Raw genomic sequence first — 132,444 nt, forward strand, 5'->3', positions numbered from 1 at the left:
CTCAAATGAGTTTTGCCAAAAAGCTGTTCTCACAGGACGGATTTTTTCTGCAGAATTGCAGTGCGGAAATGCAACTGCGGCACGGTTTTCAAAGATGCAGCATGTCCATTCTACGGTCTTTTCCGCAGCGCTTTTTTGTCCATAGACCTCTATGGATGCAGCCAAATCCGCAGCAAAAAGTAAAAAAGCGCTGCGGAAAAAAACACTTGCGGATTTTTCCGCACGAAAATCCGCAGTGAAGTCCGCAAGCCCAAATTAACCTTTGAAGCGGTTTTGCCGCAGAAACAGTTCTTCTGCGGCAAAACCGCAACGGAAGAACCGCGGCAAATCCGCCCTGTGTGAACCCAGCCTGACAACCAAAAGCAGACTCAAACAATGACCGAGGTAATGGAATCGGACAAACACCAGGATAAAATCAACGTACAACACAGGAGAACAAAATCAATGACAGGGGAACATTAGCCTGACACAGAAACATTAACCTGTAGGACAGACTGGAATAGGGCAGCCAGCCCATCTACATGTCGAGACCCCTGTGCCCTGACCTCGTTGCGGACCACAGACCATGACAACAGGCCAAAAAAAATTCTGCACAGGGAGCCATCTAACATAAGACCAGCACTGTGGGCAAGTGTTCAACCCTCTGCGGCACCAGCACAGGGAAAATTGATCAGGATCTGTTAGCTCCCCATAGGAACAATTCTACAATATCTTTTCTTAGAACTCTGCATTGTGCCGCTCCTCTGTTATTCCTTCGGGCAATATATGAAGAGATTGCCAACGGAGTGTTGTTGTCTGTCCCTACACACTCCGGACCTGTCAGCACGGATTAAACAATGTCAGAGTGTACAGAGACATACTATAACAAGAAGCGCAACATTTAGCCTTCAATTTGTTCTAATGTTTCTAGGAAGAATAACAGAGAAATGTCACAAAGCAAACGTCTAAGAAAGGGGAATACAAGGATTTACTAAACCGGACGTGTCAGAAGACGGATATAACAGGACCGAGTGAACATGATATCCTACAGAGTAATCCATCAGAGATGTTCTGCTTCTATTACACTGGCACTGCGGTATTTTATCACGGTTCGGGGCTGTTATTTTGCACCGTATAGTGGTAATATGCTGTACTTTCATTTAACCCCTATAAACCCAGTCAAACTTCACTTGAAAGGGATTTTCCAGACAATTGCTCAGGATAGGTCATCGATAATTGATCGTCTTGAGTCCACTGCTCGGAACCGATCAGCAATTTGAGCGTCCACTTGTCAGCGCCATAACATATACGGTATGGGGCGGCAGCAGATCGCACCGACCCCTGTGTAGTGTCCGGCGCTCGTAATTGTAGGTGCAGTTCTCAGTGATTTTAATGAGAGCCATGCCTGCAATTACTAGTACCGGCCACTGTACTGGCACTGACAATAGGCGCCCAAACAGGTGATTAGACATGTGGTTGTTTACCCAAATAGCCAATAGTAGGCCCCAAAATGGGACATCATTGATTAAACCAGCTGGGGCTTTTACATTAGAAGCCTAATCAACCTGTTGATGTCACGGATCGGATACTGTGGCGCTGAAGCGCTGAAAATACTTGGTACATATGTACCTTGTTTTAACCCTTTGCAATCCAATTTTGGATTCAGGGTTTCCTAGGGGGCTTTCTCTTTCTGCCATTAAACAGTGGCGCCACCTGCTGGCTAGAGGCAGTACTGCGGTATGGGACATGCTGGAGAGGTGCCCGACAACAGAGCAGCCAGTAATATACAGTAAGAATACGTCTTCTGACATCGGAGCTGTACAGCCTTCAATCAGAATGTCTTTAGACGTCAGACAGTGGATTGGAAAGGGTTAAGTCCATGCTGCATCTGTGTTCACTGCGGTTTTCATGTGCGAAAAAAAAGAAAAAAAAAAGCAAGAAAGCCAGTGATGCCAGTTTTGTCATAACCCACAGAAAACAGTGATGGGCTCATTCACACACGGGCATGAGGATTTTCGGCAGGCCGTATCCCGGTCTAACCGTGGCCTGCAAAACGTGTGACCGGGCATTAAAACTCCCGTTTTAACACCTTTTTAGACATCCGAGTGCAGAGATTTAACGCTGCACCCGTAACACCGTCAGGTGGGGGAGACAGTTTTCCAGAACTATTTCCCTGGCCGGCGGGAGTGCGCACCATATGCGCTATCTTTGCTGGCCGGCCGTTTTTACGCATCAGGAATACGCCCATCTGAACTGATGCATTGGTTTCCAATGCATCAGATGGGGAGCGTATATCGGCCGGCCGTGAAAACGTGACCGATATACACTCGTGTGAAAGAGCCCTGAATATGGGTGCTAATGCATATTCACTGTGGGGGGTTTTACACATCTATAGACTTTAATGGGGGATTTTGGTCGGTGTATACGCACCAAAATAGGATATGCTGCAAGGTTTTTTATGCACAACCCCGGTCCGTGTAAAACCGCATGTCTAAATACATGAATTTAGCTCAGTAGGGCAGTATTCTGTCCATATTCAGCCAATATAAAATGCAGACTAATTAAGGGAAGTAAATATACCGCTGTGTATTTACATCTAGTCCTTCAGATATAGTCAAGAAAAAAATGCAGATTTTTAATAACTTGACAAAAGCAAACAATTCAAATAATTACTAGTCTCATTTCTTTTTTGATTCCTCCATTGCCAACGCACAGTGATTACTGTTAAAAAATAATGCAAGTTACAAACAATATTTTCTGCAGGTAAGGCCCTATTTACACGACCGCATATACGCCGCTATTTAGCTGCAGCAAAAAATAAAAAAAAATGTTTAAAAATTGGTCAAGTTGCGACCATCTGAAGCATTGGATTCCAATGGATTCATTCACATGACCAATTTTTAGCTGCATAAAAAAATTGCGCCCGGAAAAATAGAACATGGGCGTACTTTTTCGATTGCCGATTTCATACGCAGCGTCAAAAGATAGGTCTTGACCAATCTTTTGCCGAGATACGATAGAACCTTCCCTTGACTTCTATGGGAGCTGGAAAAAAAGGGAGGGGGAGGGAGTTTAGCTGTGTCCAACGCTGGGAAAGGTAGACAGCTGGCTCTGTGTAAACATTAGCAGTCATTCCGTGGATTTCTGCCGATTGAGGGATTTACACGCTGCAGCGTATATTTTCCCTATACGCTGCAGCCGTCTGTGTGAATGGCCAATAATACACAAATTAAGATCGAAACTTGATCGCGCCTACTCTTGATTTATGCGATTTTTTCCTAGCATGTATAGTCGAACGTAAAAATACATACGGTTGTATGAAAGAGGCCTTAGAGGCGGGGAAGATTGTTAACTGGACTTTCTTAGTAAAACAACTGCTGCCCCCTTGTGGGGATAGATAGATAGATAGATAGATAGATAGATAGATAGATAGATAGATAGATAGATAGATAGATAGATAGATAGATAGATAGATAGATAGATAGATAGATAGATAGATAGATAGATAGATAGATAGATAGATAGATAGACGAACCGCAACGCAGGTGGAAATCGCACGAACGGAAAAAAGCCGCGATCAAGTTGCAGCTAAAATTTGCGTTTTTTCATATATTCACACGGCCAGGTGTGTGTTAACGAAAAAATATGCTGCACCACGGAATTTCCTCGGTCAGCATAAATCCTTGAAATTACCTCTAATGGCTCAATAGAGGCAGCTGTTACATCTCCGCAGCGCTGGACGCTGCTAAACTCACTCTTCCTCCCTTTTTCTTCGGCTCCCATAGAAGTCTAGGAGAGCCGCCAGTTTATACAAGACCTACCTTTTCCAAACACGTATAAAATTGTCCACCGTATTCCGTCGCCTATGTTCTATCTTTTACGGTGCAATGTTTTTACGCGGCTAAAACTCGTCATCTGAATAGATGCACTGGAATCCAATGCTTCAGATGGTCGCAATTTTTATCGCGGCTAAATAAGCTGCGTAAAAATGCTGGTGTGGATTTTCCCAGGTGTGAATATATCCTTGGGGTAAGTACCGATAGCGGAAAAATCTTCCGTGGATTTGCTACAGATTGTACTACATGTAGATTTTGGTCCCTTTCACACAAATATATTGTTAAAGGGCATTCCGTTTGCGGATTTTGCGCCCAAAATATGCTGTACAAATGTGCCTTAGGCTCCCTTGCAGACGCTCACACATATTGCGCAAAATACGCACGCGGTAAGCATTGCAGCATGTTCTATTTTGGCACGTATTATGCGTGCATAGATGCCAAGAGAGTGCATGGCGATAGGCGACCCGCAGCAAGTACGTTCAGCTATCATGCCATCAGGTGATTAAGGCCGGGATCACACGAATTGGCTGGATTCTGCATGCGGGAGGCCGGCAGCAGATTCCAGCTGTAAGCCCGGCCGGTCACCCTGCGTACCTGATTTAGCTGTATTGCAGATGACCACGGAGGCTCGCAGGCGGTCATGCGCAGTACAGTTTGGTTTTTCTTTCAGTTTTTGTATCTCCCGCGCTGTTGCTAAGCGATGACACGGATACCCGCAGCCCATACGCAATGTTAACCGTGAACGAGCTGCGGCTCGGATGGCTCTCATTGTGCGGAGTCTGCAGTAAAATAGAGCATGCTATGATTTTTCTTCCGCTCGCAGAATACGCAATTCGTATCCGGAAGTGTAAAGGAAAAGCGAAAGTTCATGCCTTTCAATGCCTGCGTTTTGGCGTGAAACCTTCGCGCAGGCGGTAATCGTGGTTTCCGCAATTAGAGTCCGTCCGTGTGAGACCCCCTTGGGCTGCCACCTTCATTTTTCTCTTCCATCACGATGAACCGCGCTGACCCGCACAGAAATAGGACATGCCGCGATTTGTTTACAGCGCGAGTTTTCACACGGTCAAATTGCGTCTGTCTGTATAGGATTGCATTATCTAATACAATCCTATGGCAGTGGGCACGGGCGGAAATTCTGCGGGAAATCCCGCTGAGGAGTTTCTGGCATTTGGCCTTATGCTGCGGAATTCAACAAGGGTTAAATCTAGCCATTAAAATCGTAGCCGCTGCGGATTTACTGCAACCTTTTCACTGTGGAAAGCCCACAGCAAATACGCCATGTGTGAGGGCGCCCACCCACTGGTGATTTTTTTTTCTTTGCGTTTTGCGTTTTTTCTCAAGAGCAATTAGAATTGAATGTACTCCTGTCCACTGGCGTTTTTTTTTTGCGGTGCGTTGCGTTTTTTAACATAGGAACTGTCAGTTGCATATGTGTCCTTATTTTTCTCCTAATGCACCCATGAAAGTCAATGGAAATTAATGGAAAAGCCGCGAAAACGCGCGGAAAACGCGGCAAAAAACGCGGCGTTTTTCACGCACGAAAATCGCAAACGCCAGTGGGTGGGCGCCCTTATACTCCAACATTTTGAGGTGATTTGAAAGTACCCATAAGGGTTCTTGCACACATGTTTTTTTGCGCAGTTTTTTCACGCACATGCCAATGGGACTTTGTAATGTTAAAACCGCATTGCACAAAAATCGCACAGCACAAACTTGTCCCATTGACGATCATGTTAAAAAAAATGCAGCGATATCGCGTGAAAAAAACGTGCAAGAAAAACGCAAATGTGTAAGGGCCGTAAGGGCTTCTTTAGATGAGTGCATGCGCAATACGCTCAATGCTGTGGGGCATATTTGCACGTAGACCAGTCCAAAGCCTTTTTTTTTACCGTCTAATCTGCGCACTATTGCATGCAGGAAAAAAAAAAGATAGGTCCAGCCCCATCTTTTCTCGCAAGTAAAAAACTATGTGCAAAAGATGGGGCAAGGCCTGTTTTTTTCTCGCAAGTAGGAATATCGCGCAAGAATCACGCTAGTGAAAAAGAAGCTAGGTCATGTTTTGCGGGAATGATTTAATGCTTGCAAAATGATTCGAATACACGTTCCTCTTTTTAAGCCGCCAACGCTCACGGGCAGTTCGGGCACCGCATGCCAGAGCACGGAGCGGAAGCCGGCCTTGTCTGCGGCTAACAACACTGCCGTCCACAAATCAAATCCGCCCGTTGACATTGGGCCTAAAGCTACATTCACACGGGCGAGGGCGATATCGCGCTGCCAATATCTGGATTCCCACATCGATGCAAAGCGTTCTTTTGATTATAAATCACATCGCTTCTGTGAAACCGCCATCCTCACCGCAGTATGTCACCACCGTGAAAGCATCGCAAGTGTTTCCCATTCACTTCAATGGGAAACATCCCCTCGCACTCGAGTGCCACACGATGTCTTGTAAGGTCCCATTGAAAACAAGGGGCGAGGCGTTTAGAGGGAACCCATGACGATGGAACCTGCTGCCATTTTTCCCCCCCTAGCAGCAATGCTGAGGGGAAAAATAATAAATGGCTTGTGTGAAAAAGAATGGATGTCATATCCGTGAGTTCTGTGCGCGTTGCACAAAAATGGCGTGAGGATATCACTTGTGTAAATAAGCCCTAAAGTGAGCGGCTCCGCTGACATTAGATATTTGCTTGCAAAGCAAGTCGCTCATATTCCACTTTTTGATTAAAATATATATAATTATCGGCCAGGGAACTTGTCTTTATTGGGCAGCTGTGATGTGTGAGGTAATGCAGTCACAAAGCTCCGTATATTTCATGTTTTTATTGCTATATTAACCCTCATTCTAAATTATTACACTATACTATATATTGTAATTCCCGCCTCATTCCTGACAGGAGAGCAACAACCGCACAGAATACTGGGCGGCCATCGTCTCACTGACTTCCAGGCAGTGGCTGTGCTGCAGCCGAGGCCCCGCCCCCCGGCCATCCACGCTGTGCGCGCGCTGCTTTGCCGCCACTCACTTACTCTACCCGGCAGTTGGCGCTGACCGTTCAACGGTCATGTGACTCTGCGATTGCCATGGAGATGAGACGGCAAAGTAGGCGCCAAGTCCGTGTCCATGGTAACCAAGGAGATTGGATGGAAAAGTTGAAGTACCACGGTGTACTTCCCGGTCCCGGGCTGCATACCTGCTGTGTAGTCAGTTGGGGTTAACTCCTCAATTACAAATATAATAATATTAGAAGAATCAAATTCTTTATAACATAATCCTGCAAACGTCTTTGAAATCAAACATGGCGCCAGCTCAGAGATGATGTGACATAAAAAAGGAGGAAAGCAATGTTAGTCACAGCTGGTGCTCGACGTACGATTTATTCCATAATACGAGTATCGGATGATGCATTTTTTACCACACAAAATGGGGATAAAATATAAACCCCCTCATGCTGCTGCGCTGTCACCATTGCATGGAGCGCATAAGGCGCTTTTTACTGCTTTTACAGCAGCGTTTTGAAGGCCACATTAATCGCAGTATAACGCTCCCATTGAAATCAATGAGGCCTCGCAGACATGCGTTCAGTCGCGGCGCTGGAAGGTGCTTTCCGGTGCCACCATTTTTGTATGCAGCATGTTCTATAATTCTGCGTTTAGAGCACCTGAACACCCATCACAATGATCGGGTGCGCTAAAACACGCCGTCGGCCGCAGGGAGCTGTGGCTGAAAGTGAAAGTAAAATTGCGGCGCTTTACTGCATTCACGTGTGACAGCGGCCCGAGGCTCCGCTCACACGGATGTCGAGGGTTCCGTTTTCAAAGATGGCAGATCCATTTCATAGTAGATTTGATTGAACTATAATGGATCTGTCAGGCTTTCGTGTCCAGAATCCACGGGTAAAACGCACGTTAACAAGCGTGATATCAGGCCGAGTTTCTCAGCTCAGTATCGCGCTCGCCTGTGTGAATGTAGCCAGGGTGAATGTAGCCAGGGTGAATGTAGCCAGGGTGAATGTAGCCAGGGTGAATGTAGCCAGGGTGAATGCACACAAGCGGATTTGAATTGCGGAATCCAGAACGGGTGACCGCCTCCAGATTCCACAGCAAATACCACCCATAGCATGCTATGCAAAAGTGATTCTTCATGCACACGAGCGGAAACCAATTGCGGTTTCCACTCGCGGATGAAAAAAATCGCAGCATGCTCCATTTTCCTGCGGATTCTGCACGGACGGATTCCAATGAAGTCAATGGAAGCCATCCGACATTGACATTGCGGACTGGCCGCAGATTCCGCAGGAAAAGTAGCAGTTTAAAAAATAAAATGTGTACTGCGCATGTCGGACGGCGAGACGTGCGGACCATCGCAGTACAAGAAGAATAAAATTAACGCAGGTACGCTTGGATGCCGCTGCCGCCAGGGCCGGATTCCGCACGTGGAATCCAACACACCTGTGTGGGTACGGCCTTGATAGGAGCTATAAAATGGTGATAGTTGCTCAAGTAGCACCAGACTAAAAAAAAAGTCACAGACGCATCTATTTTTTTCACAGCCTCTATTTTTACGGACTGTCCAGCAATTTCTGGACAGCTGACCACCCTGGCCGCTACAACAGAAACCTGACAGAATGGATCTAGTGTGAACAGAGCGACTCTGCAGCAAAGCCCACGCGTTAGCCCTTAAACACACTGCCGTAGGCACAACTATGCTCGGCCGCATGGAGCGTAGTTGCGCCTAAACACGAGGAAAATGCTTCTCCTTCGCCAAAAGTTCAAACTCCGACCCAGAGCAGAGGTATTTGAAAATAACAGTGCGAAGATAGGGGCTGCCTGATCCTTCCCGCACCATGTATTCACTCCATGTGGGGAAAACAGGGCAGGTACTATCTTTTCTCGGCCGTAGTATTCACGGCTGACAAATACCAGCAGTGAAAACGAAACCACTGAAATCCTATTGAAATCAGTAGTTTTATTTTGTCCCCTTATATGTTCATGATTATCACAGTCGGATAAGGGGAGAAAAACACGTATATGTATGCAAGTCCTTACATAGGGGACTAGATACTATGCGATGCCCCCCCCCCCCCCCCTCACCTCCTCCGAAGGCTTCCCGCTGTCAGCACTCCCCGACTTCCGGTTCCCAGCAGCCTGACCAAGCAGTTGGGAAGACGGGGAGCGCTGACAGCGAAAAGCCTTCGGAGGAGATGAGGGGGAGCGCCATATCGTATGAAATCAGCTGCAAATACGCGGCTGATTTCCAGTCAAAATTTTTTGACTGTCTTTTTAGATATGAAATTTGCTGTGGAAATTTCCACTGCGGACAATCCAGAGCATTTCTGCCACATGTTGGCATCTCCTAAGTCATCTGGAGGTGCGCTGCCATATGAAGAGTGACCTCAGTAGTAATAGTGTCCCCTATATCAGCCCCAGTAGTAATAGAGACCCCCACAGTGGCCTTAGTAGTAGAAGCGCTCCCCTATACCAGCCCCAGCAATAACCCCTAAAGCCTCATGTCCACGGGTCCGCACGGTTTCCTCGTGCAGAATCATGCAGCGGATTCCACCCAGCCCGCAGACATGAGGCCAGAAAATACAATATACTACCTGTCTGGACACTGCAGGGCTCTCCTCCGTGCAGGCCGGATCTTGTTTCTTCCGCCCGGTGGATGTGCTCTTTTTTTTTTTAAAAAAAACCTCCTGCTTTCCCGCGGCACAGACGCAGTGACAGCTGCGTTTGTACCGCGGGTCTGGAACGGCTTCCATTGGCTTCAATGGAAGCCGCGGGAGCCATCCGTGCTGGAAAACTGCACAAAAATGGAGCATGCTCCGGTTTTCCCACGCGTGCGATCAGCACGCCGAAGGAAAATTACTTCCACAGATATTAAATTAGCTGTGGGTTCCCAATGACTCCCTATGGGTGCAGATCTCCCGCGCAGTTTTTAAAATTCCATTTTCAGTTTTTCCTCGCCCCTTTAAAAAAAAATCATAACTCTTTTATTTATCCATCAATGCAGCTGTAGTTTTGCGGGACGAGTTGTATTTTTCAATGCTGCTATTTGATGTACCATATAATGTACTAACAAAAAATTCTGCCATCTTTGGGTGCGTCTTTTTTCTACGCGAACACACTGCAACATACATGACCTGATAACTTTATTCTATGGGTCAGTACGATTACTACGATACCAAACCTATATAGTTTTTTTTGCTGTGCTAATTTTATTTTCAAGAATTTTTTAAAATTATTTTCTGCCATCTTCTGACCACCATAGCTTTTGAAATTTTTCGTCGACATAGATGTGCGAGGGCTCGGTTTTTGCGTGACGTCCTGTAGTTTCCAGTGGTTGCATTCTAAACTATATACGACTTTTTGATCGCTTTTTATTACATTTTTCCTTGGGGATGGGGTGACCAAAAAAACACAATTCTGACGTTCTTAATTTTTTTCGGACGACGTTCACCGTGTGGGATACTTAATGTGTTACTTTGATAGATTGGACTTTTAAGGACGCAGTAATACCAAATATGTACTTTTGCTTAATTATTTAGATTCTTTTATTATAAATATGGCAATTTTTTTTTTTTTACTTTTATTGAATAATTATTTTTTTTACAATAACTTGCGATGCTTTGATCACTTCTGCAGTATGATGTAATGCCATAGCATTATATCATACTGCGATCAGATAGGCATTCAATCAAGCCACCCAAAGGGCATGGCTTGATAGGCATTCTGCTATTACAGTCCTGCGGCCTTTCATTAGGCCCCCGGCTGCCATGACACCCACACGGCTCCCTGCGATCTCATCGTGGGGGAGGAGCCTATGCAGCTGCAGCATGTGTAAAAGTGCCCAACCCGAAATGCATTATTTTGGCTGGCCCGGCGCTTTTAGGGCTTATTCAGACAGGCGTTTATCGGTCAGGTTTTCACGCGCGCCCTATATACATTGTCTCTTTCTGCTAGGGGAGGAGGCGGGCCTTGCCGTGAGCTACTGCACTGAGCTACCGAACCCTTCTCTACCCTCTCTCCGCCCCTCGCCACTGCTTGCAATGGGAGGGCAGGACGGGGCGGAGTTAAGTTCCGCCCCCTCCCATTGCAAACAGTGGCGAAGGGCGTAGAGGGGGCAGGAGCTCAGCACACTAGCTCCTACCCCATCCCGCCTCCTCCCTTGCAGAGAGGGACAGTGTATATCGTTCGGGCGTAAAAACACAACCCAAAAAAAGTTTGATAAAGTTAAAGTTTAAAAAAAACCAAAAAACACATTTTCCCTACCAACCCCCTTTATTATGAAAAAATTTAAAGAAAGAAGCATAGTATGTATCGCCGCGCTTGTAATCACCCATACTACGGTATGAAAATTTCATGTCCTTTATCCCGCAGGATGAACGATATAAAAAATAAATAAATAACAATGTTAGAGTTGTTTCGGACGACCCTATATCGGTCGGATTTTCATGCCTGGCAGATATACGGTATCCCTCTCTGCATCAAATTGCGCAATTTTTTAGCGCAAAAGTCAATGGGACTTTGTAATGTTAAACTCGCATCGGAACGCGCGTTTGCAACATTGCGATGCGATAAAAAGAGCCCTTCATAGGAATGCATGGGAAATAAAAAGTAGCACATCGCAGAAAGATAGAGCAAGCCGCGATCTTTTATCCCCTCAACATCGCATCAGTGAAAACATCACAGATGGGAAGGGAATCATTGTAAGTCATTGGTTTCATATTCAGATTTTTTACTGACTATCGCAGCAGGCGAAAAATCACACGATTTTCTCGCTCGTGTGAAACCACCCTAAGGCCTCCTTCACACGACCGTAGGATCGCATATAGATTTTCCGTGATTGAGTTCTTTAGGCCTGGTTCACACAAGTGCTGTTTTAGCCCAACAGTGAAGCATCGTGGAGAGCGGTACCTATAGTGAATGAAAAGATCGCGACTATACTGCACTAAAGATCAGATGAGTGCAGTATAGTAGCGGGTGAGTTCCAGCTATTTTAATTAGCCCATTTACACGATCGGAGGTGCGTGGTGCGTGTTTTACAGTTCCCATAGAGTCCATGGAAAGCACGCACCAAAGATAGGTCAGGTCTTATCTTTTCTCGCACCACGGACCTTAGATACGAGCTTTGCAGACGCATGTCCTATCTTTGATTGGTGCGAGTATTTAGCGGGTCTAAAATTCCTTCATGTGAACGCTTCTATAGGAGACCATTAGTTTATATAGAAGTGGTCTTTTCATGCGCCTCTAATGCGCTAAAACAGCGCTCATGTGAACGAGGCCTGAGTCGCATATTTCATACCATTCACATGCGGCGCTGTTGTGTATCAGCAAACAAATACACAGAAGCGTTGAAGACCAACAATCAGCAAAAATCCTCAGAATGACAATTAATCTCTAAATAGGGCAAGCTGTCTTCTTTTCCCAGCGGGGTAACTCCCTCCTCCTCCCTTTTTTCCAGCTGCCATAGAAGTCTATGGGAGCATCCAGATAGGGTAAAATCTATAGGGTAAGATCTATGTTTTCACGCTGTGTATAAAACTTGCTACCAAAATAGGTCACGTATGTGTTATCTGAATAAGCCCTAAGGTGCAAACTAGGCCAGTCAGTGAAGGGTTAATAAACAGCACTCCATGTAATTAGCTGTAACTGATTACCGCACCTACATGCTACAACAATCTGACACATATTCATGCAGTTGCTCCTGGCACAGTTGGGTAACTATGGCACCGGCTGCCCGCTCCTTTCTCCCGCTAGTACTGCTCGGTTATCAGCCGCAGACTGGCGCTATAGTAGCCGCGGACCTGACAGCTGCAGCCCGAGGCTTGTTTACACAGACACTTACAGCAGGGAATCCCTTGCAGTGACGTCACGAAGTTCCACCAATCAGCTGAATGAAGCCACAGTTCGCGCTGCAGCAGCCGCCCCTCGGCTCTCTACCTAACAGAACCTTCACTCTAGAGGGATTCCCTCTCGTGACGTCACTAATAGAACGTTCCCTCTCCACGCTCCGAACTTTTCCACCAATCAGCAGGCTGCACAGGTGATTCCCGCTCCATCCGCCGCCAGGGCTCTACCTTTATATAGGAGAATAGTCCCCATGGGAGCATCACAGGCTGAAGGGAGACATAGGAAAGGGCGAAGCAGCTAGAGAAGAAAAGATGGAGTGGAAGCTGGAGAGGCTGGCATTCTCAAGAGTTAAGACAGATGAGCATGTGATGTGGGTAAGAGTGCCAGACCTTTCTTATAAGGGGCGTCTTCTCTATGGATAAGATGCATTGATGCTGTTTGTCCTCTCAGGAACGTATTATGAAGACTCTTGGAAAAAACTTCAGATGGAGTAAGAAAAGCAGTTTACAGAAAATACATAAGGTAAGTGCAGAGTACTAGTCACCTGAGTGATGTATGAGGAATGTCACACAGGTGGAGGCACAGGCCAGAATTCTGTATTAAAGGATACGTCCATATGTGATAACTATTTTACATATTCAATTAATTTGCATAAGAATTGAGTAAGACTGCAAGTACATTGTATTACTGACCCTAAAGGCCCTTCTACATGGGATGATTGTGAAATCTCTCATTAGATCAAGTGATTTGCACTGTAAGTTTGACACCGCTCAGTGATATAGTCTTGATTGGATCTCCCATGCAGACCATAACATCATCCTTGGTCTGCTGCTGCTGCATCATTCAGTTTTAGACAGGCAGTCATTCATTTACTATTGACTGCTTGTTTACTGTGAATGGAGGCAGGTGGGTTGGAACTATCCCCGCCCCCCCTCTGCCTCCATTCACTGAGCGATGATCCTCTTGTGTAAAAGCGAGTGACAGTTGTTGCATGTAAAAGGGGCTTAAATTACAGCCTGAATTTAAGCTGCATTTACAATTCTGCCAGCTTCAGATCTGAACTCTTCAAGGGTGCTTAAAAGAGTTGTACTACAGCTACACGTTATCCCCTAGGGCTCTTTCACACAGGCACAGTAATTTTTGGTCAGCCGTGTCATGGCCACAACGCGACCCTAAATCACGTGAACGAGAGGCAGCCGTGACTGGCTCTCGTCATGGGCAAGGGGAGGGTGTGCGATGGGCTGGGGGCTAGTGTGCTAAGCTCCCGCCCCTTGTGAGAACCCCCTCCCCCACTGAACAGCAAGTTCTCTCCTATCCTGTGCATAATGGATAACTTGTAACTGTTGTACAACACCTTTTAAGCTTCTCAGTAGTTAGGTTGCTATGTTGATTTGCCTAGTGGGAAGTGCAGTCACCATAAGGCACGTAAAAGTAATCTGGTTTAGGGAAAATTACATGTACCCAGTAGCATACATAAAATTGATGGGGCCCTATAGCAAAACCTTAAATAGGTGACCACTATGGGGTCTGGTTTTGCCACCCAGGACAGGAGGGCCTGGTGCTTATTTCCCTCTTCATACCCTTTAAAATAACATTTGAGCTAACTCTCCACTTCCTTGTTTGTTAACGATTAGAGATGAGCGAGCACGCTCGGATAAGGCAGTTACTCGAGCGAGCATTGCTCGAGTAACTGCCTTATCCGAGTGTGCTCGCTCATCTCTAACGATGCAATTCTTCTTTGGAAGGTCCTGCATACATTTTTGCTACCAGGTAGCAAAAGGGATAGTACAATCAATGCTGAGAGGGCCCCCTCTCTCCAAAGGCCCCATAGTTGTTGCATGGTCTCCCTCTATGGTATATACGGCCTTGTGTAAAACGGTCTCCCTGTCTTATTGTTGCTCAGCTAAAGTATTAGCAACTAGCTGGTTGACTGTTTCCAATAGCAACCAACAGAATATTGACTAGTATAATAAAATCTGTAACTGAGAATCAGTAGGAGATGCAATGTATCTACAGTTACTCACCTTTTCAATGTCATCTATATATAGTATACATAGAGGTTATAGGCAGCACACAACTTGACTGCATTAGAGGCAAGAAATCCATGACAGTAGTTTTGGCCAACGTAGCATAAGATCACATCCCTAATATCTTGGCGCAATATTACATTTTTATATCATTACATTACACATTGTGGAGTTCACATCACTTTGTAGGTGCGTACAGTGTTGTACATGATAGATAATGCAGGGATGGACACAGGCCCTTGACTCCCAATAGCTAATTTAGAGGTACTCTTCATAAAACACAATCCTTATGGCCCCCTAAAATCTCCCAGCAGTGTTCCAACCATCAGTATAAGTCCTATTTCACACGGGCTACAAAATCATCGCTACAAAACACATGTATATGAGGCCCATAGTTTCCAATGGGTTCTTTCAGGCTACAAAACATCGCTCATGTGAAAGAACCTATTGAAAACCATGGTCTCATATACATGCATTTTGTAGCGATGTCACATCACTACAAGATTGTGCGTGGTTTTTTTTTTTCCCTTTTTCCTTTTTTTCTAGCCCGTTTGAAACTGGCCTAAAATGAATCAGTGTTACCTTTCTTTTAAGGTGGCAGTACTCCTTTACTTACAGGGCCTTATTGCACGTGTATAGGTAACACCAGCTGCATGCTGTCAGTGTAGGCAGACTAAATGAGTCCTACTAAGTTCGTTCAGAGCAGCCCATGGCCAAATGTCCCCACCCCTTGGCCCTCTGCTGACTCACTTGGTCCTCTCCGAAAGTTTGGCCAACATCCCAAGCCTTTAATTAGTCTTGCTGGTCCGGATGTTGGTCTGCTCAGTACCGAGGCTGCCTCCTCCCCATCTTTCCCTCAGTACCATAGCCTGAGAGGGGTGGGGGGAGTTGGCTTCTACACTGAGCAGACCAGTAAGACCCCAAGTTACAAAGAGACTTGTGTCTCTGGCCAAAGAGGGGACAGTAAAGCTTTTAGAGCCACAGAGGCACTACCGGTAGTACTATAAGATGGAGTGTGCAGAGGTAAGTCATGGCTGGAAGAAATCTTCATGGTGGTCTGGGCCCAGATAAAGAGAAAGAGGAACTAACTGCACTGTAATCACTATTACTACGTGGAATTGGCATCTGACTATTATGTGCTGACTGCATTATTTGCCCATCATGGTATAGAAATGGTGGAAATGCTGTCTCTAATATATAATTATGGGGCCCCATGACTTCTATATATACCCCTGAGTTACTTGTGTTATATGTCCTCCCCCACCCTAATGTGTCTGAATGAATCTAAAATGCTAGGATGATCTCTGTAAGCTGTGGAAACTCCTAAAATGCGCAATGATTTGTGATGCGGATATGGCAGACCGGTGAGGCAGTGCATTGCTAGCTGGCTGTTGTGATCTGATAACACAGCTGCTGGCTGCACTCCACACTGTTGTGTCTGAGAACTTCATTTCAAAGAGCAATTGCGCCACCTTGTGCAATTATTTGTAACTACATAAATACCAATTGTTCAGCATGATGACACTTTTTCAAGTCCCTTTCCAGGAGTAAACAGTGACGGTATGGATATATACACCAATCAATATTCCTGTTTCAGGTAGGCAGTGTAATTTTAGATGGCTGCTTGTTAAGATATTCAGCAGTCGCTAATGCCCTGCCACCCGCAACAGAGAGAATACATCACTTTGTGTATCCATTCTGTGTGTGGAAGGAAGGCAGTGTAATGTTAGCTGGTCTGCAGTTAAATACACCAGTTAACTTGCATCTGCCCCCTTTCTGCATGCCCATTCAGTAGATAAAGGCTCTCAAATTTTCAACTTTTTGAAAAAAATGAATTTTCCTACTACTGTTTACATCTAAGGTATATGGATAGTATATGCTATAAACTTTTGATGCGTGGCATTGATTGCTCTGGTACCCTCTCAGAAAATGCTGAAGCTACTAAGTGTCTGGATCCCCAACTATGGGTAGTGGAAAAACCCTTTAAGGCTGCTTTCACACCTGCATTAGGGCTCAGTTCAGGGTTTCCGTCTCACTACTCCATTATTTATGGTTTCCCCGTTTTATGTCAATAGAGTTTTGAAAAAAAAAAAGAAGGAAATAATGGCGCAGTCTGGAGCATAGCTTTTCCATTAAAAACGGAAATCTGATGGGATGTAAGCAAACGGAATCATTTTCACTTTTTTGAAACCCCATTGGACTCTATTAGAAAGAAATGGGATCAGTTTTCTATTTTATTTCAGTTTCTCTCCTCCAAAAATGGAGCAAAGAGACGGACCCCCTCATATGAGCCCTAATGCAGGTATGAAAGCAGTCTTGGAGCTCTATTCTTATTCTCCTAGCTGAAGGCCGGTTTCACATGGGCAACAAAATCGCACAATCTTCTCGCGATGCAATAGTGCTACAAATCGCATGCATGGGCATGTAGGCATGTATATAATTTTTTTTCTGTGATATCCCCCATTGTTTTCTATGGGACAGAAAAAAAAAAATCTCATTGCACCACATACAGATGCAAATGTGATTTTATTTATTTTTGTGGCATTGATCCGAGTTTCTTGGACCGTTATCGCACTCACCCATGTGAATACAGCCTCAAATGACCTTTTATTCCTTGCCACTGCAAGTCTTCTGCCTGAAATATTCTCCTCTGTCCAATGAGCTAGACCACAGGTCTGATTGGTAGCTGTGGTGCCCAACCAGAAGACCGCTAGAGTTGTTAATAAGAGAAGCTCACTGGTTAAACAGGTGGAGCACTTCAGTCAGACGCTGCACCTCCAGAGCACTTGCAGCGGTGGGGAATAAAAGTTGATTTTTCAGAAAGATGGCTTCTACCTCGGTGTGTGTGTTTTTTTTTTTTTTTTTTTTTGCCTTCTGGATTCACATTGGTGTGATATAGGCTAAACTAGATGGCATAACATACTATGTTACTGTCAACAAGCTGCACAAAGCTGTGATCTTGCCTTGCTCCCCTGCACCCACGTAGTGCTATATACATGTGTACCGTATTCTCATTTACATTGCATGTTTTGAATGTCCATCTTTAGTTTGCATTTCATGTGTGTTGTATCTGTGGAAGCTCAAACTTTTTGTGAATAGCTTCACAGACAACCCAGGAAGTGCAGAATAAAGCTGGTATATTGTATGTGTGGTGATTAGGCAGTGTATTGTTAGTTAGCTGTGGTGTGAATATCAGCTACTACGTATACTACCACATCAGCGCATGTCATTGTCACTGGACGCTTAGAATAAGGGTGTAAGTACTCGCTTAGGTGGCAATACAACTTCTGTGAATATCTTCAAGAGTACCAATGTACGTAGGTGTGTAGCTACGGAGTCATGGGCCTGGGTGCAAAAGAACTGCTGCCAACCAACCCCTCACATTCCATATTGTGATAGACAGTCAATTGGCAATGTTATCCTATCAACTATCATACTGTCCTACTCGGACTGGATAACCTCACCGAGCTGTGATGGGTTAACCCTGCCATAATGTGTCCAGATAATACTACCATACCATGATAAAATAATACCACCATACTATGAGTGTATGATATTAAAGGGATTGTTCAAGTTGTAATTTATGTGTTAAATTGATGCTCTCCAGGCCTGACAATAATAAAATATCCAATACTGATCTCTCCCAGCTCCCCTCATATCAGTGCCGGCAGCTCCAGTCTCCCCATGTCACGGAGTACTGCAGACATCAGCTTTGTGATTGGCTGCAGTAGCTTGATGTCCCGTATACAGACGGACCCTGTTACCATGATGTCACTAGTGGGATCAGAGCTGAGGACAGTACAACATATTTTAATAATTCAAACATAAAGACCATCACATCAAACGAGAAAAATTAAAACTCAGACAATCCCTTTAAGGTTACCTACACACTGCTACGCCAATGTGAGGTGTTCTGGCAAAAACGCATCACGTTACCTCTGAAGTAGTGGTCCTCTGGCACTGATTTCAGGTGCATTAGAGGATTAGCAATGGGAGACCTCACATTGGACAGCGTATGATGTGTTTTACTGTCCCATTGAAAACAATGGGCGATGCGTTCTGAGGAACGCAAAAAGATAGGACATGCCACAATATTGTTTTCAGCATCGCTTATATATACCATTCAAAAGAATGGGGTTCATATTCTCGCTAGTTTAAGGTACGTTCACACATTGAGGATTTCGATGTGGTTTTTGTTGTGGTTCCACCTCAGATTTTATCTTTTCAATAGAAGGGGTGAATTCTGCAGCAGTTCCACACCAAAATCTACATCAATTCAGCTACATGTGTATAGTAATGTGGCCCCTTGAGTAACAGTGCAACCATATGTAAATCCCTCCCCCCTCCAGTAGCAATTTCCCTAAATATCGCTCCCCTCATTACGTGTGCCAAAATGTGGCCTCCTCAGTAATTGTGATTCAAATGTAGCCCCTTACCCTAGCGGGTCCTCAAACCACCCAGAGTTGCTATGAGCACAAACTTCATGTCCCTGCGCTCAGTCACATGTCAGAGCCGAACTCCTCGTCTGTCTGCAGCATAGTGTGAGTGCTGGAGACGCAGAAGCAGTTGGTCCCTATTGCTTCTCCATCTTCTAACCCGGCAGAATCATGGCCCTACTTTCTCCTCTGACTAGCTGCAGGCAGAGATGAGCAGTCGGGCTGTTATACAGCAGGGTTATGTGACTGAGTACAGCGGGGCAGCGGCAGATGACATTCGGGCTGTTGGCATCATTGGGTGGACAGAAGAGGGGATGGTCTGCATTCTCTGTGCCTTGCATGCACATATTTTGCATGTGCAAATGCACTTGTGTGAATAAGCCCTAACAGCACAAGAGTGCAAGTATGCGCTATGACAGTTAGACCCCATTCACACAGTAGTATTCTGGTCAATATTTAGTATCAGTATTTGTGAGCCAAAATCACAAATGGAACCTGCAGGTAGAAGGTATAAGGGCTCATGCCCACGGCCCCGAGACCCACAGCGTCTTACACATTCTGCAGTTATACGTTCTTTCGTCGGAGATCGCGTATGGCACTGCGCGTGCCTGCAAATCGCACAGACATATGCAGATTTTTTTAAAATTAAATTCCCCGCTGTGTTCAGAGCGGGGGTGCGTATGAAAACGCTGCTCATGCGTTAAGTATTGCGTATGGACAGCATATCATATGCAGCCCATACAGCTGTACAGGCCTCATGCTGCATACAAATGCAGATAAATGGCGCATGCTGCAATCTTGCATATTGATGCAGTGTCTACATGCCTATGTGCATGGATCAATGAAGTCTATTGACTTTCTCTGACTACATCCATCACATATCATGCATTCGTGCAATGCACGCATGATGTGCGGTGAAAACGCTAATGGAGAGATTTGCATCTCTTTGGTATTTTTGGACCCGCTCTTGGTTTTGGCTTACAAATACTGTTGTAAAATATTGACCAAAATACTGCCATGTGAATGAGGCCCAAGTCATGTGATGCAGAGATTAATAACGCACTCTTGGGGCTGTCTTACACCCGACACCTAAGCGCATAAAAATTCTGTGCGGATAACTGCACACAACGTGTGGATGGATGATTTTCTTCGATGGAGTCCTGAGCTTAATTAGCATTAAGATTGTCCATTCACACAATCTAGAATTTGCACTGCTGTTGGGGAGTTTGAGGACGAGAGAAAGATTGCGGCAGTAGCGCCGAAGTCCCTCATTTGGTTGAACAGCAAGTCTTAAATGTTCTGCTGTAAGCTCCTATTAGTTCTGTAGTAGTGCAATACACAGAAGGGCCTGTAGAGGGCTGCAGACAGGACTTCTGGTGCAAGGGTTAACAAAGGGGTGGAGCAGGAACTAGAAAAGGGCCAGTTCCTGCCAGAGGTAGAGAGAGAGGACCAGTGCAGCATAGGGAGGTGCTGCAGGCTGGTGGCCTAGCAAAGGTCAGAGTCTGATAGGGATGACTCCCCTGGACTCGCACCCAAGTTGGGGTGCTTATTTAAATGATATATATTGACTGTGTGATGTGCTGTGGAATAAAGGCTGGCAGGAGCCGGACAAAGAAATCAACGTCTCCGGAGTGTCTACATGTGTGGTGCACCAGTTCCATGTAAGAGAGGTCAGCAATCCCGAGGCAAGGGCAGCCCGCTTGATACAGTCCCTTCATCGCTGGGGACTCCCTTCATCACAGCTGGGCTCAATGGAACCTCAGGATTCCCCCCCATAGTGGAGAGAGGGCGGGGAATCCAGAGTTGCACTTTTTGAGCTTTTAGCCAAATGCGCAATGCAACTGTAATGTTTGAACAATGATTTACTCACTGGCTATTAACATACACTCAACCAACAGATCATACCACACAAATTACTCCAGAGGTACTCTGGACCCGCCAGAGGAAAAGAATATAACAGCCCAATCTTCTGCTGTACATAAAAATCAAAGTGCCCTTTTAATTCAGAGTAGATCCTGGACAGTCACTGTACACACAGGTCACATCATCAAGGGGTGCAAATGAATGCATACAAAATATGTGGCTCCAGCAGCAAAAGGTCTGTTCTGCTAGAAGCTTAACAAGTGGCTACTACGGCTGGACTTCAAGGGTCAGAGGATCTTCTGGTGGACCCATCTTCAATCTGATCCTAATTATATATTGTATGAAACCCATATTACATATAATATGGGTTTCATACAACATATGAATGTGGCTAAGCCCCCCCCCCCCCCCCTTTAAAGACGCATATCCCATTGCATAGTTTTGGCCAGGATGTCAAAGATATAAAAAGGATTCTTCAAGAAGTTGGAAAGCTATCAAAACCATTTTGAAAAACGTAAAAAACTAATCTTGTGACTCCTCAAGGATTCTTGCTGTAAACAGTCCGGCCTAGGATTTCTTGTAATGTCAAAGATCTTCCTTTTTCCTCTTAATGATTTCTGTGACCATAGAGGCCACATCTTGTCTTATATTTTCCACAGGTTCCTCAGGTCGCCAGGTCTTTATTACTTGACCTTGGGGGTTCACCAGATATTTCCAAAAGTTCCATTTTGGCTCTTTCTTGGTTGATTCTAAATTCAAACACAAACAATTGGTTAATTATGTAGTTTTAATCATGGCTTGGTATTGAAGGAGAAATTAGTTGTAAATCTGACAACAAATATTCCTGTCATTGCAATTCCCACACCATCTTTCTTGCCCATTTATGCTGTGATACAGAAGCAGAAGGATGTATCACTGCTCAAAGAGGTTATCCGGTCAACCTAAAATATGGGTTGTAGTTTTCTGGCATTACAAAATTAAAGGAGCTGTTCAGCTGTGAGCTATTGATGACCTATCCTCAGGGCATCGTTTATTGGGATTGTTGAATTCAATGGGAAACCATGAAGTACAGGGAGCTGTCTGTTTCCTGCTTTACACACTGTGACAAGAGGCCATGGAACAGATTGTTGGCAGGGGGCCTGAGTGGCTGATCCCTGCCGATCAACTATTAACCACTTCCCGCTCCATGACGTACTGGTACTTCCCGCAACAGGACGTACTGGTACGTCATCGGGATAGCGCGAGATCATGACTGACCTCGCGCTATCCCGCAGCGGGAGCCGGCTGTCAGTCACAGCCGGCGTCCCGCTGCAACAGTGGGGGGAGGGGCATCGCAGATGCGCCCCCCCCCCCCCCCGCTGTTAACCCCTTCCCTGCGGCAGGGAAGGAGTTCAGAGGGAGCGCACTCCCTCTGTGTCTCCGGCCGGCTCACGCCCGGCTTGTCACCATGGCTACAGGACGCCAGACACTGGCGTCCTGTATTGCCTATGATCGCTGTATAAGCGATAAGGCATGGCAGAGCAGTAGCTCTGCCATGCCTTATCACAGCGATCATAGGCACAGTGCTGCAAGTCCCTCAGAGGGAGTCAAATTGTGTGTAATAAAAAAACCAAACCCCCCCCCCCCCTTTTTATGCTTTTTCTAATATTAGCATAAAACAAGGTAAAAAAAAATGAAAACCCCACATATTGGGTATTGACGCGTCCGTAACGATGTGTACAAAAAGTTGAACGTCTTTTTTTATTTTGTACGACAAAAAGCGTAAAGAAAACGCTAAAAAACAGAGGCAAAATGCTAATTTTAAGCATTTTGCCTCACAAAAAAATGCAATAAGTGATCAAAAAAGCCGTACATTCCCCCAAATGGTACCAATTAAAACTACAGCTCGTCTCGCAAAAAATAAGCCCCTATAGAGCTCCGTACATAGAAAAATAAAAAAGTTACAGGACTTTGAATGCAGCTATAGAGAAAAAAAAATTTCCAAAAAAAGAGGCTTTTTAGTGCAAAAAAGTGTAAAAACAAAAAAAAAATATAAGAATTTTGGTATCGTTGTAACCGTACCGACCCGCAGAAACAATTTAGTGTGTCATGTATGCTGCATGATTAACGCTGTAAAAAAAAAAATCTGTCAGAATTGATGCATTTTCTCTCCCTGTTATCATAAAAAAATAATAAAAGTTTTACAAGATAGCCTATGTACCCAAACGTGGCACCGATAAAAACTACAGCTCGCCACGCAAAAAACAAGCCCTCATGAAAAATGGAGATGGAAAAATACCAAAAATCGCTTGGTCCTCAACGCCAAAATAGGCCATGTCATTAAGGGGTCCTGTCCTGTTCTGAAGATAGAAGAACACAAACTGGCTGCAACCATCCAAACTGTGAATTCAAGAGGTCTCTCCACTACCTCTCTGCAACATTATCCAATTGAAGAAGCCACAGACACATCACGTTTCTACGATCTTGATTTCTTTATAAGTGAATCATGTCTACCGTCAGTAGGAAAGGTTCCATAAATATGTACGTATCTGTAAACCAGGTTCGTCAGCAGGATGGCAAAGTCCACATACTCAAGCTTTAACAATCTAGAGCAAGAACTTCAAGGCAGTGAACAGGTGTGAACACACCTGGGCAATGTTGCAGGGGTCTTCCCACTTCCTCAAGCCATTCTTAGTTAAACTGTGGTGTTTTGGTTAGCGCTGTACGGAACCTTGAATTTCTTTCTAAAGAGAAACCTTCCGAAGACTATCTCTGCATACCTTGTTTGCATTACATCATGTGAAGAACATTAAAGGCCCTTCTACACAGACCAATGACTGTTTGGATTGCTGCGATCAAGTGAAAATCTTTTTTTTTTTTTTTTTGTCTGTTCAAAGTAAATGCCTGCCCTGACTGAACGAGGAACAACAATTTGTCGGCTTGTCGTTTGCCGTTCAGTTTCTGCATGCAAAACTGAACAACAGATCGGCCCGTGTGGACAAGCAGTCGGTTACTTATGAACAACTGATTATTCTGGAGAGAGGCAAGTCGGCCAGAACGATCCCCGGCCGGTACGCCTCCATTCAGTCAGCGATGCTTGTTCCTCTGTAAAAGCACAAAAATGATGATCCTTGAGATGTCCTGTCCGACATCTGTACACGACAGATTGTCCTGCACAGATGCCGTCCCGCACCTTTAGGTCTTATCCAGACCAGTGCATTTTACATCAGTATTTTGAGAGCCAGGAGTGGGTCTAAAATACACAAGACCTGCAAATCTTTCCTTTACAGATAATCCCCGACTTGCGAACAGGTTCCGTTCCAGCAGCCTGTTCGCAAGTCCATTTGTTCGCAAGTCCAACCAATTGTCTGTATGGAGCGGGATCGCGGGTGGATCCCACTTCATACAACGTCGGGTGCAGGCTGTTCTTACAACGGACACCCAGTGGCAGCAGTTCTGACGAGCCGCGCCGCTTGTGGGAACTGTTAACACTTTAAATACCGCTGTCAGAGCGGTATTTAAAGTGTTAACAGGTCTGACTAGCGGCTTGTCGGAACTGCTGCCGCCAGGTGCCCGCTGTAAGAAACAGCCGGCACCCGACGTTCAGGGGCCCCGTACAGCGTCCCATGATGAGATCGCGGGACGCTGTGCAGTTGTTAGACAGCCGGGGGCCTCCTGAAAGGCCTCAGGGCTGCCTATGCAGAGTGCCCATCAAGCGCACGGCTTGCTAGGCGCTCTGCATAGACAGCCCTAGGGCCTTTCAGAATGCCCCCCCGGGTGTCTAGCAGCCGCACAGTGCCCTGTGATCTGACCGGACAGGCTTGATAGAAGCCTGCCCGATCCCTGCACAGTATGATGTAATGCCATAGCATTACATCATACTGTGCAGAACAGATTGTTCGCATCCTGTGAAGTTCATAAATCGAACCTTTGCAAGTCGGGGACTATCTGTATACTTTCTCTCCACTCCTAGTTTTGGCTTACAAAATGCTGATTTAAAATACTCTCATCTGAATAAGCGCCAAGTCCCTTCACATGTGGCCAAATGTCAAACCAGCATATACAGGCCCAGTTAGAGCAATGTGCTCTCAATTAGCAGATGGAAAAATATACTGATAGTTGGTATCAATTATTTTCCTTATCACTATTCTGAAATTGACTTGTCTGTGGCTTCCTCGATTGTTAGACTATTCTGAGGATCGGTCATCAACAGTTCAAAGCTGGACAATTCCTCTTAACTTAGTACTGCCACACTTTGACCAGTTCATCCAGTCCCGTTAAACTATTCCCATCTTAGCCAATCGTGATCTAGATGGGAATACTCCTCTGTATGCCATGGCTGAGACCACAGAAGCATCTGTACTGACACATTTTATGTGAAGTTTGTGCTACAATTGTGGCAAAATGTATATGATCACAACTGAACTTCAGCTGTCACTTATGGAAAAATATCATTTTTGCAAATCACACTCATTACTGAACTAAAAGTGTAAAACAATGTGCAACATTTTATTTAATTTCCTGACACTAAAAAAAAAAGTGCTGATCTCTATAGCTGGAATACAGATGTAGTTGTGGTTCATCATAGCACAGCGCTAGTTTGCATAGACGTAGTGTATCCAGGTCCTGTGCCATAGGGCTTATGGCACGGCCATGTTATATGTACTCCTATTACACACATCCGTAATACATCATCCATAAGCTGATGTGGGCCCATATGATACTTTATGGTGACTCCAATTTTATACAAAGGCAGACAAAGCGTTTTCCTCAAGTGTTCCATGTTATCATATGCCATATTATAGTAACAAAGCATAGCTTTAAATGGAAAGCACGCAGGTACCATACAGCAACACAGGTATTGCCTATAGATGCTTAATAGGGCCCTCAAGTGGGCCTCTGTACAGGGTTTGTGCACATGGGTTTGCCTGTATACACCCTTATTTACATATTTGAAATGATTTCCAAATGAATATGAAGGACCTATATAATAAAAAAAAATAATTAGACCCCCTCCGCTTCCCCCTCTGCATTATCATACACATCCAAAACTATACACTTACCTACTAGGAACCGGAATGCAGGTTCTGCTTCAGTACCCAAAATCTTTATTTTGCTGAATATAGGGAATGTCGCTCCATAGTTTCCTCTAGCAAATGCTTCTATTTCCCGGTTTGAATTTGGCTCAGAATCCCCATATTGATTGCAGGGGAAAGCAAGAACATTGAAATGGAATGGTCCAAATTCCCTCTGTAATTCCTGCAGCCCTTTGTAGTTTGCATCTGTGTACTGACAGGCGCTTGCCACGTTTACAACCAGAGACGCCTGCGGGAGAAGACAGCAGAGCTTCATTGTCATGACTATGACTGCATACAACGCAGATCTCAGTACTGTGTGATCTATGGAATGCCGTTCAGTTTTAGCTCATCACTAGTACATGGCCTTCCACTATCTGGGTCAAATGTGTTGTAGGACGTCACCCGAACGTATGTGTTTGTGCGCACATTAGTGCAACGTATTTGTGCTATGTTCATTTGCGGCAGACAACCATGCCCCAATTTAGGTGGCTATTTTTCATGACATTACGCAGCGTATTGTGTACCTGTGCACACATTTGCACACCACACATAGACTTCTATGTGGACTTGGGGTGCACAAAAATTGAGCAGGTCCATGACTGTGTGGGAAATGCACATGCAAAGAAGGGAAATGTGAATGTACCTATTGAAATAAATGGGTTCTATTCTCAGCATATTGTATGCGCAAATTTTGAGCACGGAAATACGCCCATGTGTAGGAGCCCTTAAATTCCACCCTTGAACATGGAAAGTTTTTGGCACATCATTGTATTAAGGGTTCGTATTATACAGATCCGTAATATGGCTTCCATAGCAAGAGTTAAAGTTGATCATAACCTTTGTAGAGCCATGACGATAGGTTACGTAGTTCCAAAACCCCTAAGTGTAGCTCTAGATGTATCTGAAGGTATATACTATATACAGCGCTCTGCTACATGCGGAGTATGAGTTGTTACTTACTTTGCCTCTGTATTTGCTCAGTGCTACCGCTCTCTCCTTGGAATCCTTCACTTCATAGGAGTAGAAGTCTTTCCCTCTTGGCCTGAAGAACTTTAACTGTAAAATAAATAGAGCGGCGGTGCACACGACCATCGAGAAGAACACCAGATAGACTTTAGTCTTTGGGGAAGAGCATTTTAAGGGGTAAGGAGTAGGCAGAGTCTCCATTTTGGAGATTTTGCTGGGAAGTTGCAGCAAGTCCCTGGAATGTAATTTAGGGAGGAGCGCGGTCTGTAACTGGAAACCAGATGCTTTCTCAGCCCACTGAAACATAGAGGGAAGGATCTGAAGCCGTGCAGTTCCGAGAAATTCAGGGAGCATGTGTCAGTAAGGGCTTATTTCCATGACCGTATTTAATAATAATAATAATAATCTTTATTTGTATAGCGCCAACATATTCCGCAGCGCTTACATAGACAGGGGGAATACAGAAAGACAAAATACAAACATTACAGAACCACGGTTACATATAGTAATCAGTTGATGGAAACAATAGGGGTGAGGGTCCTGCTCCAACGAGCTTACATACTACAAGTAATGGGGTGATACAGAAGGTAAAGGGGCTGGAGATGTGCACAGTATGGTGAGGTGGAGAGTGAGCGATGCTCTACACATAGACAATGGTCAGACATTTAGCCGTGTGACGGCAGAAACGGTGTGACTGCAGGAGCGGTTTATGATGGCTAGCAGGGATTGCAGTCAGTAGGTCAGGGAGCATGTTATCAGGCGGAGTACAGAGAGGTTTGTTTAGGGAATGCGGTATGCCTCCCTGAAGAGGTGCGTTTTTAGAGCACGCCTGAAGTTCTGCGAGTCCTGGATTGCTCGGGTAGCCTTTGGTAGTGCGTTCCAGAGGACCGGTGCTGCTCTGGAGAAGTCTTGGAGGCGGGAATGAGAAGTTCGAATTAAAGGGGCGCTCAGTCTGGTTTCATTAGCAGAGCGGAGAGCCCGGGCTGGTTGATGGATTGAGATGAGGGAGGCGATATAGGGTGGCGCTGCGCTGTGGAGGGCTTTGTGGATGAAGGTAGCGAGTTTGAATTGAATTCTGTATTTAACGGGCAGCCAGTGCAGTGACCGGCACAGGACAGAGGCGTCCGAGTAGCGGCTGGACAGGAATATGAGCCTGGCTGCTGCATTCAGGATGGATTGGAGAGGGTAGAGTCTGGTACAGGGGAGGCCGATCAGCAACGAGTTGCAATAATCGAGCCGGGAGTGGATGAGGGCGACAATAAGCATTTCGCTGCATATAAAAAAGCCCCCCCCCCCCCCCTCCCACCTGAAAAAAAATGTGACCATGCAAAGCATTGGATTCAGATGAACGATTTTTTTTATTTTTTTTTGCCATGTAAAATAGTCTGCCTTGGAAAGATGGCACCTCTGTGACAGTTTTTGCCCGCCAGTTTTATATGCCACGTGAAAAGATAAGGTCTTGCCCTATCTTTTGACGTGATCTGGAACAAGCTCCCATAGACTTCTGTGGAAGCTGGAAAAAGTGAGGGGGAGGGAGTTGCCCTGCGTACAATGCTGGGAAAAGACCGCTTGCCCTAATTGGGCATTAATTGTCATTCCAAGCATTTTACAGCAGTCACTGCTTCCCATTGCTTCTGCAAAAATGTTTTTTTTTTTTTTTTGCACATACGCAGCAACGCCCTGTGTGAATGGCATGAAATACGCGAATAAAGATTGGGACTCTATTGCGTCAGTTCTTTCACACGATTATACAGGTGAACCTAAAAATGCATACGATTGTGTGAGGGAGGCCTAAGTGTATTTGTTATGTATGATGCCTTTTTGCATGCATATTGCCACATTACCCATCCCGATTACAAGAATAATGCACACAGTGATGTGACAGTACAGGTATAACGCACAGAGAGAACATGCAGAGTGATGTCCCCAAATATAAAGAGTACACATAATGACACTGGACAAGGGAAATACAAGGATAGTGCAGTGTTGCTACAGCACAAGAGTAATGATGTTACAGTACACAGACAGTTCAAGCATTGCAATCCCATGGAAAGTAGAACGGGCTGAGATCATGCAGTGCGCACAGTTCACATGGTTATAGGAAATCTAATTGACATGCCATAAAAGTTAGGCTCCTTTTTGATGATCTGTCCAGACCTTTTGTCCAACCTGTTTCAATTATGCAAACTCCTTATAAATGGTGTTATTAACTAGCATAAGTATAGGCACGTCACAGGCCTCTCACTAGCCAAGCCAGAAACCTGCTGCACACCGATGAGGGGCAAAACCCCCGAAATGGTGTTGTGTGTGTGGTATTCTGGCTTTTGGTCAATTCTCAAACACCGTGTTTAAAGGGGTTGTCCCGCGCCGAAACAGGTTTTTTTTTTTTTTTTTTTTCAACAGCCCCCCTGTTCGGCGCGAGACAAACCCGATGCAGGGGTTAAAAAACACCGGACAGTGCTTACCTGAATCCCCGCGCTCCGGTGACTTCTTACTTACCTGCTGAAGATGGCCGCCGGGATCTTCTCCCTCGGTGGACCGCAGGGCTTCTGTGCGGTCCATTGCCGATTCCAGCCTCCTGATTGGCTGGAATCGGCACGTGACGGGGCGGAGCTACCAGGAGCCGCTCTCCGGCACGAGCGGCCCCATTCAGAAAAGAAGACGACCGGACTGCGCAAGCGCGTCTAATCCGGCGATTAGACGCTGAAAATTAGCACCATGGAGACGAGGACGCTAGCAATGGAACAGGTAAGTGAATAACTTCTGTATGGCTCATAATTAATGCACAATGTGCATTAATATGGCCATACAGAAGTGTATAGACCCACTTGCTTTTGCGGGACAACCCCTTTAAGACTTGTGTAAAAGGTTTGACATTGACTTGCAGGAGTACTACCATCCAGTAGGTGGCGCTGCCGAGGTATTGTTCCATCTTCCTTGTTTGCATAAACACATAAATTGTTCTTTCTTTCTCTTGAGCATTTTATGTCACATTGTTTAGTCCTAAATGTAATTTCTAATGCTTTTCATCCTACTTTAGACGCCAGACATTGGAAAGATTTCTTATTCAAGGTTCAAGAGAAGCATCTTAAGAAGACGTTCAAGGCAGGTTCCTGTAGCCAGTAGTCCTATTTCCACTAGATGGCAGTGTTGTCAAGGACAACGCCAGGACAATCCCTCTGAGCTGTCACGAAGTTTCTCTGATGAAAATTGGAGAACACCAGAAAAGTTAGTATTATTACCATGTAAGTGTCACTGGGAATATTTTAGTTAAAGGAACCCTGATGTTACCTCTGCATGAAGTTGAATACCTTTGTATACTTTGCTTTACTTCTCTGGTACTGCTTTTCCATTACATGATCTTTTATTCTCTGTTCACACTTAGGCCTTATTCACATTACCTATTTAGCATTTTAAAATCACCCAAAATTCGCAGCCATCTGGATCATTGGATTCATATGTTTTCATTCACAGGAACGATTTTTGAGCATAAAAAAAGTTCAGCCGTGAAAAAATGGCACATCGGCGACCGTTTTCAATTTGCTGATTTTATACACCACGTCAGAAGATAGCTCTTGCCTTATCTTTTGACAAGATACACAGGAAGCTCCCATAGATTCTATGGAAGCGGGCGGGAAAAATAGGGAGGGGGAGGGAATTTACCTGCGTGTAACGCTGGGAACAGACAGTTGGCTCTTTTTAAGCATTAACAGTCATTTCGAGGATTTCTAACAATCAAGTGATTTCTGCGCTGCAGCATATTTTCTTGCCAATGCGCAGCAGCCGCCGGTGTGACTCGCAGAAAATACGGGGCTAAAGATCGGGACTCAATCGCGGCAATTCTTCATGAGTTTTACAGTGCATATGCGGCAAATCCGCCTGTGGCTCCTAATCTAGGGATTAGCCAGCCATGTGGACAAGGTTTTGTAAAAATGTCATCCACACGGGGCAGCCGATCTGTCGCGGCTGATACACGATATTGACAGCCACAGCATGTCCACTTTTTTTTTTTTTTTCCAGTTGCAGCCTCTCTCCTCTCTGTGGGGAGAGAAAGCTGCAACGGAATGCCGGCGGCGGGACGATCCGGACCTCTGCAGGAGATGCATCTGGCATCGTATGCTTTTCTAGCCACTGGGATGCTTTGCCACTTTTAAATCAGCTGAGGATATAACCACAATCACATTTTATTGCAGGAAATTGCACAGTGGAACTCAGATGACACAACCAGCAGCCCTTCTCCTTTCACATGGATTGTCACAACAACCCTTTTTTGTTTTTTAACTTGTATAACCTGTTATAGGTTCTACATTCCCAGAGAATTGGCCATATGTGCACAGCCACTCTTCATTGATCTAAATGGGGCTGTTGGAAACAGGGGTAGCCCTTTGTAGATGTCACAGTAAGGGCGCCTACTCACTTGCGATTTTTTTTTAATTTTTTTTTTCTTTGCGTTTTGCGTTTTTTCTGAAGAGCAATTAGGATAGAATGTGTTCTTGTCCATTTGCGTTTTTTTTTCGGTCCGTTGCAATTTTTAACATAGGAACTGTCAGTTGCATATGTGTCCTTATTTTTCTCTTAATGCACCCATGAATGTCAATGGAAATTAACGGAAAAGCCGCGAAAAACGCCACGAAAACCGCGCGGAAAACGCACCAAAAATGCTGCGTTTTTCACGCACGAAAATCGCAAACGCAAGTGGGTAGGCGCCCTAATTCTCTGTGATCTCTGTCCATACAAGACTTGGGCTGCATGCACACAGGTGGGTCAGATTCCGAATGCAGAATCCGGCCCTGGCAGCAGCAGCGTCCAAGCGTACCAGCTTTGTTTTTCTTTTCTCTGTACTGCGGATGGCCCGCAAAGTGAGCTGTCAGACATTCACAGTACAGATATATTTTTTTTACTCCTAGCGATGAAGCAGAATCCGCAACCTTTCCTCAATGTCAATTGCAGAAGAGCCGCAGATCGACAAGGTTTTTGACAGTATTGCAGCCACATCGCATCAGTGAGTCTTTCCCCTTAGGCTATTCACTGAGAAGAGAAGACTCTTCCCGGTCACCTGTCTTACTTTTTATATGAAGATTTTTTTCATGGTATTACTGAGTGACTTCTGTGCCCTCAGACCACTTTGACACGCTGCATACTAGTTGCGGAACCTTTCTGCACCCAAATTTTTGAAGCCAAGTACAGTACAATGTTAGTGAATGGGAGTTTAATAAACCACTGTGGATTAGAGCCATAGTGTGGATTTTCAGATCTGCAGCATTTCTGTTGCTGATATTTCACTGCAGATGCATTTGTTCAACATAATGAGTGAAATCTGTGCCAAATCTGCAAGAAAATTATGTGCGGATTTCATTGCACATTTTGATGTGGGGTTTTTAAAGTGGAAATGCAGTGTAATTTTCACACTGTGTGTTCATCTATATTTACTTGTGTGCATGAATGCTGCATTCGCATCAGCGTATTTTACTGTACTACTTGCAAGTAGTGCACCATTGCTCATGCAAAAAAAATATGCACTGATGCTCCCAGCTATTGAAATGACTAATGGGTTCAAGATGTGCTGTTTTTCCTGTACAATCTGTGTGTTGTGCATCTCCAAGCATACACTCGCACGCATTTGTGCACCCCCATTGACTTCTATGGAAACTGTTGGTGCGCATATCTGCAGAAAAATGGAGCATGCTTTTGTTTTTTTTGAAATGCGCAGGAAAATACACTTATATGAATGAACTGTTGAATTCAATGTGTTCTATTCACTGCATATTGCATACATAAATTTTGCGTGCGAATACGCCTGTGTGAAGGCGACCTTAATCTAGCTGATTACTAGAGCATTTGTGTGTTTAGTTATACACAGGGTGATATGTAAGCCTATTACACAGTAATATTGTGGAGAACAAAAATGTAAAAAGCAAAACCCATAAAAGCAATTTTATGAAATATTACATTTGAAGGCCCCAAATAATAGACCTATTTGGAATCACCATAACTGTAGCAATCTGTGGAATATATGAATGTGGTTATCCCCATAAGTTAGAACTAAAATGAGCGGCTACAAAATAGTGTCCTACCAAAGCAAACTTGTCTTACAAAAATAATTGTTCGGGTCCCGAATGCCGTAACTGACTTGGGGGTTAATCGGCACTCAGATATATTGATGGTCTATAACTTTTTCAGATCTAACAGATGTATCCACTGTAAATGTTCCTGCCTCAACTTCCAAATTATCCCAATCAGAAGACTCTGTGCCCTACAGCATCTCTAAGAAATCCATCAGAAGGTGCCTAAATCTGAAAAAAATCCCCTTTCTCCAACCTCAAGTAAGTATTAGAATAATGCTGTTATGATGACATGCTAGTTCTGACTAAAAACTACATCAAAAAGTCCACCAAACTGCGTAAAAGCTTACTGCATATACTTTACATAGAGCTCATGGTTGTGGCTATAGGCAGCTAGAAGTTTTACATTGTTTAACGAACCCCATTCGCTCACAATGGAAAAAATCCACTGGAGGTTTGAGTCAAATTGTGGATCTTCATATCTACTGCATGCTGTTTTTTTGTGGAGATTTCACAGTAAATTCTGGTTATTTTCATGTAGTGAGTTAAATCTGCACCAAAATCCACAACAAAGTCATGTGCGGATTTAAAGGGGTTGTCAGGTTACTGGACAACTCCTATTCAATAGGCCCTCGTATGGGAAAATAATAAACAGAAGTACAAACCGCTCGACAATTCTGTCCAGTGGGAAAGGATCCTTAAAGCATATTTGAGCTACCAAGAAGCTTTCCATAATACACCAGGTTTTCTTTACCCTCTCACTTGTTGCTATTTGCACCCTGTTTTATGTCTGTAAATTCTGATTTTCAGATGGTTTCCCCCCCCCCCCCCCCTTTTTTTTGCTCTTCTGCTTTTTGCAATCTACTTTCAGGGAAGGGGTGTGTAGCAAGCCTAGTATTCTGCCAGTTGTTCCCTGTCATGACTTACTCACCCTTACCTCCCATGCTGTATTGCACTGTGTCTGGACCAATCAGCAGGGACGCAGTATCTGAATGCCGGCCCCTCTGCTTTCCCAGGATACTTCAGGCATTCAAAGACATTCTGACCAAATAGTTAGTAAACCCACTATAATTTGTGTGCATAATATGTATACACACACCCACACGCTGTAATAGTTGCTATTGATTGTGACAAGTAAGGCGTTAAACTGCCCGGATCTGAGGTTTCTCCTTTCATGGCAGTTAGAGCAGGATTCTGGCTATCACTAGTCAGCCAAGCCACTGCCTTAAAAAGATGTATGTGCAAGCTTAAAGCCCAAGAGTGAGGTCAGTAAAAAGGTGTATTGTGGTCTCTTTAAGGGGCTTAAATAAAGCAGATTTATCTCAGTGACTGCTGAAAGATAAATCTGGAAAATTCCTTAGAATTTCTAGTCTAATTTTATATCACCTATTAGTATACCAGAATTTTAGCACCGCTTTTGGTGCACAATATCACACTTAAGCCATAGGCACCTTTCTATGAAACCGCGTGCCTTTTCCTCAAAGCCACACCCCTACATGAAAAACCAAGCCCTCTTTTGGACATGGCAAAACAATGTTCAATAGTGTCTAAAATGCACAATAAATGTGGTGTGAATACAATTTATGCAGAAAGTTGGCATGTTTTCAATAGTAAATCTGCCACAATGTCAACCACATGTAATTCATTTTTTTTCTACAGATACTTCTCACTTCTCTAAAAGAGAATGAAACTGGAACATCCAAGCAACATAACACTGCAATGCAGATGTGTGAGAAAGACTCATGTACATACAGAGGTATGAAAAAGTACAGCTTATTTTACTTGGAAATATGGAATATTATGCAATATTTACTCATGTATCCAATGATTCAACCGGTAATGGGGAGCTGCTCACTATTTTAGAGGTTTTCCTATTGGTCCACCTCTTTCTTGATACATTGTCGCGACATATGGAAGTAATACAGAAGAGGTTCCCTACCCCAATTCCCTCTAAGGCTGGGCTTCCACAGGGCATTCGCAGGGAGGTACTGTGCCATACAGCCGTGAACTGTTCTCCTTAGTGCTCAGCTAAGCTAAATTCTCATTTAAAAAGTTGAACAACTTTTATTTGATCAAAATCTAATTTAGAAAATTGTTCAGGAGATACCAAGCTATCAGACCGATGAAATTGACCGTGAACAGCATTCTGCAGCTTGCTATGTATAGAAAACATGCAAGCTGCAGAAGCCAAATGGAGCCAAATCTTCTAAAAAAAAAAGATTTGCAAATATGTTTGTTTAAATCTCTTAATACATCCAATGCTATAAAAAGTGCTGCCAAAGCATCCACAGCCTTTATACCTCTATAAAACAGGAAAATATCCATGTGTCCTGGAATAAGTACCATATGCCGAAGAATTCCAGTGTCACATCATCTGAACTGCTACTGAAATAATCCCTTTGCCATCTCATTAAGTCAATCTGATTGATGTAACTATCTGGTGTTTGTGTCTCTGTAGGCTGTCAGCAAAGCAAGACCATTGTCTCGCTTGAAAAATCTAACTTATTACAACCTGATGTGAAAATCCACTTGACTGGGCTTCGGAATGATTACTGTAAGTTTCTGTAAGTCATACTTTTTATTACATATTCACATTATTACATAGTTATTGATATAGTTGAACATGCAGTACTGTGCAAATGTTTTAGGCAGGTGTGAAAGTGCTGCAAAGTAAGAATGCTTTCAAAAATAGAAGTGTTGATTAGTTTATTATTGTCAATTAATAACATGCAAAGTGACTGAACAAAATGGGAATCTAATTCAAATCAATATTTGGTATGACCGCCCTTTGCCTTCAAAACATCACCAATTCTTCTAGGTACACTTGTACAGACTTTCTGAAGGAACTTTGGAGGACTGTTTTTTCCACACATCTTGGAGAACTAATCGCAGATCTTCTGTGGATGTAACTTGCTCAAATCCTTCTGTCTCTTCATATAATCCCGGACCGACTCAATATTCAGATCAGAGCTCTGTGGGGTCCAGATCATCACTTCCAGGACTCCTTGTTCTTCCTTATGCTGAAGATAGTTCTTAATGACATTGGCTTTATGTTTGGGGTTGTTGTCCTGCTGCAGAATACATTTGGAGTCAATCAGATGACTTCTATTTTTGAAAACAGTCTTCCTTTGCAGCGTTTATTCCACACCTGCCTAAGACCTTCACTCAGTGCTGTACGTCTGTATGATAAACAATATTTTACTATATTTTTACATTACTGAAGGAGCTTTCCTGTTGCAGCTTCACACTTTCTTCTTGTGTTGTCTTTATAGACGACTATGTTGACTGTGCTACTGAGTTCTCCAAAGTAAAAGAAGTAATTGGAAGACCTGTCAAATGGAGATTAAGGTTTGCGACTTTGTTCTCCTTTTGACTAATTAAAAATGGTTTTTCTAATAGCTCTGTTTGAATACCGTTTTTAAAAACTCAGACGGGACCCAGAGATGGAATGGGTGAACATAGTGAATGATGCTATGTGAACCTACCTTTAGAGGATGAGGGATTTCATGACAGCTGTAATGTACTGTTAGAGGCCTTGTTAATGCACCACAAAGTTTTAAACACTGTGAAAGCAGCCTAACTCTGATGACTTTGTCTCAGTCTACACAGCAAAGTTAAATGGTTATTTGCAGAATGCTGGAAATGTCGAGTAGAGTGTTTCCACAGCTAGTGGGAAAGTTGAAATATCATTTTTTTAATACGGATACTCAAAAATTAAAAAAATCTACACCAACTTGACAAAAAAAATGTTTATGATAGTAATTATGATCTGTTCCTTTTAAGGCTGTACTCATACGTGCAGATCCGCACCAAAATCTGCAACAGAATCATCACCTTCTGGAATGTAGTTTGATGCATGTTTTGACACAGATTTGCAGCAAATTTCACACTTTTAGTTGAAGTCTGCTGTGGATCTTTGTTACAATCTGCATGACATGGTGTGGATTTTGATGTTAAAATCTGCAGCTAATTAATCATGTGTGAACACAAGCAAATTATTATATGGAAATATCATTTAAATATACTTTGCTATGCCTCCTCTAACATATATTTCTTTTTGGTTTTCAGATCTAAACCTGCTGGATTGGAGTTCCAAAAATCTTGTTGCTCTAGGGCTTCAATCAGCTGTGTATGTTTGGAACGCGGAAACCAATAGCGTAGAGCAAACTATTCTTTTACATTCTCCATCGTACGTTTCATCTGTCTCATGGATAAGTAACGGGTCATGTCTGGCTGTTGGCACAAGCAATGGAGAAGTTCAGGTACTTTTACTTCATACTGTAGTTTTGGGTTGGATGAAGGATTTTAAGGTGTTTTTTTTTTTTTTTTTTTTTTTTATAATCCTCGTAGGTACGGAGATTTTATAGAAAACATACAAAAGGTGTCCTGGCCCATCAGCTATTAGTTAAACTATGGGATAGGTCTCCATAGGTCACCCATGTTTTTTTTTGCAGTTGGATCAGTTTGAGCACTGCTGTGGATCCTATGCTAATCTGTATCCTGAGACCACCTCTTCTCCTTTAATATCCTGTTTATGCATGGAAGCATGTGCATTATCCATTAGTCTAATATACACAGTTTGGTGGAAATCCTCTATATTATTTTCCAGTCATACCCAATATTAATACTTTCAATTTCAGTTTCCAAGTAGGCACATAGGCATGTCGTTTTTAAATTGACATGCAGTACTATAGGGCCAGCATTCCGCGCCTCCTCTTTCCAGTACTGTTTTATTCATGAGCCATGTTCACAAGTTGAGTATTTCTTGCTGCTGATTTTCCACAACTACGGCTCAATGTAAGTGAATGGTATCTTAGCAAACCTCATTAACACACAACAGAAAAAAAACTGCATTGACTTGAGGGCATGCTGCAGATCTTCAAATCATCTCTCAGATGTCTTCTCCAGGAGAAATCTGTGGACAGATACATACAGATTTGCTATAGATTTGAAAAATTTCCATATCATTTCCTCTATTAAATTGTGGAATAAATATGCCACATTGAGATGACGACCTAACGCCCCCTCACACGGCCTGATAACGGGCATGAACTTTCTTCAGAACATTCGTTCGGACTAATGAACAGCTGAGGAGCAAGTGATTGCTCGTTGACTGATTTGTTGATGTTCAGCAAGCATAAACTTCTGCTCTGACCAACTGTACATCTCCCCTTGTGAAACAGGACATGTACAGCTGGCCAATGGTGACCAATGAATGTACTAACAATCGTTCACCCTCATAGCAGTGATTATTAGCCCTCGCAAACAAAAGCAAATGAGCGCCAATCGATGTTTGCCAGTCGGCGTTCTTCTATATTGGGCAAAGAATCGGTCCATATAGAAAGTACCTTTTAGTGAGCGGTGAAATAAAGAAGGTTTTCTAATCTTTCAGCTCTGGGACATTGAAACACAGAAAAAAATAAGGAACATGTATGGCCACATGTCTGTAGTGGGAGCTTTAAGCTGGAATCAACACATTGTGAGCAGGTAAGGAGAGGCGAGCAGTCCACTGGAGATGGCATGGATCTTTTAGGGGAACCATTGCAGTGTTTTCCATACTAACTTTTTTGCTTTTATTACATAGCTTTTAAGTAATATCTCGTAGATCAAGCTTGTGCATGATAAAGCATGGCAGGGCCACTGCTTATGTGATAGTTAAAGTAATTAGCAAGACTACAAATCACTTAATTTACCTAAAAAATGTTTTTCAGCTTAGTAGTCACACTAAAGTGCTGCCCCCCAGGTTTCATTCTAACTTGATGTCCACATTCTCTTGTCATGTGAAGTCTGTCTCTAATAACAGACACTTAGACGATTATAGGATGTGTGTTTGGGGAAATGGGTGTCTTGGCATGCTGCTGTCTCATGCTGCCTATAGTAGTCTATGCAGAGGAGAGGGGGAGGGAGCTTCTTGAGAGTGAAAGGGGCAGAGAGACTCGCATAGACATTCTAAGTGTTTTGTCCCACCTCTGTGCAGGATTCACATCTACACTTTTCAGTACTGCTGTATGTCTTCCATGCTACTTCTGCTTCTGAGGGTTTGCTACAGAGAGAAAGATAAGCAAGATCTCCTTCTGTGGGTACAGTGTAGGGGAAGCATCCTAGTACTAGGGTACACCCACCAGTCCATGTAATACTGAGAATTAGAGATAGTTTACAGAAGAGAAAACTGGTATAAAGCATTCATCTACAAGCCATATAATGGGCAGATGTAGTGTTATTCCTCTTGTATAAACACATGGCGGCTTATACTGAAAGATCACCTGAAAAGTTAGTTATGCTACATGCTTTATTGAAACATAATTATCATCTCTGTATTGTCCAGTGGATGCAGGCTTGGCCATATACATCATCATGATGTCCGCATGGCAGAACATCACATTGGAACTTTACATCACAAACAAGGCATTTGTAGTCTAAAATGGTCCGCATCAGAAAAGCACTTGGCAAGTGGTTCAAGTGATGGTATTCTTAATATCTGGCCCTATGATCCAGGATCCTACAAGATCAGCACACCACTGCAGAGCATGGCGCACCCCACAGCTGTCAAGGTGAGATATTCTGGTTGGAGATGACACTAATGGCATGTTCACATGATATTAAATACACCAGATAAATTTGACATGTATTTGTAGAGGCATCAGTGGCAGAAATTTGAACAGACTCTGTCACCTACTTATAGCCCTGTGAACTAAGATTATGGGCTGAAAGTAAGTCACCCACTGATTTCTGGGATGTAAGTGTTAAACTTACCTCCCCCGTTGAGTGTGGAAAACCGCTGCTTAATGCATTGAGTGGTGCTGCTAAGTCATCCAACCATTATAAAACTAGAATGGGCAAACTATGTAGCTCGCTGCTCAAGTAATTGAGCGGCAGCTTTCAGCGCTGACACCGGGGGAACGATGGAGGAGGCAAGGAGAACACTTACATCCCTGGACTCAGAGGGTCATCTACTTTCAGCCCACAAACTTAAAGGAGATGTCCCGCGCCGAAACGGGTTTTTTTTTTTTTTAACCCCCCCCCCCCCCGTTCGGCGCGAGACAACCCCGATGCAGGGGTTAAAAAAACCACCCGCACAGCGCTTACCTGAATCCCGGCGGTCCGGTGACTTCAATACTTACCGCTGAAGATGGCCGCCGGGATCTTCTACCTTCGTGGACCGCAGCTCTTCTGTGCGGTCCACTGCCGATTCCAGCCTCCTGATTGGCTGGAATCGGCACGTGACGGGGCGGAGCTACACGGAGCCGCTCTCTGGCACGAGCGGCTCCATAGAAGAAAGCTGAAGACCCGGACTGCGCAAGCGCGGCTAATTTGGCCATCGGAGGCCAAAAATTAGTCGGCTCCATGGAGACGAGGACGCTAGCAACGGAGCAGGTAAGTATAAAACTTCTTATAACTTCTGTATGGCTCATAATTAATGCACAATGTATATTACAAAGTGCATTATTATGGCCATACAGAAGTGTATAGACCCACTTGCTGCCTCGGGACATCTCCTTTAACTTATAGGGCTAAAAGTAGGTGGCAGATTATTTTTTAAGGAGGATCACCTTTGAAACATTTAATGGTACCGTTCAAAATTGCAAAAGGAAGCCCCCATATGGCTATGTTAATGGAACAATTGAAATTTGAATGAAAATTAAAAAAAAAGAGAATTACCTGGTCCTGAAATGGTTGAGAGATTTACACATTGTTTTTGATTTCTATGACAGGCTATGAACTGGTGTCCGTGGCTTTCAGATACTCTTGCTGTAGGTGGCGGAATGAGCGATGGGAATTTGCGTATTTGGGATACAAGTAATGGAAAAATTATAAACTCAACAAACGCAAACTCGCAGGTAAAGAAGGCACAGTTAAAAATGTATATGACCATGCCTGAAAAGCGGATGCATAAATTAATACATTATAGTGTCCCTGCTATTACATCTATAGCTATACAGTGTAATTCAAAAGTCAGGGCCAACCAGAATATCTTATGTATGAAAATATTTACAAGTAGGAAACTTTGTAGAACACTCAGATGGATGGGGAACACTTTTTGCCACTATGGTGGTTAGAAATTGATCTGTGCAGTTTTTTTTTTTGTTTTTTTTTATATCTGCAACCGTTTTCCAGTTATGGATAATGTCATGTTGAGTATTAAAGAGTTATGTTGAATTATGTGGTAGGGAAAACACTAATTGCGTCTTCTCAGGTGTCAGAAGTTGGCTTAACATGAAATAATCAATAACTTGAAAATGGTTGCAGGTATAGAAAATTTACTGCACCTATCAATTTCTGATTAAATTCTACCCTCAAATCATGTATCCCATGTCCCCCTTTCTATTGAAGTTTCTTGGGCTGAATCCTAGATGGCTGCCTCCAAGACGGCCGATAGACACTACCATAGTAGCAAAGAGTTTCCCCACCCATCTAAGCGTTCTACAAAGTCTCCCACTTGTATCTCTTTTTGTTCAGAAGATATTCTGGATAACCTTGATTTTTTTGAATCTCCCAGTAAAATGTATTATGTAGAGTCTTGTAAATCCAGTTCTTCTATGCTGGGTTTTTTCACTCCTGGTTTGGCTACAAGTCCCTTGTCTTTGGTTGCTAAACAGTGTATTATGAGTAGCGTAATCACTATTTTGTTTGCTTGACTTGGTGTGTCCTAACATCATGAAAAATAAACAGCTTATATTAGTCAATGTTACTTGGAATAAGTGATGGGCATTGAGAGTGTGGTTAATATTTAACACAGACAAGAGGTACATGAAGAACCCAATCCTTGCTTCAGTTTGGTTATAATTTAGTTTCTCTAGCTTTTACAATGGTTTATTTTCTTTTTCTTTTAATCTTCCTTTTAATATGTTTCTGGATTAGATCTGTTCCATGCTTTGGCTGCCAGATACAAGAGAGCTTGTCACTAGTCACGGATCTCCATCAAACCAAATGACTATATGGCAATACCCATCATTAGTGAAAGTAACTGATATTTATGGTAAGTATATCAGCTAATCCTAGATTTTCCTAAAAGTATAACTTAAGATACCCAACAGTTGTCCCAGCGACAATTGCTCCTGTGCTTTCACACGAGCGATAGTCGTTCTGTTAATGGAGGTCGAGCACACCAGAGATCTCTTGTAGCCCTCGTCTCCATTCACTGCTAACAGGCAGTTGTTCGAAGAGTGAATGACTCCTATTTACAGTGAGAAGTCGTTCACTAGTCACTTCATTTCAGTAAGGTGAATTGAATTGGCTAGAAACTATTCAGCTATTTATTTTTTTTTTCTCATTCAGTGCTCTGTTGGTGGCTGTCTGTACATGGGTTGACTATCACCAAAAATAGCTGTTTCAAATAAATATACGAGCGATTAGCACCCTGTATAAAGTTACCTTTGAAAGGGGTATTTTCATATATTCTATTTGGGGATTCTAAATTAATAGAGGGGAGTTCCCTGTTCAGGATCCTCCTCTCTTGGCCATGGTGGAGAGCAGTTATCCAAAGTGGAGAACTTCTGTAAAGGTACCTTTACACTAAATGATTATTGCTCGAATTCTTCTGCTCAGGCGAGAACGATATAAACTGCTGCAAAACCCATCTGGAAGCAGCTTATCTCTCGCGGGAGCAATAGATTGGATATATTGAAACTTAACTTGACCAATCCCTCTTTCCCCCAAAATTGAGCACAGTTGGGAGGTGAACACATTACATTGTCGGCCAGATCAGCTAAAAAAGGTAGGCTCCGCTAACATTTCGTGGGTATTTCCATCTTCGTCCCTGCCACTGGCCATTGCATTCATGGCTGGGATTACAGAAACAACCAAGCTTTTCAAGCTTTTCCTGCTAGCCTATTTCCCTTCTATTCCCATAGAAGTTAATAGTAATTACAGAAAGTGGATAGCTTGCTGTGCTACTATGTTTTCGTAAATTGCAAGATACAAGTTATGACTGACATGATTCCGTCTTCTATTGTGTTATTAACAGGGCACAGAGGAAGAGTCTTGCATCTTGCATTAAGTCCAAATCAAAAGCGACTCTTTTCAGCAGCAGCAAATGAAACATCTTTTATCTGGAAATACAGCATATAGAGACTAAACTAAAGAACAAGAAATAATTATACCACTTGTGTCATTTACAGTAGAGCAATATATTTGGAGGTGTGTAAATGTATGTTTCATGAATAACATTAACTCATCTGGATTGACATTAGAAAGCAGTCCTGGCCAGTGTTGAAGAGACCCGCTCTTTTTCTTTGTTTAATTAGGACTATCGTCACAGCTCCGCAACCAGATGGAATTTTCAAGTTTCTGATCTATTCCAGTGCTGTCTTTTGTCTTGTCTATCATCTCAAAGTGGGTTTTCTTGGATCTATGACATGAGATGATCCTAAGGATCCACCCTCTATCAAAGGGCTAAAAACCTCTTGTTCGGGAGTCTGTGTGTGCTGTGAGTTACAGGCAGAGCCTGACAGCAGTCGTGGGATTACAATACCTGTGATGTCACCATAATGTAATCAGTTACCAGCTCTTAGCGCTGCCCCCGAATCACATGACAGTGGCGTCATCACAAGTCCTTTATCCTTCTGCACTGAAGGATTATGTGCGGACTACATACTCCACAACCCCTGCGGCCTCAATTGCTATGGATACAGCAATACTGGAAGTTTGTAGCTGGTTGTGAGATAACGGCACACCAGTGTGGAGACTCCAATAAAGAACACCTCACAAATGTGCACATACATAGCTGGTGGTGCATATTGACCAACAATGTTGAAGCACAGTCCTTCACCACTATCTTCAGTCTCCTGAATAACAACACCACTCGAGCCTTCATTTAAACGTGAACCATTGTCCCGTGTTGAAACAATCCCATTCTCTATAGATTATTTAGTAAGTGGCGCTCTGTGCCACCAGAAACACTGGTAGTATAAATAATACTAATAACTAGTCTATACAGAACATGTGCGTGTCCACTTTAATTGCATTGTAATCTTTGTTTTTATAAATGCATATACACGTGATATTATTAATAAGGTTTAATAGATTTATTTGCAAATCATCTCATAACATCGTAAGATCCATCCTTTCGTTTATAGTAAACTATATGTCTGGCAATGTGGAAATTGTAGTGATGGCCGTTAGGGTTGCTCGTCGCGATCTTCCAGGTGGTAAAATCAGGCCAATTTTTGCAGAATCTGATCATGTCAGCCCAACCCGATTTTCGTTGAAAAGCATGCGTGTGTTTCAGTTGTTAGCAGTACTGCCTTGCCCTGCTGGAATTCTAGGTTCAGATTTGCCTAACCTACCTGGAGTTTTTATATTCTCTGTGTTTCTCCTTCTTCCCTTCCTCCAGAGAAGAAAGCTCAAGCATGGTGGCTCTCTAGAACTGGAGTTCTAGTTTCAAATCTGACCCTAGACAAGACCTGTATGGAGTTTCCTGCAGATGTTATCTTTGAGATTTGAACCAAGTACCTCAGCACTGCAAAACAGCACTAACTGAGCTACACACAACAAATTATTGACTTTAATAGGAATCGGGATCGGAGCATCCTGATTCCCTATTTTTGAAAAATCGCACCACTCGTCACTACGGGTCATCACAGTGCTTATTTCCCAGAATTTCTTGAAACTAAGTAACAAAACACAACTAAAATTTTACAACAAGAAAATAACAATGCAAGAGATAATCCTTTTATGATAAATACCATTTAAGAGTTCTAAATAATCCTAAAACTAAATCTATATCAAAAATATGAAAAAGTGGAGCTCACTGCGCTTACCCCGGGTTCTCATGTCTGTCCAAACATATGCACGAACGCATGCAGGACTACATTGCATAAAGAATAATTAATTTATTTATGTTATTTGTATCTATTAATTTATATTTATGTTTAATGAAATTGCAATTTGTTATTTATATTGTCCTTTTTTAGAACTTGTGATCTTGTATTTTGAAGTCAATATGAATGATCTCTGTGCTTTCAGAATTATTCTATAGTGTACAGTAGTATAGATGTGATAATTCTAACTTGTGGTGCCAAATTCAATAACCTACTGGTTAATTTACATCATAATACAGTAATATAGTTCAGAAAATTTGGAAAAAAAACTAAAGTTCATTAAGTTCAACCTTGTGTTGATAGAGAGTAAGCAAAAGAGCTGTAGGAGGCAGTTGGCACTGGCTCTCTATTCATTTAAAAAAATCCCTGCCAACTCCAGTATGGTAATCTACATGGAACATTAGATCAACGTCTTATATAGGACATGTAGTTTGTAATATCATGTCTGATTGGAAAAGCCTCTTGACTCGTTTCAAAGTCATTCAACAAATCAGCCATCAGAAGATTCTGGGGCAAAGTGTCCTAATCTACTAGTCATAGACCCTGGATGCCTGTCGGCTGAATATTAATTTGACTGACCACACTCGAACCGCCCATTCACATGCACCGCTGAGCGGACATGACTGCTGAAGGACTAGAGTGGAGTAAGCTACTGCCAAACTCCTCCTGCAGCAGCCCCTTCCTCCTGAGAAGAAAAGTATTGCCGATGATGAAATCCAACTGCCTGCTGCTACTCTCCTCTGCCATCGGGGAAGAGTCAGAAGACCCCACACACATTAGATAGTTGTCTCATGCTAACAAAATGGTGGGTTGAGCCAATATTAACGAAGTATGGCTTCCAGCATCTGATCCATGATGCCAGGGCAACGCCACATCACCACTGTGACCTCTGATTGGTTGCAGTGGTCAAGTGGTAGCTGTTCCTAAACAAGGACCAGGAGCTTCTGTGCTGAATCGCCAGGCAAACAAATAAATACAGCTGCTGCTATTATAAAACGGCTGCATCCATGTTTATAAAAATCACCCACAAGCGGACAATTTGTTTAATCTAATATATGTTTAACTTAACAACAGTCTGTAGAGTAAAGAATGGTGATTAATTGAACTGGTGCCATTTAGAGAACAGACAAAAGGAGCGTTTTCTATAGTTAACTTACAATTGTGAAAGAACATTGTGAACCCCTTGACGTCTAGCCATTTCCATGAATGGTTACTAAATAGAGATGAGCGAGCATGCTCGGTAAGGGCAGTTACTCGAGAGAGCAACCCTATTTTCGAGTAACTGCATGCTCGTCGGAGAAAATTCAGGGGGCCAGAGGCGGTGAGAGTGAGAGAGATCTCTCCCGCAACCCCTTCTGGCCCCCCCCCCGACTTTTTTCAGACGGGCATGCAGTTACTCGAAAATAGGGTTGCTCTTTCCAGTAGCTGCCCTTACCAAGCATGCTTGCTCATCTCTATTACTAAAGTACGATCTTAGCTCCATTATAAAAAAAAAAAAAAAGTAGACCTAAATACACACGTTTTTACTGATATATGCACTCAAGACTATTGGTGGAAGTGTGCAAACCTTGATGATAATTATGTTTTAAAAGTGTTGCTAATTGGTGCAATGGAAAATCGTGGCTGAAGATTATAGGAAAACACATTTCACTAATGCAGTATATTACTTACAGTGTACCTTTCACTACAAAACAGAATCCTAATCACTCCTCTGACAGCTGCTGAGGTTTATTTGAAGTACAGCCAGTAATATGCTGTCTGAACTGCACACTTTGGATCTTTATCTACCCTCTCCTGGTTTCTGTAAATGTGCATTTTCTCTCCATTCTTGCTGTAGGTGTGAGCTCTTCAATGTATGATATCAGAGCTGTGCCAAAGGCTCCGAGCCAATGAGATCTTGGTACTATTGTATCTGATCTCCACCAGAATTATGGGTGGAGACGTTGAGTGACATCTAAGGGCTTGATAATGCCCCAAAAGGTCCTGATTGGCTGCAAGAGATTTCCACAGCAGGTCCTCCAGCATCCGCTGCTGCTGTGTTGATGTTCAGCCACTGGAGATACGGACCTCCTGTTCACAGCTAATAATGTAACCCTAACACTTAAACTAACCCTAACTCTCCATCCAAGGCAAAGCTCAGTCCCGACGCTGCTAGGACTTTCCTACAGCTAGCCAATCACATGCTTGTGGGCGTAACATGGGTGGATAAAAAGGCCATCAGTAGGTCTCTACCCATACTAGCTAGTGTGTTAAATTCCTGCCCTCTCTCCACCCCTTGCTGATTGCCTGCAAGGGGAGGGGGTGAGACGGGGTGGGAGCTTAGCAGAGCTAGTGTGCTAATCTCCTTCTCCCTCCCTTTGCCGGCAGCCGGCAAGAGGCAGAGAAGAAGAGGGAAGTGGGAGGGAGTTTAGCAGAGCCGCTGCTAAACTCCCTCCCACCTTCCTTTTTCGGCAGCTCTCCTAGGCTGACCTAGGAGTCTATAAGACAGGTTGGTGTATTCCAGCAAAAGATAGGTCCAAACCTATTCTTTACGGGTGGAAATTTTACGCACCGTAAAATCACCCATCTGAACAAATCCATTGGAATCCAATGCTTCAAATGGTCATGATTTTCAGCCAGCGTTTTATTGTGGCAACATTGCCACAATTAAAAAACGCTTGTGTGAATCCAGACAGAAATTGTTACTGGTCCTATTGGATGCACATAGTTCAGTCTAGTGTCTCAGTTCAGACAAATCTGCCTGTTGAGATATATATTTGAGGTGTATCTGTGGCTCTCAGATTTGTAGAACATCAAATAGTTGTCACATTCACTGCTGCTAGTTTTTGTTCCTTAATTGTAATGAATTGGGCAGCTTGGTTCATATTGGCATTATGACTTTTACTGGAAATAGTGCTATTACAGATTCGCTTTTTAAAGGATACTAATACACGGACTTATAACCAGGTCCAAGCGTCTATGTTCTAAGGCTGCTAGAGAAAACACAGAGACACATGGGGGCACCTTCAGCCCTTGTGTGTTGAAGACGGTGGAAAAGGAGAGATTTCCCAATCTGGTTGTGAGTTGGATATAATGAGAATGAGGAGAGAGAGAGAGAGAATGAGGAGAGAGAGAGAGAGAATGAGGAGAGAGAGAGACTGAGGAGAGACTGAGGAGAGAGATAGAGAGAGAGAGAGAGAGAATCTGTCAGTACTAGTGTGTGTTTCTTAAAGGCCAGTGCAGAGGTACTATCTATTTCTTCTGATTTTCCAACGCGACCGTCTGAAGTCTGGATCACTGCGTAGAGGTACACCATTTATTTGTCACACCCATGTGTCTCCAAGGCTGAGTGGAGGTACTGCAAGTCTATAATCTCTGTTGACACATGTGGGTCTTTAAGTCTGGAAGAGTTGTGTGGAGGTACTAATCTCTGAAGTCTATTCATTTGCCTGCACTGTAAAGTCTACAATTGAACTGTCTTGTATTGTTTATCCTTTATGCAAGAAAAATTTATGCTGGGCTCTGACCATTCCTAGGGGCCTGTGGTACTTAAGAACTGTCTGTGGCTGAATTACTTATCCACCGAGGGTCATACCGGTGTGAGTGTTGGAACGGTGGCGTCACGTCTGACAAATGTTTCCCTGTTCTATCCAGTTATTGGGCATCCCTATCCTAGGAGTGTCCGGGGTAGGTTGCAGCATTACCCTCGCCTTGGCTGCGTGTGTCCCTCCAGGATGAAGCATGGTAAGTGCCATTGTGGCAACTCAGCACTCTACCCTCCCAGCTCCCTACGTGAGTCAGGTGTCTGAGGTCTCCCAATGGGACGCTGCTAGAGATGAGCGAACGTGTTCTTAACGAACACTTACGCACCCGAACACCGGCTTTTCCGAGGACTTCCGTGTTCGCGCGTAAGTATTCGGGGGGCGCCGGGGGGCGGGGAGAGGCGCGGCGGCGCGGGCGGCAGCAGCGGGGAACAGGGGGGAGCCCTCTCTCTCTCCCTCTCCCCCCCACTCCCCGCCGCAACCCCCCGCGCTGCCACGGCGACCCCCGAACTTTTTTCGCCCGAACACGGAATTCCTCGCGAAGTTCGGTGTCCGGGCGAAAAGGGGCGGAGCCGAACACGTTCGCTCATCTCTAGACGCTGCACAGCCATAGTCTATTATCATTACAACAAAAAGAAAAGAAATTTAGGGTTCAGGACCTTATAAATAAAATACACACTGCAAGTAATCTACGTTATGTTCCAATCATACGATTTATTTTTCAGTGATTAATATGTTTGGTTGCCATCTTGCCACCTTGTATTCTGCTTTAAGAAATAAAAGTCTTTTTGACTGAAGCCCTATATAGTATGCAAATAATTTTATTTATGCTAATTAAATTCTAGACACTTTTAGCGATTGTGCTGTTTATCCAACTGATATATTCCTTAGTCAGGCGGGTGAAGATGGAGGCATCATTCGCCTGTCCACACACATTTTCTCCAAAAGAAGTGACACCTCTGTAAACACCATTGCAAATTAATGGACCACCGGAATCTCCCTGTAAAATAAGAGAGATTATCACTTTTTGTTTGGTGAACTAAATTTATGTACTTTTGAAATGTTTTGATGCAAGATACAGATGACTGAGGGCTGATATAAGGGGTGTGTTCGATAAGTATTCATCTGGGGCCCAACTGCCTCTTATTCAGTCATTCACAATTGAATATGGCTTGCAAACTCCTACAGGAGAAGGAAGTGACCTGCGAGCTGTAGATGATGATGAGTGGAACAGGTTGCCATGGGAGGTGGTGAGTTCTCCTTCAATGGAAGTTTTCAAACAGAGGCTGAACAGACATCTGTCTGGATGATTTAGTGAATCCTGCATTGAGCAGGGGGTTGGACCCGATGACGCTGGAGGTCCCTTCCAACTCCACCATATGATGATGATTTATTATAATTATTTCTAACTGGGACATTTAGCACTCTAGATGAGGCACTGTATATGGGTTCACTCTCCAGCGGAGACACTGTATACGGGAACTGTTTGGAACAGTCTATGGAGCCATTCTCAAGCTAGAGCACTGTTTATTTGGATAAATGCAGTAGTCATGTCATTGACTCACTGCTGATATAATAGTAAATTCTCTCCTGAGTATAGTATGTATTGGTGAAGTCTCTATTAAGCATAATATATCTTGGGGGTATGGGCACTCTTTTCCCCTACCTTTGCCAAGAACTCTGTTCCCACTGTATCAACCTTCTTAAGCTAGTTTAGGAACTTTTTGTTGCCCTGCATAGACTTAGAATTAAATGTTGTACATTGTCTGTTTTTAGTTTATCATATCATAAATGACACATCACAATAAAGTTTTCCTTTTTCAGAAAGTTTAGATAAGGCCCACTGTGTGCTGTTATCCTTCCATTAACATGAAGTGGAGTAACTTTTTGTACTTGGCAAGAGTCCTAACTGATAGACTGACATGCTACAAACATCCCTCATCAGAAAGCCCTTTATAACTATCTTTAATGTGCACTTGAGGCTCCGTTTGAAGCCTCTACTGTAGATCCAGCACAAAATGCAGAGCTATTTTTTCTGTTAAAATACCAGTGGGCATGCCTGAAGACCGATGGACCCCATAGTAGTCAGTGCCTCCGTGTGCACACAAATCAGACCTAGATGAAAGATGTAGGTCTGGACCTCCCTGAGCTATATCACATGTACATAAATAAGAAATGTTGGCTACTGTACTAACACTCACTGCATAGGCAAAATAATCTGGTCTTGAACCAAAGGACCGGTCTCATTTATTTGCAGGGCCTTGTCTTATCTGGCTCTGCTGAGATGTATTGGTTAGGTATTTTCTGTCTTCCTATTAGCACTACTAACCGTACTGCAAGCAGAAAAGTATCAAGTAGTAATATAGCTAGAACTGACACTTACCGTACAGGAGTCTTGTCCGTTGGGCCCCACACTGGTGCATAGTAAATTTTGGGTTATATTAACTCTATGTTGCCAACGTTTCTGACATTTGTCTCTGTTTAGGATCGTGATATTCACTTCTCTCAAATAATCTGCTTCAATTTTTTTTTCAGTCACTCCCCATCCGGCCGTTTCACAAACTGATCCTGCTTCTATGTCCTCAGATATTTCTGGTAAAGGTAGCAGTTGGATATTTTTACCAAGTCTTGCGTTGCCTCTCAGCTGGAATACAAACAATATAACATATTATGTAAATGTGAAATGTGTCAAATATATAAAACCTTTTTTTACAGATTACATCAATCCAAGCTGGTCACCAAAGAATTTGCTAATTTCTTTACTCTGGATTTAGGCCAGTTCACCTGCTTACCATGCACAATACTATGGTATTATTGTATCTTGTCACCACCAGGAAGTACTGGTGGAGACCAAAGTGACAGGCTGGTGACTCCACCTGTAGCTGATTGGCTGCAGAGATGGCTGTCGTACAGGTCCTGGCAGGACACTAAGGTTCTCCCACAGTGGCAACAGTGGGAGTGCGGGCGGCGGCAGGACATGCAGAGGATCCAGAGGCAGCAGCCGTGTGGGAGGAGAGCAGCAAGGCTGGGAGCGGTGGTACAACATCCAGAGGAAGCGGCAACAGTCGGACCACCGGGGGGTGGCTGCAGGGGATGCACAGCCTGCGGCGGCAGGGGAGGACAGCGGCAAGGCTGTGAGCGGTTGGGGTGCCAGCAGCAGAGGAGGCACAGCGGTCTGTAATCCCCCAAGTGCAGCTGCAAGGCTCGGAGCTGCTGCGGCACCAGCAGGAGACACCAGTGGCGCAAGCTCAGCCAGAGCAGTGAGGGAGTGGAGGCACTGCCTCAGAGCTGGGGAATTGTTGCAGCGCAGAGGTTCCGGATACCAGTTGCCCATGGGACGGCTGCTCTGGGGAAACTGCTTGCAGCAGTGTCTTTATAGATTGTTGCCAGGGCTGCACGGTTAGGGATAGGGTTAGGGTTAGGGTTTTCATGTTAAGCTTAGATTATTAACTCCAAATACTTCCATGTTACCGCTGTAACAGGCAAGTATTTACAGCCAATAATGTACACCCAACACGAACCCTAGGCAACAATCTATACAGACGCTGCTGCTAGGACCTTACAGAAAACAAACCCCTAGCGTTCGGGGGCATCAAGATACAATAATACCCAATACTATAATTGCAGCACACTGTTAGGGATTGTTCACACCGAGTTATGGTTCCATTATGGCTTTTCACCTCTCTGTACCATTTATGGGGAAAAAAAATCGCAAACTTTTAGTATGCTTCCATTCTGTTCGGTTTACGTTTTTTAAATAGAACAAATAGCGCAGTCTGCACTGCTACATGTTCTGTTAAAAAACATTAACCTAACGGAACAGAAGCACACTGAAAGCTTTTTTTTTTTAAAAAAAAGCCATTGAAATCTATGGGGGGAAAACATGTAAATGTTTAATTCCGTTTGTCTGCTCCAAAAACGAAACAGAAAGATGGAAATCCGTAACAGAGCCCTAATGCAGGTGTGAACAAGCCCTTAATCTGCAGCAAAAATACAATAGAGGAGGGAATTTATCTGGCTAAATCTGGTGTAAAACAATGTAACTTTTTGAATTTGCGCCACTTTTTTTGTGGCTGCTCCAACAGATTTAAAGGGGTTGTCCATGTTATTGAATTTTTAATTAAAAATGTTCCCTGTTTGTAAAAATAACAAACTCGCTAATACTTCGCTCTCCCCACTAGTCCTCTGTTGGCAGCTCCGGGTTTACTCTCTGACATACTGTTTACAGACTGCTGACAACAATAGAGCTCAGTCATTGATCTCTGAGGCCTTGTAACATGACTCAGACAACCCCTTTTAAGTGTAAAGGTTCTTTTGCACACACCAATCGCTCAAAATTCGCTCAAAGCCCTCTTTCGAGCAATAATTATTGTGTATAAATGTGTGCCCATCCTGCACTTACCATGCACTTTTCGTCCATTGCTGACTTTAGGTCCACATGATATCCATTGTCCCTGATAAGAGGGACTGCACGCTGAGTTCTCTGCAGGTAGCACTGATAACATTCTTTAACAGCTGCTGGCCCGCTGGAGAACAATAGCGACGTTTTTAGAGAACAGACTGCCCACAGTTCTCTAAATACATGCAAATGAAGCTAGTTAGCTACTAATGGGCTAATTAGCCCATTAGTACCTATTGACAAATTTTAAGACCTAAACACCAGTATAGATTGAAGTCTTTTATTTTATCCTATCCAATACTATACCACATTACTCCGATTCATATACGCGATTACCCACATTGGTGGATTGGACTGTGATACATATAGGAGTTTGCCGCCTGCAGATGGGGGCGGAAATTCCGCAGCGGGATTTCCCGTGGAATTTCCACCCCTGGAAGCTGCCATAGCAAACGCAATCCTAGGCAGACAGCCACAATTTGGCCGCGCGAAATATCGCACGGCAAACAAATCACGGCATGCTCTACTTCTGTGCGGCCGCCGTCCCTGCTCTGCGCATGCTGCCCGGCAGCCGGCACATGAAAGAGCTGGGGCCGCGGGAGAGGTGAGTGCCCGCGCTGCTCTCTGCAGACGCTCGGGTCGGCTCCCGCTGCGAGAATTCTCGCAGCCGGATCCGTCCCGGCCGTCTGCAGGCGGCCTTTAAGAGATAGAAAGATGTATATGATTACTCCAGAGGTCTAGGTGGAACATTATTTATTCCTCTTCTAGTCACTCAGATACAGTGTGTATACCACAGTCCAAATGTTTTGGAGATAGTCTCTCACTCAAACATTGAAGCGAGAAACTTTCTCCATTTCTTCCATTTCAGATTTCTGAACTGGATTTCTATGGGACCAATTTAGTCATATATATATGATGAAGTAATTTTTCTGTTTCTCTAATAAGTTTGCCAACCATTAGCAAACGCATCTGTATGGAATATTCGTCCTACCAGATGTCAGCATACTTAAGGACTGTGTAAAACACCTAAAAAAAGCCATGCCAATGAGTGATGGAATAATCCTCCACTGTGCTACCTGATGGAATAGTATAGATGTATTCAGTGCCAAACAAATACTTCACATGGTACAATTATTTAACACGCCAAATGTTCATTACCTGCACTTTCACTTTGGAGCTCTGCTGCTCCATTAGCTCTATTTGGCTCCTCCTTATACCAGCTAAAGACGGACCCATATAGCTCTATATAATTACTATATGTGGCTATATGGGGCTGTCCTCCGCTGCTGGAAGGATCTGAAAATGACGCTCCGAAGTGAAAGTGTAGGTGCTCTTAAATTTAGCTCCTTACGCTATTTACGTAGCCCATTGTAGTCTGACAGCCACGCTACACAAATAGCGTAGGTGCACTACAAAAACTATATTCGGCGCTTGGAAAGTCAAGATAACAAAGCATACACCTGTAGCTACCTATGAGTCAATATCTGACCTTCAGATAAGATCAGATATTCACTAATAGTGTAACTACCATTCAAATAGGTGGGGCTGTGAAGGATTATGCATCCTGGAGATGTCTTATGGGATCAACTGCATGATAGACTGTTACAACTAGGGAGCAGTGCCAGGAACGCGGCAACAGGGCTGTCGTTGCAATTCAAAACTGAGAAGAATAAAGTTTGGGATTTTAATCTTACAAGTTGAGATGACTTTTTCTACAATTTACTTATCATAGATTACGTTCATCCAAGGGGAATCAAAACAGCCCTAATGAACCAATAGTATCAATTCATGTTAGTTTTGTAGTATATGTTGCACCCTATCGGCTGTAGTCCTTTAAGGGTGCTTTCACATCTGCGGCAGGGATTTCGATTTCCTGCTCCATTTGGGGAGCAGGAAAGGGGAAACCAGGCACCCAAACTGTTCCATCTCTTGACTGAACCGAACCACGCCTGACGAACCTATTGACTATAATTGGGTCCGTCTGCTTTCCGGCTTTTGAGCAATATTTTCACCTGGATCTGCCATGAAACCTCCGGCCAGAGGTGAAGTCACCCTAAGCCAATAAAGCTAAACATTTATTATCTGGACCTCCTAAAGTTATAAATGGTGGAGGGAAGGATAAAAGGAAGTATTTGAGCATCTGCTTATGAAATATGCAGCTCAGCAGTCCACTCTTGCCCAGTAAAGCAGCAGACTTCTCTGTAGCAACTATGGGTGCTAAGTCGGTAGTTCTTCTGTATCTTTTCATGTGGATTGGATAACATGGGGTCACTGGGCTGATGACATGACTACAACATACAGTTTGATAACACAGTGAGTCCATGTATGTGATATTCTTACTTTTATAAGTCGAAGGTCATTTTTTAAGTTGGAGTGGTTGTATTGTGGATGTTGGATAGATTTAGCAATGCGAAGTGCCTGAATCCCCTTTTCTCTTCCTTCCCTTGAATGAGCCCCAAGAAGAACGGTTACTAGACTTCTTGGCCTAGAAAAAGATAAGATTACTCGTTAATGTAAAATATACACATATGATGACGCACGTTTTCTGTGGATAGCCATAAATGTTTAATATTAAAGGGGTTATCCATCTCACAATTTTTTTTAAAACCTGCTCCATGTTGTGTAAAAACATAAAAGAAGAGTTGCCTCGCTCAGTTCCACGCTGCTCCGTGTCTACCAGAACCTGGTACCCTGCTGTTTCTGCTTCCTGCTGCAGTGATGACATCATTGACGCTAGGGACACGTGACTGCTGCAACCAATCACTGCCTGGCTTCGTCTGGTGATTGGCTGCAGCGGTCACATGTCCCGGTCATTGCTGCTACAGCAGGAAGTAGAGGGTTACTGGGATCGGGCAGTGGCAGAATGTGAGCCGGCTGGGATCAGATGAGGTGACTATGTCTTCTTTTATGTTTTTCTACCACCCTGAGCAGGTTTCAAAACATTCATTCACATGGGCAATTTTTAGCCGCATCGAAATGCCCAGCCGGCGGAGATAGGACATCGGTGTCCAAATACACCAGCTGATGTTTTGACGTCGCCAGAAACGATAGATCTTGCCCTATTTTTCGGCTGCAATTAGCCGGCAGCTTCCATAGACTTCTATGGCTGAAGGGATAAATCTTCAAGTGAGATATGCATGTTGGGCGAGATAAGCATTGAGGTTAAAGCTACATAATGACTTGTCCATGATACTGGTGCGACGTCGCACTCTCATTGAAGTTAATGCATGCCATGTTGCTACTCGCAAGTAGGCATGACCCACTGATCATAAAATAAGCAGCAAACTTGGATTCTTGTGATCTTCTGGTCATGGCTACATACAAGTTACATCATGACCAGCATTGATTTCAATGAGATTAGGAGATCACAGGCCTACACACCAATGTTTGGTTGCATGATCCATGTTGTGGCTAAAGTCGCCATGTAGTCTTAGGCTACCTACATAGGGTTGAGCACAATATCGCACTCCTGAACGTTAGATGTACCCGTGGATGCGTGGCAGTTTTCTGTCAAAAACGCCTCCCATCGCTTCAGGGAGGTTACAATCCTCTAGTGCAGCTTTCAGCCACGTCGGAGGATCGGCAAGTGTCTTCCATTGTTTTCAATGAGAACCCTTTCATTGCACTCGCGTGCACATCGCAGACCGTGCAATTTGCTCTCGTATCCCATTGAAAACAATAAGGGATGCATTCCGAGGAACGTGCAAAAATAGAACATGGGGTTTATATTCGTACATCTCACAATGCACAAATCTCACACAATTTTCTTGCCCGTGTGTAAGCAGCATTACAGTTATATCTTGGTCACTTCTCCAGTTCAGATCAGACATACGTCATTCTTGCTAAGGGCCCGGGCATGTAGATCTCCACTGATCACATTTTTATTACAGGTATTAGAGATGAGCGAACGTACACGTTTAGGGCGATTTCGCAATCGAGCACCGCTTTTTTCGAGTAACTGACTACTCGGGCGAAAAGATTCGGGGGGCGCCGGGGTTGAGCGGGGGGGGGGGGGGGGTTTCAGAAGGGAGTAGGGGGGGGAGAGAGAGCTCCCCCCTGTTCCCCACTTCTAACCCCCCCTCCACCACGCCGCCTCCCGGCACCCCCAAATCTTTTCGCCCGAGTAGTCAGTTACTCGAAAAAAGCGGTGCTCGATTGCGAAATCGCCCTAAACGAGTACATTCGCTCATCTCTAGCAGGTATGAATTGAATGACATAAAAGTGAAATACGATCAGTGAGAATTGCCTTTGAACATCATATGATTCTAGTGGCTCAGTGGTCAACACTGTTATTTTGTAGCACTGGGATCCTGGGTTCAAAGCCAAGGAAGAACAACATCTGCATGGAGTTTATATGTTCGCACTGTGTTTGTGTGAGTTTCCTCCCACACTCCAACAACATACCAATAGGCTAATGTAGAGTGTGAGTCCCCAATGGGAACAGGGCCTTATGTAAGTAATGACAATCTGTGGACTATGTATGCACTATAAAAAATGAGTAAAATATATATTAACGAATGGCATCATATTTCCCGGGACTTACTTTTGACAATGCCCTGCAGTCAGTATCCAGTTTGGTTTTATTAAACTTCCACCACAAATCATTTCTTCAGTTTCTGTCTCAAATATTAATAGCGCCATGTAAGGTCTGGAGTGTGGAATAGCTTCATTTCCATGTATAATTTTCACTTTTGTACCTGGAAATTAGGAAAATAATTCCACTTAGAGCACAAAGATATTAATTTCTACTATGAGTATATACAGATGTAGCAGAGTTGAGTTTGTTATTTCGGATAACTCATTACTATTACAATACAGGGGCAGAAGAAATTACTATGAGGCCCAATAAAAAAAATTGCAGCTGTATCCCATTCCACCATGACCATAACTCAGCAGAAAAGGGCTCAGTAAATAGAAAGATTAACCTCTTCAGTGGCAGGTTTATTATTACCATGTCATGCCTCACAGGTTTTTTTAAATGAGTCAACAATGCAATTTAATCTTGCAAGTATTTGAAAGTACTGTACTACTTCGACAGTTGGTATTATGGCAAGGAAATCTCTGGGGCTTGCTGCACTGAGTATGCAGTAAAGACCCCGGAAGATTTCAGATGAAAGCTCAGTGCTTTGCACATTTCAGCACTAGAGCTGTCCACGGAAATCTTTCGGGGTTTAACTGCATGGTCAGTGCAGCAAGCCCTGGAGATTCTCCGGGCGTGCCACTAAAGGGGTTAAATGAATCTGAATCAAATCCCAGAAAACTATAGATGCTGAACTCAGCCAATCTAACAGAACCAATTTAAGGCCTTATTCACACGACCGTATGCTTCCTGCATATCACAGCAATAGATAGGGCAAGGCCTATCTTTTGACATGGCATATAAAATTGCTGACTGAAAACTGTCACGGTCGTGTGAATAAGGCCTTAAGATTTTCATGCAAAAAGTAAAATTTCCCATTTGTCAGTCAAACATTCTAAGAGTAGCCCAAGTTTGTTTTATTAAGAGAAATACTGATTTTTTTGTTTATTAAAAAGTAGCGCCTGCATCTTAAGTGACGACAGGAAGCGCAGCCACAGTGGTTTTCATTTATCTAAAACCGATGGGGAACTGTAATTTTTCTGCAATCCAACCTCTTCAGGTCCATGGCATGGCTCTATTTAATATTAGTCATTTTCTAACACAGCAGCGCCATCTAATGGTTAGGTAAGGATATCGTTTGCAACACAAAAATATCATCTGAATTAGTTTGACAAATTGTCTTTTTACATCATATAAAACCGTAAACCTGCCACTTTGTTGCCTGTTTGATATCCAAAAGCAGAAGACAATGTGCTGTACAGACTTACTAAACATTGACCGTCTTCAGCAGACTTGAATTAACAAGATTTGTGTGTGAGATCTGATCTATTTACACTGTATTGACATTGCTTTCTGGTGAAATAGAATTACCCAAGATTCCCATTTTTAATCCAGGAGTCCAAGGAGATGTTACTGCTGTAGATTGCAGTACAGTACTGTGTGTGGTCATCATTAACTCTTACCTATGGTTGGGGAGGGGGATAACCATAGGTTTAAAATCAGTAATTATAAATGTTCGTCTGCTATTACTACATTACAGATTGAAATGATACACTTTTTACAGACCCCTAAAGGGAGTCTGTCAGCAGTATTAAATTCTGCAAAATGCCAACAGTGCTAGGTAGGAGACCTTGAAACCTCTTTAAGACTATGTTCACACCGGGCAGGTAATGTGAAAGTGGAATCACCTGACCAGCAACTCTGTGCTCACTAGAGGCTGCCAGGTGCTTGTGCCAAGATGCGCTGACAGCGCCATGGATTCTGTGGTTAGCGATATAGCTACTAAAATCAGCTGTGAATATGTAGAGAGTGAGAGAGGGGTCGAGAGAAAGAAAGAAGCTGTGCGAGAGAGAGAAGCATAAAAAAAGAGAGAAGCGGCGAGAAAGAGAAATCAAGAGAGAGAAGCAGTGAAAGAGAGAATCAGAGATGGAGAGAGAAGTGTCGAGAGAGAGAGAGAGGGGAGAGGGAGAAGTATCGAGAAAGAGACATCTGCTCCAAATACAAAGTGACACTCTGAATAATCACCTAACCAAGCAGATTTACAAGTTCACAACAACCATTTTTCCAAACATTTTATCTTCATGTAGCGAATATTGGGTAAAAAAAAATACATAAAAAAGAAAATGACCCAACACCGATGCCAACCAAAACCGTCATGTATGTGCCCTGTAATCTAAGACTATAAAAAATTATATATCAAAACATCCAAAACAAAATCAGGGACCGATCCCCATACTTTATTTTAATGTGTATATATACTAATTAAAAAAAAATAAACAGCTATCAATGAAAATTTTTTTTTTTTTTTTAGTTTTTTACTCCCAATAAAATGAAGAAAAGTAAGTGAAAAAAAGATATAAAAAATAGCCCTATACGTCACAGGAAAAAAAAAACACCACAAAAATAATCTTGGAAGCTAAGGGAAAAAAAATATTGCAGTAAAACCATAACATGGGTAAAATTTTTAATCCCTAAAAAGTGTCCGGTCCTTTAGGGGTTTAAAGTTGTCAGAGAGATTGTGAAAAAAGAATGAAGGTGCAAATAAAAATCAATATACCGTGTTTCCCTGAAAATAAGGCACCCCCGAAAATAAGACACATTAAGAAATTTGCAGAAATCGCTAATATAAGGCACACCCCGATAATAAGGCATACTAAAGTGTGCAGGCAAGTCGAGAGGCCTGTCCCCTGCTGCCATCCCCGTTGTCTCCTACCTCCTCCTGTGCTGTACGAGTGTGCTGTTGTGAGCTCCCCTTGCTGGCTGGAAAACTCCATACTGTCGTTCTATTGCTGCTGTACATGTCTGCTGTGATGAGCTCCCCCTGGTGGCCAGAAGCTGCAATACCATCCCTGCTTACAAGAGGAACTTCTGTCTGCAGACAGGTACGTTACTTAAATTACAGCCCTGATTTTTTTATGGCTCTGTGTGTGAGTCAGGCAACCATATGTGTGATTCTTAAGGCTGGGTTCTCACAGAGTGTATTTCCAGCCTTAGGGGGTGAGCATTACAGTCTCCAGACAGTGTGTGGGAGCCAGGTACTTTAGAGCTTTTATTTTTTGTGGCCCTGTATGTGAGTCAGGCAAATTTTCTGTGCCAGAAGATGATGACATGACTGTCATTGAGTAATTTTTGCTTTGTTTTCACAGTTTGTCTAGCTATATTGGTTTGTGGTGACAACTACAGTTCTGTGCAGTATATACAGTAATAAATGTTCATTTTTTTTGTTAAACAATAAATGGGAATTCTTCTTCATTGAAAAATAAGACACCCCCTGAAAATAAGACATAGCGCATATTTGGGAGCAAAAATTAATATAAGACGCGTCTTATTTTCAGGTAAACAGGGTAGTATAACAATGTATGAAATAAGAAATAAGTAATTATATAATTAAACCCATCAAATGAAAGCAGAAAAGGAAAAACCCTAATTCAGTCCAATAGGGCTCCTTCTGTTTAGTCTGAATATCCATTTAGCCTTTTTTCTTAACAATTTGGAATTAAAGGGGTTCTGTCTTTAGAGAAAAAAAATCAATACTTACTTACTTACTGATGTAAGAGATGAGCAAGCATACTCGCTAAGGACAATTGCTCCAGCGAGCATTATCCTTAGCGAGTACCTGCCCGCTCGGAAGAAAAGGCTCGGGTGCTGGCGGGGGGCGGGGAGCAGCAGGGGGGAACGGAGGGGAGATCTCTTCTCCCTCTCTCCCCCTCGCTACCCCCTGCTGACTCCCGCAACTCGCCACTCACCCGCGCCGGCACCCGAAACTTTTCTTCCGAGCGGGTAGGTACTCGCTAAGGATAATGCTCGCTGGAGCAATTGTCCTTAGCGAGTATGCTCACTCATCTTTAATACTTACCTATTCTTTCCCAGGCAGCCTTCTTACTGCATCTTCTCTTCGCCGATCTTCTCTTGGCTCCTCCAGTCCCACGGCTCACATCACCCCCAGCCAGACAGATCTTCTTCTTCCTATTTTGGAGCATCCATTCTTGGCATTCTTCCTGCAGGTAGTGACATAGCGTTCACTGCCAAGCAGGTAAAGTTGAGCTATTGCCGAGACTGCGAATGCGTGCAGTCTCTCCCCGAGTGTTCATATACGATTGTCTTGGCAATAGCCCGGTATGGGATTCGGCATTCCCTTGTAGGCAGTCAATGCTATGTCAGTAGTGACGTAGTGTACATTGCCCTGCAAGAAGTAGGCTGACGAGAATGTACGTAACGTTATAGGAAGAAGAGGATCCAGTAGGCTTGCGGTGATGTGACCCGGGGACTGCAGGAGCCAGGAGAAGATCAGCAAGGAGAAGATGAGGTAAGAAGACTGGCTGGTGAGAAATATTGATTTTTTTTTTCTAATGACAAAAACCCTCTAAGTTCCCACCTCATGGCCTAATTTCACAAGACAGAGTCCCAAAAATTTTAAGGACGCAATATTACCACCATGCATGGTGATTATATGCCTGGTTACTCGTTCTCCAGCTCTTATTCTTACCGAGCTAAGATGTTTAGATAATAGATATGCATCGTCTTAATTCTTTTTCAATTTTCTCCACATAGCTCTTCAGACAAGGACATTTTGCCACATATAACAACCCCTTTACTCCTAAAATTATTGTACTGTCTGATGAATATGAATGATTATCCACTGGGTTGATACATGTAGCAGATTTCATAACATGAGAACAAAATGTGCAGTTACTGCAAGGGTTCATACTGTGATCAGACCCTGTTGCATGTTTTGAGACGTGACTTTGTACAAGCATATCTCCTAAATTGGGCCCTCTTCTGTAGATGACATTGGGATGTTCTGTTATAACATGTTTTAAATGTGGATCAGCGAGAAAAATAAGCCAGTATTTTCTCAAGATGTTACATACTAGACTGGAATATCTGTCATATGTTCCAATACACCTAATTATTTTTCTTTCGGGGGAGAGGAATCTATGTCAGTAGATGGGAATTTGTGATTGTTCTCAGTAAGAGAAACCAAGTAATCTTGTAGGTATGACACCTTCTAATAGCTAACAAAAATGCATGATGTTATGCGAGCTTTCAGACCTCTCAGGGTCCTTCCTCAGGCTTTTTTGAGGATATTGGTGGGATATCCTCTTCTCTTAAATTTGACAAATAGTGAGTCACATTCCTTTTTACACTGTACATCAATTTCTTCTGGCATGCAGACATTTCCCTAAAGGTATGTCCCTACCTAGGGAAAGTGGGTGATGACTGTCCCAAAAGAGGAAGTTATTAGTTGCTGTAGATTTATGTAAAATATTCATGCTAATGCTACCACCTGGGTCCAGTCTGATTGTTAAATCAAGAAAATGTACAGTGGATTCATGAATCGCAAATGTGAATTTCATGTCTTTGGCACATTTTGTTAGTGTGTTAGGTTAATAGCCTTGTGTGACCCTGGGCAATTCTTGAATTATTTGTTTCATAGATTTTGCATTAGGGCCAAGGAGCTTCATGTTATTATAGGAGGGAACCCTCCCTTAGCAAAAACACAAGCACTTGCGAATATGCAAATGCTCAGGCTGAAGTGAAGCTCGCCTCTAGAGCGGGATGGGATTTCAGGTCTGTCAAGAGCGGGTGTGGCCGCTCTTAATGTAGGCGTTGGGCTACAGGCGAATGTAATACTGATGCATATTACGGACATATTTCAGATTACATTAAAACCGTATGTTATCAGGATTTTATCAGTATTTCATCGGTATTTGTCTCCATACACTTCTACTGGGCAAACACTGATTTACCCAATGGAAAAGAATACACATAAGGAGGCAAATGCATGAAAAAAAAAATGACGGTGAAAAACACAACCAGGTGAAGAGACCTATTGATTTACATCAGATCCGTATTATGGTCTAAAAAATATGGACCAAATACGGAGGTGAAATACACTCGCCTGAAACTGGCCTAATACTAGTACGGTATGTCAATAAGTGAACATTTTGATAGCGGGACATCAAACAAATTATTCAAATTTTAGGTTCATAACTATAGTGGATGCAGGGGTTGCATTCACACCGTAAGTAGGTACAGCAGTGCCAGAAATCACATGTTATAGATTTTGCATACATGCCCAGAAGATTTCAGTGTATGCCTATGGCAAGTTCTTTACTGCATGACTAACGAACACCAGTTACGTACCTCAACTTTCTATCAGCTCGTGCAAATATTCTGTTCATGCTCTAGCCCTATATCCCAAAACCCTAGCTAAATGCCAAGTGGGTTATTGGTAATCACTTCCCCTGGCACCGACATACCCTACCATATCACCTAGCAATGAGGAATTGCAGTTAGCGAAGAACTAGAGGATATAAATAAAGATATTGCTCCCTACCTTGACTGACCAACAGACATGCCGCAGAGAGAAGCAGGGTGAGGAAACGTTTCATGGCTGATCTTTCATGCTGTTGTGGTCTGTGGCTTCTTATATATGCGCCTACTACAGTTAAGTCTTATCTACCAATGTACTCCAGCATTTCACCCCCTGGTTATTACATCACATGATTCTGCTAATCATCATTGTGTAGGGTAGACTATGTCAGGATTACTTCTTGTCAAATATTGCATATCTCTGACAGTTGATGTTTGTGGTATTTCATCACTAGGAGGAGATTTTAAGGAACTTACTGTTTTTAGATAAAGATCGCTAGTTTCTTCTTACAATGTGACAAATTCTCATAGAAAAAAAATATATAGTTAATAAGTATTTTTATTCTAATATTTAGTGTTATTTTGGACGTTGTGGGCAAGGAGAGATTTAAAGAGACTGTCAAAAGTGAACACCCCCTGCCCACGAGCGGAAATCGATTGCAATTTTCCGTTCGCGAGGGGAAAATTGCAGCATGCTCTATTATAGTACGGGCCTCGCACGGACAGCTTCCATTGAAGTCAGAGATGGCGCAGGTAACTCTGTGCTGTGCATGTGCGACGGACAGCACATCCGCAGCACAGAAGGAGAGAAAAAAATGAGTTACGTCCCTGACCGCGGCGGATGACCTTGCATACCTGTTGTCTTCTTCGCTAGCATCTGCGCAGACCTGTTTTCTTCCGGCTTCTCTGTACTGTGGATGGTCCGCATAGCTCGTCGTCAGACATTCAGAGTACACATTTTTTTAAACTCCTGCTTTTCCTGTTGAATCTGCGGTCTGTCCACAATATCAAATGCGGATGGGCCGTGGGTCAGATGGAAGCTGTCCATTGCGGGAACCGCAGGAAAATGGAGCATGCTATGATTTTTCATCCGTGAGAGGAAACTGGAATTGGTTTCCGCTCGTCGTGCATGAAGAATCATTTTTCCATTGCATGCTATTGAGGGCTATAGTTGTGGAACCTGGAGGCGGACGCCAGACCCGGATTCCGCAACAAACATCTGCCCATGTGCATGAGGCTTAAGGAGGTATTTTGCAGCATTCATTCCTAAAAATGTGTTTTAGTTCATTAACATTTCTGGGATGCCTTACAGGCAAAGCCCTTTTCAAGTCTTGCCAAAGCATCTCAATGTGGGTCATAAGGTCAGGAATCTAATTTGGCCTTATAACTTCAATCAGAAAGTCTCAACCCAATAGGGTTGAGAAGTATGTAGGCCTCGTGTTCTATAACAACTGTTTTGCTGAGAGTTAGGGCGCCCACCCACTGGCGTTTTTTTTTCCCTGCGAAATTCGCAGCATTTTTTTCTCTGCAGGGGTCTATGGGACTTGTAATGTTAAAATCGCGATCGCGCAAAATCGCAATTTACCGCGAAATCACAATTTTGCGCGATCGCGATTTTAACATTACAAGTCCCATAGACCCCTGCAGAGAAAAAAATGCTGCGAATTTCGCAGGGAAAAAAAACGCCAGTGGGTGGGCGCCCTTAGGTCGTCATTATAGAGTTTCTAGCAAATCCTTCAATGCTTTGCATTTCACTTGTGGATTGTATTTCATCATTAATTCTAAGCCATCGCAGTCTTTAGCAGCTCTTTACATGCAAATAGACAGCCCAAATATACACAAGAATCAACATATTCTCCAGTGCTTTATATTGAATGCGATTGTTAACATCAGTAATACATACAGTATATATGTAAATGTGTATATATGCACATATGCTAAAACCAGTCTCATAGTTTACTTTAAGGAATTCTATCATCAGATTTATGGTACCTGAACCATGGGTAGCATGAACCCAGGACGGGGGTGCCTGTTGCCCCCTGTGAGTGTTTTATTCTGAAACACAGCTGCATTTCAGAATAAACTCAGCTGAAGTTTGACTCGGAGATGAGGTTTGAGTCATGGGGTTGGGCCGCTTTGGTCTCCCCCCCTCCCGCTGCATGAAAACTACAGCTCTGTCCCTATAAATAATAAAGCAGGGAGAGCTGTCAGTCTTCATGCAGCTGGTGAGGAGAGACTGTTGTAATTCGCCACTCGTAGCTCGAAGCTGATCTCCAACTCAAACTTCAAAATGTATTTATTCTGAATTGCCACAACATTTCAGAATAAAATCCTCATGGGTGCAACATCCCTGTCCTGGGTCCATGCTGCCTGTGGCTTGGGCAGCATAATTCTGATGAACGAATCTCTTTAAAAAAAACAAACTAGCTTTACAACCAGGGGTGTAGCTAAAGGCTCATGGGCCCGGGTGCAAAAGTTTATCTTGGGGGCCCCCCAACTGCTCTTAACCCCTCAAAGCAAAGGCGTAACTTGAAGCTTCTGGGCCCTAATGCAAAACCTGTAACAGGGCCCCCAACTATAATGCTTTATTCATAGTACTGGGCTCCCTATATGGAGAAGAGAGGCCTTATGTCCCCCTAAGGCTTCTGGGCCTGGGTGCAACCGCATCCCCTGCACCCACTATAGTTACGCCAGTGATTACAACATAAGGAATTTACCAGGACGCAAATATCCTTAGCATAGGCAATCATTGATCAGCACAAAGAAGAGATCCCAAGTGTTGCATCCTCCTCATTGTTCACTTAGGCACATTGTACATATATGATGGACTCTGTCTGATACATGAGTTTATTCCCATGCAACTGAATGTGGGGCCTTCATTGGTCACATAGTAATGGCTTATTCTAAGGGCGACTTCACATGAGCAAATGCACAATTGCGCACACTTCAGTGTAATGTTTTTGCGCTATGAACTAAGTAGATTTGCACGTGTACTGTTGCATTCTACTGTACTCTTTACGCACACAAGGCAGGGTTTTTGTGTATGGGACACTACCACACCCCAATTTAAAAGACTACTTAGCCTAATGAGGTCCAGATGTGTTCTTTTTTTTACAGAATTGTTCAGCATATTGTGCATGTGTATGCGCACTAAGAGGACATTTGTGCACATCCCATTGACTTCTATGGGAATCCTTGTTGTGCAAATGAGCACAAAAATAGAGCAAGCTGCATTTTTTTCCCACGCGCACGGAATGTACGTGCAAAAAAGGAGATAAGAGCGAACCCATTGAGATCAACGGGTTCTATTCTCTGTGTATGGCGCATGCAAATACTCCGTGTGAAGCCGCCCTTAGTTGTGAAAAACCCTTTAACTCCCACCCGCCCTTAGTTGTAACATGCAGCATCAATGGAAATAGCTGTGATTCTATTTAACCCCTTACATGCCACGATCAGTAGTGACTGTGGCACCTAATAAGTTTTAGAGAGAGAGAGAACTCCCTCTGTAAGACTATAGCACTTCCTCAACAACATGGGTATGGAGTGCTAATAGTTGCAGCGACATCTGGGGGTCTAAAAGTGACCCTTGGGTCTCTATGTATGCATATTAGGCTTTGCATAACAAGTTACAATACAGAAGTATTTAAATATATCATAAAAACATTAGAGGTTTGCATGGTTGTGTCCCATAGTGGTACTAAAAAAGTAAAAAAAAAAGTACAAACTGTTTTAAGAAGAATACAAGGAAAAAATTGAATAAAACCCCCCTCCTTAGAAAATGCCTTATGGAATAGAAGATAAACTATATATAATTGGTAATGCTGCATCTGTAAAGATCTCTGATAAAATTAATTGGCACTGACCAAAGTAAGTAAATATACATATATACTAAGTTACCACCTCTCGGCACAGGAGACGTGAGATGGTCCTATCAGAGCAATAGGGCCTGTCGAAGTATTCCAATGGAAAGCAATATGCAGATATGAGTGCAGCAGATACGTCAGACTTCTGTGGGAGACTTTTCGGGAAGTCATTCAAACCCCGTGCAAATTAGATATCGCATATATCGCCCTTAGATAGCTAATAGAGATGAGCGAGCATACTCGCTAAGGGCAATTACTCGATCGAATATTGCCCTTAGCGAGTACCTGCCCGCTCGGAAGAAAGATTCAGCTGCCGGCGGCGGGCGGGGAGCGGCTGTGCAGAGCGGGGAGGAATGGAGGGGAGAACCTTTTCTTCCGAGCGGGCAGGTACTTGCTAAGGACAATGCTCAATTGAGTAATTGTCCTTAGCGAGTATGCTCGCTCTTCTCTAATAGCTAATCTAACCAGGTCTTTACACGAATTTCATAGGAAATGTGTTTAGGGTAGTTTAGGCCTGCAGTTGAGAAACACTGGTTTAGGATTTACAAATTTCTATTGAAAAACTTTTTGACAGAATGTCTACATAGATGTGAGCAGTCATTTGCTCAAGACCTACTGAAAGTAGCTAATTGGACAAATGCGTTAAATCTGGTTCCAAAAATTATCTCGCAACCCAGTGTACATATAGTTCTGAATGTTATTATTCATTGTAGTTTGTTAACTCTGGTCAAGCTGCATAAATAAGAAGAATCAAAAATGGCCAAAATAAGTTCATGGTAGCTCAAATCACTTGTTATATTAGATGTGTTGAGCCACTTAAATGTTTCTTTTTTTATTTTTTTGTAAACTGCTAAAAGTTTGTAACTTTGCTAAATGAATCTAATTTGCAATGAGGATTGAAGAAGTTTGATTGAAACTGTATATATAGGCCACGATTAACTTCCAACTTTCCAATAACACTTCAAAATAGTCTTGCATTGCTTGAAAGCCAAGTGTTCCTCTGTCATTTTATTTAACCCTCTTGATGGCCTCATGATGGTTTCTAGCAATCGTGCGAAATATTGTCAGCAAAATTCAATTTTAAATTTTCAAAAAGGGCATAAATAACCACTATTAAAGTGTTTGTATGTTTTTTTGGGACACCCTATATATAACTTTTGCAGTATGCATTGACCATTAAACTGACAACGCAGGGCCTGGAGAAACAAAATGACCGAACTGCCTCTCTAATTACCTGATGCACACTGTGCATTAGTATGCATTGGTAGTCTAGGACAGAGGTCCCCAACTCCAGTCCTCAGGGACCCCCAACAGGTCATGTTTTCATGATATCCTATAGTAAAAACACCTGTGGCAATGTCTGAGGCACTGACAATAATTACATCACCTGTGCAACACTGAGGAAATCCTGAAAACATGACCTGTTGGCGGTCCCTGAGGACTGGAGTTGGGGAACACTGGTCTAGGACACTACATGCTGATTTGACTGGTCAGTGCTGCTCACATGGCCAGCACTGGTTAATCAAAGCAAGTATTGTGTCTTAGACTACCAATGCATACTAGTACACAGACCCCGCCAAATTGCTACTCATGTCTCAGCTCCTTGGACCATGAGAAAAAGTTTCAGGGAAGGATTATGTGGTTACTTTTCTGCCAACAATCCTTTGTGTTTCTATGAATTCACACTTTCGGCTGTAATCTATATCAGCAATCAGCCACTTCAGATCCTTTCACACGAGTCTTGTGCTTTATCAGCTGTACTCACATTTCTTGGCGATAAGGACTGAAGATGTCTGCTTACTGAAAATAATTTTCTCTATAAAAAAAGATTACAGTAAATTACAATACATTAAGTATTCTGCTTAGAGGTCCTAAGGGTTCCTTCACACCAGTGTTTTCCAAACTCCAGTCCTCAGGGACCACCAACAGGTCATGTTTTCAGGATTTTCTAAAGTAAGAACACCTATGGCAATGTCTGAGGCACCAACAATAATTACATCACCTGTGCAATACTGAGGAAATCCTGAAAACATGATGTGTGGGGGTCCGTGAGGACTGGAGTTTGGGAATTAAGGCCGTCTTTTGAGCGAGAATCGTTGGGTCTAACTGCACGGACATTGTGCAGTTTTCGTTAACGAGTCGTTCATCTTTCTCTTTCAGCAAGCTGAAAGAGAACAATGAGCCTTATCAGTGCGGCGCGCTGAGTTCACAGCGGGATACAGCAGATACTATTGTTTCAGCTGGTATTCCGCTCGGAGAACAAATCACAAGTATACAGAAGACAAGCGGTCCAGCTTCTCTTCCGCACACCCCACTCGGAGCGCTCAGCTGCTATACAGCTGAGAAGACAACAGCTGTATGCAGAAGATAGCTGTCCCGCTTGTCTTCTGCATACAGCGTAAGCCTTTATTTACACACTTATGCACAGTGAACGCTCACAACTGTCACTCACACTGCCGTTTGAGTGAATTTTGAGCGATTATCTTGCCGTGTAAATGTACACAGCGATTATCGCTCAAAAGATGTCTTTTGACCGACTTTTGAGTGATAATCGATGTGTCTAAATGGGGAATTACTGGAGAAATAATCGTCCCATATAAAGTACCCTTTATCCTCATGTCCATTTTATCTTTTATCTTTTTTTACACAAACTGTTATGCACTGCTCTCGTCAAGGTGTCATTGCGCCAGGTAGAGCCAGAGTGAGAACCTAGAACTTATTTGTGGCTAGAAGGGCCTAAAAGAGGCCTTCTTCGCCCTTTCAAGTGTATCCATATCTTTAAAACAGCCTCACATAGGGAATACTGAGATTTTAGAAATGGAGACTGTGAAGACATGCAAATTCATGAGCATCTACATCCATTAGCATTAGCTCCATATTCAAGACCTTCCAAACACGAATGTTGTATGTAATGATTATGGAAGCAATGCCCCCAAAGGCAGTTTTACCGTTTCGCTTCTTTCCCGCCACTGTAAGGGTGGTTTCACATGTTTCGTTTTGTGGTTGCACTCCAGAACATTTACATATTGAGCGATTACTACATGTAACTGATATCATGTGTTGATGAGATCATTAAGGAGAGCCTGTCAGCTCGAACAAGGTGTCCAAACCACAGGCATGATGTTATAGAGCAGGACGAGCTCAGCAGATTGTTATATAGTTTTATAGGGAAAGATTTAGTATAACTTGTATTACATTCATTTAAACCTTTTGCTCATTCTAAGCTGAACAGTCTAATGGGTGGGGCTATCAGTGATTGACCACTATCTGTGAATGACTGGTCATACAGGGGTAGCTGTCAATGTATCATGCATATTTACACAATCCCATTGACTTCAATGGGCTGTTTAGGTTTTTAGTACAGTTCAAAATAGGACATGCTGCGTTTTTTTAAAATGCAGCTCAGCTCTCATTGTCCCAATGTAAATCAATGGGTTTTCAGCACTGCATACTACATGTGTAAAAGATATGCATCTAATATGCTGCATAAATACTCTTGTGTGACTGAGCCCTGGGGCTGGATTTAGACGGGCGAGTGAAACATCGGTCTGGGATGCTTGACCAATATAACACTCTTAAATCTGCGAATTCTACACAAATGTGATCCTCTTTGTGAGAAAATCACACTGCATTGCAGTGCATGAAAATCGCATTGTAGTGGCCCAGAACAGCAGGGCCCCTCCATAATGTTTGCTATATGTTGCCTGTATTGTCTTGTATGTTGTGTTTGAATGAGGAATGAATCAGCAAAATGTGTATTGGAGTTTTGCAGCACAGAATAAGTTAATGTCTGCAAATGAGCCGTCTCTGTCTGGAAATGTATCATGTTGTAAGTTTGGAGTTATGTGACCATGCTAGATATATGTGTTTTGCAAGTGGTTCTGCAAGGGTCTTCTGTTCCGGTCCTAGTCCAGCAAGGAACCCACAAAAGCACCTTCCATTCTGTGTGGGCTGGAATAAAGGAGGCTGAGAGACATCCCCAGCTGTCCCTAGGCCCATTACACCCAGGAGATGCCAGTGGTGTTAACCCACTGAGGAACTGAAAAAGAGAGAGAGAGTGAACCACCATCACAGTGTGGAGTGTATGCCAAACATTGAGTGCAGATCGGTAGAGAGCTGGAGAGTAGAAGAGGTGTTTGTGCTGGGCACGGAGCCCTACAGATAACTGAGACTCAAGATAGCTCGGTGACCCCATGATTTCCTCCCTGTCGCACCACTTTGTGATTTCTACACTGATACAAGTAAAGAAGCACTGCCGACCGTTCCCGGCTTTGCTATTTAAACCTACTCTGTTAGTGTGGATCAATTCTTTTATCATCCGGAATTACCGCAAAGGAAGGAACTGTGGCGTCACCCATTGCCAAGGTAAACTGCACCGTGGGGTCACCCGTAGCCAAGGTAAACTGGACAGTGTGGTCACCCGTAGCCAAGGTAAACTGCACCGTGGCTTACCCTTTGCAGACCTTCCCTTAGTTACTTGGATAGGTCCTGTGCTACCCTCAGGGTGGGAGATGGTAGAGTTCCGTGACAAGGCCCAAACTCTACCCCGCTATCTCCTAGGCTGAGGGCCCGCTTCTCGGAGGCTGCAGCATGGTATTTCTATAGTGAAAACTTAAAAATTGCACTGCCCTCACATGTACATGCAAGTTTCATGCGAGTGTGATGCAATTTTTGAACTCTTTAATAGCAAATAATAGGGGAGTTTTCTGCGATATCACAGAAAAATAGGACATGCTGCAGTTTTTCGGTATGAATTAATACAGTAGAAACAATGAGTTAATACATTTGAAATATAATATGTATGGTTTTGGATTACAGGGTGCATACGGCGACAGTTTTGGTTGGCGTTGGCTTTGGGCTATTTTCTTTTTTATGTATATATTTTTACTTTATTCTGTAATTTTGTTTTACTTATTTATGTAATTAATTTTGTTAATATCTATGTCCCCCATGATGTCATATAAGACCTAAAGGGGACATTCATATGTTTGTTTTTCTTTCATTTGATACTTTTCCACTGTAGCTGGGGCATCCATAGAAGCCCCAGTTACAGGGCAAAACATCTCCTGTAGTGATAATAGTCACTGGCAGAGCTGACCAGGGTCTGCTAGGACCCTGTAGCTCTGCTGTGACTTGGGATCCCAACAGACGGCTCGCGTAGTGGAAGAACGATTTTCTCTTTAGTACATAGCGCTTATTGAGCACTGTGTACTAGAGAAGGAGTGGGCAGAAAGGGTTAAAAACCATTTCTGCCTTCTTCCACAGGTTCTCAGCTGTCACTAACAGCTGACAACCCGACCTGCTTCTAATTTATTGCAGAAGCAGAGGCTTTAACCCCCCCTCCCCGGCTGTATTTTTTTTTACTATCGGCTGGTTTTAAAGCCCAGGACAAAGCGCCACAAATTTACTGTGCTTGGTTCTAAATGGGTTAAACTACAGCCATATGAATAGACACATAGACTTATATTAGCTCTGTATTATGGTCCACAAAACACAGACCAAATACAGAGCTAAAATACGATCGTCTGAAAGCGGTGTTAAAGGGAATTTATCACCAACATTTTGCTGCCCCCTCTGACAGGTGTGCTGATTACAGAGATATATCAGCTGTATTTATCTGTGTAGTAGCTTGGGAGAAATTCTAGTTAGCTCTACATATCAGACTTTGAGGTCACTCATTAACAACTTACTCCCTATTACTGTGCATGGGGAAAGAGCTGTCAATCAGGGAAAGAAAGGAGAGTGGGTGGAGCTCCAACGGTGGGCAGGGCTAGGCACAACTCATGACTTTCAAGAACTAGTCTTGTATGTGTGGCTGATACTAATAAATGCAAGTTTCTAAAAAACGTATGTACTTATACATTTATAGCTTGCAGTAAATGTCAGCCACAAGAATCAGTAAATGTAAGACTGAGTGGTGTTTCCCCGCTAAACTGAAGCTCTTCACGATAGGCTTTACAGGCTGGTTACCAGCTCACAGAAGGCCATGCCGGATGGCCTGATACAGAACCCAACTGACAGCCGAACTTGTACACACAATTCCTGGCAAGGAATACGCCCGATGCTGCGTAGGTACGCTCTTTTATACAGCACACAAAAAGGCAACGCCTGCATACTCCCCTGTGACCCACCACAGCTAATGACAGAACAAAGTGCTTTTACAATAAAAAACAAAACTAAAGAAACATTTCAGTACAGGACCAATAGGACAACATTTCCCCAAAGATCAGCAATGCCGCAATATACCACAACATAATGGAGAAAATGTGTTCTTTCTTCGGAGATAGAATCATCTTGAAGGATCTGTGGCCACTGAGATCACCAGACCTTACATTGGCAAATCTTTTCCTGTGGAGCCACTTAAAGGGTAAAGTGTTCCCCAATAAACCATTGCTGCAGCGAAGAATAAGATTAGATGTGAAATTACCACAATTGATTTGTGCGTGTTGCTGTGCGCTTTCCATAACACGGAGCGTCGAATGCAGAAGTGCTTTGAGGTTGATGGTGGACACTTTCAACATCTTCTGTGGTGACTCTGAGCTCACCAAGAACCAAGATAAGTGTCAATATTCAGTTTTATAAGATATATTTGTCCAGAATACAAATATTGCGAAATTACTGGGATGCGCTTTGAGTAAAGCACCCTGTATTTGTCATGAGTTGCATCATTTATAACCTATTATACCTTATTGATGATATGTCCTTTATGTTAAAATTCAAAATACAAAGTTCACATGGCAAATAAAAGGTTGATGTGCGCATGTTCTATATGAGTATAGGCTGGGCCATCAGATTACTGTCCTCTGATGGATGACTAAGTCTGTGTGAAGTATCCTAGTATAATATCGTGTTTCCCTGAGAATAAGGCCCTGTCTTATATTAATTTTTGCTCCAAAAGAGGCACTAGGTCTTATTTGCAGGGAATATCTTATTATACTTACCTAGCAGACTTGGTCCAGGTCCGTCCTGCTGCTCTCCGGAGCTCCAATGTGCTTATTGCAGTCCTCGGTCGCCCACAGAAGATCACTTCCTGGTACCGGGGTCCTTAAATCCCGCCTCCAGGAAGCAATAGGTCTGGTCTGATCGGTTCATTGAGCATTGCATTTATTGGCTGGACAGCGATCGAGAACCAATCAGACATTTTTTTAATGTAATGCAGCTAGGGCTTATATTTCAAACCTTTCCGAAAATCCTGAAAAATCAGGGTAGGGCTTATTTTCAGGGAAACAGGGTAGCTAGCCTTCTTTTTGCTTTAATTATAATTAGCTACTTAGAAGCCTCATAAAGAATATTATGTAGTTGTTTTGTTACTGGATACTTGCTATAGTTAAGTGGAAGTACTTGCTGCTTCTGAGAGAATTCTCTAGTTTATAATCTCTCATTTCGATAATGATCTAACTGAATTTTGCTACGAGTAGAATTGTTGCCAAACTAATATTGTACTTGCTCTCAAGTCTCCTCTGAGATGTAAGATAAACAGAACTGCTAAATACTTGCCTTGTTTTAATAGTTTAGCTTCTATAATAATTTTAACGACAAAAGAGAAAAGCCGGCTCCTTAAAAGCACTTCTTTTATTCTTCTTTAATTACAAAAAATCCATAAAATTATAAATGATGGGTACCGCATGATACCATGTCAATGCACAGAGGCGTTACAAAAGCCATTGCTTTCTTGAAGCCTCCCAGAGGCTGAAGTAAGGGTTCTACCCTTCTAGTGATGCAGCTAACACATCACTGCCCAAGAGATCAACCCCTTGACAAGGATAATGCAGGCTGTGCCCCCCCCCCCCCCCGCCCTCCCCAAAGTGTGGGAGAGGCTTTTTGGCACCATGGGCGCACTATAAAAGAGTGATAGTTGTGTCTCAGGGCTGCAAAGTAGCGCATACAGTTCCCTCTGTCCCTCATCGGAACCCCTTGATGTGATCGCGGGTTCTGAAGAGCTGCCATGGCACCTGGAGGTAGCCTATGAGGCTCATATGAGACCGTAAAAAATCAAATCTAAAAAAAATGGCATATTTTTTTCCCCTAATTCCCCTAAAAAAATACTAAAAGTTATGCAACACCTTACTTGTACTCCAAAATGATGTCATTAAAAAATACAACTTGTCCTGCAAAAAAAACAAGCTCTCATATGGCTATATTGATGGAAAAAATAAAAGGTTATGGCTCTAAGAATGCAACAATGAAAAAACTGAAAAAAATTAGTCGGTCATTAAGGGTTAAGAGCGGGGATCTGTGTTTTCATTGATCCCTGCTGCCGCAGTGGGAGGCTGGCTGTCAGTCATAGCCGACTCCTATTGCAGGATAGTGTAGGTCCACTTCTGAGCTGGCGCCATCCACAGAATGTAAGTGTCTGTCCTGTTGCATTAACTATCACCTTGCCAGGACATAAACTTACATCCTGTGGTGTTAAGGGGTTAAAAGCCACTTTCAGAATAGTGCAGTTTTAGCCCATATTGGGTATGTGCTTTGAAAACCATAATATAGAGGAAATGTAAATCTGTGTATTTTTCACGGCCGTATTTTTAATACGCAGCATAGAAACATAGGAAATTGATGGCAGAAAGACCTCCTGGTCCATCTGGTCTGCCCTTCTATTATGTCCTTTTTATTTCTCCCTTAGCATAGGTATATGCTCATCCCAGTCTTGTCTGAAGTCATTTATTGTTGATTTTCCAACCACGTCTGCTGGAAATTTGTTCCAAGCATTTACTACTCTTTCAATGAAAAATACTCCCATAGTCTATGTAAAGTGGATATAATATGGATGCATCCATATGTCATCAGCATTGTCATCAGTAGTTGATCTGCATTTGTACTTGTATTTGCGTTCATTGGTAATATTTTCCAGTGGGCGAATACAGATCCGGAGAAAATAAACCAATGACAGCAAATATGGAGGCAAATACAGATTAAATACTGATGAAATACTAGTGACATGCACTATCAACTGTAACATGTCTGTAATATGGATGTGTAATACAGACATGTTGCGATACGCTCATGTTGAAACTGACCTTTTGCCGTATAGCATTTCCCTATATGTTGTGGGTGGATCTTCACACCAGACAGAATTAACAAGGTGGGTTGTGTAAGATTTCAAGCCAATTGCACTATAAACAAGAAGGCAAAAGAAGAAGAATTTGTTCCATGAGTGCAGTCTGGGGCAGTGTGATTCATGAGGGGGTCAGATAGTGGAGGTCACATGGCGGAAATGAGAACACAGGCGGGAACAGCAGAGATCTTTCCATCTTCATCAGATTCTTATATTCTATACATCAGGGTTGTGTTCAGCTGAAGATAAACCATAAAACTGCCGTATATCTGGTATCATCTCATCAGTCTGCAGCATTAGATTACAGTTCAGTATCAAACAGTGCAGGAGACTGTGATGGAGACATCAGTGGATGATTGTCATAAATATAGAGTTCTTATAAAAGAAGTAAACACTTTCAATGTTGTATAGCAACCAAAGTATTATTGATATCTATGGCTATTTCATACATGGTTTCTGAAATATGTCTTTAAAAATGTGCATGACTAAGTTACAAAAGTTCTGTGTGTGATCCATTTTACGAACACGATCCACTTGTTCCTCTGCTGCAGGTCGTCTCGCAGAACAGAACTTTTCCTTCTTCATAAATAAGCAGTGTTCTGAAATTTCTGTCTCCGCAGGCGTTCACATAATGTTGACGGCAAATAAACTTTCATGACAACACTAAGCTACTATGCATATTGCGTGTCTACCTGTTTAACGGTTTGGTCTTATTATATAACATTTAGAGTGTCTATTTCTTTCATAGTAACCCCATATAAGTTTTTTTAAAGGAACATCTCAATAAGATCTATCCTGAAGTCCAATCAATATGTTTAAATCTCTCTTGTTTGTCTATAGATGCAAGTATGGTCATCCACTCCACCAGTGACTCCCAATCAATGTCCAAAGTGATCGGGAGAGCGTCTAGGGCAGTGGTGGTGAACCTATGGCACGCATGCCAGTGGCGGCACTCAAAGCCCTCCCTGCTGGCACATGCCACCATCGGCCACTCACAGCTTGTGAATACCGGCAGGGGCCATGGCTCCCCGGTATTCTTGTATTATGTCGCCACCGGAAGTTAGGGGTGGCGACATAATACAGGAGTTTGACATGTTCTAACGCCCCAGCTTCTGATAGAGAGCGGCGCCGGCAGCAGGAGACAGAGCACCGGCGGCATGAGCACATCCACTGCCAGTAGAGGCCGGAGGGAGCAGCAGCAGCTGGAGAGCAAGACACAGAGCGGCTGCAGCACACACTGTGGGGCTGCTGTGGGGTGTCACTATTACTCTGGAGGCCGCAGCGGGATGTCACTACTACTCTGGGGGCCGCAGCGGGATGTCACTACTACGCTGGGGGCCGCAGCGGGATGTCACTACTACGCTGGGGGCTGCAGCAGGATGTCACTACTACGCTGGGGGCCGCTGTGGCGTGTCACTACTACGCTGGTGGCCGCTGTGGCATGTCACTACTACACTGGGGGGTGTCGCTATTACCGCCGGAGTATGTTTACATGTGGCAGAAATGGGCAGGGCTATTTCAAAATACACAGGGTGCAGATTTTGACTGCTTTTTGGATGCGGAAATGCTGCAGAATTTTCCACAGAAATTTCCGCTGAGGACATTCTGCAGCATTTCCGTGTTCAAAAAGGAGTCAAAATCTGCATCATGTCTATTTTGAAGCGGCCCTGTCCTTTTTAGAACAGGAGTAAAATCATACGTCGTGATAAGCCCCGCCCCCTGACGTGTTGGCACTTTGTGATAAATAAGTGGGTTTTGGGTTGCAGTATGGGCACTCAGTCTCTAAAAGGTTTGCTATCACTGGTCTAGGGAATGCCCAATGCACGTCTGTGACTTGGTTGCAGAATCAAGGAAATAACAGGTTAGAAAAAGTTAGTATCATGGCATCTCTTTAAAGGGGTTGTCCCGCGAAAGCAAGCGGGGTTATACACTTCTGTATGGCCATATTAATGCACTTTGTAATGTACATCGTGCATTAATTATGAGCCATACAGAAGTTATTCACTTACCTGCTCCGTTGCTAGCGTCTTCGTCTCCATGGTGCCGTCTAATTTCATCGTCTAATCGCCTGATTAGACGCGCTTGCGCAGTCCGGTCTTCTCCCTGGTGAATGGGGCCGCCCGTGTCGGAGAGCTGGTCCTCGTAGCTCCGCCCTGTCACGTGTGCCGATTCCAGCCAATCAGGAGGCTGGAATTGGCAATGGACCGCACAGAGCCCACGGTGCACCATGGGAGAAGACCCGCGGTGCATCGTGGGTGAAGATCCCGGTGGCCATCTTGCTAAGGTAAGGAAGAAGTCGCCGCAGCGCGGGGATTCGGGTAAGTACTAAACGTTTTTTTTTTTTTAACACATGCATTGGGTTTGTCTCGCGCCGAACGGGGGGCCTATTGAAAAAAAAACAAAAAACGTTTCGGCGCGGGACAACCCCTTTAACAAATTTAGTCTTTCAGATACTGCAGGTTTGAACCTACATATGAACTCATTGTCACCCTGTCATTGTGTTACATGGGGGCCAATCGGGTGCCAGAGAGGCCTCCCTCCAGCAAAGGGCTTAGTAGTTAAACACCCTTGACCAAAACTAGCTCTAGTCACAGCCAATACAGGTAGGTGTCAACTGTTTCAAACACCCAACACTCAATAGCCAAGCCTACTCCATAGACCCCCCCACTATACATTTACAGTAGATGGTCATTAACAGGTTAAGATTGTTTTGTGATTCTATGAAGGATGGCACTATTGTTTTCATTCACAAGAAGGAAGCAAAGGAGATATTAGGCAACTGGTGACCATTCTGTTGCTAAAAGTGGATTATTACACTTTAGATAAAGCGATTGGTTAAGAAAGATCAAGAATGTGCAGCGTTTAAAAGGTGATTGACTGAATCTGTGTCTTCTGAGAGATATCATTGATGCTTGTCAAGTGAGAAAGAAAAGTCTGATTGTGTGTGGGATTGATTTTGAGAAAGGATTTGACAGAGTGAGTTATGATTTTATGCTTCATGTATAGACACAATTAGTTTAATGTATAGACGAACTGGGACGCCGCACCCCCGTAGTGATTTTCGGGGAAGGGCTTTAAATATAAGCACTTAGGTTTTACTTAATGTTTTACGAAAGTGATTAAAAGTATGTATGATGATGTTTTCTTGTGAATAGGTAATTAACCAGAAGAGTGAATATGAGCTCAGGTGTGTCTCAGGGATGTCCTATATCACCTACCCTATTAGTGTAATGGAGCCCCTAATGCAACTATTGAGAATAGATTCAGTAATGACAGGAGTGAATGTGCCTCGAAGTAATTAGAGAACTTTGAAAAATAATTGGATATATCAATTGCATTAGAATAATTTGTGAAAACAAGAGTTCTTAAAGGGGTTGTCCCGCAGAAGCAAGTGCAGTTATACACTTCTGTATGGCCATATTAATGCACTTTGTAATATACATCGTGCATTAAATATTGGCCATACAGAAGTTATATACTTACCCCCTCCCGGTGCTGGTGTCCCCATCTCCATGGCGACGACCAAACTTCTCCTCTGGTCGCCGGAACAGTCGCGCTTGCGCAGAGAGAAATCCTCTTCTGGATGGTCCGGGCTCACGAGCTGTGTCCTGGCTCCTCGCCCTTCTCAGCATCATCGCGTAGCTCCGCCCCCGTCACGTGGTGCCGATCAGCCAATGAGGTGGCTGGAATCGGCAGTGGAGAGCAGACAGCAGAAGAACATCCACGGTGCACCATGGGAGAAGACCTGCGGTGCATCGTGGGAGAAGACCAGCGGCAACAGTCTTGGAAAGAAGATTTTTTAAAGTTGCTGAATGGGGATTCAGGTAAGGGAATGTTTGTTTTTTTTTAATAACACCTGGCAGCAGTATTCCTTTACAGGTACTGGGGGACTGGGCAAAAAAATTTTTTTCTCTTTAGGCGCGGGACAACCCCTTTAAGATAGGGAGAAATTGTTAATTCATTTATTTTGTGCAGGGAACGATTTTCACCGTAATTGGTGTGAATGTAACATGGAGAACTTTGGAGGATTACAATGGATAACAATAAGATTGGTAATGGAGGACTTAAAGTGTTGGATGTAGTGTTCAACAATAATGTGATAGGCAAAGAGAGTTGGAATGAGTTAGACTACCTACACTTATCGCTGTTTATGGCTCTATTCAAAAGAATGGGGTTCAGATTGCAGCAAATTTTGCACGATTTATTTGGCTGTGTGAAAGTGGCCTTTGGACTAAAAGTTGTAAATACTGTAAATTTACTTTTTAAAAGACTGCAAAAACTTTAGTTATCAAAGTAGTAATACTACCAATTATTTTACAAACAGTGGTGCCTTGGGTTAAGCGTTTAATTTATTCCGTGACGGAGCTCCTAACCAAAAACACTTGTAAGTTAAATCAATTTTCCCCATTGAAATGAATAGAAAAGCAATTAATCTGTTCCGGATGGCGAAGCTCTCCAACTGATTTCAATGGGGATGGTGTTGCCCCATTGAAAGCAATGGGACGCCGGCACCCCCGCAGTGATTTTCAGGGAAGGGCTTTAAATTTAAGCCCTTTCCTGAAAAATCATTCTTAGCTGTAGTAAAAAAAAAAATTGAAAATATATACTCACCTGTCTGCCGGGGCTCAGGCGCGTCTAGCCGCTGATTGTTCTCCCCGCACTGCTCTTGAAGCTTTTCAGCAGGCGGAGATTAAAAATGCAGGAAGAACAAGCGGCTGACAGGTAAGTATATATTTTTTACTACAGCTAGGAATAATTTTCAAGAAAGGGCTTATATTTAAAGCCCTTCCCCGAAAATCACTGCAGGGGTTACCGGCAGGCCATTGCTTTCAATGGGGCCACTGGCAGCAGCGGTGGCCCCATTGAGAGCAAGGCTAGTAACCAAAGTTTTTGCTCTTAAATCAGAGCAAAAATTCGTGAGAGAGCCTGCTCTCAAGTCAAAAAGCTTGTAAGCTGAGGCACTCTTAATCCGAGCTATCACTGTATTTCTAGTAATTGTCCAGCTTCAGTGAGAACAATACATAAACTAAATAAAGCAATAGTTTCTTACCTCCGGGTGTTAAGATGAAGCATTTCAGCGGTAAGTATATGGTTAAAAAATAAAGTAAGGGTAGCATTGGCTCTTGTAGGTTTTTAGATGGTTAATAATATTGCACAAATTAGCAAATTACTGATGAAAGAGATCGCAAAACAGCAATAGTTTGCTGGTTAGTATATAATAGAAAATGTAACAAAGATATCTGATGCTACATACACACGGGCGAGCGTGATTTTGGGCTGAGAAACTCAGGCCCACATGACGCTTGTCAACGTGCGTTTTGCCCGTGGATTCAAGATGTTTTTCATGGAATTCCGATCCTCAAATGCTTGTTTCACGCGTGATAGAGGATCACAAGTGTTTCTTATTGATTTCAATGGGAAACATAATTGCATCGCACTCGCATGCACATCACATGGCATGCGAGTGCCATGCGATGGGACCCCATCTTTGGGGTCCCATTGAAAACAATGGAAGATGCATTCCAAGGGACACAAAAAAATAGGACATGCAGCAATTTTTCTTTTACCTCACAGCATCCCTGTAAAGGAGAACATCGTTTATGTGTATGACCCCATTCAAAAGAATAGAGTTCTTATGCACTCGTGTTTTATGCATCTCGCAACGCACAAAACCGGCATGATTTTCATTCTTGTGTGCATGTAGCCTGAGGCTTGTATCACCCTGTGTTTAGGCTTCCAGCATTGGTTCTGTCTCAGCTTTCTTCCCTGCATGCAGAAAACTGCATCAGGACAAAAGGCAAGACAGAACCAGGATAGAGAACATGTGAGATGAATCCTTTGAACTTCGTCTCGTAGTTTCCATCCCTGTTAGTTTTTTTAAGCTGGGTATAAAAGTGCTGACCAAGGCACTTTACTATGTATATGCAGTTTTAAAAACTGACACGAACATAAACTATGTGAGATAGAGAGCAAAGAGACTTCTAAGCCTGCTCTATATCTGGTGGGTGCTGGCTGTTTGAAACAGCTAACACCTACCCACAACAGCCGCGATCAGAGCCATCGTTGATCTCAGCCATTTCACTACTTAGATGCCATGGTCAATGGTTATTGCAGCAACTAAGCTAAACTGGAGGGGGGTCCTCTGCTGGCAGTCCATCAGCCCCTCCATGACAAGATCATTGGTGACAATCAGTGTAGGCAGGCCATGCGACTGCTGTGAGCAGTAACAATGGAGTCCGGAGCTGTTTGTAACTGACAATAATGCTTCTCTAGGTGCTGCTCTCAGTGCAGAAACTGACTCCTTCCCCTCTCTTCTGCTCTCATTAGCACTGCCAGAAAGGGGGAGGAATCAGCTTCTGCAGTGAGCAGAGCAACCTCTAGACAGCAGCACTTTGATTTACAAAGAGCCCTGTGCTGCTGACCAGACTCAGATATGCTGTCTCTAATATAATGATTTTGATTGGGGTGAGAGGCAATTGTGAGTCTTGGTATGGTGCCCCATGAATTCTATATATGCCCTTGGTGTCAATGGGTTCACGTGGTAGTCCAAAGCCTAGTGAAGGCTTCCAAGGCTGAGCTGTATATTAAAATGTACAATATACTGCAATACACAAGTGTTGCAGTATATTGTACATGTGATCATGTGACTGCACATTCACGTACCCTATGAAGACTAAGAAAACTGTTAAAATAAGCTTAATAACATATTTAAAAATATAAAAAATATTGAAAGTTTAACCCCCCTTTCCATTTTTTATATAAAATAAGAAATGATTGGTATCACCGATTCTGTAAAAGTCTGAACTTTTACAATATCACATTATTTATCCTGCATAATAATTATAAGAAAAAGAAAATGCATAATACCAAAACTGCATTTCTTTGGTCACTATGTCTTCTAAAAAAATTTACGAAAATGCGATCAAAACATCATATGTTCTCCCAAATGCTACCAATAAAAACTACAGGTCTCCCTGCAAAAGACAAGCCCACACACAGCTTTACTGATGGAAAAGTAAGATGGTTCTTGGTATCAGAATAAAGTGACAGACAGCCATTTTTTAAATAGTTTTTCGTATTTTTAAAGTGATAAAACATAAAAAACTATTCAGATTTAGCATCACCGCATTAGTACTGACCTGTAGAATAAAGTAACATGGCAATTTTGCTTCACCATGAACAGAAAACAAAACTCAAAAAACAGTGGTTCTAGAAAAGAGGGGATGAAAAGGCAAAGAAGAAATTTTGAAAGATTGCTATTCATTAAAGGAATAAAGTCCTAGGACCCCTATGTACATTGAATAGGTTATTTTCAGGTCTAAAAAAAACCTATAAAAATAAACCCTTAATGACTATTTTTTGAATGAGACATTATTCAAACCAGTTGCACAACTTCTCCCAACTCCTGGCTATTTATCAGAGCCTGAGCGAGGACGGCTTCCAGGGTAACATCATGGTTAGAGATGAGTGAGCACCAAAATGCTCAGGTGCTCATTACTCGAGCCAAGCTTTTTCTAATGCTCGAGAGCTCGTTTCGAGTAACGAACCCCAATGAAGTCAATGGGGACCCAAGCATCTCTTAATTGAAAACAATGGTCTTCCGGCACCCCTGCATTGTTTTTTTTTATAATGAAAGGGATTTACATATAAGCCCTTCCCTGAAAAACAAGGATTTTAGTGTTAAAAAAACCAAAAAAAAAACAACTTACCTATCCGCCGCTGCCGTGTCCCCCGCAGGGATGAAGAACACATCTGCCACATGCGGCAGATGTTTCCTTCATCCCCACTAGTAAAAAGAATTCCCTACTGATTCATCTGCCACATCTGTGACAGATGCAGCAGAGGAATTCTTCAATTCCCTACCGCAGCTGTCACACATAAGAGCTGCGGTAGATGATCCTGCTGCCGACACCCCCATCAACGGATTTCATGGAAGGGCTTTAAATATAAGCCCTTCTCTGAAAATCCATTGAAAGCGGTGTAAAAAACAAAAAATTAGATACTCACCTCCCTTCAGCTACCGGGGCTCAGTCGCGTCTTCTCTGCGCTGTCCCCACCTCTGTAGTGCTGTTCTATCAGCAGGCAGGGATTTCAAATCCCTGGCTGCTGAAAGAGCTGATTGTGATTGGCGGAGGTGCTAAAAGTTTATTCTTTTTACACTAAAATCCTTGTTTTTCAGGGAAGGGCTTATATGTAAAGCCCTTCCATGAAAAACAATTCAGGGGTGCCGGCAGACCATTGTTTTCAATGGAGCCGCCAGCAGCAGCCGCGGTTCCTTTGAAGACAATGGAGAGGGTGAAATATTCTTGAGCACCAGAGCACTGCAGTGGTGCTCACTCAAGCAACGAGTACTTTCGAGTATGCTAATGCTCGAACGAGCATCAAGTTTGGACGAGCATGCTCGCTCATCTCTAATCATGATATCAGAATCAAACATTGATTTGTTGATAGCTGCACATGGACAGGGCATTCCTGTGTTGATCAGCCAACCGACTTGGCTGGTAACTGGTTGTTCCTGACTAGTGGTCCCAGATGAAGCATGGTCTCTCACAGTAAATGAACACATCAATACTGCTAAGTTATAAATCATAGAGTTCTTACCTTCAGAGATCAGCAGACAAGCTGCGGAGAGAAACAGAATGAGCAAAGTTTTCATGACTGTTACGGTCTCTGTGCATGTGATGGGTTGTGAATCCTTATATACTGTGAGCCCCAACAACCTTTATCTGAACAATCTACCACAGATGCACTGATATAGCAAGAAATGGGAAATAAACTCAACGGCAATATACGTGGTGGTTTCAGTAGACCAAGACCGATTGTGGAAGACATGTAACTAGTAGAGATGAGCGAGCGTACTCGGATAAGCACTACTCGCTCGAGTAATTTGCTTTATCCGAGTATCGCTGTGCTCGTCCCTGAAGATTCGGGTGCCGGCACGGAGCGGGGAGCTGCAGGGGAGAGCGGGGAGGAACGGAGGTGAGATCTTTCTCTCCTTCTCTCCCGCCCGCTCTCTCCTGCTCCCTGCTGCGACTCATCTGTCAGCCGCAGCGGCACCCGAATCTTTAGCCCCGAGCACAGCGATACTCGGATAAAGCCAATTACTCGAGTGAGTAGTGCTTATCCGAGTACGCTCGCTCATCTCTAGTAACTAGTAATGTTTGGACTTGGATAGCACATCAGATCAAGATCTGATTAATGTACAATGGATTGGCCAGTATGCAGCCAAATACACATACAATGAAAGTACATTTTTTATATGCCCCTCACAGGAACACCCGACAGTCATTCCAGTGATAATCACATGCCTTTCCTGAGTATAATAATATTACAAGTTACAGACACTGATTACTGGAGATGGGTGATTGATCCAGGGATGTAGGGCACCTATATACATTAGAGTTTAGTATTCTGAACCCTGGTAACAGTTGGGTTGGTTGACTCTCTAATGTTTATGGGGATGGCTCAACTCTTCCCTGCCAGATGATGTTGGCAGAAAGAAAGATCAGGGATGTTGAATTTCAACAAGTGATCCTTTTGTTCATCAGGTGATACCGTAAGCCAGTATTTGGCTGTGACTCTAAATACATGAGTATTTGGCTGAGTTGATCATATGTATGGAGGAACGAAGGGAAACAGCTGTCATTCGTCAGTTGTTAAAGGTGTATGGGGGCCTTTACTCTGATTACTAGACTTGGATTCAGTAACAAATTTTTTCCCTAAGTTGAAGAAAATTGGTATCTACTTCATGAGGTTTTTGACTTCTTCAATATTAACATTGCAGGCTAACAGGCTGAACGTCTGTAGATAAACATAGTTTTTTTGGGGTCTTTACTATGCTACAGGCAGCCCATACCATGTTACCTCTGGTTCTAACAATCTGCTTGACAGACTATTATATATATTTTGTGGATAAGAACACTTAGCTCCCCATAACCACTTTAGACACAACTACTGGTATAAGAATACTCTATCTTAATAGCTATGACAGATAAAACACAATAGGACCAACACACAACCATCATCTACAGTCGGTAACTTGCAAATGGGGACAGTATTAGAATGGGAGTCCCTAGACCCACCAGTGGGCACAACCCTGATGGCTAGGGTTCACCATCTACCTACACATAACGTGCTTCTCCATTATTATTGCCTTGTAATCTTTGTTGCTATCATTGTACACAGAGGACAAGTCATCAATAAGCTCTAATAGGTTATATGAGAAACTATTCGTAAGAATAGATTCTAGTGGCGAGTGATTGTTTCCACAGTCAGGAGGATAAGTCTAACCATAGAGAGTCATCTCCCCTCCTGAGTAAAGTGACGTGTTCAAATGATGTATGGCACTATAATATGGTTGTGTGTATGAAGCCTAAGGAAAGGGTTAAGGACTAAAACAGCAACAACTACTCTGCTTGGCACTGAGTTAAATTGCTTCTTTCTCCTCCCACCCAACGTTTTGGCCAAACAGATGACCAGCAAGGTGGAACCCTGTGAATTTGATGAATTTGCTTAATCCCTTAAAACCCCCAAACAGGCAGTATATTAATCCTTTGAAATATGTATGTCAGCCACAGAAGGATTTGGGAGTACAATCTTATAACAACTTTTGACACTTTCAACACAGGGTTAAATGTTTCAAAATGGATTTATGTGTGAATTGGAAGTATGAGACATCTATAGCACAGATAACACTGCTGGCGTGGTGACCCCCTAACATTAATTCAGGGACAATAAAACCTTTACATCTTTATTAGTGGACTATTTAAGTGTAGTGACCCAGTACATCATCCTGGTCTCCTCCATAAATGTGATACATGCCTGTCTTATGTGGATGCACTGTGCAAGCCTGTCTTGTCATTTCCAGTGTGTGTGTTGCACAGCTGCAGTGCTTGAGAGGTTAACTTTAATTAAATCATAGTCTGCATGTAAATGTATTAGTCTGTCATGTCATGTGGTATGAGCGAGGGTATAAATAGGAGTGTTTGAGAGCGGGAAAGTGTCTTCCATCTTGACTGCTACCTGAGTTGCACCTAACACAGAGCCACATGGAAGCACCTTCAGCTTCCTTGTGGTGACGATGGAAGTGGAGGAAAGATTTTTCCGTGCTGACAGTGTGCTGGATGTGAGTGGAGGGAGCCCCAAGAATAAGAGAGAGCATTTGTAAGTAATCCTTCAAGACAAGGCGAGTGCAGAGGTATTAAGCAATTCTTTTACTGTTTGATTTTCCTACGCGGCCGTCCAGAGCCAGAATCACCAGGTAGAAGTACACCTTTTACTGTCACACCCACGCATCTTCAAGTCGGGGTGAAGGTACTGCAAGAAAATAGTTTTTACTATGTCTGAAAGTCATTTGTCCGCACTGCAATATGTCTGATTGAACTGCCTTGTATAATTTGTTTGAAGTTTACAAGTAAAAGTTTATGCCGGCCCTAACTGCTCCTAGGGACCCGTGGTACTCAGGAACTGTCTCTATCTGGGATTATTCTCCGCTGAAGATCATTCCAGTATGTGGGAACGGTGGTGTCACCCGTGACAGCTACAACCCCCATCCTCCAGTTTACTGGCATTCCCTATAATAGGGGTGTCTTGGGGGGCCTGCAGTTATACGCTGGCCTTGGCTGCATGTTATCCCTCAGGGAAAGGAGTCTGGTAAGTTGCACCATGACAAGCCATCACTTAAAGGGGTTGTCCCGCGAAAGCAAGTGGGGTTATACATTTCTGTATGGCCATATTAATGCACTTTGTAATGTACATCGTGCATTAATTATGAGCCATACAGAAGTTATTCACTTACCTGTTCCATTGCTAGCGTCCTCGTCTCCATGGTGCCGTCTAATTTCAGCGTCTAATCGCCCGATTAGACGCGCTTGCGCAGTCCGGTCTTCTCCCTGGTGAATGGGGCCGCTCGTGCCGGAGAGCTGGTCCTCGTAGCTCCGCCCCGTCACGTGTGCCGATTCCAGCCAATCAGGAGTCTGGAATCAGCAATGGACCGCACAGAGCCCACGGTGCACCATGGGAGAAGACCCGCGGTGCATCGTGGGTGAAGATCCCGGCGGCCATCTTAGTAAGGTAAGGAAGAAGTCGCCGCAGCGCGGGGATTCGGGTAAGTACTAAACGTTTTTTTTTAACACATGCATGGGGTTTGTCTCACGCCGAACGGGGGGCCTATTGAATAAAAAAAAAAACCGTTTCGGCGCGGGACAACCCCTTTAACTCTCCCAGCTCCCCACGTATGTCAGTTGCCTGGGGTCTCCCTATGGGACGGTACATAAGTATGTTTTTATTTCCCTACTCATCCTGTTGTAGTATTCTTTCAAGTGCAAATTAATCACATCCATATCTGTGCCTTGTCATAAGTATGTGTGTATCTATATATATATATATATATATATATATATATATATATATGCCTCTTCAGATTTATTTCATTATGCCTGAGGAGGAATCCTAAGAGGTTCGAAAGCTCGCAATAGCATCAAGTATTTCTGGTAGCCATTAACCCCTTGAGTGGCAGGTTTCCTACCACCCTGTCGTGCCCACCAGGGCAGGTTTTTTAAAATGGTCTAATCATTGAATTTCAACTAGTTTTGCAGTTGCGTCTCAAGAGCCATAACTTTTTCATTTTTCCATTGACATGGCCATATAAGGGCTTGTTTTTTGCGGGACAAGTTGTGATTTTTTAAACAGGAGGGAGGAAAAAAAGAAATGGGGAAAAAAGAAAAAAGGGGCCATGTCATTAAGGGGTTAAATAATGTATTAACTTCCTTCTCTGGGTCATTACGACGCACATGGATACCACATGTGTGATTGTATTTTTGATTTTTTACAAAGTAAAGGGAGACAAGTGTTTTTTTTATTTTTTTAATAATTTTTTTACTTTTTTTTTTTTTAATTTTAAAAATTTTTTTTTTTTTTGTCCCTTTAGGGGACTTCCACAGGGACCCATCAGGACCCCTGATCACATTCCAGGGGTCCTATGGTGACAGCCCTTTACATGCTGCAGTGACAGCCCTTTACATGCTGCAGTCACATAGACTGCAGCATGTAAAGGGTTAACAGAGCAGAGATCGGAGGTTTTCTCTGATCTCTGCTGTAAGAGCTAGTACCTAGCTGTCCTCTGACAGCTAACAACCAGCTCTCCCTGCCACAGAGACCATCGGCTTGCTTCTGACAAGCCGATGGTCTCTATGGCAACCTGTAAACAAAGCAGGACATTGCCGACATAACGGCAATATCTTCTGCTGGTTTTTCAAAGCCCTTGCTTTGTTCTCTGTGGGTCTGTGCAGGCAGAGCACACTGTCACAGCTTGTGGCATTGTGCTCTGCAGCTCCCATAGTGATACATAGCCCGGAAATCTTCCGGGCTATGTTGCTATGAGCAGTGGAGCTCGTCACGGAACTTTTCCGGGCGTGCCACTCAAGGGGTTAAAAGGTATCATATCTGCAAGATTACTTGGTGTCTCTTGCTGGGAGCAATCACATTTTGGTTAAATTAAAATACAGCAAAAATATAGAAAACTATGAAAATGTGATTACTATCGATATATGCATATCAGTGGGATCCAACAACTTCGACAGGAAATACAGATGTGTTTTGAACCTGATGAGCAAACCTCTACGTATGATATCTTTTCACAGAGATGGCTATCTGTTTCTTCAGTACAGTAATGCTTACTTTTCTCACATGTAAACGCAAATGTGGTAACTGAGCGCTCCACATAATTCTTGGCAGCTGCTTATCTCTGCCTCCATATACATAATTTTCTTTTTTGGTTGACAGTTAATTTAAATCTATGGCCAGCTTCATGCGTCAATCACGCAAGTGTATTTTGGATCTGTATTGTATGGATCCAAAATACTGTGTTAAAGGTGTTGGCTCACCTCTAGCAGTTATGCTGCAGGAAGCAGACCGCTCCATACATTGCACAGTTGGTACTGCAGGCTGAGTTCCATTCACTTTATTAGAACTGAGCATCAGTACCAACCCGAGCCACTGTGCAGTGTTCGGAGCTGTCTGCTTCCTGCAGCAAAACAGCTAGAATTTGGACAACCTGGTAAACCCCTTAGTGACCAATCATAAGCCTTTTTACGTCCTGGTTAGCTGGGCTTTAATCCATAGGGCCATAAAAACTCGCTCGCCATGTGGATTAAAGTCACGGGGGTTGTGAGCGTGACAGCTCCCTGCTGTCGGCGGTAGCCTGCCTATACTTCTGCTACAGGAAGTTCATCTTTATGAGTGTAAGCATGTCAGCACTGGCAGTTGACAGGCGGGTACGCTTATCTGCGATGATTCCCCCAGCTGCACAAAACACCCTCTCTGATCAGACGCTAGCGGCAGGGCAGGCCAGAACCTACAGGGCGTACAGCGCAAGTTCGTGCCACATGTCCAGCTTTGACACCCAATAGTTGTATGGAGCAGAGGCATCATGGAGGGCAGTGGTATGATCGGCTACGTACTCCCTCACCATCTTTTTACAGTGCTCCCTCCAACTCAGCCTTGACTGAGGAGTGGTGACACAGTCTTGCTGGGGAGCCATAAAGCTATTAAAGGCCTTGGAGAGTGTTCCCTTGCATGTGCGGGACATTCTGCCTGATCCCCACGCCTCCCCTGCTACTTGGTCCTCGGAACTGCGTCTTCTGCCACTAGCGCTGTCAGATGGGAACTTTAGCATCACTTTTTCCACCAGTGCCCTGTGGTATTGCATCACTCTCGTACCCCTTTCCTGTTCAGGAATGAGAGTGGAAAGGTTCTCCTTATACCATGGGTCGAGAAGGGTATACACCCAGTTATCCGTGTTGGCCAGAATGCATCTAACGCAAGGGTCACGGGAAAGGCAGCCTAACATGAAGTCAGCCATGTGTGCCAGGGTACCAGTATGCAACACATCGCTGTCTTCACTAGGAAGATGACTTTCAGGATCCTCCTCCTCTACAGCCCATACACGCTGAACAGATGAGAGGCAAGCAGCATGGGTACCCTCTGCAGTGTGCCAAGCTGTCTCTTCCTAAACGCACTGAGATATAGACATGAGGGTGGTCTGGCTATCAAGTGACATACTGTCATCCCCCGTCTCCTGTTCCAAGCGCATAGTGTCAGCCTTTATGCTTTGCAGCGAACTTCTCAGCAGGCAAAGCAGCAGGATGGTAACGCTAATGTTTGCCACATCGCCGCTCACCATCTGGGTAGACTCGTCAAAGTTTCCAAGGACCTGGCAGATATCTGCCATCCATGCCCACTCCTCAGTAAAGAATTGAGGAGGCTGACTACCACTCCGCCGCCCATGTTGCAGCTGGTATTCCACTATTGCTCTACGCTGCTCGTACAGCCTGGCCAACATGTACAGCGTGTGGACACATTGCCCAGCAGTCGATGCTCTGGCAGCTGAAACCGATATTGCAGGGTCTTCAGGGTGGCAGCGTCCGTGGTGGACTTGCAGAAATGTGCGCAGACGCGGCGCACCTTGCCAAGCAGGTCAGACAAGTGGGGGTAGTTTTTCAGAAACTGCTGAACCACCAGATTGAAGACGTGGGCCAGGCATGGCATGTGTGTGAAGCTGCAGAGCCGCCACCAGGTTACGGCCATTGTAACTCATGACCATGCCCAGTTGGAGGCTCAGCGACGAAAGCCAGAGGTCAGTCTGCTCTGTCAGACCCTGCAACAGCTCGGGGGCCGTGTGCCTCTTGTCACCTAAGCTGATTAGTTCCAGCACAGCTTCCTGACGCTTGCCCACCGCTGTGCTGCCGTGCCGCGCGCTACCAACTGCTGGCGACGAGCTCACACTTCTTAATTGAGAAGTAGAGGTGGCAGAGAAGGAGGTGGGGGAGGGTTTGGAGTAAGTGGCATAAAACGCAGATACCAGCACCGAGGTAGGACCCGTTATTCTGGGTGTGGGTAGGACGTGAGCGGTCCCAGGTTCTGACTCGGTCCCAGCCTCCACCAAATTCACCCAATGTGCCGTCAGGGAGATATACTGGCCCTGTCTGCCAGTACTTGTCCACGTGTCCGTGGTTAAGTGGACCTTCCCAGTAGCCACATTGGTGAGGGCATGATTTATGTTGCGGGAGACGCGCTGGTGTAGGGCGGGGACGGCACACCGGAAAAAATAGTGGTGACTGTGGACCGAGTAGCGCGGCACCAACGCCGCCATCATGATTTTGAAAGCCTCCATTTCCACAAGCCTGTACGCAGCATCTCCAGGCTGATTAATTTCGCAATGTGCACTTTTAAAGCTTGTGCATGCGGGTGGGTGGTGGCGTATTTGCGCTTTTCCTCCAATGCTTGTGTTAGCGACAGCTGAAGGCTGCGCTGAGAGACATTGCTGGATGGAGCGGAGGACAGTGGAGGTGAGGGTGTGGGTGCAGGCCAGGAGGCACTCGTGCCTGTGTCCTGGGAGGGGGATTGGATATGTGTGGCAGGTTGGGGCACAGGGAAAGAGGCAGTGGTGTGACACGGAGGCGGTGAATGTCCTTCGTCCCACCTTGTGGGGTGCTTCACAATCATATGCCTGCGCATGCTGGTGGTGGTGAGGCTGGTAGTGCTGGCTCCACGGCTGATCTTGGTGCTACACAGGTTGCACACCACTGTTCGTTGGTCATCCGCGCTCTCACTAAAAACCATCCACACCTTTGAACACCTAGCCCTCTGCACGGAGGCTTGTTGCGAGGGGATTCTTTGCTCTGCCCCTGCCTCTACCCCTGGCCACTCCACTGCCTCTTCCAACCTGTCCTGCTGCTGCACTTGCCTCCCCCTCTAAAGCCCTGTACTCAGTAGGCTTAGCAAACCAGGTGGGGTCAGTCACCTCATCGTCCAGCTGCTCTTTCTCCGAATCCTCTGTGTGCTCCTCCCTCGGACTTACTGCCCTTACTACTACCTCACTGACAGACAACTGTGTGTTATCATCATCCTCACCCACAAAAAGCTCTTGAGACAGTTGCTGGAAGTCCCCAGCCTCATCACCCGGACTTTGGGAACTTTCCAAAGGTTGGGCATCGGTCACGACAAACTCCTCAGGTGAGAGATGAACCATTTTTTCCCACTCATGGCAGGGACCTGAGAACAGTTCCTGGGAGTCTGCCTGCTCATCAGAATATGTCATTTTCATGGAGTGAGGAGGCTGTAAGGAAGGAGGAGCAGCAGCCAGAGGATTCAGAGTTGCAGTCCCTAGGCCGGGAGTAGTGGACTGCATAGAAGACTGGGTGGTCAATACATTGCTGGACGCATTTTCTGCCATCCACGACAGGACCTGCTCACACTGATCTGTTTGTAATAAAGGTCTACCACACGGACCCGTAAATTGTGATATGAAGCTGGGGACCCCAGAAACTTGCCTCTCTCCTAATCCCGCAGCAGCCGGCTGTGATTCACCACAACCAGGAACTCGGCCTGTGCCCACACCCTCACTTGGACGTCTGCATCCGCGTCCACGCCCATGTCCACGTCCTCGACTCTTACCGCTACTCCTCATCATGGCAGATTAAGAATAGAGCAGGGCCCAAATAAATTACCCCACTGGACAGCGCTGACAACTGTGGCTAATTCATCGCACACAGAGACTTGTAGATAGCGGAGACTCTATGCTGTGACTTGAAAAAAGTAACCCGCTGTCTTGCGCTGATACCTAGGGGTAATTTACCACTCACAGAGACTTGTAGATAACAAAGGCTGTGTGGAGTGGGAGAAGACTCTAAAGCCAGTGGATAATGCTGGTAACTGCGGCTATCTCAACCCCACCAACGGAAAGGGTATTGTGAGATGCTCTGCGCAGCGGCAGAGCTGAAATACTTTGCAGTAGCCCCAGTAATATTACTGTACTGTTTAGCGGTGAGACCGCTGTCTAATGTACTGCAGACAGAGAACGGTATAAACAAAGTCATTCGCAGTAGGCTAGGAAATATCTGAGTGCAGTTTCACGGTGAGAGCTGGTTGTACGGCACAGCAGCCTGAGAACGTTATTACTGAAAGGCTGGGAACAGGCCTAGATGCGTAATACAAAAATTGATGCACTACAACTCCCAGCAAGCCACAACTATTATGCAGATGGTCAGATGTAGCCCTAAGATGCACCGTTGGGGTTCTTGAAGACAGGATCTTACTCTAACACTTTCCCTATATCAGCAGCAGCTCTTTCCCTTAACTCTGCATAATACACTGCAGACTGAGAATGCTATAGCTGAAATGGCCTGCACAGCCCGAGATAAAAAAAAAAAAAAATTGGTGCACTACTCCCAGCCAGCCACAACAGTAATGCACACTATGAAGAGTGAGTAGCCCTAAGAAGGACCGTTGGGGTTCTTGATGACAGGATCCTACTCTAACAGTTTCCCTTTATCAGCAGCAGCACTATCCTTAACCTCTGCCAGCATGCGTCTGAGGTGAGCCGCGGGCGGGACCTCTTTAAGTACTCGGCGGTCACCTGATTGGCCCAGCCACTTACTACTGTGGGGTGGGATAGAGCTGGCACGTCACAGCAGGAAGTGGTAATGCCTTCCCCGAATGTCTATTGGCTAGAAAATGGCGCTAAACATGCGGCGAAGGAAATGCAATTGACTCAAGTACCACGTGGTGTTCGTCTCGAGTAACGAGCATCTCGAGTACCCTAATGCTCGAACGAGCATCAAGCTCGGACAAGTGTGCTCGCTCATCTCTAGTCATATCCATGAGGGTGATAAAAATTACATACGTAAGGCACTTGGATTTATCCACGGAACTTACCCCGGCTTCTGCACACGCACCCGTCACCAAAATCATGGAGGCATGCGCAAAAGCAACGGATTTCTCGGAGAATTTAAAATCTCCCTGCTGCTGGCTGCCAAACATAGCCAAAAGCCTGGAGATTTCATGGGGGGTCGCGGTACGGGGTCGCTAGTCACATAATCGCCGTTATCCAATGTAAAAGTAAAAAGTGTTAAAGTTTCACCTCCCGTCATGCATTCGATCTACGAGGGGAGGTGAAATTACTTACCTAAGGCCCCTGGAAATGTCCCCTGATGGGATCTTTATCCGTGGACCTTTCCCCAGGTTTAGTGCATGTGCCAGTCGACATAATGGTGGACGCAAGTGCAGAAGCTGGGGAGGGTTTTAAATTTTAAATGTCCTTGCACCTGGCTATAGAAGGTAGCTGAGAGCCTGGAGCAGTGACTGAGGACCGTGGTGAGTGGTCCACGGTCACATGATCACCCTTATCCAATGCATAATGGCAATCCTGTAAAAGTTTTTTTTAAAGTTGAAGTTTAGTCTCCCCCCCCCCCCCCCCGATGCGATCGATGAGGGGAGATGAAACTTCTTAGTGAAGGCCTCCACATTTGAACCCTGACGCGATCCTTCTCCACAGACCTTTCCCGGCTTCTGTGCATGCGCCCACTGGCAAAATGCTGAACACGTGTGCAGGAGCCAATGACCGGTGGCTTCGTTGAGCGGTCCCCGGTCACGTGATAAAAAGGTAGCGATCTACCATTAGGCCGGTCTCACACGACCGCATAAAAAATTGCGAATTCCACATGCAATCAAATGCATTGGATTACACAATTCCGCTCACATTAACAGGTCAGAATTATGTAATCCACTTGCAGAAAACAGAAAGCAGCATGTTCTATTTTACCACAGATATCTGCAACATAGAACCCATTGTACTCTATGGTCGCGAACATACCCCCAGCCCATACGCAACTACATTGTGTACGAGCTGTGGGTACCAGCGTCATCGCTAAGTAACAGCGTGGGAAATACAAAGTGCTGCAGTTATGTGCAGTACATTACACAGCTGTACGCAGGGCCACGGCTGGGCACATAGCTGGGAAACGCAGCAGGCCTCCGCAAGCGGATTCCATATACAGGCGTTTGAGTCTGGCATTATTCAGATCACTACCTGTAATACGTAATTTACAAGAAGCCCCGGCAACGCTCGCCTTCATGCAGTTCCAGGAGCAGCTTAGTGAATGCCTTCTGTTTGAGACCGCCACACCTTAGTAAGCTTATGAAGCCTCACAGAGTGCCACTTTTTACACCCCATCCCTGCCACTGATGTTAAGAAATACCCCTCAAAAAAGTGTCGGGTTTGCAGGAAGCAAGGGAGGAGGAGGGATACCTGGTTTTGTTGCCCCATGTGCCTGTCCCTACCGGACCCCTGTTTTCAGACATACCACACAGTTAACATTATTACTTTTATCTAAGATTTAGGGAATGCCAAAAAGGGAAGGAGGTGGGGGATTATTTTACGGTGTCAATTTTTTTCCGCACAAGTGAGCAATTGGGCCTGGAATTTAGTCAGTTGTGCCCTGAAATCCATGTGTGTTCCGTCCTTTACAGGCCTAGCCATGTGTCCAGTAAGCAAACTGGAGCCGCAATGGGTATGTTTTTGAACACGGGACAAATAGGAGTATCCATTTTGACGTGAAAATCTTCATTTATATGTGTGCTGCGCAAAAAAAAAAATTAGATTACACAATTGCCAAATAAATAAAAATCGTACTTTTTTTCCTTCTGCTTTGCTAAGATTCATTCAAAAACTGTGTGATAAAAATACACAGTACACCCCTAGATGAATTCGGGGTTTAGTTTTCAAAATGGGGTAATTTGTGGGTGTTCTCCATCATTTTGGCCACTCAAGGGTTCTACAAGTGGGCAATAGGGCCTAAAAGACCTTCAAGTAAAATGTCTGTTCTGAAAGCCATCGGCTGCTCCTCTCGGTTTGGGCCCCATTGTGCATACGGACAGAAGATTAGGGCCACCATGGGTATGTTACTGAACACAGAACAAACAGGGGTATCCATGTTGGTGTGCAAATCCTCATTTTCATGTGCACTATAAAAAAAAAAGTCTTTAAAATGACATATTTGCAAAAATATGACATGTATTTTTTTCTCCTCAAATTTGCATTAACTCATGAAAAGAAACTTTGGAGTTAATATATTCACTGAGGGGTGTTATGTGTATTTTAAGATATATATATTTTTTAAATGGGGTCATTTGTGGGGGTATCAATCATTTTGACACCTTAGGCCTTTGCAATCTTGGCTTGGTGTAGGAAAACAAAATGTTCCCCAAAATGTTAAACACTGGTCAACAAACCCCCCCCCCAAAATTCTGTATCTGGTTTGAAAATAGGCTGATTTAACTAATTTTGGGGTGCTGAATTCAGTGGAAGAATCAGATTATGTCTATCACACCACATTTCTGAGATACATAGCACTATTACATAGACAATAGTACAGTATTGCCAAATATTGTCTGGTTTTAAATACAAAAAACAAAATAACAATCAGAACTAAATCGAGCAATATGAATCAGAAGCGGCGCTCCAGTGGTATATAAGGAAAAGCAGAAAAGGCTGGTATGTAGGGGGACTCACCGCAACTGAACCGGTCCTACGATTTAGGAACCGGTCAGTTTGTTGATCCACGTGAGCCTCTTGTACCAGAATCTGGTTATTACTAGATCAACAGTCCTAAGACATCCCAGAGGGAGAGCAGCAGAAGATGACTCCAAATGCATGCGTTTAAGGAGGAAGGGAATATGCAATCAAGACAAGGAAAAATACTTCAGCGCTCCGTTAAGCTGTGTCAATATGTATCAAGTAAGATCCTGATACATATTGACACAGCTTAACGGAGCACTGAAGTATTTTTTCCTTGTCTTGATTGCATAATCAGAACTAAATAATGTTTTTTTCTGGTAATGTATTTGTGAATGAAACTAAAAAAATACTGATATGCTGAGGTAAGAATGAAGAGAAGTGCTTCATGCAGATTACAGCAAACACTAAATAGCAGTACAGATCGGCTCATGTCAGAAACCTTCCTGCTCAACTACATTGTTCTGTCATCCAGTGCCAATTTTTAGAACTTCATCTATTACATTCAAATAAAGTGTTTAGCTTAGTCACTGATTTAATTTGATATAAATAATTCACCAGAAATTGAGCACAAACACAAAAACTCTTTTTAAAAAATTGAAAAAATCTAAATTACATAAAAACCTTATGTGATACATAATTTCTAAAGGTAAATTCGGATTCTACACCCAAAAATCTATAAGAATTGATATATTGCACACCAGATGCCAAAATGCTGTTGAGCATTGTAATTAACAATAAAAAATAATCAATGCTAAATGTGCACGTCTCCTAAATGGATAAAAAAATGAAAGACCTTCAGGTCGTGAGCGAGAGCTTAGGACTGCATTTCTGCTGTCTTAAAACTTTTGCGCCACACGGGGCTTTGAATTCACATAAAAGTTTGCTTCTTCATGGATATGAATGACAGGCAAGAGCTGCCTGTGATTGGCTGAGCGCCTCAGCCAATCAGAATCAGCTCTTTTAGCAGGCGGGGATTTTAAATAGATCAGCACTACAGAGTCGGGGACAGCAGAGAGAAGACGTGGCTGAGCCCCGACAGCTGAATGGAGGTGAGTATGTATTTTTTTTGTTTTTTATACTACTCTTTACAGTTTTTTCAGGAAAGGGCTTATACTTAAAGCCCTTCCCTGAAATCCAATGATTGGTGCCGGCACCAGGATTCTCTACTGCATCTGTCATGTGTGACAGCTGCGGTAGGGAATTGAAGAATTCCTCTGCTGCATCTGTCACAGATTTGGCAGGTACAGCAGCAGGGAATTCTTTTTACTAGCGGGGATGAAGGAAACATCTGCCGCATGCAGCAAATATGTTCTGCATCCCCGCAGGGGACACAGCAGCGGCAGAGAGGTAAGTTTTTTTTTTACACTAAAATTATTGTTTTTCAGGGAAGGGCTTATATGTAAAGTCTTTCCATGAAAAACAATTCAGACCATTGAAAAATGCTCGAGGCTCCCATTAACTTCAATGGGGTTCGTTACTCGAAACGAGCTCTCAAGCATTAGAAGAAGCTTGGTTCGGGTAAAAAGCACTCGAGCATTTTGGTGCTCGCTCATCTCTAATAGAGAGTAATCTCCCCTCCTGTGTAAAGTAACAGGTTCAAGTGATGTATGGCACTATAATATGGTTGTGTGCACAAAGTCTATGGAATGGGTTGGGAGCTAAAAGGGCAACAGCTATTCTGCTTGGCACTGAGTTAAATTGCCACTTTCTCCTCCCACCCAATTTCTTTGGCCAAGCAGAAGACCCACAAGGTGGGACCCTGTGAATTTGATGAATTTGCTTAATTTCATCAAGACCCCAAACAGGCAGTATAGAAGTCCTTTGAAATATGTATGTTTAAAGTAAAATACAGCAAAAATATTGAAAATGATGAAACTGTGATCACTATCGGTATATGCATGTCAGTGGCATCCAACTACTTTGACATAACAGGAAATACAGCTGTGTTTTGTACATGATGACCAAACCTCTACGTATGATATCTTTTCACAAAGATGGCTATCTGTTTCTTCAGTACAGGAATGCTTACTTTTCTTAAATGCAAACCCCACATGTGGTAACTGAGTGACCCGAACATCGTTCTTAGAATCTGTTAATTTTTTGGGTCAGAAAACTTGAAAACAAGCAAGGATCCCTGTAAATACAACTATAGAAAATAGACAGTCTTGTGGCTAAGAGGAAAACACAATTGATTGAGCGGGAAACACTAAGCGGGAAACATAGATTTGATAGGTTGCAGTTTAACAGGCTCAACCCTATTATTTTTCTTGAGCTAGATGGACCACTGGCAGCTGCTTATCTCTGCCTCCATATACATAACTTTCATTTTTGGTTGACAGATATCTTAAGCCTATGACCAGCTTTAGATGTCAGTCACACACTCAAGTGTATTTTGGATCTCCGTTGTATGGTTCCCAAATACTGTGATAAAGGGGTTGGCCCACCCCTAGTACTTTTGCTGCAGGAATTAGCCCACTTCTAGCAGTTTTGCTGCAGGAAACAGACCGCTCCGTATGTTGTGCAGTAACCTGGGTTAGCAATGCAGTCTGAATTTCATTCACTTCATTAGGACTCAGTAACAACCCGAGCCACCATGCAATGTATGGAGCTATCTGCTTCCTGTAGCAAAACAGCTAGAAATTAGACAACCTCTTTAATGTCAATGGGTTCACATAACACAGAGCATAGAGCTGGGCAGGCATAGAGGTCCATGTGATATATGGTGATAGCCATTAAAAAGGGGCTGCACTGTGGGAGCTGCCCAAGAGGAAAAGACAGAGACCACAGGGTTCTAACATCCCTGGGGGCCAAAGAGCGATGCCATATGGAGGAAGGATCATTCCATTGGGGTGAAGCACCCCACAGCACGTGAGAGGAGAGGGAGTCTCTCTTTCCACAGTGTCAGGCATGGAGGTGGCGGTGGCCGAGGCTGAAAACCTGCACTAAATGTTTTGGGAAGTCTGCATGGTGGAAACAGAGCTACCGCCGAAAGAAAGCGAGAGCGAGCATCAAAAGGTATTGGACTATGGGGGGGCGTGGCCTAGATGCAGACCCGAGCAGTCGTGTTTTCCTAAGCTCTGCTCAAGCCTGGTTATTAAGCAACTTTAAAAGCATTTCCAGCATTAAAATCTTGCCAAAATTTATACTAAGGATCCCTAGAGTGAAGAAAAGAAGGTAAAAGCACTTTACCAAAGGGAGAAGCCGGGAGGGATAGAGTTCTCTGCCATCCAGGGTGATCGGAGAGGTGAAATCCCCCTGGAGACGTGTCAGAAGACTCAATTATCCACAGAAAGAAGCTCTATAACGGAGAAAGTAGACCGGAGCACCAGCACAACCTCCGCTAGGTTTCCCCGGTGAGTGGCACACTCAGAATCCTACTGTGGCACGAGAAAGGGGTGACAGCTTAGTCTCCGGCGGCCGCGGCTGAGCGCTGCACGCAGAGAAAGGTGACAGCGCTAGTACCAGACCGCACATTACCTCCCCAAACCTCCCGACAAAAGTGAACCCAGAACGGCTTACTGCCTGCTCTGAAAGGCTTTACCCACACTAAAGAAAAAGCTGAGAACGGAGAGATCATCTGCGCAGTGCACAGGTGCCAAAGACAGAGCTCCTGAGTCTCGTAACTTAAGCCTTCTGGAGCGCGGGAACGGACCGCCATTTTAGACACTAGAAACCGCAGCTGAACATAGTATACAGAGAGAAAGGAAAGGGACATTACGATCTTACATGCTGCCTCCCTGAATTCCCTGTTACAACACAAACAACTGCAGTTGCTCACTCATACAAAAGGTTGAGATCGGGAAAGCTCACTGACTGTACTAGTCAGAGGGCTGACAACAGAGAGAATAGCTCTGTGACATCTAACTACCGGTGATAGAACCTCTGGAGACTGTCTCTCCCCTGAACTGGGGCTTTCAGATTGAGCTCCCTTGAAGCTGGTGCAGCTGCAAGCTGAAATAAGCTGTAAATCAAATCGGACACTTCTTGCCTTCACTATACTTAAACCTAATAAAAAGCTCTTTTGGAGGAGGAGGAGCCCAAACGAAGACTAGGTCAGCTACACAACAAAAAGCCTTGCGGGACAGCAGTTTTTGCAGTGCTCGGGAGAGACCTTAACCCCTTCAAAAAAAAAACAAAACACCTAAAAGTAGCCCGAGGGTCCTCGGCAACAAAATGCCCAAGAGAAGAAACACTAAAACACCACTCAACAAAGTCTCAGACTTTTTCAGCACCCGCAGCCCGAGGAGGCAGGGACCGACGAACAAAGAGGGTTCCCCCTCATCTGCAGGCCCTAGAGAAGACACAGGGGTTTCTCCCCCTCGGTCACCCGTCTCAAGAAGTCAAAAAGAAATACAAAGTGAAGAGACACCGAAGACCACATCCAGACACGGGGTGAGTGATTCTTCTGGGAAGGGTGCTGGCGCCACTCCATACGGTTGCAAAATGGTGCCGTCGAGCTCACAACCGTCATCTTCCCTCTCCACTCCTTTACCAAGCCCTGAAAAACAGCGCCCCCGACTTTCTCCACATACTAACCAACAGCAAGAAGACCCCACTTCTGAGCCTGACACTATTATAAGTGTCCCATCTTCCAATATGCCAGCTACGGAAGACTTTATAAAACAAATGATCCTAGCATTAAGAGGATCTTTGCAAAAGGACATTAAGTCTCTGTCAAATACCCTAAACACCTCTATACAAGATCTGGAAGAGAGGACTGATCATATTGAAACTAAAATGGGAGAAGTAACTGCATCCCACAATAAGTTAATAGATGCACACTATTCCCTGGAGGAAGAAGTAGAAGACATAAAGAAAAAACTTACAGATCTGGAGGATAGGAGTAGGAGGTGCAACGTCAAGTTCAGAGGCATCCCAGAGAATGTCCCACAGCATGATCTAAAAAGCTTCCTCACCAAGTTAATCAAAAGCATCCTTCCAGATGCCTCAGAATTAGATTGCACTTTTGATAGAGCGCACAGATTACTAAAGCCGAACTTTCTAGCAGACTCAGTTCCAAGGGACGTAATCGCCAAATTTCATTTTTACCATATAAAGGATGCTCTGATGGCAGCTTCAAGAAAGCAGGGCGTCCTACCATCTCCATTTACAAATTTAAGCCTTTTCACCAACCTGTCCCAGAATACTATCCAAGCAAGAAAGGCTTTCTCTCTTATCACCTCATCGCTGAGAGCTGCAAAAATTCCCTACAAATGGGGCTTTCCTGCAAAAATAATAGTCCACAAAGATAACGCAGTGCATGCTCTAAATTCACCAGAAGATGGTGCAAATGTCCTCTCCAAGTGGAATATCTTACTACCAGAGGAACCACAGGCAGGCAAACCTCAGAGACCCCAGAGGTCCCCTCAGCGCCGCACGCTTCCTTCTACCTCGCCATGAAAACAACATCAACATCACAAGTTTCTTCCTCGTATGATGCTGGACACGTTTTTCGCTGACCTTCAATACCGGGCTGATGGTCTGCAAGCCGAACTTTCCCCCCATAACAGGTTTCAGGTTTTTATACCTGCTCTTATGTAAAGTTTTATCTGTTTAATTTTACAGTTTTATTGCTCTTTCCTTGGAGGGCTCTTATTGATGTTTTCACATAATAAGATAGTTTATCGTAAACATGCTCTCACGAATAACATGAACAACGCAATTCATATATTGTTTAGTGTTAACAGGCATATTTCTGTTTTCGCCTGTATCTTTGTTTTAAGTTTGTATATTTGCTATACTGCTAATGTATCCCAAACAAAAAAACTCACAACCCACTTTAACAATGCATATAAATATCTGCTCCCAGAACGTTAGGGGATTAAATTCCCCTTTCAAACGCTCAATGGTCTGGAAGGATGCTAAAGCGACCAAAATAGACATCTTATGTTTGCAAGAAACGCACTTCGCCCAGCAGTCTTGCCCTAAATTTTCAAATAAACAATACCCGCATATTTACTTCTCAAATGCCCATAAAAAACACGCTGGAGTATTGATTGCTCTAAGAGACACTCTTCATTTCTCTCTTAATAAACAAATCTCAGACGACAAGGGAATATATCTGATACTACAGGGTACCATAGATAATTCACCAATTACTTTGGTGAACATTTATGTACCTAACAAATCCCAAATCTCCTTCTTAAACAAAGTAATAAAGAAGGCCAGAAAAGTACTTATAGGCAAATTATTATTATGTGGGGACTTTAACATAATAGCCGACAAAAAGGTGGACTCCACTGCATCCATTAGGAATGTGCCAGTTCTTCACCCTTGGTTACATAGAGAAGGTTTATACGACACATTTAGATGTCTCAATTCCTCTTCAAGGGAATTTACCTTCTTCTCCCCAAGGCATAAAACTTACTCGAGGATAGACATGTTCTTGGTGGATAGAGGAACCCTCACCTCAATAACTGACTCCACGATTGGTGTCTCCACTTGGTCTGATCATGCGCCGATATACATAAAATTAAACGTAGGCGCCCCCTGTACCCTATCAAAAATGTGGCGAAAGGATACCAACCTGTACAACATCCCTGAGAATCAAAAAATTATCAGCAAAGCTTTAGAGGAATACTTCTCTTTTAACTCCACACCTGATGTAAGTACTGCCACGTTGTGGAATGCCCACAAGGCAGTTATAAGGGGGGTGCTAATAAAACTCAAACTACAACAAAATAAAAACAAACGAGAAAAAATAGACCTTCTATTGGAAAAAATAAAAAAATTGGAATCTCTCCACCAGAAATCTCCACAAAAGACCACCTAATGGAGCTATCCTCACTGAGGAGGGAATTAAAAAAAATGCTCCTAGACAACTACAATGGGGGCCTGACTTACTTTAAAGCAAACTTTTACTCTTACATGGATAAGCCCTCAAAATTGATGGCTAACCTTGTAAAAAAAAAACAATTAAAAACAAAAATCCTATTTATCACTAGCAAAAATGCCCCCCATGACAAAATCTCCCACCCCCAGCGAATAGCTGAACAGTTCAGGGAATATTACAACAGCCTTTACAACCTTAAAGATAACCCTAACATCTTTCAGCCCACCCCGGAGGTAATAAATAAATTCCTGGACGGATTGGATCTCCCCACACTAGATACCCAAAGAGACACCAAACCAATATCAAAACTAGAAATACATAAGGCCATACAAAATCTAAAAAACCACAAATCCCCAGGACCTGATGGTCTTTCAAATGAGTACTATAGGAACTTTGCTCAACTATTATCCCCTCACCTAGATTCACTATTTAATGAGGTGATGGAACAGGGCTCTATGCACGAAGAGATACTTCGGGCCACTATCGTCACCATACCCAAACCAGGCAAATCCCCTACAACTCAAGAAAATTTCAGGCCTATTTCCCTCCTGAACTCCGACCTTAAAATATATGCTAAAATTTTGGCCAGCAGACTACTGGAGGTCTTGCCCATGGTCATTCATAATGACCAAGTGGGCTTTACGAAAGGCAGAGGTGCCACAGATGGCACTCGTAAGATACAGAATTTGTTGGAGCAGATCGCCTTGGGTCGGACGCCTTCTCTTCTCCTTTCCCTGGATGCGGAGAAGGCGTTCGATAGAGTACATTGGGGCTTTACATTTGAAGTACTCCGGAGGTTTGGGGTGGGCGAGGGCTTCCTGCGTGCAGTCCAAGCTTCATACACAAAACCCTCGGCCAAAGTTTTGGTTGATGGGGTACTGTCCTCGTCTTTCTATATATCTAATGGTACTCGACAGGGGTGTCCCCTATCCCCATTGTTGTTTGTCATGACAATAGAACCCCTCACAGAAATGATTAGAACCTCCCTGGAGATCAGAGGTGTATCAATGGGCTAAAGACAGCACAAAATCGGCCTTTTCGCTGATGACATCATCATAACCATGACAGACCCTATTAACTCCCTGAGAGGGGTAAACAACTGCATCACCCAATACAGCAATGCCTCTCTATACAAACTGAACTCTGACAAATCCCTGATAATGGGAATTAATGTGGAACCTGATTTAAAAAAGGATATACAGAAGGAGTTCCCCTTCCAATGGAAAACTGAAATATCGTACCTAGGCACCAAGATATGTCAAAACCTATCTGAAACAATTTCCGTGAATTTTGATCCCCTATATATCTCTCTTCAAGCAGAGATGGAAGAAATGAGCAAAAAGGAACCTTCATGGTTCGGCAGAATGGCACTTTATAAAATGTTAATTCTCCCAAAAATCTTATACCTTTTCCGTACACTGTCCTATCCTATTACCCCATCCACGATTCAGAAATTCCAGAAGCAGCTACTCAATTTTATTTGGAGTGATAAAAAACCGAGATTAGCGGCATCAATATTATACCAACATAAAAAACAGGGGGGTCTTGGTGTGCCCATCCTACAAACCTACTACAAAGCTTCTCTCTTAAGCCAATCTGGTGTCTGGCTGAAATCTCGGCCAGCTCCATCCTGGTGCCACATAGAGGAAAATAGAAAAGGAGACAGACACCTAGGCTCTTTGATTAAGGCCTCCATCCTTGGAGCTCTGGTCCCCAGGATTTCACCACTAATATATCCCCGAAGTATCTCTCTACTAATGTCAAACACTCTTCAATATTGGAACCAACTAGCATTTGGGTGTGAGGCCAACTCCAGAGACCCTCCAACTGAACTTCCAATTGAAATTCTTTCTTACTTTTTTCGAGATTTAAATTTAAACAAATGGACAACTAGGGGAGTTAAAACTATCTCTGACATTTTGAATAAAAACAAACCTCTTTCCTTTCAGGAAATCCAAAACAAATTCAGTATGCCTGATTCAGAAGCTTTTTCATATATAAAAATTCTCTCCTTTCTCAAACAAGCTGGTATATACAATTTCTCCTTCCCGAAAGAATTGGAAGTCATATTTACCAAGTGCAAAACTTTCCAAGCTTCCCAAATTAAAACCTTCTACAGCACAATTACCCAAAATACCAATAGATCAAAAAAGATACACCTTCTAAATTGGGAACAGACAATAAAAGAAAACATACCACTCCCAACGTGGTTGAGTGCCTTTGAATGGGCTAATAAAGCCACTCTCTCTGCCAACATTCTCCAAACACATTACAAAGTATTAACTAACTGGTACTATACTCCCTCAAAAATGGCAAAATTTTTCCCGACCCATTCCAACTCTTGCTGGAGAGACTGCGGCCAAGTAGGCACCCTATATCATCTGTTTTGGGATTGTCCCCAAATCCGTAACTATTGGAAGGATGTATTTAATACCATACAAGTCATAACTGGCATTCGTCTTGGGTGTACGCCTCAATTGGCACTCCTTCTTATCGGCTGCCAGGAAATACCAAAAAAGAAAAGAAAATGGATATGCCACTTCCTGTTGACCGCTAAAAGCGTCATAGCCAAAACGTGGAGGAAAGCTTCTCCCCCCTTGATTGGGTACCTCTTGGGCGCAGTTTCAGACCACTACTGTTACGAAAAAATATATGCAAAATTTAACAACTGTCTTTCTAAATTTGGCAGCATTTGGAATAATTGGCTGCAGTTCGAACTAAAAAATAAGTTCTAACATGTTCAAAATTGTTTAGTTAATTTATTTCTCTTACCGCTTAAACACAAAAAGAAATTTATATCATTTATAGCATATCGTTGTGTGAAATATGAAATTGAAATATCTCTCATCACAATGTATAAATCTGTAACGATGTATTTAACCATTTCTTATATACGCTATGACATGTTTATGCTTCTACCATTCTATAAAATTCAATAAAAATTATTATGGAAAAAAAAAAAAGGTATTGGACTACAACCTAGGTAAGTAGATGCAGAAAAATGCTGTCTTCACAGAGATGGTGTCCACAAGCCTTTATTGAATGAAGTGCTACATAAAAGCAGTCAGACGTCTAAACATGTTTCATTTATTGCCAATATAGAAACATCTGGCCTAGAAAGCTGCTGTATATAGGCAGCTGGGCACTTCAGCCAATCACAATCAGAGCTACCAGCAGGTGGGGATTTTAAATCCTTGGCTGCTGATAGCTCAAAACAGCAGTGCAGAGCCGGGGACAGTGGCAGAAGTCGCCGCTGAGCCCCGGCAGCCGTCAATGGCTTTTCAGGGAAGGGCTTCATAAGCCCTTTCCTGAAAAGCCAGTTAAATAGTGTCCAAAAACAAGAAAAAAAAATACTCACCTGTCCCCGGCTCTGTAGTTCTGAACTATCAGTAGCCGGGGATTTAAAATCCCCGCCTGCTGGTAGCTCTGATTGTGATTAGTTGAAGTGCTTCAGCCAATCACAATCAGAGCTACCAGCAGGCGGGGATTTTAAATCCCCGGCTGCTGATAGCTCAGTAGCGCTACAGACCCGGGGACAGCAGCAGAAGTCGCCGCTGAGCCCTGGCAGCTGTCAATGGCTTTGCAGGGAAGAGCCTTATAAGCCCTTCCCGGAAAAGCCTTTTAAATAGTGAAAAAAAATAATGATAAAAATACTCACCTGCCGGGGCTCAGCGGCGACTTCTGGCGCTGTCCCCTGCTCTGTAGCCCCCAGCTATCAGCAGGCAGGGATTTAAAATCCCAGCCTGCTGGTAGCTCCAATTGTGATTGGCTGAGCGCTTCAGCCAATCACAATCAGAGCTACTAGCAGGCGGGGATTTTAAACCCCTGGCTGGTGATAGCTCAGCAGCGCTACAAAGTCGGGGACAGCAGCAGAAGTCGCTGCTGAGCCCTGGCAGCTGTCAATGGCTTTTCAGAGAAGGGCTTCATAAGCCCTTCCCTGAAAAGCCCTTTCAAATAATGTGCAAAGAAAAGAAAATTATACTCACCTGCCGGGGCTCAGCCGCAGCTTCTGCTGCTGTCCCCTGCTCTGTAGTTCTGAACTATCAGCAGCCGGGGATTTTAAATTCCCGGCTGCTGATAGCTCAGTACTACACAGTCAGGGGCGGCGGCAGCCGTGAATGTCTTTTCAGGGAAGGGCTTATGAAGCCCTTCCCTGAAAAGCCAATTAAAAGTAGTGTAAAAGAAAAAAAAAATTACTTACCTGTCAGACGCTGCTGTGTCCCCCGCGGGGATGAAGAACACATCTGTCAATGGAGACAGCGGCATCTTGGGAGTTGGAGAGGGCTACCTCCTTCATCTCATCTACATCTCCACGATCCAATCACAGGGTGCCGATGGTTGTCATGCAACCAGAGATCCAATCATGATCTACAGGTCTTCTATGTCCGGTGGTCTGTGAGGGTCAGTATTCATCACTGACAGTAATAGGCTGTACTGTGAGTGATGAACCTGACGACAGATAATACACTGTATAAGTAGTACAATGTATTATCTAAGCAATCAATTACATCTTCAAGTCCCCTTGTGAGACAAACAAAAACTGTGGTAAAAAAGAGAAATAACAAACGTTTTCATGTGTAAATCTCTCCCCCGAAAAAATAAATCCAAAAATCACTAGAAAAAAAGTTAGGAACGACAAAATCACTGATTGTGATCATCCTGCCTCACAAAAAAATAAATACATAACAATTAAAAAGTTGAATGCACACCAAAATGGTAAAAATGAAAACACCAACTCATCCTGTGAAAAGTAACTGCTCATACAGCTCCATAGATGGAAAATAAAAAAGTTTTTACTGTCTGAATATAGTAACGCAAAAAAATTTCTCCTAAAAAACATGTTTTTATTATCCCAAAGTAGTAAAATCTAAAAATAAATAAATAAATTTGGTATCATGGAATCCTAATGACCAACAAAATAAGAGTAAAATATCATTTATACAGCATGAACAATGGCATCTGAAAATAAAAGAAAAATGTCGAAGTTGCTTTTTTTTAATATACCTCAGATCCCAAAGCATGCAGTAAACAACGCTTAAAAAGTTACATGTCCCCAAGGAAGTGACAATAAAAGCATAAGATTGCCCCACAAAAAACAACCACTCGTGCAGCTCCGTAGGTGAAAACATAAAAAAGTTATGTGTCTCTCAAACTAGCAATTCAAAAAAAAGTTCTATGAAAAATGCTTTTATTGTGCAAAAGTATTTGCATGGTGAATGGTTTCCAAAAATAAAAAACAACACCAGAAATGTGTTTTTTTAAAAACAGTTTGCCTCCTAAAAACAAAATAAAAATCTATGAAATTTTTTTTGTCTGCGCCCAAAATAGTACAAAAGAAAATATATTGCCTCGTGTGGCGCAGAGTGTAAGCTCTCGCCTACGACCTGAAGGTAGCCAGCTCAAGGTTGACTCAGCCTTCCATCCTTCCAATAAAATGGAGGCCCCAAACTCTTTTATTTCTGAGGTCGGTGTTTGAGTCATGTTACACTCTAGGGCCAAATGTGGGATATTTTAAAAAAATGACAGCTTCATGGTAATATATATTACGTTTTGTTCATCTGCTAACTTTAGAACTCAGTTGGTCCCTTAAAAAATAGATTTAGGATATTTTCATCGAAATTAGAAAAATGTCACGTATACCTTCATGCCTTCTGATGTTCAAAATAAATAAAAGGGCACTTTAAAATGGTACCAACATACAGCTCACATACGAGAAAAAATGGGGCCTGGTCAGGAAGGCCAAAACTAGTTGCAGGTAGAAGGGGTTAAAGACCATTTAGTGCAATTTGATGGGTTTTATAGCCAATATGTCTTGGAAGGCTATTTAAAAGATCTCTTTAATATTGTCTACAATAGGTTGGTCTATGTTTAACTGATGAGAAGAATAACCCTCATATTGTCCCCATACATTAAGTATTTGTGTGTATTCCACTTGTTTTTCCTGACATGGTATATGCCACATTAATTTATGCCCCATGTTAACCCTTGTGTTGGAAAGCACTGACAGGCTGCTGTACATATGGGTGTTGACGGGCTATGGGAGTACTTCTAGGCACCCAGAAACACAGTTTACTGGCTGCCAGCTTATTGAAGGAGGAGATGCCAAGCATCAGTATGGATGTGGTAGTGCCAGTCCAGAATTAGAAAGAGAGAGATCAGTGAATAGTGAGAGACCGGCTACTGTGAGGCCTAGTAAGAGACCAATTCATTCACATCTATCACAGGGAGTTGCCTGGTGTAGTCAAGGGGGACAGTGAAAAGCCCAGGGGGCTCTTGGAAGATAAACTGAGCGATAGAGAGTAATTTCTCCTCCTGTGTAAAAATGACAGGTACAAGAATAGTATGGTGCTATAATATGATCATGTGCATGAGGCCCAGGGAATGAGTTGGCGACCAAACGGTAGGAATGATTCTGAGTGACACTCAATTAGATTGCCCCTCTCTTCTGCGACCCAATTACTTTGGCAAAGCAGAGACTCCCCAAGGATGAGTAATGGGAATTTGCTGAACTTTTTTAATTCCATCAAGGCCCCAAATTGGCAGTATAAAAATTGTTTAAAATTAGAGATGAGCGAACACGTTCGGCTCCGCCCCTTTTTCGCCCGAACACCGAACTTTGCGAACACTTCAGTGTTCGGGCGAAAAAGTTCGGGGGCCGCCGTGGCAGCGCGGGGGGGTGCGGCGGGGAGTGGGGGGGAGAGGGAGAGAGAGAGGGCTCCCCCCTGTTCCCCGCTACTGCCGCCCGCGCCGCCGCGCATCTCCCCGCCCCCCGGCGGCACCCGGACACTTACGCGCGAACACTGCAGTGTTCGGCAAAGCCGGTGTCCGGGTGCGGATGTGTCCGTAACGGACACGTTCGCTCATCCCTATTTAAAATGTATGTTTAAATGAAAATGCACCAAAAATACTGAAAACTCTGAAAATATGATCACTATCGATTTATGCATGTCAGCAAGATCCAACCGCTTCGACATAAACAGGAAATACAGATGTGTTTAGTACATGATGACCTAACCTCAATGTATGATAAACTTTCACAGAGATGGCTATCTGTTTCGTCAGTACAGTAATGCTTACTTTTCTCCCATGTAAACCCACATGTGGTAACTGAGCGGCCGGAACATAATTCTCAAAATTGGTTAATTTCTTGCTTCAGAAAGAAGCAAGAATGACTGTAAACCGTACACACGAGACAGGCTTATGACTATGAGGAAAGTACAATTAAGGCCGAACATGTCCATGGGTGGGACACGGATTTGTGAAGTTGTATTTTAACCCCTTAATGACATGACCTGTTTTAGGTTTAAGGATGCAACGATTTTTTGGGGAAACTTTAATAAAATTTTTTTGGCGGGTAGGGAGAAAAACACATTAATTGTGCCATTGTTTTTATTATTTTTGTACAGTGTTATTCATGCAGCATAAATGACATGATGCATTTATACTGTGGCTTAGGGCTCCCACACACTTGCGTTTTTTGTTAACGCGATTGTCAATGGGACTTTCTAATGTTAAAAACGCAACGCAATGCACCAAAAACGCAGTTGCGTGCGTTGCGTTTTTTTTATAATAGAAAGTCCCATTGACAAACGTGTTAACAAAAAACGCAATGGCAAGTGTGTGGGAGCCCTTAGTACGATTACGACGATACAAAAATTTCTATTTTTTCCCACTTTTGCACATTTAAAACGCTTTTTTTGGAAATTATTATTTTTTTATATCATTGCATTCAAAGTCCCATAACCTTTTTATTTTTCAATGGATGGATCTCTGTGACAACTTGCTTTTTTTGCGTGATGAGCTGCAGTTTTTATTAGTACCATTTTGGGGTACATAGGGCTTTTTTGATGATTTTTAGTGTGTTATTTTTGGAGGCAAAATGAACAAAATAAGCCTTTTATCCCCATCTTTTTTTTTTTTTTTTTACGTTTTTTGTCGGGCTGGATAAATAGTGTATTCAATTTATTATGCAGGTTATTAAGGATATAATGATACCAAATATATGGAATTTTTGTAATTTTTTTTTTATACAAACAGGCAAAAGTGCACAGAAAAGTTTGTTTTTTTTTACATTTTTTATGTCTTTGTTATGGCTATGATATTGCATTGCAGTATTTCCATTCTGCAATGCCTTATCGCTTACAATAGCGATCATAGGCTGTGGCAGGCTGGGACACCAGTATCTGCCATACAGTTGCCATGGCAACCCATCAAGGAGGGCCGATGATGTCACTGAGGGAACGTACTCCCTCTGTGAACCCTTTCCATGCCGCGATGTACATTGATCGCGGCATGTAGGTGGTTAACAGCAGGGAGAGCTGTTCTTATTGATCCCCGCTGTTGCTATCAGTCACTTCCGACTCCCATTGTGGCATGGTGCAGGCTCTCTTCTGATCCGGCACCAGCTACAGGATTTAAGTTTACATCCTGTTGCATTAAGCACCCCCCAGCCAGGATGTATACTTACATCCTGTAGCTTTAAGGAGTTAACTAATCCGATCCTATTATTATTACTGAGATAAGTGGACCACAGGCATCTTCTTATCTCTGCCTCCATATACATAACTTGCATTTTTGATTGACAAGCATCCTAAATCTATGACTCTCTTTAGACCTGAAGCACACAAGTGTATTTTGGATCTGCACATATGGTGTTAATTAATTTCAATGGGTATTGTATATAACACAGCATCAAAATATGGTAGTGCAGATAGTAGACAAGCTCTTGTCTTGAAGCATTGATTTTACTGCTTCTAGGGTAAAACTTGAACAATGAAACTGAACAGCCCTCAATGTTGTTCCAAACTGCTCACCATATTTATTAGTTCATTCCAGGGTGTTTTACAATATGTTAAAAAGCAAATACACTTACTGGGCGCCCACATTTCCAGCTCAATCAAATGAGTCTTAAAGGGGTTTACCAAGGAAAATACTATTGATGACCTCTGTCACTTGTTTCCAGCAAAAGCCCTTTCCTGGAAGTGTCGACTCCTATTTCAAATGGTAGTATTCATGTCCAGAACGCATCAGCATGGATTAACACAAGTACTTTATTTCAGTGACAGTGGACGATACAAGTAGCAAGTGGCAATGCGTTTCTGTGCTCTACGGCACCTTCTTCAAGCCAATAATTGGTCCTGCCTCTAGCTAAGATGTCACTGTTTTTGTTTAGTTCTTAATAGCCAATGATAATAAATGAATTATAATAAATTAGAAATATTACAAGTGAGGTGTGTTCTAGCTTCATTTCAAATGTCTTTGTATAAATTATCTCTGCAGTTTGGAATAAACCAGATGACTTCCAATCACATCCAGTGTGTGTGTGTGTGATGTGTAAGCTTCCTCAATGCTCGAGCATTAACTGCTAATTTGGATACTTGAAAACATACCAATTAGCAAATAATTTTGCTAACATTACTGTAGTAACCCAGTATGTGGCTAGCTTATTTAGATAAATAAATTGTATATATTAACAAAAACCTACATTTATGTATGTCACTTTACAAATACAGATCTGTAGAAAATAAATCAACGTCAGCAAATACAGATCAAATACTGTTGAGATACTGATGACATACAGTTGTGTGATGACCGAGCACAGACCAAGGAGGGGGATCAACAGGAAATAAGATGGTAGTCAAAGTGGCACTGCTGCTCCACTCCAAGGGCAAACACAGTCTGGTGCGCTGCTACACAGTGGTAAATTTGGCAGTTCTTTTTGTGTGCTGCCCGCGAGGTCAGGCAGGGTAAGATGGTGATACTTCAGTGGGGCGCTACCCATGGAGGCGCTACCCACAGAGTCGAGTAGGGCAAGATATTGTTTGTCGTGATGCTGGTCCATATATGGGTAGGGACCCTGTTACGGCACTCTGCCCCCCGAGCGCCAGGTGGGGTGCCCTGAACTTCCCGCACCCCACTGTCCCTGCCTACTTGCCTCGGCCCTGGCTAACCCCAGGCAGACAACTGGGCGGCGGTCCCTGCTCTGGCTAGGGACCTGGCGACTACCTAGATGGAACTAACTAACGGGGGACAGAGTGCCGACAGAAGAGGCAGGTGGAACAGACCAACAGAACAAAGACTGAGCAAACACAGGCTGGAGGAAGCTGACTAGCAAACTAGGAGCTGCTGAGACTAGCTGCAGAAAGACTAACTAGTGGCTAACAGAACCAATAACTGTCAGTGAGCTCAGGTCACTGCCAGCCTTTGAACTTCAAGCCTCCGCCCAGGGGCAGGGAGTGGGAGGAGCCGACTCTTCCACTGTTGCATAAAGAAGGTGGGGGAGAGCAGGCGGCACCCTATGGGCGGACACGCCCACGCCGCCGCACGCTGGCTGCCCCATGCCGCCGGGAGAGCCCCGACTGCAGAGCTCCGGGACGCCGGAGCCGACACCGGAGCGGTGCGCGCTGGCCGCGGGACCCAGCGCCGCCCTACATGGTAACAGACCCGTTTCGAACAAAAATAATAAATTGCAAAAAAGTGGAGAACGAAACCAAAATGGTGAAAACAATCTCAGTCCTCCCTGTAGTGTGGTACCTCAGTGCAGATGTTACTGATGAAATGGATGATGGAAAGTGACTCCAGGAGTCAAGTAGTAAAGTAAACCAAAACAGTTTTATTCTTCAAGAGCAGATGAGGGATAAACTTGACTTGTTGCATACAGTTCACATTAGATGACTTTAGCAGTACCAGTTACAGTTGCAGGCATTCATTATCTCTGTAGTCTCTCAGGGGCTTGATACAGGGAACTACCTTTATCCCCTGAGCTTTTCTTTTCTGCTTCACTCCCTGGCTCTGCCTATCTCTGTCCGATCTAGCTTCCTTTCCTTACTGTTCCTATGCATGGTTGCGTTATATCTCCTTCTCTTTTCCCTTTCTCTTTCCTCCCTTTTCCTCCTTTACCAAACCGATCTTGCCCTTGAGTACTCACACATTTTGTTCTACTTCCCACTACACTGGCTTTCTCCTTGTTCCTACCCAGCCTCTCTGGACCTGGAAGACTGACTTAACTCTGCCCACTCTCTCCTTTTGTACTGACACTAAACCAGCCTATCTAGGCACTTTACCAATCACAGGCTCTCTATACCTGGCTAAACCCTCCCCCGACTGTTGCTAGGTGATCTGTACTTAGCAGGGGCTGGAGAATATTACCAGAACACATAATTTACTGGCAAATATGAGCACATAACATCATAACTCTTCATACTTTTCATATATCACATTGAACCTGATTTAACACTGTTATCATCACAGAAAGTACTGGAGTACCCAACTCTGGGGTCTGCAGTTGCAATATCAACTATAATATGTATACATTACAAATTTGTTTTACAGACATATTGTAATATGCTCTTAGGGATTGTGTTAGATTTTGAAACAGATGCACTATATACAAGAAGGCAAAAGAAGAATTTGTTCCATGAGTGCAGTCTGCGGCAGTGTGATTCATGAGGGGGTCAGATAGTGGCGGTCACATGGCGGAAATGAGAACACAGGCGGGAACAGCAGAGATCTTTCCATCTTCATCAGATTCTTATATTCTATACATCAGGGTGGTGTTCAGCTGAAGATAAACCATAAAACTGCCGTATATCTGGTATCATCTCATCAGTCTGCAGCATTAGATTACAGTTCAGTATCGAACAATGCAGGAGACTGTGATGGAGACATCAGTGGAATGGTTATTATAAAAAATAGACACTTTCAACGTTTTATAGAAACCAAAGCATTATTGATATATACGGCTATTTTATACATGGTGTTTTAGTATATGTCTTAAAAAGTTTGCACGACTAAGTTACAAATGATCTGTGTGTGATCCTTTTTATGAACACAATCCACTTGTTCCTCTGCTCTGCTGCGATGCCCAAGCACAGACCTCACTGGGCAAGGGAGACAGCGGGGTTTAGTAGTTGTCACGGGTGGCTCCGCTCCATAGGTTGGCTGCGGCCTGGCTCAACCACTCGGCGATTGCAAATAGACATAGACAAACAGCTCGTGACGTCAATACCCTTTATCTTAGTTATGCTGATTGTGATGATAGAAAACAGTCCAGACAGAGATAGTTTGGTAAACCAAGGGTATAACGTTTACTCAACTTTTCAATAAAGTCCATAACAAATTCCAAACAAAATTCTTACAGTGACAACGTTCAACATGAATTCCTTCTCAGCCAGAGGATAATACACAATGACTCTTTTGCTATCCTGATGGCATTGTTAACGGTGATATAAAGGAACTTTAGGTTAGTTTCTCCCGTGGCCACTATCTTTTCTGGTTGTTCAGAGGTAGCTTACTCACGGTTACTTTCTGTCTCTTCAGGATGACTAAAGGGTCTTGTCTAGAGATGAGTGAGCACCAAAATGCTCGGGTGCTCGTTACTCGGGACGAACTTTTCGCGATGCTCGAGGGTTCGTTTCGAGTAACGAACCCCATTGAAGTCAATGGGCGACCCGAGCATTTTTGTATATCGCCGATGCTCGCTAAGGTTTTCATTTGTGAAAATCTGGGCAATTCAAGAAAGTGATAAGAACGACACAGAAACGGATAGGGCAGGCGAGGGGCTACATGTTGGGCTGCATCTCAAGTTCCCAGGTCCCACTATTAAGCCACAATAGCGGCAAGAGTGCCCCCCCTCCCAACAACTTTTACTTCTGAAAAGCCCTCATTAGCAATGCATACCTTAGCTAAGCACCACACTACCTCCAACAAAGCACAATCACTGCCTGCATGACACTCCGCTGCCACTTCTCCTGGGTTACATGCTGCCCAACCCCCCCCCCACGACCCAGTGTCCACAGCGCACACCAAACTGTCCCAGCCTTCAGCTGCCCTCATGCCACGCCACCCTCATGTCTATTTATAAGTGCGTCTGCCATGAGGAGGAACCGCAGGCACACACTGCAGAGGGTTGGCACGGCTAGGCAGCGACCCTCTTTAAAAGGGGCGGGGCGATAGCCCACAATGCTGTACAGAAGCAATGAGAAATCCAATCCTGTGCCACCTCCATCAGGAGCTGCACACGTGGGCATAGCAATGGGGAACCTATGTGCCACACACTATTCATTCTGTCAAGGTGTCTGCATGCCCCAGTCAGACCGCGGTTTTTTATAAATAGTCACAGGCAGGTACAACTCCGCAATGGGAATTCCGTGTGCACCCACAGCATGGGTGGCTCCCTGGAACCCACCGGCTGTACATTAATGTATCCCATTGCAGTGCCCATCACAGCTGAGGTAACGTCCGATTAAATGCAGGTGGGCTTCGGCCCACACTGCATGCCCCAGTCAGACTGGGGTTCTTTAGAAGTGGACACATGTAGTTACAACTCCCTGTGGACCAACAGCATGGGTGGGTGCCAGGAAGCCACCGGCGGTACATAAATATATCCCATTGCAGTGCCCAACACAGCTGATGTAACGTCAGCTGTAATGCAGGTGGGCTAAAAATTCATTTGATTACACTGTAGGCGAGGGCCCCCAAAAATTGGTGTACCAACAGTACTAATGTACCTGAGAAAAATTGCCCATGCCCAACCAAGAGGGCAGGTGAAATCCATTAATCGCTTTGGTTAATGTGGCTTAATTGGTAACTAGGCCTGGAGGCAGCCCAGTTAAAATAAAAATTGGTTGAGGTGAAAGTTTCAACGCTTTAATGAGCATTCTGCCACTAGCGCTGTCGGATGGGAATTTTACCATCAGTTTGTTCGCCAGGGTCCTGTGGTATAGCATCACCCTCGAACCCCTTTCCTCTTCGGGTATGAGAGTGGAAAGGTTCTCCTTATACCGTGGGTCAAGCAGTGTGTACACCCAGTAATCCGTAGTGGCCAGAATGCGTGTAACGCGAGGGTCACGAGAAAGGCATCCTAACATGAAGTCAGCCATGTGTGCCAGGGTACCTGTACGCAACACATGGCTGTCCTCACTAGGAAGATCACTTTCAGGATCCTCCTCCTCCTCCTCCTCCTCAGGCCATACACGCTGAAAGGATGACAGGCAAGCAGCATGTGTTCCCTCAGCAGTGGGCCAAGCTGTCTCTTCCCCCTCCTCCTCATGCTCCTCCTCCTCCTCAATGCGCTGAGATATAGACAGGAGGGTGGTCTGACTATCCAGCGACATACTGTCTTCCCCCGGCTCTGTTTCCGAGCGCAAAGCGTCTGCCTTTATGCCTTGCAGTGAACTTCTCAAGAGGCATAGCAGAGGAATGGTGACGCTAATGATTGCAGCATCACTGCTCACCACCTGGGTAGACTCCTCAAACTTTCCAAGGACCTGGCAGATGTCTGCCAACCAGGCCCACTCTTCTGAAAAGAATTGAGGAGGCTGACTCCCACTTCGCCGCCCATGTTGGAGTTGGTATTCCACTATAGCTCTACGCTGCTCATAGAGCCTGGCCAACATGTGGAGCGTAGAGTTCCACTGTGTGGGCACGTTGCACAGCAGTCGGTGCATTGGCAGATTAAACCGATGTTGCAGGGTGCGCAGGGTGGCAGCATCCGTGTGGGACTTGCGGAAATGTGCGCAGAGCCGGCGCACCTTTCCGAGCAGGTCTGTCAAGCGTGGGTAGCTTTTCAGAAAGCGCTGAACCACCAAATTAAAGACGTAGGCCAGGCATGGCACGTGCGTGAGGCTGCCGAGCTGCAGAGCCGCCACCAGGTTACGGCCATTGTCACACACGACCATGCCCGGTTGGAGGCTCAGCGGCGCAAGCCAGCGGTCGGTCTGCTCTGCCAGACCCTGCAGCAGTTCATGGGCCGTGTGCCTCTTATCTCCTAAGCTGAGTAGTTTCAGCACGGCCTGCTGACGCTTGCCCACCGCTGTGATGCCACGCCGCGCGACACCGACTGCTGGCGACGTGCTGCTGCTGCTGACACATCTTGATTGCGAGACAGAGGTTGCGTTGGAGGAGGAGGAGGAGGAGGAGGGTGGTTTAGTGGAGGAAGCATACACCGCCGCAGATACCAGCACCGAGCTGGGGCCCGCAATTCTGGGGGTGGGTAGGACGTGAGCGGTCCCAGGCTCTGACTCTGTCCCAGCCTCCACTAAATTCACCCAATGTGCCATCAGGGAGATATAGTGGCCCTGCCCGCCTGTGTTTGTCCACGTGTCTGTTGTTAAGTGGACCTTGACAGTAACCGCGTTGGTGAGGGCGCGTACAATGTTGCGGGAGACGTGGTCGTGCAGGGCTGGGACGGCACATCGGGAAAAGTAGTGGCGACTGGGAACTGAGCAGCGCGGGGCCGCCGCCGCCATCATATTTTTGAAAGACTCTGTTTCCACAACCCTATACGGCAGCATCTCCAGGCTGATAAATTTGGCAATGTGCACGTTTAACGCTTGAGCGTGCGGGTGCGTGGCGGCGTACTTGCGCTTAAACACTTGCGCTAGCGACGGCTGGACGGTGCGCTGACAGACATTGGTGGATGGGGCCGAGGACAGCGGAGGTGAGGGTCTGGGTGCAGGCCAGGAGACGGTAGTGCCTGTGTCCTCAGAGGGGGGTTGGATCTCAGTGGCAGGTTGGGGCACAGGGGGAGAGGCAGTGGTGCAAACCGGAGGCGGTGAACGGCCTTCGTCCCACCTTGTGGGGTGCTTGGCCATCATATGTCTGCGCATGCTGGTGGTGGTGAGGCTGGTGGTGGTGGCTCCCTGGCTGATCTTGGCGCGACAAAGATTGCACACCACTGTTCGTCGGTCGTCTGCACTCTCAGTGAAATACTGCCAGACCTTTGAGCACCTCGGCCTCTGCAGGGTGGCATGGCGCGAGGGGGCGCTTTGGGAAACAGTTGGTGGATTATTCGGTCTGGCCCTGCCTCTTCCCCTGGACACCGCACTGCCTCTTGCAACCTGCCCTGCTGCTGCCCTTGCCTCCCCCTCTGAAGACCTGTCTTCAGTAGGCGTAGCAAACCAGGTGGGGTCAGTCACCTCATTGTCCTGCTGCTCTTCCTCCGAATCCTCTGTGCGCTCCTCCCTCGGACTTACTGCCCTTACTACTACCTCACTGATAGACAACTGTGTCTCATCGTCATCGGCCTCCTCACGCACTGAAAGGTCTTGAGACAGTTGCCGGAAGTCCCCAGCCTCATCCCCCGGACCCCGGGCACTTTCCAATGGTTGGGCATCAGTCACGATAAACTTCTCTGGTGGGAGAGGATCCACTGCTGCCCAATCTGAGCAGGGGCCCGAGAACAGTTCCTGGGAGTCTGCCCGCTCCTCAGAATGTGTCATTGTAATGGAGTGAGGAGGCTGGGAGGAAGGAGGAGCAGCAGCCAGAGGATTCTGAGTTGCAGCAGTGGACGGCGCAGAACTGTGGGTGGACGATAGATTGCTGGATGCACTTTCTGCCATCCACGACAGGACCTGCTCACACTGCTCATTTTCTAATAAAGGTCTACCGCGTGGACCCATTAATTGTGCGATGAATGTGGGGACGCCAGAAACGTGCCTCTCTCCTAATCCCGCAGCAGTCGGCTGCGATACACCTGGATCAGGAGCTCGGCCTGTGCCCACACCCTGACTTGGGCCTCCGCGTCCTCGGCCACGTCCACGTCCTCTAGGCCTACCCCTACCCCTCAGCATGCTGTATTACCAGTAATGCAGAAACAGAACAGTATTTAAATGTGCCGCTTATTGGCCTGTGGTTGGAGGCTGACCGCTTACGGAACGCCAGGAAATAATTTTGCGCAAGCCTGCTGTAACACTTAGCTGGCTGCGTATGAATTTGGAGAACTACTACACCCAGCAGAGACCCAGAACACTGAGGACAGTCACAGGCAGCCCAAATAGATTTTTTTCCCCAAATGTTTTTGCAAAGGCCCACTGCCTATATTCAATCAATATGTCTTCTGTCCCTGCCTAAGCGCTTCTGGCCCTGGAGTATGTCAAAGAACTGCAGAGTGTTGCACTGTGGACTGCAATACAGCGGTGATTTAACAGCCCAGACAGAGCCAGGAAATAATTTTGCGCAAGCCTGCTGTAACACTTAGCTGGCTGCGTATGAATTTGGAGAACTACTACACCCAGCAGAGACCCAGAACACTGAGGACACTCACAGGCAGCCCAAATAGATTTTTTTCCCCAAGTGTTTTTGCAAAGGCCCACTGCCTATATTCAATCAATATGTCTTCTGTCCCTGCCTAAGCGCTTCTGGCCCTGGAGTATTATTGCAGGGCGCAATGCTCTGCATGGCCGATATACCAAAAAAAAAAAAGTGCAACACTGCAAAAAGCAGCCTCCACAGTACTGCACACGGTTAGATGTGGCCCTAAGAAGGACCGTTGGGGTTCTTGAAGCCTAAAATACTCCTAACACTCTCCCTATAGCAGCTCCACCAAGATAGCACTTTCCCTAAAGTATGTCACAACGCATCTGTGGCGAGCCGCGGGAGGGGCCGATTTTTATACTCGGGTGACACCTGATCTCGCCAGCCACTCACTGCAGGGGGGTGGTATAGGGCTTGAACGTCGCAGGGGGAGGTTGTAATGCCTTCCCTGTCTTTCTATTGGCCAGAAAAGCGCGCTAACGTCTCAGAGATGAAAGTGAAAGTAACCCGAACATCGCGTGGTACTCGTTACGAGTAACGAGCATCTCGAACACCCTAATACTCGAACGAGTATCAAGCTCGGACGAGTACGTTCGCTCATCTCTAGTCTTGTCCTGTCTGGGCATGACTCTTCCAGCAGGAGTGAAACAGACTTTCTTCACTGAGGATCTCTTCTTTTCTCTTTGGGTGCGTCTCATGCTCCCCAAGTTTTCTCGTTCCTCTTATCAATCCAATTAAGCATCTGTAGGATGTGCTACAAAACAAGTCTGAACAACGGCGACCCCTTTTTCCAGATAAGAGGGCTTAAAGGATCTGCTGCTAATGTCTTGGTACCAGATATCACAGGTCACCTTCTGAGAACTTGGAATGTTCATGTCCTGATAGGTCAAAGCTGTTTTGGTTGCATGAGTATTAACTAGGTATCTTTAATGTTATAGGGGTTTAAGAGTTTTCAACTAGTGATGACCTCAGAATACATCATCAGTAGTTGATGGGTATGTATCCACTGCCTGGGTCCCCAGCTGATCATCTGTTTAATAGGAGCAGTGTATCAGTACAGGAATGTGCTGTGTACTGAAGGGGCACAGCTCCATACTCTGTAGAGCAGTCCGGATTGGTATGGAGTCTCCTGCTTCTGTTTGATAATAAATAGTATATGGCTCTATAGTATGATTGAACTATATGGCTCTTTGTGGGAACTTATTTGCTTTATATGTGCACAGTATGACTCTGTGGATAAAATATAGCACTTTCTGGGCACTGTTCAGTGCTACATGGGCAGATATTAGTGCATCTTGACACCACCAAGAATTTCTGGTGGAGCCAAGATTGACAGGGAGGGGGGGGGGGGGGGTGACACCCCCTGTAGCTGATTGGATGCACGGGTTATTTGTCATCAGGTCCTGGAAGGGCACTAAAGATTTGTTGTGAGAAGGGATGCAGTGGCTCTGCCGATGCTGCAGCCACGCAACTGTAGCTGCAAGTATCCCTTTTTTGCCGGGGCACAAGGCAGAACCCTGGTCAGTATTGAAAGTGCTGCGCGGCGTCAGGAAGCAGGGAGACCGAAGCGAATTTGATTGCCAGCTGTCAGCGGGGGAGCCAGCATGACAGAGCACACAAATGCGGCCACCAACACGGAGCTGACAGCCGGCGTGTCAGACAGAGGGCCGAGGTGGTGGCCGGAACCAAGGTGTGATCAGCGGCCGGCGGGTGCCAGGCATGGCATTGAAATGCCGGCCAGCACAGAGCTGAGATGCTGCGGTGGGTGGATACATTTCTGGTGGCCATGGAGGGTTAGCCTGATGGTTACTGTTCTTCTTACGGGCTTACATTATTAAATGTAAATGCTGCCATGTTACAGCGGTAACATGGCAGCATTTACTGATAATAATGTAAGCCCATAAAAAGAACAGTAACCATCAGGCTAACCCTCCACGGCCGCCAGAAATGTATCCTGACTATAGAAGGACCTTCCTTCCTTGCACCTATCGGGAGCTGGGGGTGTCAGAGGGGTGTTCCTCCTGTCAAACCCCTAGCTTCCGGTGGCATCAAGATACACTAATACCGGCACGGAATAGGCCTATGTCAGAACTGTATAGAAATATATGTATGCAGTATGGCACTCTGGGCAATGCATGGCAACAACTGTGCAAAGTATCTGTTTACGTTATTTATCTTGGACTTTACCTGTATGACACCAATGACACTACCTGTGGAAAAAAGCTGTCCTGGACACATGGTTTCTCTTAGGAGGATTAACTTTGCCCTCACAAACTGTACTCATACCCAAATGATACAACTTAGTACCCAGAAAATGCTATTGATTGCCCAAATAAAAAATAGTTTACACTGCCCAGAAAATGCCTGTAACTCCTTCCAAGCATCAGTCCTAATTCTCACTTCACCCAAGTCTTCTACACTGTGCAGAAGAACCATGGTGCCCTCTGCTGGCAGATCCTGGTAAATATATTAATATCTTAATTTACTAACCAAGCAAGTGGTAAGACCTCCCACAGTGATCTTAGCATCTCCTCCATATAACAGATGCACAGAGTTGTTGGTTAAAGCAGGCCGAAGAGAGAGAGCTAATTCCAAGGTGTAATATAATATGTGAAATAGCAAATAGACTTGCTGGGGGCTTACATTTTCAGCAAATGAGCCTTAAAGGGGGTTTCCAAGGAAAATGCTATTGACCTATCCGCAGGTCAGGTTATCAACAGTTAACTGGCTGGGGTCTGCCGCAGAGGACCATGGCCAATCAGCTGATCGAGCGCATGCTGACAGCGCTGCAAATGCAAAGGGGTCAAAGAGGAAGCCGCTGCTCTAACTCGTGTGTAGTGTCCGGAGCTTGTAACTGCAAGCGCAGCTCCCATTGATTTACAAGCACTGGCCACTACACAGGGGTCGGAACAGCATCTTCTGCTTGACACCAGTGTATCCCAGCGCTGTCGGCAGGCGCTCCATCAGCTAATCAACGGTATTCGGAAGAAAATCTGCATTGGATTCAGATATGCGAAAATACCTTCAGAAATTGTCATCTTTGTAAGTGTTGTGTGTAATGTGAATGTAAATGTGTGCAAAGAGACCATAATTGAGTCCTCCCATAAAGGAAGATCTAGTTCTGAAGAAATCTGAGGTTACAACATATGGGAAGGGCGCAGCTTTACCCACAAGGTAAGTCCTTAATATTGTTTTTAACATGTCAGTAAAGGGTAACAAATGAGATTGATGGGGTAATAAAAGTAACGGACAACATCTCTAGATGCTCAAGGAACCTTTCACACAGGATGGAATTTGCTGCTGAAATGTGCATCAAAATCCGCATATCTAAATGTGGATTTTGATGTGGAATTGCTAGCAGAATTAAGCCATTTTCAATTCTGCATCAGAATCTGCACATTAAACAAACGGACTTTGATGCGTAATTTTCTGCACAATGGCAAATTCCTCTGCCAAGTGCATCCCGTGTGAAAGGTCCGTAAGCTCCTCAAGGTCTGTGAGTGGCTACAGCAGCCTGTGATATTCTGTACACAGGTGGACTAGAGCCGATAAAGATAGACCCAGCACGAAGGACCGACCTGCGTTGCTGAAGATGCGAGGACTCAGGAGATGGAAGTATAAACTGGCTTATTATTTTCTGCCATAAACATTATTTTTAAAGAAAAAAATCTCTCTTGGACAACCCCTTTAAAGGGTAAAATATGGAGGGTGATTGGCTTACCTACGGCGGAGTAAGCAGCAGCCACGCTGAGCTCCTAAAAGTTTCGGACGTATCTCCAGTTTGAGGACGTCTCCGGACACTGTTCGGCACCGTTGCAGCAGCGATGGGACACTGGAAGCCCCAACCAACACCCGCCTTGCAGCAGGAGAAAGTAGACAGGAGTACCAAGCATTTTTTAAGCTCATCTTCTTAGTCTGAGTGCACGCTGCAATCCAACATGGCACCGGCCTCTCCGACCATGGCGCACATCATTACATCTCCAGGTTCACAGATGCCCCTTCTGGCTGGGGATGAAAGTGCTGCACATCTGCACTCCTGTGGAGATACTGTAGCCACCACCAGTGCAGTGAGTTACCCTGCTCTGTTCCTCTTTGGCTCCCATGCCTCCCCAGCCACTTCCCCATCTCAGACCAACTCCCAGCACCAGTCCTTGTCAGATAGCTCTGTGGCCCCAATCTGGTACTAAAACAGAATACAGCTCCTGAGTATGATGGAGAGTGGGACTGTAAGGCTCATTTTAAGACTATGCCTGCTAAAATGGTAATAGTCTCTTTGGGCACTTTGAAGCATTCCATAAAAGGGATATGGCATCCTTACAAAAGGAGCTACAACATGTGTTTCACAGGGTAACAGATATTTTTGAGGTACAAGCACAGACCATCACCATTTTGGTGACACATTGGTGTGCCATACAGGAAGCAGTCAACACAAATTGCAGACATTCTTTTCGACCTAAATTACCAAAAAACCAACACAGGCAAAATAATCTCTGCATCCACGGTTTTAGTGAGGAAATCCTGCCTTCTAAGTTGGAAAAATGGGGCCCAACAGATTTTTGGTGGTCTCTTACAGAGGTGTGCAGACCAACACATTGAAATAGAAATCCCAAGCATCCTCAGAGCCCTGGGCCCTAAGTGCACAGACCACAACACCCTCGAGACATAATATGCATAATTCATTTCTATAAGGATAAAGAGGCATCATACACGAGGTGCTAGGGATGGCAATATTCAGAATTTTCCATTCATCATTCTATTGGACTTAAAACCATTTCTAGTGAATTTGAAGAAGGACATTACATATTACTGGGATTACCCCTTTCAAGTAATCGCATGGAACGATGGTAAATCTGCAATCTTCAGATTCCTAGGAGATCTTTATAAATTCCTGGGGACATTTGAGCTACCTACGTTGTCGATCTCTGATTGACATATTACATACTCCACTTCCATCCCACCTCCATGTACCCAATGCCAAGAATCTCACCCAAAACCGCAGAGTGCTCCCCAAAAATCTGGAGTCCCACCTACATAAACTCCTATCCTCCTCGGAAGATATCTGATCTGTTTTTCATGACTTTTTGTTGTCCATTGATAAGCCTCTAAATTCTGTTTTGTTAGCCTCAGGGTGCCGACCTGAGTCCTACAAGCTCTTACCTGTTTATTAGTATCCTCTAAGTCAGTTACGTCCATTTTATGGATTATTGTTACACATGTTACACAATGTCTGTCAGACCTTCATGTGGCTGCCGATCCCACATATGTGTGTTTTTCTTAAGGGGTCATTAGGGATGCATTCCCTGCTATTGGTTTGCACCTTCCCACTTAGGAACTGCAACACAATGTATTGCTGAGACATTGGTCTACAATTAATGATGAGACTTGATTTCCAATTCATTTCTGTCTTTGCTTCTACTCTCACTTCCATCTTTGTTTTTCCCTGTACTGTTTGCTATCCTAATCCCCCTCCCCCTTCCTGTCCCTATCCATTTTTCTGACTGGTACGTCGTACATGTTGACTAGCCTTACCTGTATGCTAATTCCGTCTTTTTTGTCATGGAGCCTTTAAAGGAGATGTCTCATGAAAGCAAGTGGGGTTATATACTTCTGTATGGCCATATTAATGCACTTTGTAATATACATCGTGCATTAATTATGAGCCATACAGAAGTTATTTCACTTACCTGTTCCGTTGCTGGCGTCCTGGTCTCCATGGATCCGTCTAAAATCGCCTCTTCTGGCGATTTTAGACACGCTTGCGCAGTCCGGTCTTCTTCTTTTCTCAATGGGGCCGCTCGTGCAGGAGAGCGCTTCCGTGTAGCTCCGCCCCGTCACGTGCCGATTCCAGCCAATCAGGAGGCTGGAATCGGCAATGGACCGCACAGAAGCCCTGCGGTCCACCGAGGGTGAAGATCCCGGCGGCCATCTTCACAAGGTAAGTATGAAGACGCCGGACCGCGGGGATTCGGGTAAGTACTATATGTTTTTTTTTTTAAACGTCTGCATCGGGTTTGTCTCGCGCCGAACGGGGGGGGGCTATTAAAAAAAAAAAAACCCGTTTCGGCGTCAGACATCTCCTTTAACATAATACCAAAGACCTCAACAAACCTGAGAAGCGATGTCAGATTATGTATCATCTTCAAAAAAACGGGTAATGACTGCTATGTTATTAGACTGCAGGCCACAAAGCTCTTTGGATGTGTTCCTTTGGTCAAACCATGCTCCATTCTATAGTTCAGTGGCCTGGGAGTTGTGCAGGAGTTAGTCATGGTGCCGTAATGACAAGCTGCTGACAGTCGGGCTCTGCTTAGCAGATATACATACAGCTATGAAAGAAATTTGCTACCATCCATAAATACATGACCACTAATGATCCAATCTAGTTAGAGGTGCTAAAATGCATTCTTCGGGGAGTATTCATATCTCACAGGGCTAGGATAAAGAAGGAAAGATCCCAAAAACTGACAGCCTTTTTGACCACTCTAGCTTCTAAGGTGTCTACCAAAGCTCCTTCATTCTTCTAATACTAATCCTTCCGATTCTCTGCAAGTTGAGATCTCTATTCTTAGAGAATGGATTTTGGGTATTCTGGATCAAAGGTCCTTGTGCCTTAGAGACAAAGTCCGAAAGGAATATTTTGAATATAGCGATAAGTGCGTAAATAGTTGGCCAAACCATCTCCAATTGGCACAATCACATTTGTTCTCTAGTCATTCCTCTGAAAAGGGCCTGGTTTATGCTACTGTCAGGACCGGCGGCTTGTGGGGCCTCCGTGCCGATACTGCCGGCCCTGTCACCCAGGCTGCAGCTGTGCGGCACAGCGGAGCCTCGGTTCAGGTAATCTCCCCTGGCCGCCGCATTCCTCCTCACTACCGTGCTGCTAGGGACGTGGCAGGTGCTGCCCTGAGCTGTGCCCTCATCACCATGATGACCAGGTGCGCGTCCTTTGTCTCCGCCTGTCCTGCTAGGCTGGGGCGGGTTCCCCGACGCCTCGGTGAGTGGATTCTGCTGCTGTCAGGCTCCCCGCCCCAATCAGCTGCTGAGGCGGGAGCTCTGACAGCATTTAAACTCCTCAGTACCTTCCAGCAATTGCCAGTGTTAGTTTGGTCTCCTGCTACACTCGCGTTTTTGGATATTGCCTGTCTCCCAGTTTTTCACCATTTGCTTGACCCAGACTTTGCCTTCACCTGACCCTTTGTACTGCGTACCCTCTTGTTGCCAACCCGGATAGTCTGACTTGCCTCTGTGTCTTGTTTGTTGCAGTGTCTGTTTGTTGTCTGACCCCGTGCCCCGCTTCCCTAGTGAGTTTAGGGACAATCACCCAGTTGTCGCCTTGGGGCTTAGCCCAGGGTGGCAAGTAGGTAGGGACAGAGGTTGTGGGTTATTCAGGGACTTCTGGTATCCCGGACCCCAGTTCCTTGACAGCTACATCAGAGATCTTGGAAGAATTCCGTCAGTACTATGACAAATTGTACAATATTCATCCATGTGCTGAATGGCCTAGCCTCTTAGTGCAGTGCTAATGATTATCTATCACCCAATATGCTCCGAATCTGCTTCCTGGGGACAAGGTCTCTGATTCAGACAGGGATTCTAATGTAGAAGAAATTACATCAGTGATAAAAGACTTTAAAGTAGGTAAATGCCCTGAACTGGTTGGTTTCATCCCTTGATTTTATAGGGTACTGAGTGAATTTCTGACCCCATTCCTGCTTAATTCCTTAAGCGCCATTCCCTAGGTTTGCCCTTTCCGTGCCCAGGCCTTGAAAGCACATATTTTTGCCATCTCAAAACCAGGTAAAGACTCCTCTACTTGCAGCAATTTTAGACCCACTTTGCTGATTAATATTGACTTTATGCTATATTTTAAAATACTGACTTTGAGACTCCAACCTTATTTCCTTTCCCTGATAAATAGAGAACAGGTACGTTTTGTGACTGGACCTGAGGCCAAATATAATACTATCAAAATCCTCGCCATGATACCCAGGACTCGCCTCCATGTTAGTCCCCTATGTCATTTAAGAGTTGATCCTGAAAAGGTGTTTGACAGAGCAAATTGGAACTTCTTAGAGGTCACTATTCGGAAAGTTTGGCTCAGGGCTCTCATGTGTGAGAGAATCATAGCACTTTACCATCATGCTACAGCGTGGGTGCGAGTTGATGTCTCCCTCTTGGCCCTGCTTCACATTGGGAATGGGACAAGACTGGAGTGCCCCCTCTCCCCTTTTTTGCATATACTTGTTATGGAATAATTGGCAAACTTCCTTAGATAGAATTACTCGATTAAGGGTATCAGCATTGAACCTATGGAACATAAACTTTCACTTTTTGTAGACAACCTATTAATATATCTTTCTTTACCCAGAATAGGGCTTCTGATAGTCTTCCAGGAGTTTGCGCGATTTAGCAAATTTACCAAAACTCAGAGGTCCTTAATGTCTCTTTGCCTCAATGTGAGATTTCCAATTTTCAGTCGGCCTTTCCATTTCAGTGGCAATATACAGCTATCAAGTATTTGGTTATCCTGGTTCCTGTTGACTGATTCCAGCTATTTCCTCCTTTATTAGCTTCCTTGGAAGAATGTCTTAAAGATGGACTCTCTATACTCAAACTTTTATATTTATTTCAGACAGTGCCCCTTAATCTACCTAAAGACTTCTTTAATACCTTAAGACGGCTAGTCACTAACTTTGTGTGGAAGGGTACTAAACCCTGCTTGAAATATCACCTCCTGACAAAACATGGGGTAAAGAGGCTTACCGGACTTTTCTTTGTGTCATAGGGTCTCTGTATGTAGTTGCATCCTAGAATTCTTTCATTACCGATGCTTGAAACTTTGAGTGAAGATGGAACAACCATGACACCCGGGTTGGGTTCAAAGGTTGTTCTGGCTAGCACTAGGCACATTTAAGGGATTATCAGAACTGTCTCAGTTCCTGAATACCCTAATGGGGACTTGGAATAGGTGTGCTATGTACCTGGGTCTGATCTCATTTCCGGGTCTGCTGAAGCCACTTGTGGGAAACTCTCTTTTGGAAGCAACTGTTGTTTCCCCTCTCATGTGACCTTGTTCCCCAGGTGAGAGATGTATTAAATTCAGGGGCTGAAACCACTGTCAGACTTACTCAGCCATAGGACTATGCAACCAGGGTTTTGGTTAGAATATCACAAACTTTGTGGTTTTACTACCTCCTCGATCCCCCCACTCACGCCTTAGCAGCAATTGTGCTTTGCCATAGAGGCCTCAACTCATACAATTTCATTAGTGCACAATATGCTGATTAGTGGATAAATGGGAAACCCGACCTCCTGCTATGTACAGGCATGGAAGCAGTAGCTGGGCAAGGCTTTTGGGGGAAAATTACCTGTTTTGTGTCGGTAACAGAATTTAATTATAAACTCCTGCCCAGTTGGTACAAAACATCAACACAGCTCCAACAGCTTTTCCCACAGACCACATAGTGTGATGAAGGAAGTGCACTGACAAAATCTGGTATCCACAAATTGGTGAAAAAAGGTAATAGAACTGGAAGTGTTTTGACTTAACACACAGGAACCCGGAAGCTGTCAGATCATACTCACTGAGCAGCGCTGGCCATTTATAGCAGAAAATAGTTCCTTAGACTACCAACGCACAGTGTTTATCATATAGTCAGAGAAGCAATCTTGGGTTTTTCAGGACTAGAGAGTCCCTTTAAGGTCTTATTCACACAACCGTATATATGCGGCTAATTTACTCACGTTAAAAAATTGCGAACATCTGAAGCATTGGATTCCAATGTAGTCATTCAGATGAGTGATTTATAGCCGCATAAAAAAAAATTGCTCCAGGAATTATAGGGCATCGGCAACTAAAAACGTTGATCGATTTTATATGGTGCGTGAAAAGTTAAGTCTTGCCCTATCTTTTCCCAGGATACGTTGGAGGCTCCCATAGGCTTCAATTAGAGCTGAAAAAAGGGGAGGGAGTTTAGCTGCGTCCACTGCTGGAAAAAGATTACAGCTGTCTCTATTTAACTATTATAAGTAATTCCTAGAATTTCTGCTGCCTGAGGGATTTCGACGTTGCAGCGTATTTTTTCGCTGATGCGTTGCAGCTGCCCGTGTGAATGGACGATCGGGGCTATATCGTGGCTATTCTTCATTTATTTAGGGTACTAGAGTTGTGGGAATAGTTTTGAGCAATAGGATCAAGATGTATGATCAATGTATTCAGGTAAGGCCTCGTTCACACGAGTGTAGATTTAGCGCATTATAGGCACGTGAAAAGATCACCTCTAATAGAACCAATGGTGCCCATAATGCACTAAAACCACGCTCGTCTAAATGAGGCCCAAGGTACATATTTTGGAAGCCTTTACTGAAAAGTGATGCAGCAGTTTGGTAGTTGAAGCTCCACAGTATAAGTCAGAGACACTTTAGTTACAGGTATTTACAAGTGTAACGTCCTGTGAGAGATGCCAAAATTCTTGTGGTGTCCAGTTAGAGATGCCAAATATAGCAGTGTCACGGAGAAATGAACACTGTGGGTATGACCGGAGGCCTAGAACTTGTCATGGTGTAACCAAGTGGTAACCCAAGGGGGATGCTTATGGAAGTATATATGTATATCACGTCATGACGCCACCATTCCCACACCATTATTCCATGCGGCGGAGTAATAAACACTAGACAAGTGTATCGTACCTCGGGTCCTCAGGAACGGTTGAGGCCGGGTAAAACTTTACTTGAATAAACTTTGCAAACAAGTAA

General features: G+C 44.1%; 3 protein-coding genes across 5 annotated transcripts; 1 reads left to right on the forward strand and 2 right to left on the reverse strand.

The window, feature by feature from the left end:
* Positions 1 to 12,942: 12,942 nt before the first annotated feature.
* On the forward strand, positions 12,943 to 45,088 carry CDC20B (cell division cycle 20B). 2 transcript variants are annotated; one of them, XM_066602724.1, is made up of 12 exons: positions 12,943 to 13,039; positions 13,116 to 13,187; positions 30,055 to 30,259; positions 33,195 to 33,337; positions 34,736 to 34,832; positions 35,535 to 35,630; positions 37,145 to 37,338; positions 38,469 to 38,563; positions 39,402 to 39,627; positions 40,789 to 40,914; positions 41,936 to 42,053; positions 43,041 to 45,088. In XM_066602724.1, the coding sequence occupies exons 1-12, from the start codon at positions 12,977 to 12,979 to the stop codon at positions 43,142 to 43,144; spliced, it is 1,539 nt and encodes a 512-aa protein (XP_066458821.1). In that variant the 5' UTR covers positions 12,943 to 12,976; the 3' UTR covers positions 43,145 to 45,088. The 2 variants fall into 2 exon arrangements, with proteins under 2 accessions (XP_066458821.1, XP_066458822.1); XM_066602725.1 differs by having other exon boundaries at positions 12,966 to 13,035.
* Positions 21,102 to 27,271, reverse strand: GPX8 (glutathione peroxidase 8 (putative)). The gene is made up of 3 exons (XM_066601853.1): positions 27,009 to 27,271; positions 26,034 to 26,295; positions 21,102 to 21,740 (listed from the first exon to the last, which is right to left on the reverse strand). The coding sequence occupies exons 1-3, from the start codon at positions 27,213 to 27,215 to the stop codon at positions 21,577 to 21,579; spliced, it is 633 nt and encodes a 210-aa protein (XP_066457950.1). The 5' UTR covers positions 27,216 to 27,271; the 3' UTR covers positions 21,102 to 21,576.
* A 4,022-nt stretch (positions 45,089 to 49,110) lies between the features above and the next one.
* Positions 49,111 to 85,127, reverse strand: LOC136626902 (granzyme A-like). 2 transcript variants are annotated; one of them, XM_066601855.1, is made up of 5 exons: positions 85,070 to 85,127; positions 57,359 to 57,512; positions 55,156 to 55,300; positions 50,800 to 51,060; positions 49,111 to 49,416 (listed from the first exon to the last, which is right to left on the reverse strand). In XM_066601855.1, exons 1-5 carry the CDS (start codon positions 85,122 to 85,124, stop codon positions 49,258 to 49,260), a joined length of 774 nt encoding a protein of 257 aa, XP_066457952.1. In that variant the 5' UTR covers positions 85,125 to 85,127; the 3' UTR covers positions 49,111 to 49,257. The 2 variants fall into 2 exon arrangements, with proteins under 2 accessions (XP_066457952.1, XP_066457951.1); XM_066601854.1 differs by lacking the exon at positions 85,070 to 85,127 and adding an exon at positions 63,735 to 63,869.
* Between the last annotated feature and the right edge of the window lie 47,317 nt (positions 85,128 to 132,444).

The sequence above is a fragment of the Eleutherodactylus coqui genome, chromosome 5, assembly GCF_035609145.1.
Source record: "Eleutherodactylus coqui strain aEleCoq1 chromosome 5, aEleCoq1.hap1, whole genome shotgun sequence".
Classification (NCBI taxonomy): Eukaryota; Metazoa; Chordata; class Amphibia; order Anura; family Eleutherodactylidae; genus Eleutherodactylus; species Eleutherodactylus coqui.

Excerpts from the sequence above, each read along its gene's own strand:
- CDC20B (XM_066602724.1), top strand. The coding sequence starts at position 12,977 with ATGGAGTGGAAGCTGGAGAGGCTGGCATTCTCAAGAGTTAAGACAGAT. Across the intron at positions 13,188-30,054 it reads GTTTACAGAAAATACATAAG|ACGCCAGACATTGGAAAGAT; the intron begins GTAAGTGCAGAG and ends ATCCTACTTTAG. Across the intron at positions 33,338-34,735 it reads TCCCCTTTCTCCAACCTCAA|ATACTTCTCACTTCTCTAAA; the intron begins GTAAGTATTAGA and ends TTTTTTCTACAG.
- GPX8 (XM_066601853.1), bottom strand. The coding sequence starts at position 27,215 with ATGGAGACTCTGCCTACTCCTTACCCCTTAAAATGCTCTTCCCCAAAG. Across the intron at positions 26,296-27,008 it reads TGAGCAAATACAGAGGCAAA|GCGTCTCTGGTTGTAAACGT; the intron begins GTAAGTAACAAC and ends CTTCTCCCGCAG. Across the intron at positions 21,741-26,033 it reads TGCATTCCGGTTCCTAGTAG|AATCAACCAAGAAAGAGCCA; the intron begins GTAAGTGTATAG and ends GTTTGAATTTAG.
- LOC136626902 (XM_066601855.1), bottom strand. The coding sequence starts at position 85,124 with ATGAAAACTTTGCTCATTCTGTTTCTCTCCGCAGCTTGTCTGCTGATC. Across the intron at positions 57,513-85,069 it reads TTGTCTGCTGATCTCTGAAG|GTACAAAAGTGAAAATTATA; the intron begins GTAAGAACTCTA and ends CCTAATTTCCAG. Across the intron at positions 51,061-55,155 it reads ATGACCTTCGACTTATAAAA|CTGAGAGGCAACGCAAGACT; the intron begins GTAAGAATATCA and ends TTTGTATTCCAG.